The sequence below is a fragment of the Myotis daubentonii genome, chromosome 9 (assembly GCF_963259705.1).
Source record: "Myotis daubentonii chromosome 9, mMyoDau2.1, whole genome shotgun sequence".
Taxonomy (NCBI): Eukaryota; Metazoa; Chordata; class Mammalia; order Chiroptera; family Vespertilionidae; genus Myotis; species Myotis daubentonii.
The window spans coordinates 80,549,130-80,666,319 of NC_081848.1; the positions used below are offsets into that span (position 1 = coordinate 80,549,130).

Consider the following 117,190-nt stretch of genomic DNA (forward strand, 5'->3'; position numbering starts at 1 on the left):
ACTTCACCAACAGCCAGAAACTAGGAGTCAGCCTGGTAGGGGAAGAAGCCAAGTGCTAATCTTCAATCAGAAGAGAACCCGCAACATGTTGCTATCTTGGGAGGTGGGTTTGGGAATGCTGGATCCCAGGGGAAAAGGGGACTTCAGTGGGAATGGTGTTATTTCTGTTTCTGATTTCTGCTTGCCCCCTAATGACAAGACACCTTCCTGCCTGTTTTACAATGAAAAACATGGGATTTGCTTCTTTCCAAAGCCAGTTCCTGGTTGATTTTGAGCCAAGTTGGCTGAACTGTGCAGAGGGGTGGGGGTTGGACAGACTCTGTCTCACAGCGAGAGGCAAAGAAGTCCAAGGCTTGCTAGTTGGTAAGAAATCAATTTATTGAATGAAAAAGGCAGCGTCCACTCAGTCCCTCCCACTCCACCCTCTTGGGGCAGGACAGTGGCACAGCCCAGGAGATGCTCTGGGTAGCGGGGCTGAGCCGTGGGTAAGGGCTGGAGGAGTCTGAGGGTGGTATGGAGAATGAGAAAGACAGTTTTCAAAAGGAAGTTATGTGCAAACTTCTGGAAGGGGTGAGGGCAACAGTAAAGTTCTGGAGGTGCTGGTGGGGGATGGAGGGACTCAGTGTGCCTCAGCCTCTTTGGAGAAGGCTGATGGTCGAGGCTGAGGGGCTCAGACCCTGAGTCCCCAGTGAGGGAAGGTATGGATGGAGCCTGCTGGAGGGACCCCGGGCTGGGAGGCTGGGGTTTCAGCCCAAACCAGGGGCCCAGGAGCGAGGCAGGAAGTACAGGACCAGAGAAAGGGAGACAAATGGACATGAGTGGGAACAGGGGGTGAAGGGGCTGGGGCCACAGACAGTACACTGTGGGGGTCTGTCTCCCAGCTCTGCAGAGTCCAGCGTTTCAGGAAGAGGCAGAGCTGTGCTGGGTGAAGGGGCGGGAGCAGAGGGAGAGTCATCAACAAGGGAAGCCACGGGGCAGGGACCAGAGCCCAGGTGCGTCACATACACTACCGAGACCGGCGTGCAGAGGACCAAAGAAATGCTCAGGACACAGGCCACAGCTACAGGGGACTTGGGGGTGGTGAGGCAATGTGTGTGGGCAGACCAGGAAGGCCACTCCGTCGTAGAGATACACAGCATCGCCACAGAAATGCTGTCCGGGGGTGAGGGAGAGGTGGGAGCTGCCCGTGACTGGAGGGGAGGGATCCTGGCGGCCAGGCTGAGAGCTGGGCTGTAGAAAACAGGGGGACTGGACTCCCTGCTCAGGATTCCAGGTAGCCTATTTCCAGGAAGGGGACCAGTGCCACTGGGGAAAAGAGGTTGGAAGTCAGGCGAAGGCAGGCCAGGAGGACTCAATTCCAGGGACTGGCACCAGAAAGCAAAATCAACATGCCTCGGGCCAGCAGGAGGAAGGAAGAGGTGGAAAAAAGGAGGGAGGGCTCGCCCAGGATGAGCCCGAGCAGTGGGATGGGGGCAGCATCTCCAGTGGTAGTGTCCTTCGGGACTAGGCAAGGGAGATGCAGGCCCCAGGGCCAGGAAAGGGGGTGCTGGACCTGGGCCTGCTGGCCCCCCTGCCCACAGGCAGTGAGGCGGGTGGCAGTGCCAGGAAACAGTGCCCTTAGGTGGTCTTGCTGCCACTGAACAGTCCCACTGGAAAGTGCTTGACATGGGTGGGCCACTGGGCCGCCAGCTGGAAGAACTTGATGTCACTCCACTCGACTCCGTCGATGGACACTGGGGTGACAGGAGAAGGGAGGTGTGACCAGGACCACTAAGCCATCTTCCTAGGGTCCCTGGGGGGGAGGGCAGCACCTCCCTGCCCCACAGTCCCTTGTCCCCCTGTCCCGGCTGCACCCACCTCTCAGCATGGTCTGCTGCTGCTTGGCAGAGCAAATGAGACGACTGATGCCTTCGATGACCTGGCTCTTAGAATCTACCTCCTTTTCTCGAGGTTTCTTGCTCAGGAAGATGGTGGGAACTGGAAAGCAAGCAGGAACCCATCTGTCACAGCCCCTGGTAAAGCAGCCAATCCTCTCCTCCCCCACTACTTCCCTTTCTTCTGTGGGAAGGGGAAGTGATTTGCAAAAAGCCAATCCTTCGTCCCAGGTTCCCAGGATCTTGGAGTTCCTGCCCTGTCCCAGCACGGGCCTCTCCCACACCCCAGGCTACACCATCGTCATGTGTAATGAGGAACTGGGCCCAGATGGCCTCTGAAGCCCCTTCCAGCTCCATATCCTAGGCAGCCTGGGGGGAGCTCGCAGGCCATGCAGGGCTGGGCTTTCTACCAGTTCTGCCCGTGTTTGTACCAGCTCTGCCTGGGCTGTAGACCTTGTTCCATTCCTGCTTGAGGAGTGGCAAGAACCGGAGGGCACTGCTGGGCCCACAGGCCTCCCGCCTCAGGCCAGTCTCGGGGGTGCAGATGCAGGTTTTGGCACAGCCCCTACCTACCGCCCCCTCAGGGATCTCTGTGGAACAGAGATACGAACAGGCTGAGGTGCTTTGGGGTGTTGGAGGGAGGGTCCAGCAGATGAAGGAAGCCTCTGTCCTGACTGCTGGGGAGGTGGGGTGCTAGGAGGGCCCTAGAGTCACCTGGCCACTGTAGGTACACAGCCAGACCTGCAGGTTTACAACCAAAACTGACAGCAGTGAGTGCTGCCCAGCACTGTCCTGGTTGTGTGGATTCCTGCCCGAGTCTCCCAGAGTGCAGGACCCAGGGCCACTCCAACTCTTCCTCTGGTGCCTTAAGCCACCCCTCTTATCTGGAATGGGCTGTATTCTCCTTAAGTCTCCCCCCGCACCCAGGACATGTTTTTATTGATTTTAGAGAGGGAGGGGAAGGGAGAGAGAAAGAAACATCAATGTGAGAGAGAACCCAGGGATCGAACCCACAACCCTTTGGTGTATGGGATGATGCTCCAACCAACTGGGCCACTTGGCCAGGGCTCCCCTTTACTGTAAGGCTTGAGCGGCCTCCAGGGTGTGGTGTGAATGTGCTGCTCCAAGGGGTCACGTGATCTTGGGGCTGTTGCATGGAGGTGTCCTCCTCTGTCACCCCATCTATCCCCGAGGGCAGTGGCCAAAAGGCTCCCTTCCTATGGCAGCACTAGGTGCCTTGGTCCCAGAGGTGTTGATGCTCAGTAGACAGGGACCAATGACTCACTGGGGACCATTCCTTCGTTACAGAGGGGAGGCAGGACCCCTGGGGACCACATGATACTTGCACTGCTTCACCCTCATCCAAGGTCTCTCAGAAGCAGATTCCTGTCCAGACCCTGAGAGAGGAGACGAGTAGGTCTGGTGGCCCTGATCGTCCCTGGCCTCAGATGTCACTTGCCTTTCTTGTTCTTCTCTTTGGTGACCACGGTCATCGCCATGGTGCTGGAGAGCTGGGCCTCCCCACCATGGGGCAGGCGGGAAACCTGCACTGAGCGGAAGACACTCTTAAGGGTGTTCTTGGAGCTGGCATCTCTCTTGTCACCTTCCCTCCTCCGCTCGCCGGGGTGGCCGAGCCAGTAGTCCACCTGGAGGCCAATCACGTCCCCATATGGGCTGCTGGGGCTCCTGGAGAAGGGAGCAAAAATGGAGAGTAGGTTCTGCCCTCAGTTCCCAACTACATGGCCAGGTGGGGGTGGGGGGCTGAGTGGGGACCACCAGGCTGTGGGAGGGGTGAGAGGTGGTTGACCAAGTGGCTCCAGGGTCCCTCTAGTCTCACAGAAGTGGCTCATGAGGGAGTGAGAGGCTGATCTGAGGAGAAAGCCAGGAGAGGGCGAAGACTGGGATCAGTGTGAGGGAAGCAATGAGGGAGGAGGAAACAGAAGATGCTTTATGGAGGAAAAAGGTGTGTGCATACACACACATGTGTGCACAGGCACCACACACCTGCACGTGCACACACACCAAGCAAAACCGGCCAGAGGTCAGAGGTTAGGTGGGGCAGAGGCGGCAGCATGGCTGTAGCAGCCCTGGGAAGCGGATGGAGGCTGACCTGCAGCTCTCTTGCTCCTGGCACTTCTAGCACAGGGATAATTTTAGCTCCAAGGAGAAAAAGAGCTGATGTTTTCTTGAAAAGGAGGCGTCAGACACAATAGGAACAGAGGCTACAAAGTCATCTGACATTTCTCTCTTTCTGCCTGGTTTCAGCGGTGCTCGGAAGTACAAGCTTAAACTGGCAGGGGCTGACCCAGGCCCCCCAGGAAGCCTGGAACCCGTATCACTGGGACCACATGTGGGATTTCCTCCTTTTCCTGCTCTGGCCCTTCACGGAGGGAAATGAAAAGGGGGAGAGGGTGGAGAACAGGGTTAGGCAGGCTTCTCGCCATCTAAGACCACTTCAGACTCCTCAGGGGCCACTGTCACTGGTGGTTCTGGAAAAGCCGCTGGCCAGGCCTACCCTCTCTGTTGCCACAAGGACCATCATCAGAGGGAAGAGAAAGAGGCGGAGGCTGAAGGAAGGGAAACGGAGGGAGGAGCAGCAGGGGCACCTTTCTGTTCCTGACCCAGGCCAGCTCCTCTCCCACCTCAGAGCCTGTCCCCTCGCTCCCCCACAGAGCGCCTGCTCCTCTGCCCCAAGGCTCAAGGGACAGCTGCCTGCAGGGGCCTCCCTGGACATGGGCTCTAAATTCTGGATCCTAAGAAATTCCTTCTCCTTCCTAACCAACCCCCTCACCCAACATACTTCCCACGGCACCTCCTGCAATCCATGCAGTTTGAATTTCTGTGTTGCTTTGACCTTGCCGGGGCCCAGGAGCCTGAGCTCCAGGACAGGGGACTGCCTGTCTCAGTCACAGTGACAGCTCCATTGCGCGGATGGACAGACTGTAAACATGAGAGACAGCAGCACCTCCCCTGTGCCAGGCACACACTGTGACCCGACTACTTCACTTCTCTCACAGGTCAGAAATGAAGCTTAGCAACTTGTCCAAGGCACAAAAATTCTTTGCTTGACCCAACTTCAGTCAGGCTCCCAAATCTTCTCGAGATCCACCTGTGCACTTCCTTATAAAAGTTTTAGCAAAAACCTTGCTAAGTCACCTAGCAAGAACCTCCACCATCCATATCTGATCAGGTTCCACGCCCCCGCCCCCGCCCCCTGGAGATGTCAGATGCCTTGACTTGTCTCCATCAAGAATCCTATGAGGTCAGTTTAGCCAGAATCTCCCACCCCCGATGCTTCCTCTAGTAACTTTCCACTCACTGACCCCCACCGCTTCTTGGCTACAAACCCTCACTTGTTTATGCTGTATTTGAGATGAGCCCCATCTCTCTCCCCATCATAGTGATTCCTATCCCTATCAAGACAGCCCCCCTTTGAACAGAGTCATAAAGGCTCCCTTACGGTGCTGTAAGTGTCCCTGACTATAACGGAACCGCAGCTCAAACCCAGGTGGGTCCGACTCTCATGCTCACTCTTTCCACCACGCTGGGCAGAATCAAGACAAGACGTGCGCACAGTGCTTTACAGGCTACAAAGGGCCCCTCAGTCAACCCTGCAACTGCGAGGCAGACAGAGCTGTGTGATGAGTTGCCCAGCCAGTGACCTAAGCCTCTGCATTCTAATCAGTGTTCTCACCACCATACTACCCTCTAAACTCAGTGTGCTGCCACTGTGCCACGATGCCGCAGGGTAGGGAGGTCCTGGACCCTGAGGGAGGGACACACAGGAAAGACAGGTACAGGTGAGAGCCTTACCCCACGACGGCGAGGGCACTGCTCATGGACGGGGAGGAAGGAGGGGTGGCCGTGGCATCTCGGCTCAGGCCTGAGCTGGAGGGTGGGGACGTGGAGGGCACAGTGAGGCTGACCACAGGTGCGTCGTCCCCTTCGCCTGCTGGGTGACAAACACAGTTGGCCAGAGGAAGCCACTCCTGACCAGCTGGTGGCAGTGGTTGAGGTAGCCTCTGTCTCAGTGGCAGCCTGCTCTCCTTTGGGCCTTAGATACCTGCCCTCCAGCCCCTGCCACCGCTTCACTGGGGAGTGAGGGTCCCAGCGCTCCTGCTCAAACTCTGACACCCAAAGTCTGCACCTCTGGCCTGCTGGCCTCACTCCGTAGAAGCAGAGGGGCCCCAGCTCACCTGTAGCAGGAGAGTCTTCCACCAGCCCCACCTTCACCACCTGGGAGAAAAGGAGACACCAAAGCTGCACCCAACTAGAAGCAGATGGTTGAGAACAACAGCCATTACTACACACTATTTCCGTGGTCGGCAAACCGCGGCTCGCCAGCCACATGCGGCTCTTTGGCCCCTTGAGTATGGCTCTTCCACAAAATACCACTTGCGGGTGCGCACATACAGTGTGATTGAAACTTCGTGGCCCATGCACAGAAGTCAGTATTTTGTGGAAGAGCCACACTCAAGGGGCCAAAGAGCCGCATGTGGCTGGCGAGCCATGGTTTGCCGAGCCACAGTTTGCCGACCACTGCACTATTTGATTGTGGGCTTTTAAAATCTTTGCAAATCCAGAGCAGCCCAGAACTGTGAGATGTGAAAATACCAGTTCCCAAAAACGAGGTGGGGCCCCAGGAGACCTCACGCTCTTCACTAGGGATGAGGGCCAGCAGGAACCATTTCCATGTCCTGATCTCCTTTCGTCTAAGAAAGATCACAAGGGTGGGAGGCCATCTTCTCAAATCAGAGAAAGAAATGAAGAGCCACCCTGAGAAAGTGGGGAGACAGTGTGGCAGGGGAGGAGCTCTCTGTGCCTGCCTGTTGCAGCAAGCCAAGAGAAGACACAGCCATGTGACACCTGCTCCCTCCTTTCCAGACTTCCTGGAATCTGGAGGAATACTAATGGGGGGGGCTCCCAGCTTCAACCCCCGGGAGGCAGTGGGGTCCACTCCAGCTTCCCAAATAATTTTAGATGGCGCATAGTGAATTCTGGGAAGGATAGAGGGCGCCCTCCAGTGTCCAGAAAAGAGCATAGCTAGAGACAGACCATTTGTCACAGCTGTGATATCAAGGGATTCAAGTCCTCTGTACTGGCAGGGGGGGGGGGGGGGGGGGGCCCGCGGTTCTACCACCTGGCAGAGACTCAGCAGAACTGGGAGGCCACAGAAGGTGGACCCTGAGGACTGGCGTGAGGTGGAGATCATGCCCAGATGGTCCCCTTGAGGCTGGCTGCTTAGAACATAATGCTGCCATTCTTAGAATTTCCTATGCATTTAGACCCAGTAAGTAACACATCGATACTCAGAGCTTCCTGGATATGACTCCTTTTGCTTCCCTGGCATTGAAATATGCTGTCACCAACTTTGTTTGAATTTTAGATTTTTTTATATCTCTCTCTTGGCTGTGATGATGTGAGTCAGACCGTCACCCAGGCTACAGGCCACAGTCTGGGGCCTCCAACACGACTATTGGAGCAGCTCCAGTGGCAAATGGGGACTGACTGGAGCAGCCAGAAGGGAGGCTGTGTACGGTATGAGAAAGGGCCAGTGAATGTGCCTAGGGTCAGCCCTCTCCCAAGACCCAAGACATCTAGAGTCTGGGCCGAGCAGAGAGAGGGACAGTGGGAGCTGGCCCTCACCTGCCCCTTCGCCCAGAAGCTAGAAGAGTCCTCAAGGAGACTATGCAAAAAGATACAAGCTGATCTGGAAGGGAAATGTGAACATCCTGTACATGGAAACTGAGTTTCAGCCATGCTTCTGTGGTATGGCCTGGCCCCGGCAGATCAGTTCTGTCCCGGGGCTCCCTCTCTTGGTAAGTCTCTGTCTTGTGGCCCAGTCACACCAAATGAACCAAAGATCAGTACCACTGACACCAAAGAAGTCCATGACGTGTTCCGTGTGTTTTCAAAATCCAATGGTATAGAGATTCTCCCTTGACTACACAGGAAGGGACAGAAGAGACCCTTATTCTCAGTGGTCTATCTGACCCTAAAGATGGAAACAAGCTACTTCTCAGACTTCTCTTCAGAATATCATTTCTCATTCCTTGTATGGGGCTGTCCTGTGCACTGTGGGATGTCAGCAGCATCCTGGTCTCTACCTACTAAATGCCAGTAGTACCCCCACTCCCAGCTGTGAGAACCTAAAATGTCTCAGACATTGCCAAATGTCTGGGGGAGAACCGCCTCCAGGTGGGAACCACTGTCTAGATGAGTCTGCTGTGTGTGCGCACGTGTGCGGCGAGGATAGGCAGGCGTGGGGGATGGGTGGGGCAGAGAGGAGAGACAGTCAGTACTCACGCCAATGAAGGGGATAAACTTCTGATACGAGTCTTCATCAGGGCTGTTGGGAGAGACAAGAGAGCTCCACAGTTACTGCGTGGAGAGCTTTTCACGTTTTATGGCAGCGTTCAGGGATCCAGACACTACTACCTGACATCTTCCCATCAGTTTCCAGGATGAAACGAGGAGCCACAAAATGGAGGCAAAAGACCCGATTCTGCACACTAGACCCCCTGCTCCCACTTCTGAGTGTCAGTCCCTGGGATGGGCTTCTCTGCACTGAGGACGCCCAGATGGGTGTGGAGGCCCAGGGCAAGGGAGCGCGGGCCTGAGTGGGAGGCAGCAAAAACACTGACTCTCTCTAGCTTTCACATTTTCCTGGGTTTCTACACCGGGAAATGGTAGGAAGGAAAATGTGAAAAAGCAAAGAAGATTCAAGATTGACCTAAGCCACCCCACCTGTAAGAAATGCCACAAAGAGAAACTTACAACTTATGCCTGCAGGTCAACATGGCTTCAGCCACAGGAAGCTGGTGCGTCACACCCGCGCCGTTGATGTACTGCATCACTCGCCCCACTACGTCCAGTTGCTCTGCAGAAAAGCCAGGAGATAACACCGATGGAGTTTAGTAGGCAGATCCGACAACCCGCTTAGAGAGACCCATGGGAAGACCTGGGAGTGGAGGTAGAAAAAGGGTTCCAAAGACCTGATTTTTTTTTTTTTAAATCTATATATATAAAAGGCTACTATGCAAAGTGTCCCCTTGGGAATTCAACTGGGAGACTGTGAATTAGAAAGCTCACTATGACGTGTGCTGACTACCAGGGGACAGTGCAGAATGAAGGAAGGCCCCAATCGGCCCTGATCACCTGCCAGGTCTAGGGACCCTAAAGGTGCAAGATTTCGTGCACTGGGCCTCTAGTTAAATATATTTTAATTGATTTCAGAGAGGAAGAGAGAGGGAGAGGTAGAAACATCAATGAAGAAAGAGAATCATTGATCAGCTGCCTCATGTACACCCCCTACTGGGGATTGAGCCTGCAACCCAGGCATGTGACCTTGACCAGAATCAAACCTAGGACACTTCAGTCCATACGCTGACACTCTATCTACTGAGCCAAACCAGCCAGGGCTGATGGTTCTGACTAAATGCACGATAGACCAAAGCACTGTCCTTTCTCTTCCAACCTGTCTTGCTCTTTCCCAGGCTAACCACGCTCCAGCCTCCATCTTTGCTCACACCAACCTCGTAACCCAAAGAATCCCCTCTTCTCTAGTAATCTGTGCCCATCACTTCCTTCAAGGTCTGAGGAAGCATTTGCCACCTCAGCCTTGCAGACCTCCATCTCGCTCCAATCCCTGCCACCTTACTCTGCATTTCAGGATAATATGGCTGGTGTGTTATTCATGTATCAACAGATAGCTCAGGAGCTATTTTCTGCTTCTATCTCATCTGTACAACTAGCATGCTCCCTCTCCCCCCCCAGTACCCCCATGGCCCTCCTTATTTTTAGATGTACAGGAGCAGAACAAATAAATGGCAGAGACTAAAATCATCCAGGGTGGAAGGGTTGCACTTAACAAGCCTCCTCTTAGAACTAAAAAGACAAACCTGAAGCGAGTGGGAGAGTTAGAGCCACAGGGGTAGTAAGCATACTCTCCAGCCTCCGTCAGCCAAGACCGGCCCTCTCTGAACCAGGCGGCATTCCGTCTCAATTCCTTACAGGGGGTTGTTACCTGACACTGGGGGCTCCGAGCGACTGAACAGGTCTCTCCAGCCAGAATCAAGGAAGGTGCTGCTATATCTACTGTCGACTGAGCCCAAGTATTTGGCCACAGGGTGAGAACCTGGTAGGTGGAGAGAAGGTGAACTGATTAGCAGACAGGATGTCGGCATGGCCTTTGGTCCCCGATTGTCCCTCCCTTGACCCAACCCACCACCCTGCTTCATGAGTGGGATCTGGCCTCTTTACCGAGGGGAATGATGAGAAAGCGCATGTAGCCAAGCCAATCGGAGGTCTTGCTGGCCAATGACTTGACGAAGAACCGGAGGATGGAGCTCAGGTAGGTCTGGCTGCCCAGTGCTGCCACCTTCACCGGCCGCGGCATGGAGGAGTTGCAGTTGCAGCTGGGGAGCAAGGGGACAGTCACCACCACTTTCCGGAGGTTCACAGCAGCCTGCTCAGAGGAAGGCTCCAAGCTCAGACTTGACTGATCTCAACAACCCACAGGGGAGAAACAAACCAACAAACAAAATAGTACAGAGAGAGGCAAAAACCAGTGCTTTTGAAATTATGGAGACATCCCGGATCAGAGAGGACGGGCCACGGTGGGCGTGACCCCAGATGTCGGATGCCCGGAGTCTCCTTCCCCCGGCAGGGACCCTGAGCCTCTGGGAGGCCCTAGGAGGGAAAGCTCTGACTCCGAATGCCAGGCAGCTCGGCACCGTTAGGGCTGGAGTAAAGGGTCTCTGTAAAACCCTGGGTTCTCTCTTCCTGGCTTCTCCATCCTGGGTTTAAGAGGATGAGGCAGGTCAAGTGTGGCAGGCATCCAGGATGGGAGACAGGGAGAGCAGGGACATCAGAGAACCACGCCTGCCACTGCCTGACCATGCACCAATGTGGACTCTCGGTCTGACAAGGCCAGGAGGTACTGTCACCACTTGGGAGTCAGGGTGGGAGGATGAGGTCAGAGGAACCCCAAAAGGCAGGAGAGGAGCCATGCCCTTACTAGCGCTGGATACGGGTGAGCAGGGCAGACAGTACAGCCTGGACCTCCACGGTGGAGCAGGTGCACACAACAGGCTTCCGCTGGTCCTGGAGCAGCTCTGCCACATACTGGGGTGGAGGAAAGGGGCAGAGACACTGGTAAGGCCACAGGGCAGAGACTCTGCTCCCCCACAGGAGCCAAGCTGCAGGGTCCTGTCCTCTGTCCTTCAGACCACTGAGGAGGAGGGATCTGGGCACTGGGGTCTAACTGGTTGGGCAGGGGTGAGTGGGAGCAGGCAGGGTGGGGGGGTGTCACTTTGCCCCTCTGAACCACCTTCACGGACTATGGCCAACCACTGGATTTTACAACACTTTGCACTCCTCAAGGTACCTTCCTTCGTGATGCTCTCTGACACACACAACCCCCCTGGAAGAAGGTAGGACAGGTGATATTGTTGCCTTTTTTACAGATGAGGAAGGTGAGGTACCGAAAGTTAGTACTTAAGGTCCCCTAGGCTGGAAAAGGACAGAAATAGGACTAGAACCCAGAGCCTGGGCTTGGCTCAGGGTAGGAGGGGCCTGAGGTATGGGGGTTATTTTCCTATTCTTCTAAGCCCTGCCTCTCATACACACCCCTGGGTGTCTTTTGCTCTCCAGAACCTTCCCTCCCCAGACCTGTGGTCTTCAGTGCTGTACCTGGCCCTGCCAATCAGTGGTGTTCACAAGGATGACATTTTCTGGGAGGGCTGCGTCTGACACCAGGATCTGGTTCAGTTGGTCATATACCACCTTTCTTGGAATCTGCAGGGACAAAAGTGTCTGTGAGGCAGTCCCCAGGGAGCTGGAGAGTGGCGCTGGGTAGGCTAGTGAGAATTTGTGGAGCAGGGGTATTTGGACACTAGGACTTTGTGGAGGAGACACAGTATCACACTGGCCAGACCAAAAAGGAAAGGAGGACAAAGAATAAGCAGAGTGCTCAGAGAACACTTGCATCCACAGGCACAGACCACAGCAGCCTCCTGACAGGGAGGGCAGACCGAGAGATGCAGCAGGCATCCCACCATGGGAGCAGGACAGGCAGTGGAGGACCAGGAGAGGAGGGGGGATGGGGAGCAGGTGCTCAACAGGAGCGAAATGAGGGCACTGGGGAGAGGATTAATGAGTGGCAATGAGTGCTGTGCAGGGAGCCCTGCTGCCACAGGAACGAGGCATCTCAGGACCAGTGATTAACCAGAAAGACAACACGGCGCCCCAGGCGCCGGGCTATTCTAGTCTCTGGTTCATTTCCAGCTAGGTAAAACGCCAAACGCAGGAAGCCTCACTGACATAACTTTCAATATTTATCCGGTAAATAAGCAGGCTTGCTGCTAACTCCAGAACAGAAGCTGCGTGAGGGGTCAGTTTAGAGCAAGTCCTTCCCAACCCGTGGCACCACTGACCTTCCAAAGGAAAACATGGTCCCCAAGGCCCAGTTCCTGTGTGCTTCCCAGTTTCGCTTAGGCCTTTCAATCAAAATGCTTTACTCCCACTGATTTGGCAGCTTGAAATTAGAATAAAGGGCCCACAACAGGACTGAAGGTATCCGAGTTCAGGTTGGTGACGTCCAGTGAGATTGTGACGGCTGCCATCTTCTAGAACCGAGTCACCGCACAAACTAACCTCTGACGGAGGCAGAGGAGGCCAAACAAACCAGAGGGGTGGGACTGCCACCTGGGGCCGAAGGCAGGCTGGGTCAATGCTGGCATTTCTTGCCCCATCCCCTGCTCCCTGAAAACAGCCTGGAAGCCAATTCCACACTAGTAGTAATACAAGTGCGCTAGACTTCTCTATTTAGGTATGTTTTCAGGACTTTTATTTAGAACATTTCTAAGTAGTCCTCCTTTCCTCTCAGCTAACTGCCCAGGAAGACGACAAAACAGAAATCATGGCCCAGCGGTGCTCAGGGGTACCTGTGTGCTGTGGCCCAGGTCAGGGGACCGCTCGCTGTCGGAGCTGTTGGTCCTCTCACTCAGGGGCTTGGAGAGCTGCCGCTCCTTCAGGGGTGTGCTCCTCTTCTGCCGGGGAGTGTGCCCCCCTTCCACTTTGCTGCCAGACATGTGACAAGGAGGAGGTGAGACAGCCCCTCTGACCCCAAGCCATCGCCAGCCCACTCTTCCCGGGCCCTGAGCCTCTGCTAAGTGTGGTCGCAGCCTTGTACCATCTGTTCGGCCTCCTTTGTTCTGCACCCTCCGACCTCCCGTTTTCAGAGTTTCTTCCCCTCATGAGTACCTGGGCGAGGCAGAGCCTTGGAGATCTGTTTTGCTGGACTTCATGGGAGTTTTGACTTTCTCTGGCACAATCAGGCTTGTACTCCCATCTCCAAACATGTCCTGGTCAGTGATCTCCTGCCATGGAGGAAAGGAAGCAGCGAGGGTTACTGCTCACTAGGAGCCTCTCGGGGTCCTGCCAGGGCCCATCACCGCCATGAGGAGAGTCAGTCATTCCCTCTTTTTCTAAAGCCCCCACCTCAGCCGGTGAGAACACTGTGGCTGTATGACTGAGTGCACCCACTGTGCTGGACAGCCTTGCTATGCAGTCTGCCCCCTACAGTTATGAACTATTTGTCAACATGCAAACCTGAACTGAGGTTCTAGCTTCTCTAGGTGGGAAGGAGAGAGTTTAAATCAGGAAGTAACATTATTAAATTTCATTTTTAAATGACCACTGTGCAGTATGGGCCAAAGTGGACAACAGTGAAAGCTGGGTTATTCAGATTACTGGTGAATACAAAGTGCATGTTGTATAGTAAGTTTTATTTTTATTTATTTTTTTTTTATTTTTCTTTAAATATATTTTATTGATTTTTTACAGAGAGGAAGGGAGAGAGATAGAGAGAGTTAGAAACATCGATGAGAGAGAAACATCGATCAGCTGCCTCCTGCACATCTCCTATTGGGGATGTGCCCGCAACCCAGGTACATGCCCTTGACCGGAATCGAACCTGGGACCTTTCAGTCCGCAGGCCGACGCTCTATCCACTGAGCCAAACCGGTTTCGGCTTGTATAGTAAGTTTTAAATTAATCCTGAATCAAGCCTAATGTTTCACACACCAGGATCTTGAACGCAGTTTTAGTTACAAAAGGAAGCATAGCCTAAAACAATTTCTTCTTGGCCTCCACTGAACTATGAGGTCTCACTGTGAGGCTGATGCAAAGCACCCCCCAGATGGTATTTGGTAAAGTGCTCTGCTCCCTCCCACCAGGTCCAGCCTCCAGCCCCCCTGGATGAACTGCAGCTTATCCTGCGAGGCCCAGCTCAGATGTCCCCCCCCCAGCCGGAGTCACTCTGTCCCTCAGCCTCTACATGGGGTATGCACGGGTTGGCTTTCCTCCTGCAGGGCTGCATCTCGAAGGCAGAGATGTGTTCTCATATTTGCATCTTCAGTAGATGCTAAGCACAGATGCCCAGTATATGTGTGTGGAAGTCAATGTTTAATTGAATCGTGTACCCCAGCCAGTTCATTCCATTTCATCAGGGCTTGGTCTGCTCTCCTGGACAGCTTTAGCATCTCTCAGAGCAAGGAGTTGACCAGAATTCCTTGGAGATTTAATGGCGTGGCTGCCTAGCCATACATAGTAAGAGCAACAGGGGAGGAAGATATTTTTTTTTTTAGGGGAAGATACTGGTCATCATCTCTCAGAAATAAATGAGGGCGACAGTGAGAAATTATCCAAATTAGCATTTGCTCAGCTATAATTAAAGGGCAAAATGGGGATATTTCTGGTTCACTAATTGGTGAAATAACCTGGTCTCCTGGTTACATTCCATGGGTAAGGATTTCAGGAGGAAGAAAACACAGGACATTCACAAGTCCACAGATTTCGGTAAAATTCCCATGGTGTTCCTAAGGGTCTTTCTGCCTTTGTTTCTAAAGATACAAAAACTACTTTAAACAGCTGAAATGGGAGGCTGAACCATACATACCAGGGTGTCTGTTTCAGTCAAGCTGTCATCTTGATTTTTAATCCAAGCAGATTTGACTTTTTCTAGAGCAGCCAATTCCATCTGTAAAAAAATATGATGATTAGTCATCACCAATCCAAATGATCACCACCAACTTGTTTCCTAAGTACCTTAGAAACATAAACATTTCACGTAATCTAAAGATCTAATGCAACCTTTGGGATTTTCATCTTATAACCACCTTATGAAGAGGTTATTTTGGTGAGAACTAAGCCAGAGGTCATTTTTGTATCACTAAATCAACACAGTGAGACATGGAACCCAGAGTTTCTGACTCTCACAAGATGTCACCAAGGAAGAGAAGCTCGAAGTTAGGGGGCTTTGCTGTGGGGCCCATAAAGTCTTTCCCTGGACTCAGTAAAGCCCCTCACCCAGGAGGAACATATGGGGCCCCTTCTGCTTGTCAGAAATTGCGAGAAGAAAGGAGGATCTTATAGTTCAGGTTCTTGATTTTGAGAGTGAAGACATCCATAGTAGCCAAATGCTTTTGCTTGGTGTTAAACATCTAGAAAACCCTCAAACAGAACATACCAAACAAACTATCCATTTGTTCCCAACTCAGCATTTCTCATAAATACTAAAAATTTATTTTGCCAATATAGATACACAGCCAGGATTTTCATATTTGCTAATATTGTTTCTGGTTATGCATGTACCAATGTCAACATCATGAGCAGTTAAGAGTTATGGGACTTAGACACAGAAAAGGTATTTAAAAAACAAAAAACAAAAACATCTGTTATAAGAGTTATTTGAGGCAAACTGACGACAGTGCCGGGAGCAAGATCTCAAATGCTCCAGAAAAAAGGTATTGGCCTCAGTGAATCTCTGATTCTTGTGGGGAAGCAGGAAGTCAGAAAAGATCAAGGATACCCTACTTCCTCCTAATCACCTCAAGTCCTTCCTCTGAGTAAATTAGAATATTGAAAAGTATCAGATTAATAGGCTCAAGGGGTCATTTGCCAAACTAATGAACAAGGATCACAGAAGCAGGCCCCTGTTCCCTGGCTGGAAGGCTCGCTTGGGGTTGGAGCATCGTCCTGTACACCAAAAAGGTTGTGGGTTCGATTTCTAGTCAGGGCACATACCTACATTGTGGGTTTGATCCCCAGTCGGGGTGGGTATGGGAGGAAACCTATTGATGTTTCTCTCTCACATCAATGTTTCTCTCTTTCCCTTCCTTTCTATCTAAAAGAAAAAAAAAATCAATAAAAACATCCTCAGGTGAGAATTAAAAATAAGAAGGCCCCTGAGTCATACTCTGAACCAGGGTTTCTCCATCGGGTGCTGCTGACATTGGGGCAGATCTTCCCTGAGGCTGGGCTGTCCTGGGTGCTGCAGGTTGGCCCCTGCCCACTAGACCCCAGTAGCAGCCCCTTATCCCCACCTGCCTCCTGTTGTGACAACCAAAAATGTCTGCAGTCATTGCCAAATGTCCCTTGGGAGATAAAAGTCATCCCTGGTTGAGAACCACTGCACTAAGCCATCTGCAAGACTAACCCAACATACTTTAAACAGACCCTGTGACCCCAGATTTTGAGATGGTTTGGTTCAGAGCCATACACAATCAGCTGCCTCCAGATTGCACAGCTAGGTCATTTACACACTATGTAATAACCAATGTTAACAGAGTAGAATCATGGCAAAGTTCTGGTCAGACTTAAGACTGAAGAGGATTTCACTCAATTTTGGGTCTCAGTGTGACAAATGATGGGTGATAACACCATTCTGCTGGAAGGTTTTTTGTTTTTGTTTAATATATTTTTTAAAAATTGATTTCAGAGAGGAAGGGAGAGGGAGAGAGAGATGGAAACATCAATGATGAGAGAGAATCATTGATCAGTTGCCTCCTGTACGCCCCCACCAGGGATGGAGCACACAACCCGGGCATGTGCCCTTGACCAAAATCAAACCTAGGACCCTTCAGTCCGCAGGCTGATGCTCTATCCATTGAGCCAAACCAGACAGGGCTGCATGTTTCCACAGCGAAGCTGGCACACCCGACAACATCTTTAACTTGGTTTTGGGTTGGAGGGCACCTGTCAGCTATTTACTGACTCTCCTGGATGTCCCTGGCAACCCACTAGGAGCAAACTCCAACTTTCTGAGTTTCTATTCCTGCTCCTATAAATACTAAGGGTTTTTCTCTCTGCAGGACCCTGGGACCCTGGCAGTGCAGGAGCCGTGTCTGTCTGATTGTGTGGCACTGGCGGCAGATGCTAGTAGTCTGAAGCACTGTGCCCGTGGGGCGATGCTGGCTGCTGCAGAGGTGCACAGGCTCCTGTGTGTGGTGGGAGGTGTACGGGGGAGGTTTTTGGCTATCACTGTGAGGAAGTACTAGTCTCCACCACCACCATGTACAGTGCATGGAAGCAGCAGTCTTTAGCAGCAGGCAGTCCTGGCTGGAGGGCTACATCTCCTGGCTGCCCCGGCGGCAGCACTGGCAGGGTCTATTGTCATCAGCTTGCACAGCAAATGTCGCTGCTGTGTGCGCAAGTCTTGGGAAAACTCAACAACTGTAATAATTTGTATTAGCAGAAATTCCTTCTGGTTCTAGTGATAAACGAAATCCTCTAAAATTTGGGGAACAAAAAGGAAGATTAAGAAAAATAAATAAATGGCAATGATAGGATATCAGGGAGCAAGGACAAAAGGGGCAGCATATGTAGTCCTGCCTACGGAGCACAAGCTCAATATTTTTCCTAATACACTTACAAGTTCTCTGTGTAAGAGCACAGCCTCGCTCTGTCCTTCCTTACCAAAGTGCCTTTCATACAAAAGAATTCCAAAGTTCCACACCCACATCAAAACATATGGGGCTCTTCAGAATAGAAACATCACAGAGAATCATCAAAGCGAGTTTGAAATCTAGCCAAGAAAACCAGAATTTGAAGGACTCACTAAGAAGACATCTAGCTTCTATTAGTTGCAGTATATCAATCCGTCCATCAACCAGACACCACGCTAGAGGTTCTACCTGCATCCTCTCACTGTATCTTTACACTGCCTTGTAAGGCAGGCGCTCTATATTTTATAGAGCTACACCAATGAGGAACGAAGGTGTGGCAACTGCCCGAGTAGTTAGGGGACTGGTGAAGTCAAGATTCAAACTCAGTCTGACTCCAGAGCACATGCTCTCAACTCAGTCCTATCCTGCCCCAAATAAACGTTTTGCCTAAACAGGGACCCTTAGGCCATTATATTGTAAACACTGCTACTCAATTGACTTTTGAGCAACCTAGACTCCTATGCCAGCACCTTTTCCTTAAGAATAAGGCACCCGTGGCTCAGAGCACTAAGGAGATTTTTCTAAATGTTGTAAGCCATATAACAAGACTAAAGGAAAGCCTATACACACATCCCAACAACCCAGAAACACTGTCATTGGTAGAAAAGAGTTCTCTTACTGACTTAATGCCAACGGTCCTTAGCATTTACTGAGTGGTCACCCTTTAGGTGCTACGTAGTGCTCCAGGCACTGCCTCAGTTAATCATTTAATTGCATTTCGTTACAGCAGAGCCCCATTCTGCATTCCTAGGACACTGAAATGCCTTCCCTCGGCAGGTCCCAGGCTTCTCTCTCGAAAAGTCATCCCTTATATTTATATTTAAGATGGAATCTGGCTCTAGTGGCCAAGATCTGTCCACGTGGACAGTGACGGTTCAGGAGGGCCATCCAGCAGCCCCGGGAGAAAGAGCAGCCACCTCCTGAACATAAACAGTAAAGTGAGACCGCCTCTGCTCCAGATCACATGAGCCTGGGCTGGAGAGTTGCTGAGGGCATAGAGTCTGCAAGTGGCAGGCCCGAAGTTTCTGTGGCGGGATTCTCAGTGATTCCCGGGGCTGGCTGCTTTCCCTTCCCTTGTTTCCTCACTAACGCCACCTGGTGTCACCATCTAGGGCCAGGTTGCCTGCTGTGCCTGCACCAGGAAGAGGGATTAGGTGGAAGACAGCCCCACCTGGAGGCAGCAGGCAGTAAGGCAGCACACCAGCTGCCCCACTAGCTAGCTTTTCAGGGGATGGGGCACCGCACATGCTTCATATTATTGCCCCACAATTAATATCTATTTGCAGGATGAATTTTGTGTTCCTTCTCTTAAAGCAGCAAGAATAGGAAGACTTAGACGATTCAGTTTCTTTGACCTAAGACAAGACATTGGGCTTTCTTAAATCATGCGCAACGTCTTCTTGCCTTTAGTGTAAACGAAGGGGAGAACAGCTTCCCAGGACCTGAGAGAGATACAGCACCAGCCTGGGTCCCTGCCTCTGGTCCTCTACTGGGAGAACCTCCCCAAGCAGGAACAGAGCACAGTCTTGGGTGATGCTGGGCTCCTGGGGTGCTACAGCAGCCAGCACCTTTCTCCTCTTGTCATCAGGCAAAACGGGAACCTGCCCACTAGATTTTAAACTATTTGAAAGCACTGCCCCCTTTATAAATAAACCTACATATGTTCCGTGTCTCCTGAATAAACCTGTGGGCTTCCGGCCCACTTTGCACCTGTTCTTTCTCCAGCCTGGAATGCCGAATCGATTACCATTTGCCAGATGCCATGCTCCCAGCTACCATGCAACAGACAATGAGGGAGAGGTTTTGAGGCGCTGTGTGCTCTGGGGGGAAGGCTCCAAGTGAGGGTGGGATCAGACCAAAAAGAACACCCAACCGGCTCCAGCAATGCCCTCAGACAGCTAAGCTCCCAGCTAGGACTGAGATGACAACCGAGGTTGAAACAAGAGGAAATGCTCTTCTGAGGTCACAAAATGAGCCAAGAGCAGAGGGCCCAGAGTGTTAAGCCCCAACACTCCCCCGGCCCCTCTCCCCTTCCCCACAGCCATTGGTCTTGCTCACAGGGCTGGTAGTGTCTTTGCCGAGGCTGCCCTTGCTGTTGAGGCTGCCAATCTCCGTCTGCGAGCTGGACTGCGACATCCCCTCAAAGAAGGGCCTGTGGTGAGGAAGCACAGCCAGGTCAGTGGCCACCAGGGCCCAGAACAGCTTCTCCTGGGGAGCTGGGTAGAGTTGGTGCTCAAGAAAGATCAATGACCTGGCTTCAAGGACACCTGGTGAGGAAGGACACAGCAGAGGCTGGACAAGTAGGGACCTGGACTGAAGGACTTTTGTCAGTGAGAAGCAAACACAATGATCCTTATCCAGATAGCTGGAGGTTCAACAAGAATGAAGAACCCAGACTGCCTGGTAATGGGGGGAAGTGGGGGAGGGTCTAGGAAGGAGAGGCACGGGGAGACAATTTGCTAGAGGAGGTGGGGCCTCACTTAAGCTTGGGCTTTGGAGTGCTAAGGATGCTCTCCGTCTCCTCCATTTCAGGGCCACTGTCGCTGGGGTTGTACATCTCCAGACTATCATACAGTTCATCCAAGTCCTCCTCCACCTCACGAATCTGCTCCCGGGATACGTGTTCCAGTCCAAAGCCCACCTGCAGGGAAAAAAGGTCCTTAGTTTAGGGTAACCCCTATTTACAATTATGGTGGACGTGCAACTCCTTCCTCCTGGACAGGTACCGCTGGCCTCCCTAGCTGGTCCCTATGAAGGGACAGGCCATAGCTCCACCCTCATCGGGGTAGTCTTGATGTCCTTGCTGTGATCCAACCCTGACAGCAGGGTGTGGGGAGGCCACCTTCCCCCTTCAATGCCTCCAACACTCCGCACTGTGAACCTGGTGTCAGGAAAAGTAAAGTGCTGGCATCTCTCTCCCAAGGAACGGGCACAAGAAAACCCAGAAGCCATCACCCAGTGACACCTGGTACCAGGCCGGCCAGAGCCCAGGGAGAGACTGTTTCCCTTTCAATGGCCAATTCTTGGTTACTCAAGGTTTGAGCATTGAGGACACCCCTGACTCACAGCTATTGCTCACCATGTCCCCCTTGGAATGGGCGGGAAAGGGAACCTACAACAACAACTGGATTTATTGGCTGATTCCCTGTACCAGAGGCTGGATATTAAGCAATGGCTGGGTGTAACCCTGCCGCCCCATCTCCAAATACCAACGAGCCTTCAGTGCTACATGTGAAGTCTTTCTCTTTTCAAGTAGCTTAAAGCCCTTCTTTAGCTACCTTCAGGCTTGGGGGTCCTGGAATCTTGACTCCCAGTGGCAATGAAGAGTGCACCCCAGGAATGACAGTGCAACTCAGGGAGATTTACTCACCATCAACCTTGAGAGTAAGGGGTCGTACCTCATCTGAAACTTTAAACCGCTTCAAGAGGGCCACAAACTTCTGTTTGATGTTAGGTTGCTGTAGGGACAAATGGCACAACAGTTCTTAAACAACACCCACTTGCAATGAAGTCCACAGAGGGATCAAGAGCCCATTTTGTGAGAAACTGTGGGAGGACACAAAGGTGGGAAGAGACAGCTTCTACCCTCTGGCACTTCAAACCTATGACTAATTCCAGGGCACAGCACTGGTCCCTGGTGCTGTGGGCACAGGTGCAAGGAGGAGGTCTCAGGGTCCCCAGGGCCCTGCACCACACTCGCTGGTAACATCACATGCGCACCTGCACTCATTACTTTCTCTTGTCCTTCAGATCCATGGTGCCGACCACCTGCACGTACACAGGCATCTCAAACTCAGCATTTCCAAAACAGGAACTCACTGTCTTCTCCTTATATTCCCTACCCTGGTTACTGATGTCACCATTCATCCAACTGCCCGACTCTAAACCTGGAGTCTCTCCCCTCTCCTTTCTGCCCCCAGCCCTGTGTTCCTTAACTGCTACCCTCTCTCCATCTGCAACACACTGCTTTCCTCCAGGCCTTTCTCCTCGCCTCCCTGGGATCACTGCATCAGCCTTCAGCAGGCACCTCCCCATGTCCAGCCACTTTCCAGTCTGTCACCTCCACAATCCAGTGACCATTCCAAATGCAGATCTAATCATGTTACTCTCCGACCTGGAGGTCTTAGTGGGCCCATACTGCCTAGGGGACAGAGATTAAGTGTCAAACCAATGTCTGCCTTGAGGGCTAGTTCTGTCTGTCTCTAGCCTCATGGCACCCTTCAACCCCTCAACCCCACATTCAAGTGGAAACTAACTTCTTACAGTTCTGTGAAGAGCTGGGCCTCTCTGATGGTATCTTCTGCCTTGACTGAACACCCAAATCCACTTGGCAAAGTTCTATTTATCCTGAGAAACCCACGTCTCAGCATCTCCTCCCTGGAGCCCTCCTGCTCAGAGTTGGTCACATTTGTCTCTGGCCACCTCTATCCCTTACACAAAGCTCTATCCTCTGGCACCCATCCCACTGAGCAGTTTAGGTGTGCTTGTGTCACTAGACACTGTGAGCTCCTTGATGGCATGGACTGGCCCTCCTTATCTCTCTGTCCTCAACTCTGGGCACAATGCCTACCTTGTGGCCATAAGTACTTCCTGCCTGAATGACAGTCTCACTATTAGGGGATGGAAAAGGCCAACTTGCAAATAAGACTGAGCTACGCCTTCAAGAAAGGGCAGGGCTTCCAAAGGAGGGAAGGTCATTCACAGCAGAGAAAAAAACCTAAGTTCACAGTGACAGAAGTATAAGACACCTTAAGAGCACAGCAGGTCGATTCGTGTCTAGAACAAAATGTTCTTGGAAGGGAGAGAATCAAGCATGTGCATAAAAGGAGACAGAAACTAAAGAACAATTACCACGCCTCTGGAAATCTGACTGAAGTGCCTGCAGCTGATAACAAAGGCCTGTGGGGGAGTGGATAGTGTTAAGAGGAGCACTGAACTCTGGCCCTGTAGCGGGGAAGCTATGGCGGCCACAGGAAGAAGTGGTTTCTAAAGCTTCAGGGGGCACCCTGTGGGAAGAAAACAGGGCCTCTGTGGTTACAGAGCAGGAAAAGGGAAAGCCTGGCAGAAGGAACTACGTCAGAGAGCTACCCTCTAGCCTCGCCCACTCTCAGAGGACAGTGGCTCTGGTGACGTGCTCCCTGCTACTCTGGGGAGCCAATCAAGGACCAGCCACGAGGACTATGAAACCGGTTCACTCTCTCTAGTCATTATTCTGCAGGGGAGCCAACGCCACAGTCTTGAGGCCTCACATGGAAGTGGCACCTCAGGAGGATTGGAGATGACAGTGTCGTTCTGGTGGAATGCCAGGCTCTGATACAACAATCCATCTGAAGGTCTGGCCCCCATTATGTCACCCCTGAAGGGGATGGGAATCTCTGCATCTCTGCTCTTAGGATCCCTAGACTAGGTCTGCACTAAAGAGACTCAGGAAGCCTCTGGGGAAAATGAAACTGAAATTCTCTTCTAACAAACTCCTAACACTTTTGCCGCTCCCACCTTTTCGCACAGGAACTCCATCATCAAAGTTAATCTAGAAATTCAGATATTAAGTGTTTCAGGACTCGAATTTCATAAAAAATAGTGACTCCTGAGGAAATCTTATGCAGGAGATAAATAATTTGTCTCCAAGGTTATGGACCCATAAGGTATCTAATGTAATTAAACCTTTTCAAGTCCACAGTTCTAAGTACTAGCCAATTAGTTCTGGGTAAATCCAACAAATGACTAAAAACGGCGATACTCCTAGAGAGGACTGGCTTGCTCCATTAAGTGGACAGTACATAATGTGAATCAGCCATCCCCTGGAGGGGAGGTGGGGTGTCTGCGATGTTCTGCTCCTGGAGGAAGCATTACCTGTTCCAAAATTTCAAACAACAGTTCTCAACCCTTTTTCCATCCTAAGACAACTGTTACAACCATGATGCTTACTTAGGTGGTGGAGGAGGCAGTGCACGGGGGTATATCAGAACCTTGAGCAGACCCTCTCAGCCCCCCGCCAGCAATTGAAAATCTCAGCTCAGACATTCCCCAGACCTTGGAGGCTCACCCTTGTGATGGCAGAGGTTGAGGTGAGTTTCCTCCGGGTCTTCTTTACTTTCCGTAGATCCTCATCTTCATAGAACAGGTCCTGGGTTGGGAGAGGATAAAATGAGGTTGGGAAGCCCCAGGAAGTCTGGCCTTGCTTCTCAGACACTGTGAGGGGCTGTGGGAAGTTACCTGCCCGTGCAGTGGGTCATCACTGCCTTCCTGTTCTGAAGAGAAACTCTCTTCCTCTTCCTCAGAATAATTGTCAATATCAGGAGAACGATCTGGAAACAGACACCTCAGTGAGAAAACCTCGCAATGGGAAGGTCTGGCCCACGAGACTGGCGGAAGCCTGGCTCTCCGCGGATGGAATAAGGCAGGGGTGGAGGAGGGCCACAGCCATGGCAGGCCACGTCATATTTTCAGGGATCTCTAAACTTCTCCTTCCTAGGGACATTTCAGGCACTATCGCATTCAACTTCCCCACATGGAGATCAGGTGATGGGCTCCTTCTTGATCCACAGGGTCTCCAGACACTGCAAACATCTTACCAGACAGCTTGGATTTGATTCCTTCATGGTCAATGGGCTGGCTGGACAGGGAGTAGATCTTTATTTCTGCCACAGGCACCGAGACGTCCTTCACGTTGCTGTGCAGGCCCAGCACCAGTGCGCCTTCGTTAGGGTGCTGCATCACCTGAGGTCACAGCGGCAATGGAAACGCCTGACTGCGGAGGGGTCCGCAGAGGTGTCCATTTCCATAAACCCAAGTGGATATGCAAGCCAACGGGAATGGCATTCTGCTAATACATTTCCTTTCTCACTATCTTCCAATGCATGGCTACTCTCCTATTCCTGTCAAGGGCTTATTTTAAAACCGTCTCTGGAAGTGCCCACCACCAGTCAGACCATGTGCTTAAAGATAAAAATCAGGGCCTGAGATTGAAAATGGCTGCCAAAGTCTAGGACAACATTCTAGCTTAGGTTCTTCACAGAGAAACTAGTTCTCCAGGCTGGGTGGGGCCAGCCTGCAGGTGGTGGTCACCTCACAATGAGGAAAAGGACCTACAGTACAGGAAAAAACGAAAGGGCATGACATAGCTGGGAACGCGGCATCCAGATCCCTGCACTGCCCCCAGTCCCTCGTATTGATACCAAACCTGAAGAGGACAGAAAGCTGGACGGGACTATCCCACATGTTCTATTTATTATGGCCACATTTCCCCTATTTAATGCACTGACGTACAGAAATAAGTTGGAGAACTGATTTGTGGCCCCTTCTGCTTCCCCTCTGCCTGAGCGGAGAGGACCTGCCTGGCATGGAGGGGAGCTGCACAAGTGAGCAGGCACACCGAGGATCACAAGGGCCTGTTTCTCACTGCTGGAGAGGTAATCAGAAATATGAAAAGGCTAGAATAAGCCCTATGGTGCTGGATTGGAATTGATTGGAATGTAGGCTTATGATCAGATAGGTAGATGTAGATGGGATACATATGTGCATACGCATATATGTACATACATTTCCTGCCTCTGTTTAGAAGCGGTGATACCCCAGCTGGGAAAATGAGTACTCCTAGTACCCACATCTTGGTTTCTAAATGCCATATTCCAATAAAAGGAACGAGGCTCTTCAGAGGATCAGTTCACTCCAACGCTGCTTCAGGAAAAGTATAAGATGAGCTTAATACTTTATATCAGAAAGTAAAGAAGTATGTGAAGAATAAAAAAGGATAGCCTGGCCAGCATGGCTCAGTGATTGAGCATTGACCTATGAACCAGGAGGTCACAGTTTGATTCCCAGTTGGGGCACATGCCCGGGTTGCTGGCTTGATCCCCAGTGTGGAGTGTGTAGGAAGTAGCTGATCGATGATTCTCATCATTGATGCTTCTATCTCTCTCTCCCTCTCCCTTCCTCTCTGAAATCAATACAAATATATATTTAAAAAAAAAAAAAGGATATAGGAGCTAGCCAGAAGGGGCTCCCACTGGTCAAATTTGAAATAATTTGAGCATCAAAGTAAATAATGATAGTAGCAGATTAGACTTCACCATAAAGCAGGAACCCATGTCCATTACGGATTCAAATAAATGAATCAATCAATAAAATGGGGAAGGAAGGAAAGTTCCATCTTATAACAGAAAGCCAACTAATAATACAGAAGGAATGGTGGGGTTAGAAATTCACTCTCTGCAACTTTCAATGCAGTAACTGATTCAGGCAAGAATCACAGATGCTCAAACTAGTTGGTGAAAAAGATTGATCCATAGTCTCAAAATATTCCCTATAAAATATTTTCTAAATTGGTAAATACGGAATACTTACTAGCTTTATATTGGAAATCTTGGCAGACACCATTTTAATCAAGCAATAAAAGTTAACATCACCAGTAATGGGACAAATCACTAGAAGAACATAGCATTAATTCTATGGTAATTCTGCCAAAAAAATACATAATCTGAACCTAATCTTCAGAAAACATTAGACAAATCCAAACGAGGAGCATGATATGCCCTTAAAAAATGTTAAGGGCATGAAAGACACGGCCTGTTGTAGTTGAAGGAGACTAAAGAGACATGACAACACATAATCCTAGGTTTAATCCTGGGCCTAGAAAGGATGTTACCGAAGCATCGGAATGGGGACTGTGAGTTAGATGATAACCTTGTATCAGTGACATTGTCCTGATCTTCATGAAGGTGTGGTGTTCACATAACTTAGGAAATTAACATAGAGCAATATTAATATGCAATGGGCATCATGTCTGCAACTTACTCTCAATAGTTCAGAAAAGGAAATATGCATAAATATATACATAGAGGAAAATAAGGCAAATGTGGTAATATGTTAACACTGGAGAATCTGGGTAAAGGGTATATGAGAATTCCTTTTATATTCTTACAACTTTTCTGTTAAGTCTGAAATTTTTTTAAGTTAAAGAAAGAACTTGATGTGTAGGAGAAAGTACTTGAAAAAGAGGTATAGCCTGCATTTCCAATATAAGAATTAACTTATCAAATGAAACACCTGCCAGCAGGCTGGGAAAATCATTTGCTGGGCTTTCATGGCTGGGCCTGGTGTGTCTCTCAGACAATGGTTTAAAGGCTGACCGTCTCGAGACTGTGTTCCTCTCACCTCTGCCATGTTGATGAGTCCCACAGCCAGGGTCTTATAGCCCAAGATAGTCCGGTTCTTGTAACGCTTTCTCCTTTGCAGCATGATCTGCAGTTTGTTGGCATCTCGCTTCAGGAAGTGAGGGTACTGCCAAGTACAAAATAGAGTCAAGCATGATTAACGGGCAACTGGGTCCTTGGTGGGATGGGTCCTGCTAGAGGGCACACAATCTTTCTGTGCTTCCCCATCTCCTGTCTGTTCATGGGGAAGTGACGGGGTGAAGGAAGTGTCATTGAATTGTTGCTGGGGTCTGATTCTGCTTGGTGTCTGGCTTCCACTCTGCAGCTCTGTGGTCCAAAAGGACAAAAATAGACCAAAGAGAAGACCACTTGATGAAAAAGGCGTCAATTCATTAAGAAGACTTACTCCCACATGTTTATATACCTAATAACAGAGCTTCAAAATGCATGACCATGCAACCCTGAGCCTCACTTAGGGCCTTCACAGTTTGTACTTACAGTTCCTTCTGCCCCCATCATCCTGTGACTGGCGGTTTCCTAATATACAGCTCTCAGCTCAAATACTTCCTCCTCCTCCTACCACCCAATCCTTCTCTAGCCCATTACCCAGTTTCCTCTCCTTCACCGTCCTCTCCTCATTGGAAATGATCTTGTTCTCTGATGACTATCTTGCCTGTCTTTTTCACTGCCGAGTCTCCACTGTCTACAGCAGTGCCTGGCAGAGAGCACATATTCAGTAAACTGCCTCTTTCCTTGCCATATGCTCAGGTGTTTTCTCCATGCATTCCATTTGGCCTACTGGGATTATGATGAAAGACAGACCTAAGGAGGAGAAGGGAATGGATGGAGATTACAAGATGAGGGCAAAATGGTCGTGTGCTGTGGATCATTAAGAGGTGATGGGGCAGAGCGTGGTAGGACAGGTGAGCTCACAGCCTTATCTAAGGAAAGGAAAGAGAAGAATGAGACACAGTGTATTTTTCAGCAGCCCATCTGAGTTTTGGCATCTTTATTGTGCGTGGCTGTCTAAGTGACTGCTTTGGCCCTCCAGGCTAGCCATGGGAGCTCTAGGTGACTTTAATCCATTCCTGCTACGGCTAATTCACTGGGTGACTTTCATTCATGGGGCTATGTCTGCTCTTGGATAAAACGGTTTCCAGATTAGAGGGCTGTCTAGCGACTAGGGCTGGACATGGCATATTAGTGAGCAGATTCTCACCTGAAGGGAGAAGGTTAACTGGAGTTCTGTTTCCACCAGGCCACTGGATGGAAGGATGATCTCATTGGAGCGAAGAATCCTTTTTGAACCCTGAAACCAAAAAAAAACTAAGTCAAAGCCGTGTCACTAAAAATCGGACTAAAAGAAATACTATGTTTGCAAACAACTTTAAAAAACTCTACACTCTTATCAGTCTTTGTTGTATTAGAATTAAGGCACCACCACAGGTATACTGTATGTTGTTACTGTACTGTATGTTTACAAAGGGTTTTCACATTAAAATGGTTTGTTATTGCATTTGAGTTTTCCCAATACTCTGGAGGAAGAGGCGAGCAGGTACCAGTCTCCCAGGGTGTGGAGTGACCTCTCCACGCTCACCTTAGCCTGCCTCTTCCTCTCTAATTGCCACTTCAGCAGCACTGTCCTGTCTGCGTGATTTTTTTCTCTTCTCAGATGCTCTTTCAGGCTTCTGTACACAGCAAATCAACTTGTCTTTCAGGTCTCAGTCCACCTTTATTTTTTTTTCCAGGAAACTTTCCTTTTAGCCCTCCCTCCCCCTCCAACTTCAACTGTATTAGACACTGTAGTGTTTTTAGCTCTAAAAAAATAATATAGTTACGCAGGAGGATCTGAGGAATGCCAGTAAATTTCTATAAACGATTTTTTTTAAGTTGAGGTTTGATCTGAACACAGTGAAGTGCCCAGACTGATGAGTGGATAGATGCACACACTGTGTAACCCACATCTGTATCAAGATGTAGAACACTTCTATTGCTCTGGAAAATCCCTCTGAACCTTCCCAATCTTGCACCTCTCCCAGAGGCAGGTACTGCTCTGATTTCCTTCACAAAAGATTAGCTTGGTCTGTTCTAAAATTTCACAGAAATGCAACCATCAGTATACACTATTCTGCAAGGGCTTCTTCTGCCCAACATAATGCATTTGAGGTCAATACAGGTTGTTGCGTGTACCGTTCATTCCTTTTTATAACTAAGCAGAATTCTGTTCTAGGAACATGTGTACCACACCTTGTTTCTGCGTTCTCCTGTTGCCGAATATTCACATTTGGGTTGTTTCTAGTTTGGGGTATTATGGCTAAAGCTACTGTGGGGACGTGTGCTTTGCTTTTTCTTGGGCAAACGCCTAAGAGAGGAGTTGCTGGGTCTTAGGGAGATGCATGTTTAACTTTATGAGAAACCGCCAGACTGAGTTCCACTCCAGCAGCCCCACAGCTTCATTAGCACTCGGTAAAGGTGATTCGTGGATTCTAATGGATGCACTCAGTGGAATATCACGGGTTGGAATTTGCATTTCCCTGACAAGTAACAATATTGAGAACATTTTCATTAGTTTATTGCTCATTTGTAAATTTTCACTTATGAAGTATGTATTTCATCAAATGTCTTTGCCCAGGTTGCTTATCTTGTCATTAAGTTGTAAGTTTTTAAACTTATACATGACATTGTCAGATATACGTACTGTAAATATTTTGCCTATTCATTTTCTTAATAATAATTTGATGAATTATTTAATTCTGATCTAGTCAACTTTATTTATTTTTTTTCTCTTATGCTCAATGCATTCTGGGTCCCAGCTGAGAAATCTTTGCCTACTCCAAGGTTGTGAAGTTATTCTTCTGTATCGGAGCAGATACTCTGCTATTTTTTCCTTTAGAAATTAAAATTTTTATTTTTTATTTTTAGGTTTCTTATCGATTGCTAATTTTTAAAAATAAAATGCATTTTACAATGTTTTGTAATTAGAATAGCATTATACCAATTAAAATAATAAAGGAAACTGCTTTATCTGTTAGACCAGGGGTGGGCAAACTTTTTGACTCAAGGGCCACAATGGGTTCTTAAACTGGACCGGAGGGCCGGAACAAAAGCATGGATGGAGTGTTTGTGTGAACTAATATAAATTCAAAGTAAACATCATTACATAAAGGGTACCATCTTTTTTTTTTTTACTTTTATTCATTTCAAACGGGCCCCCGTGGGCCGTAGTTTGCCCACGGCTGTGTTAGACAATGCTTTTTGTAGAAACCTCTATTACAAACAAGAATCTTGACAAAGTTTTCACCTGAGTTTATTTAGGATTTTAAGAAATCTCTGTAAAATGAATCTCAGAAATGCTGAGATAACCCAAAATGTGGTTTATATATATTTCTGCCAGGGGTAGAAGACATCTGGCATGATCTGGAGGTATTTCTAGTTGTTAGAACTGGTGTGTGTGCGCCTGAAGACCCTGCTTCCTGGTAGCCCTCCCAGATGGTGGCTGCTCTTCTCCCACAGCCCACCTATCACTGGGCATGGGGGTGGCGCAGTTATCCTCTTGCTCATCACCAGCTACAGAATGTTCTCCCTTCCACCTCCCTAAAAACTCACCCTTTGAACTGATGTCATAAGACTATATTATCCTCTATTCCTTGCTGTTGCTGTCACCTAGAACTCCCAGTCATTCCTGCTCATGTCGTGATTGTGGCTCCTCACTCACTGTTTCTCTCCCCAACACTACTTCAGTCATAACTCTATGATTTCAATATACATATGATCTTTCCAACAGCCTGACCTCTAAATCCCAAGTTCTTCTCTTCCATTGATCTTGTGCTCACAGTTGTCCTAGTCACTCACTCACTCACTCACTCACTCACATGATCATATATATATATAAGCAATACTTAATCTCAGTTTTATGCATCCCACTCACTCTCTATTGGCACGTCCTATCTTTTCAGCTCATTCTCTCTAGTTTGTCAACAATGATAATCCTTCAGACTCACCAAAGCCTACAATCCATTGATCCTCCCATCCTTTCATTCCCCGTCATGTCCCTGTTGTTCCTGCTTTCCTTGTTACCCAGCTTCAATGTCATCATCAATCTTTATAAGCATGCCCTTGTCCATGCCCTTAACTCCTTTGCCTGCTCTTGTTCTGAGTACTCATTTGGTAAATTACAACCCTGTTTAATTCCAACTGCACCAGCTGAACATGCCTGGAGAGAATCCTATAATCAGGCTAACTGTTCTGACTTTAAATTTATGACCCCAAATCTTCATGCTGCCCAGCAATCACACTGCATTCTCCAAGTCCTTCCATTTTCTAAGCCATTAACCTTGATTCCTGAGAAAACTGAAAACCAGGAAAAGAGCTCCCACAGCTCCCGCCACACCCACCCACTTCCTGACCACCTTTGTCCTCACACCCTCCTCCCTCCTGGGACACAGATGAACCCCTGCTCCTGTCCTGTCAATCGTCCTCCTTGGATCTCGTCCCTTCTCACCTACTCAGACTGTTCTAGCCATTCTTTCCTCGCCTACATAATCAACTTTCTTCTCTATTCTGAATCATTTCCCTTAACAATAACATGCTATTATTTCTTTTTTTTAAGTCCTCTCTTGTCCCCACATACCCTGCTGACTACCACCCCTACCTCACTTTCCTTTTATAGCAAACTCAAGAGTTGTCTATTTTTGCTGTCTTGAAGTCTTCTCCCATTTCCTCTTGAATGCATCCCAGTCAGCCTTCCTATTCCACCATTCCTCCAAAACTGCTACTGACAAGGTCTCGGCTACCCTCCACCTGGAGGAACTGACGATCTGTTCTCACGGTCCGGAACCTATCTGCGCTTTGTCAGAGCCCATCACCCTCTGCGTCAGCAGCACTTCCTTCATTTGGCTTCCAGAACGCCACTCGCCTGGATTTCCTCTTACCCTCTTGCTGCTCTTTCTTGGTTTCAGGTACTTCTTCCCCATGACTTTTTAATATTGGGGTGCCTGGCGCCTCAATCCTTAGACCTGTCCTCTCCTTTATATGCACTCCACTCCCGATGATCTCATCTAACTTATGGTCTCAAATATGTCGATGACTCTCCAAGTGACTTCTCTCCCCCACATCTCTCTCCTGAACTCTAAACTCATACATTCGACTCTCTTTTCGATATCTCCTCCTGGATGTTCAATAGGCATCTCAAACATAATACGATAACCTGAAATTTGGACTTTCCCTCCAAACCGATTTCACCACAGTCTTCCCCATCTCGCCTAGTGGCATTTTCACCCTACCAGTTGCTTACTCAAAAATTCTGCCACCTCTTCAGAATCACTGTTGTAGCCTATTAACTGGTCCTCCTGGCTCCTCTTTCAGTCTACTCTCCACACAGCAGCCAGAGTGGTCCTATCGCTTTTCTGTTCAAGCGAATTGGTTCAAGCAAAACCCTCCAATTCACACAGAATGAAAGCCAGAGACCTTGCAATAATCTGCATACATCCTCTCCCCCTCCCTGTTCAACCTCATCTCCTACAGCTCTCACTTCTCCCCACCCTCACTGGTCTCCCCCTCCTTATTCTTGATTCTGCCAGACATACTAAACACAAGCATCCCAGACACACTGCTGCCTTAGAGTCCTGTCATGGCGTTTGCCTGCTTGGAATGCTCTTCCTCCAGATATCTGCATGGCTCCCTTCCTCACTTCCTTCAAAGCCTTCTCAATGAGGCCTACCTTGACCAACACATATAAACTATAATTTGTACCCCCCCACTCTCACTCTGCATGCTCCATCCTCTTTCTCTTATATGATTTACTTATTTCCCCAACAGAACATATCACCTTCCAATAGCAGCAGTCCGCATTATCATCACTATCCAAATATGTGCTATAAATACCTGTAAACATTTCTATCCTAAATGCATTATCTGGATTGCAAACCTGTTAAAATGAATTGCATATGCAGGTAACAGGACGTAGGGTACAGTGCAGTCATGGCTCTGATACTTTTATTTTATTTTTTAAAAAATATATTTTATTGATTTTTTACAGCGAGGAAGGGAGAGGGATAGAGAGTTAGAAACATCGATCAGCTGCCTCCTGCACACCCCCCACTGGGGATATGCCTGCAACCAAGGTACATGCCCTTGACTGGAATCGAACCCGGGACCCTTCAGTCCGCAGGCCGACGACCTATCCACTGAGCCAAACTGGTCAGGGCGGCTCTGGTACTTTTAAAGCGTGACGCATTTCTGCTTCCATCTTTCCCACCCTCTCCAAAGACTAAGCCCTTCATGGGTCCCAATACTCGCTTCTTCCAGGTGCCTGGGATACCAACTTGGGTCCAATTTAAAAATTATCTTTAGCTGAAACCGGTTTGGCTCAATGGATAGAGCGTCGGCCTGCGGACTGAAAGGTCCCAGGTTCGATTCCGGTCAAGGGCATGTACCTTGGTTGCGGGCACATCCCTAGTAGGAGATGTGCAGGAGGCAGCTGATCGATGTTTCTCTCTCATCGATGTTTCTAACTCTCTATCTCTCTCCCTTCCTCTCTGTAAAAAATCAATAAAATATATTAAAAAAAATTATCTTTAGTATCTTTATGTCTCATTTAAAATCTATATAATAGTATACTTTCATTTGCAGTATAGAAGCAAAACAATTTATATCTGATACTATAGGACCATTACTTACAGCACATAAAAATACCCATTAATGAGCATTAATATATTAAAAATTAAGTCACTGGTGTTTTATTTTTATTTAATTTTTTAAAAATTTTATTGATTTTGGAGAGACAGAGAAACATTAATTTGTTGTTCCACGTATTTATGCATTCATTGGTTGATTCTTGTATGTGTCCTGACTAGGGATTGAACCCACAATCTTGGCATAAGGGGATGACACTCTAACCAACTGAGTTACCCGACCAGGGCATCACTGGTGTTTTAAATTCTTCTTTTTTAAATAAAACTATTCTCAGTGGATTGTCATATAGATATTTAAGAGTGCTGTAGTGGGGAAAAAATGCTCTAGTGGTATTTCAGGAAGTATGCTGAGGTTTTATTTTGTTTTAAAATATTTTATTGGGAGAAACCAAGATGGCGACATAGGTTAACGCCGGAGATTGCTGCCCTCGAACAACCACTTCAGAGATATAACTAAAGGACAGAACAGACAGCATCCAGAACCACAGGAAGGCTGGCTGAGTGGAAATTCTACAACTAGGAGGAAAGAGAATATCATACCCAGACTCAGAGGAGGCGCAGTGCTGAAGTGAAATACTGAGGTGCGGAGCGCGCGCGCGCGGAGCGGGCTGGCGGCGGAGGGCACGGTTGTTGTTTTCAATCGGGAGGGAGTTTCAGACTCTGAGCTCCAGATCCGGGCAAGTCTCTGGGGACCCAGACTCAAACGGGAGAGGCGGGACTGCCTGGCTTCGGTCGGAACTCGAAGGCAGCTTTCTCTCCGAGGTTTGCAGCCATTGCTGGGACTCTGAGAGGCAGAGCCCCTGGGGAAGGAACTGAGAGCAGCCATAACTGCTCGCTCCGCCCGCCCTGTAGATCCCCGGGGACCCCCCCCCCCGCCCAAGCCCGGCACAGAACCATTTGCCGGATAGCCTCAGGCAAAGGCTAGATTAGCACCGCCCTAGAGATCCAGCACAGAAGCTCTCCCACTGCAGACACAGCTGACTCTCATAGCCAGTTAGCCCGGAGGTCAAATCACCCCCGGTATTGCCGACATCAATCAAGGCTTAAAGGCAACAAGACTGCGCACAAAGACCACTTGGGGGTGTACCAAGAAAGCATAAAAAATGCGGAGACAAAGAAACAGGACAAAACTGTCAATGGAGGATATTGAGTTCAGAACCACACTTTTAAGGTCTCTTAAAAACTGTCTAGAAGCCGCAGATAAATGTAGTGAGATCCTCAAGAAATCTAATGAGACCCTCGATGTTGTGATAAAGAACCAACTAGAAATTAAGCATACACTGACTGAAATAAAGAATATTATACAGGCACCCAACAGCAGACCAGAGGAGCGCAAGAATCAAGTCAAAGATTCAAAATGCGAAGAAGCAAAAAACACCCAACCGGAAAAGCAAAATGAAAAAAGAATCCAAAAATACGAAGATAGTGTAAGGAGCCTCTGGGACAGCTTCAAGCACACCAACATCAGAATTATAGGGGTGCCAGAAGATGAGAGAGAGCAAGATATTAAAAACCTATTTGAAGAAATAATGACAGAAAACTTCCCCCACCTGGTGAAAGAAATAGACCTACAGGTCCAGGAAGCGCAGAGAACCCCAAACAAAAGGATTCCAAAGAGGACCACACCAAGACACATCATAATTAAAATGCCAAGAGCAAAAGACAAAGAGAGAATCTTAAAAGCAGCAAGAGAAAGAAACCCAGTTACCTACAAGGGAATACCCATACGACTGTCAGCTGATTTCTCAACAGAAACTTTGCAGGCCAGAAGGGAATGGCAAGAAATATTCAAAGTGATGAATACCAAGAACCTACAACCAAGATTACTTTATCCAGCAAAGCTATCATTCAGAACGGAAGGTCAGATAAAGAGCTTCACAGATAAGGAAAAGCTAAAGGAGTTCATCACCACCAAACCAGCATTATATGAAATGCTGAAATGTATCCTTTAAGAAGAGGAAGAAGAAAAAGGTAAAGATAAAAATTATGAACAACAAATATGCATCTATCAACAAGTGAATCTAAGAATCAAGTGAATAAATAATCTGGTGATCATAATAGAATCAGGGACATAGAAAGGGAATGGACTGACTATTCTTGGGGGGGAAAGGGGTGTGGGAGATGCGAAAAGAGACTGGACAATAATCATGCACCTATGGATGAGGACAGTGGGTGGGGAGTGAGGGTGGAGTGTGGGGTGGGAGCTGGGAGGATGGGGGGGAAAAAAAGAGGAACAAATGTAATAATCTGAACAATAAAGATTCAATTAAAAAAAATAACTCAAAAAAAATATTTTATTGATTTTCCACAGAGAGGAAGGGAGAGGGATAGAGAGTTAGAAACATCGACGAGAGAGAAACATCGATTAGCTGCCTTCTGCACACTCCCTACTGGGGATGTGCCCGCAACCAAGGTACATGTCCTTGACTGGAATCGAACTTGGGACTCTTGAGTCCACAGGCCGACACTCTATCCACTGAGCCAAACCGGTCAGGGCTAGGCTGAGGTTTTAGATGTCTGAAAATGCATTGCTATTTTTCCCATTTAAATAATGGAAGATAGACTTCTACCATCCAAATGTTTTTAAGAATGGATTAAAGTTCAAGGAAAGCCTGGATATAAGTTTTTTATTTATTATGTTTATTGTCTCTTTCTTTCTACTACAATAATTTTAAACTCTTCAGTCTCAGTATCTTTTTAAACTCTTAAAAATTAGAGGACCCATCAGCAGGTGAATGGATTAGAAAACTGTGGTACATCTACACAATGGAATACTATGCTGCTGTAAAAAAGAAGGAATTCTTACCATTTGCAACAGCATGGATGGAACTGGAGAGCATTATGCTCAGTGAAATAAATAAGCCAGTTAATGAAAGAAAAATACCACATGATCTCACTCATTTATGGATAATAAAGACCATTATAAACTGTTGAACAAAAATAGATACAGAGGCAGAGCAGCATTGAACAGACTGTCAAACTACAGTGGGAAGCCTTGGGAGGGTTGGGGGGGGGGGGTAAGAGATCAACCGAAGGACTTGTATGCATGCATATAAGAATAACCAATGGACACAAGACACTGGGGGGTATGGGAGGCCGGAGGAACGTCGGGGGGGGGGAGGGGAAGGACACATATGTAATACTCTTTGTAATTCTTTAAGCAATAAAACAAAATTTTAAAAAAATTATTGAGGATCCAAAAAACTTTTGTTTATGTAGGTATTTCTATCCATACTTACCACATTAGGAATTAAAACTGAGATATTTAAAAAAACATATCAATTCATTTAAAATAACTATAATAAGCCTACTATATGTTTGCATAAAAATATTTTTATGAAAAATATCTTTTCCAAAACAAAAATAATTTGTAAGATGGCATACAACTATACTGGGATATAATCCAAATGACATCCAATTCACCCATTTAAAGTATACAATTCAATGGCTTTTAGTATATTTAGAGTTGTGCATAACACAAGCAATTTTAGAACATTTATCACCCCCAAAAGAAACCCCATATTCTTTAGCTGTTGCTCTACCAACTTAATCACCCCCGGTCCCTACCCTGAGGCAACCAGTCATTTACTTTCTGACACTGGATTTGCCTATTCTGGACATTTCACATAAACGGAACCATATAATATGTGGTCTTTTGTGACTGGCTTCTTCCATTTAGCAGAATGTTTTCAAGGTTCATCAACACAGCCTGCTGTTCAGTCGTCCCTCACTAACCCCCATGCTGGCCTGGTCGCCCCACACAGCCTGCTTGTTCAGTCGTATGGTGGTCTCTCACTAAGCTCCCTGCCGGCCTGGTCGTAGGCAGCCATCTTGTGAGGGCGTGAGGGTTAATTTGCATATTACTGCTTTATTATATAGGAGGATTATTACAAAATATTCTGTTATTTCCTTTGAAGTGACAGTTCAAGAAAATATCTTCTCAATACCCAAATCTGAATAACCAGTTAGTCTGTAAGCCCTTCTCTCAAAGTGAAAATGGTTCCATGAAAAAGCAGTGACTTTAACTCGTTGCACAAGCACTTGTCCCCGAGATGACAGCTTCTTCGCTATGAAGCAGAAGAGCTTCATGCATATTACCCATTTTATCACACAGAATATTAGAAAGGCACAGAGTGCAGGGTTGAGATACAGTAAATTAGCCATTTTTACTATTTCTTCAAGGACATTCTTAAGCAAAACTGGCCCTTTTTCTGCTTCCTTTGAGTGTGATGGTAAACAATGCAGTAACTACTGGTACAACCTGGGGCAACTGCCTTGCTGTGCACTGAGGACCTGCTGCTTTACCCACCATTGCCCACTTCAATGCAAATGTCACCACAAGTGGAAAGAGCAAATAAGGCCACAGTATTATCATGAAGATCACTTCAACCTTGTGTCTCTCCTGAAAGGGGTTTAGGGAGCCCAGAGTCTGCAGACCTCATTTTGAAACCTGCTACTCTACCAGAACGCAAAGGTCCTTCAGGCAGGGATTTTCGTCTGTTTTGTTCACTGCTGTATCTAGCCCTTGGGCCTCGAACAATGCTTCGTGTGTAATAGATGCTTAATAAATATGTATTAAATGATAACATCTGTAATTACTTTCAACTGCTTAGAAATAAAGCAATAAAATTCAGAATATTTGCAGTTTTTTGGTATAATTTAAAATTTTATAGAATGTTAAATATTTAACCAGGAAATAAATTATTTCTTTTGGCAAAGGCATTTAACTGCAGGACGGTAAGAGCAGCAGGGAACTTTCAAAACCATACCAACAGTGTCTGCGCTAGAAAGCAACAGCTTTTAGCAAAGGAAACAAGCCCTGCCCATTCCCCCCAAAGTGGGACACTGCCTGTGACCTAGAAACGGGTGCAAAACCAGGAAAGGAGGGAAAGATACTGAAAGTTCCCACCTGCATGTACTTGCCCCACACTTTCTTTTCCGCCCCTCGTGTCTGCGTATGTTTCACAGAAATTGGAAGAATTATGCACAGAAATGAACAGGGAGTAAGAGTATAAGGTGGGACACAAAGAATTCATAATAAGTAATTTAAATGTTTTAACTTTTGAGATCTAAATGAAGAGATTTTTATCTCAGAAACAAAGCAAAGGACCTCAGTGCATGGTTTACATACATACTGTGAGTGCTATAGATGTGGATGTTAATGAAGCCAATGGTAGTACAAAAATTGCTGCATGATAGTTGTTCTGACTAATAAAATATTCCCGTTAGTAGGGAGTTACCATATAGTACACTATTTTTTAATGGCTAAGAATTAAATAAATACACCACTCTTAAGCTTAAGAATTCAATAACTATTTAATGACTCCAGAGGCATTTGAGAATCTCGGTAAACTCTAGGGAGTCGTCATTAGAGAAGACTTATCAGTTAAGAAGGTCTGGTGATGGTGTTTAGTGACCACGTAAATTACCAGCTCTTTAGTTTCTAGTCCTACTTCCGCCACTCAGTAATTAGCTGGCAACAGATAAATTCCTTAACTTCTTTTAGTTCACTTTTCCCTTTTTTCCAGAAATTCAGAAATGCTTAGAATATGAAGGTATATGAAATATTTTGGGTCCTTTGAAGATACTGAGTCAAGAATAGGGCGTTAAATGTGAAGATTATCCAGAATATAAAATATCCCAGTAAAATTTTAATCTCTAATTCTGAAATAATAACCTATAAATTTCTCCTACCCTATAGAAAACCTCCAAAGAAAACCCCAACCCTTGTATCTGCTTGGCCTATAAATCCTGAGATAAAGGCGGAAACTGATACAAGCCACCCTAGCAGTTTCTGAATGGTTTACCAAGTATGTAAACCATCTGCATCACTTGGCCTTCACAGTAACTTTGTTAGATAGGCAGGGCAGAAAGAGCCGTTTTTATTCTCCAGATGAAGAAATTAAGGTTTAGAAAAATTTAGTGCTTTAACTTAAAGAGTCAGCACTGGGATTCGGGGAGGTCTCACAAGCTCAATTGTCTTTCCACGTTGCACTTACTTTTCTGAGTGAAGGGAGAGAGGTGGTCCCCCCATCAGCATTTCTGAAGCCCTAACAGCGGGCAAAAGTTATCCAGCTTCTTCAAACCCTGAACAAACAATCCTGCTCAACTCACCTGTAGCTTCACAGCAATGACCACTGAGTTAAGATCTTTGTCCATTTCTTTGAGCATGACCAGCTTCTTCAGGGTCAAGCTGAATAGCCTAGACAAGTTTAGAGAAAGAAGATCCAGTCAGACGTAAGGAACTTAAGAGAAAAGTTATTGACATTCTGTCGGGGAAACACTGCTTTATCTCAAGTAAAAATGTCAGAATGCCATTCTCAGTCCAAACTGTGTCTTCCTTTAGTAAATGAACACCCGCCCCTTTTATCTAACTGTTGTACTTGAGAAATGTCAAACAGGTACATTATCCCATCAACCTCCGGGGTGCCCATACACATCAAGCCAAAACCAACATGTATGGTATTGAAAGAACAGAAAAGAAGATCAATGGAACAGACCAGAGCAGGGGTCCTCAAACTTTTTAAACAGGGGGCCAGTTCACTGTCCCTCAGACTGTTGGAGGGCCGGACTATAGTTAAAACAAAAAACAAAAAACTATGAACAACTTCCTATGCACACTGCACATATCTTATTTTGAAGTAAAAAAACAAAACGGGAACAAATACAATATTTGTATTTGCATGCGGCCCGTGGGCCGTAGTTTGAGGACCCCTGGACCAGAGCATACAGAAACAATCCCACAATTATACAAAAACTTGATATAAGAAAGGGCAGTATTAAAATAACTGGGAAAAGAATAAACTCTGAAATAAGAAAATTTGGATCCTATCTCACACAATATATAAAAATAATCTCTAGGTGGATATTAAATACTTAATTGTAAAAGGCAAGATTTTAGGAAAAACATGGGCAATATCTTTCTGACTCTGAGGTAAGAATGGATTTCTTTTTTTCTTTTTTTTTTTTAAAATATATTTTATTGATTTTTCACAGAGAGGAAGGGAGAGAGATAGAAAGTTAGAAACATTGATGAGAGAGAAACATCAATCAGCTGCCTCCTGCACATCCCCCACTGGGGATGTGCCCGCAACCCAGGTACATGCCCTTGACCGGAATCGAACCTGGGACCCTTCAGTCCGCAGGCCGATGCTCTATCCACTGAGCCAAACCGGTTTCGGCAAGAATGGATTTCTTAAATAAGACACTGAAAACACTGAGAAATTCAATTATATTAAAGTTAGTGGCCCAGTGTACAAATTCATGCATATGGAAAGGAAATTAATTAGAAGAAATATTTTAATATCGCTATTTGCCCTTTCTCTATAATAGAAGTGTCAACCAAATTCACGATCGATAATGACAGACCGAAACACACGTGTGTGATTGGTGCCAGCGAGAGCTTTATATGTATCGTGCATGTGCGAGTCAACTTAGCTTTATATATATATATAATAAACTTGCTTAATTAGACCTGCTTTCTGATGTAGCTAAACTTTTTCCAGCTCAGTGAAGCACCCCAACTTCTCTTTCAGGTAATTGTCAGCAACACAGCAGTAAATACCAACACGAAGCAGATTATTATTGTAGATCACGCAGGGAGAACAAAGGGTAAAATATGTAACTGCAGCAGTTTTTGACTATGTTCTGCACAGTGAGAAACCTGAAATCATTTTCAAGGTCCACCGTTTCTTACTTCTTTTCAGTCGGTCAAGTTTCTAAACTTTGTAAATCTCGGTTTTCCGGCTAATGAAAAGAAAATAGGATTCTACCGAGTCTCCTATCTACCTACTCCAGGACTTCTGTGAGGATCAAATAAGATGAGGCACAGGAAAACGCTTCACAGACATTTGGTTAAAGTGTGAAATGTTTGCACCTGGCTATAAAACAAGCTGTGTTCCTGGGCTGAAGAAACTGCAAGGAGGCTAGTCATGGCTAGGGAGAGGAAGTCGGCACTGCTACGTGACATCATTACCCAGTGCCCACAGCGACTGTTTCCAGGCTAGGCTGGGCTGTGGGCTGCATTTTGCGCCTTGGGGTCTCGGCAGTGTCAGCTGCGACTTGGTGGGCTGTTGGCTCTGGGGTGGTGGCGGGGCCTATGTCCCACTTGGGGGAAGCTGAGTGTTGCTTTGTGGGCGACAGGTCCGCGGTGCCATTTCTCTGTGCGTGTAACAGCAGCTCCTGCATTGAGCGTCTGCCCCCTGGTGGTCAGTGTGCATCACAGCAACTGGTCAGACGGTTGGACACTTAGCATATTAGCCTTTTATATATATAGACTGGGAATTTCTCTTCATATGGAGACACCACAGGATTAAAACACAAATCATGAACTTGGAAAAGATATTTGAAACTCATATTACTGATAAAGGATCTAGTATATAAAGAATTCCTATAATTCAATAAGAAAAAGACTGGCAAACCAATAGAAAAGTGGGTAAAAAGATATAAACAGATGTTTCATGTTTCCAGAAACGTCGAGCCACTAATGGCTAATAAATACTAGTATACAAAAATATGCTCAAAAAAAAACATGCTCAACCTCATTAGAAATCAGGGAATTGCAAATTGAAATCAAAATATCATTTTACACCCACAAAATTGGCAAAACTAAGTGTGGGTGAAGATGTGGCATAATGGGAACTCATATGCTGCTAGTGGGAGTATCAGCTGGACGTTTAGGCACTTAGGAAACTGGCAGGCATCATCTTATGAGGCCATGTGTGAAATCCAGGATTCAGCGATTTCGCTTTTGGAGAATGCTTGCCCTGTGAACCAGGAGACATATACAAAAGTGTCCATAGTCTGCACGAGCTATATGACTGCGGGTAAGTTACATCATCTTCCCATGCCACTATTTCCTCATCTGTAAAATGAGGATTGTCATATCAACCCAGAGGGTTGTTGTGAGGATTCATATGTATAAAAGCACTGAGAATAGTACCTGTCCCACAGTAAGCTCTCAGTAAACTAGGTATTACTTGTGTTATGCGCATCAGAACCCAAATGTGCACTGTTAGAAGAGTGGGCGATAAACTGGGGTATATTCATACACTCAAGTGCTATCATCCTGCAGTGAAAATTCAACATGCATTAATCTCAAAACACAATACTTAGTGAAAACAAAGTTGCAGAAGACTACAAAGAGTAAGATACTGTATCAAATTCAAAACCAAGCAAAAATAAACTACAAATTATCTTGGGAAGTACATAGAGGGGAACCTGTAAAGAACATGAGGATGAAACATAAGATGAGGTTGGCATGTGTGAAGGAAATAAAGAAGGTGAGTGTGTCTGCCCAGTGAATGGGGAGAGCAGTAAGATGCGAGGTTAGAAAGGCAAATGGAGGCTGGTTTTGATGGGAGGCCAGTGAAGAATTATAAACAAGTGAACGATATAAAATGATTTGTGCAAGCTCACTCTACTGCTGTGTGAATAATGGACCGTGGAAACAGGAGGACCTGTCGGAGGCTGTTGCTGGGGTCAGGTGAGAAGAAAGGAGGTTTGATCTGGGGCAGTAGCAGTGGAGATGAACAGAAGGGTGGAATTCAGGAACATTCTGGTAGAACTGATAGAACTTGCTGATAAACTGAATGAGGGTATGGGGAAAAAGAAAGCTCAGAGAGGTTTCTGAGTTTTTGGCTTGAGCAACTGAGTGGATGGATGGTGGTATTTATTGTTTACTGAAAAGAGGGAAACGGGGAAGTTTTTTGGTGATTAGGGCAGAAAGTCAGGTCATTATTAAGTTTGAGACAGCTTAAATATCCAACTGGGAAAATTAAAGTAGGCAGCTAGCTATGAGTCCTGAGATCTAGGGGAAGATTAGGCCAGAGACACAGCATAAAGATGTTTAAAGCAATGGAGATCGCTGAGGTCTTCACAGGAAAGTTCCAATTTTAAAAAAAGCTAAGGCCGGAACCCCAGGCGTGTCAATGCTTACAAGGCTGGCAGCAGAGAAAGGGCCAGCGAGAGACAGAGAAGCTTCCGGTGAAGCAGGGGAAGAATGTGCCCACAAGAACCTAGAGAAGAAAATGCTAAGATGTGTCAAATGCTTCTGAGAAGTAGCCAAGGTCAGAAAACTGATCATGGATTTGGCAAAATGGAGAATACTGGGGACCACAACAGGAGATGCTTCAGTGGAGTAGTAATAAACAAAAGCTTTGAAGTATCCCTTCCCCTCGGAAATGTGAGCAGTTGCAGATGAAGGTGAGGACAGAGAACAAGATTCAAGCTGGCAAAAGAGAGCAGTGTGGTCCCGAGAGGGAGCTCTGTGGCCATGCTGACCAGCGTGAGTCTAACAACTCATGTTTTCTAGCATTTGGCTGCTTATTAAGATGTCAGGACCAAATGGTCTTATCAAAGACCACTGTGGTTCTCAGCATTCCCCAGGGAAGAGAGAAATTTTTATCTGAGAATGCAGGGAAGAGAGGTGACTGGGGACCTGGATGGGTTAAGTCAACAAATATGTATATATTTTAATTTAAGTACCTCTGGTGTCACTAGAATGATATACAAGGAAAATGAGACCTAGTGTACAATTACCCAGAGTTTCAATTATGCCCTACCATATCATTATCCCCGGGTCATTGTACTGTTTTTCTTAATCCTTACCCGAGGATATGTTTTTATTGATTTTAGAGAGAGGAGGAGGGGGAGAGAAACATCTATCAGCTGCCTCCCCAATGCACCCCGACTGGGCATTGAACCCAAAACCTTTTTAGTGTAGGGGATGATGCTCCAACCAACTGACCAACCCAGCTAGGGCTCCTTGTACGATTTTTATAATCACATAGATGAGGAGTTGATCTATTATCTCCTCCATAATGAGACTAGAATGATAAACTGAATAACACAAGGAAGAAATCTTTACTCTGCAAAGTTCAAAAAACGCACAGTCACAGCAAGAGGCTAGAACCAAAGATCTCTGATCTCATGTCCAATTGTGGAGGCATCACAGCCGTCCAGATCTTGGCGCTTCACAAAAACTGGAGGTTCAGGATGGAAACACCGAACTGCTGTCTGGCTCCCCTCCCTTTCTTATTTGCCTTCACTTTCCTTTATTCCCACCTCGAAACATCCAGCCTCTGGCAGATTTTAGAATGTTTACACAAACAAGAAAATTGGGTAATTTGGATTCAAGATGTCTTTCTTTAGACAACATTTTAAAAAGTGGGACATGTTGGGGGCTGAAACAGCTTGTCATTTTACCTTTAAATTATACATTTTTAAGTATGGTATAACCACTGGCTTCCTTTTTTCCAGAGATAATTCCATTTTTCTCTGACCTCCCTATCCATCCCACTCCTCCAGACAGGACCCACATTTGCTTCCAGAAAAAACACACACAGCTGCTAACAGGGTCAGGTAATAGTACAGGATAATTCCTGGGCATTCTTGATAAGGAACTTCAGAGAGAGGAACAAATGTCATCTTATTGTTTGAAACCACAAGGCTTCCAATAAGAATATGCTCCATACAGCTAGCTATTCAAAGACCTTCCACCTTAAAAAGGAGACCAGAATAAGAATGAACATTTTTCAAGTTCATTTCCTGGGACTGCAACGTATGAAGTACAAAATTTAGAACTATGATCTTAAAAGTAATTTAGCTGTAGATTAGAAATGTTAGAGACAATAGAATAAAAAATAAAATAAAATGAGCCTTATCTCAAAGTAATTATAAATGTTACATGGGCTTAAAATACTGGGGTAAGAAGAACTTCAGGTCAGACTTTACCAATAACTATTTTCAAAGGAAGAAACACCATCATTTTTTGTATTAATTTGAAAGAAAACTAACTTGTATCATTTTTAGTATGGTTTTTAAGTTATTCTCTAATGGCAAATCTAATGGCTATGCTTATACATTTGCCTAATACAGACACACACACTCTGTATTTCTGTGTCTCCCTCTTCAACTTTTCCAAGGGCTCGAAATAAAAAGGGTCATTTTATTTTGCTTTTTGGGATTATCTTATATAATAAAAGAGCTAATATGCTAATTAGACTGGATGGCGGAGCAACCTTCCCGAAAGACCTTCCGGAACGACCAGTGGGCAGGGCCGTGAGGCAGCCGGGGCTTTGAGGGCCAAGTCCCTTGCACAAATTTCATGCATGGGGCCTCTAGTATCTATATAAAATAGTATATTTGCCCTCCCCTCAATTGATTACCTATAAAATTCTAAGATTCCTTACATGGCTTCACACAATAGATGCACAAGTCTTACAAAATATATTTTTGTGAGTCTACATAACAACTTTCCCTCCGCAACTTCAAATATGCCTTATTTTCATCTCTGACTGTATTAATTTCCGAGGGCTGTCATTTGTTAATTACCACCAACTTGGTGACTTACAACAACAGGAGTTTTATTCTCTCATAGTTCTATTGACTGGAAGTCCAAAATGAAGGTGTCAGCAGGGCTGCATTCTACCTGAAGCCTCTAGAGGAGAATCCTTCCTTGCCTCTTACACTCAGTGGCTGGTAGTCCCTGGCATTCCTTGGCTTATAGACATATCAATCACTCCAATCTCTGCCTGTCTTCCCATAACCTTTCCTCTTGTGTCTCTGTGTGTCTCAAAACTCCCTCTACTTTCTCTTATAAGGACATCAGTCACTGGATTTAAGGTCTACCCTAAATTCAGGATAACCTCATCTTGAGATCCTTAAGATCCTTAATTATATATCTGCAAAGACCCTATTTCCAAATAAGTCAAGCAGTCCATGTGCCACATGTAATAAAGTCAAAGGCAGAAAAGGCTTTGGTCTGTTTTTCTATTTTAATGAAAAGGAAACAACATAAAACAAAATAGCCCAGGTCCCAAATTAAAGAAGCTAGAAACTGGAATTCTGATCCTAGAAAAATGAATCTTTTTCTCGCCTAGGAGTCACCACAACTCAGTCTGTTCTATATTTAGTAACAGGAGGACATGGGAAATAGAGCTCTTATTTGTTCTGGGTTTTGTTTTGATAGCCACAATGGTTATTTTCAGGGGAGGAGAAAGAAAGAATGTGGATTGAGTAAACTGTACCATAGATTACAGTATTAAATTCCAACCTTCGTATGAAATAATTACTATTTATATGACTCTAATAAAGTGTAAATATTTACAAATGTGCAATGCATAATAGGAACAGAAAAATAGGATGGGGAGAAGTGAATAAATATGTGTCTGCAACAAGCAGAATCCGAAGTAACCGCTTGAGCTAAAGCTGACCCAATAAATATGAATAAGATAAGTTTTGCTCCCAAATCCTATATAATAAAAGCCTAATATGCAAATTGTCCTCTCAACTGGGAGTTCAACCTGGAGTTCGACTGCTCGCTATGACATGCACTGACCACTTGGGGGTGATGCAAAACATGGTGGGCTTCAGCGACATGGTGTTGGCAGTGAGCGGGGGCAGGGCTGCCATCGGCTCCTAGGCACTGAGGGAGCTGGGCGGGGGCCTGATCGTCCTGCAGACAGCGACCTGCAGTGGTGGTAGGGGGTGGGGCCACAGCCTGGCTCCCAGGTGCTGAGGGAGCAGGGTGAGGGCCCAATGACTCAGGCAGAGGGGGACACATGGGAGCCCAAGGGCCCAGGTGTCGCCCAGGGCCTCGAGGTCAGCTGAGACCTGCCCTTTCACACCAGACGCTCGCACTTAGATCGCCGCCAGGCCTAGGGACTGCACCCGTGCACAAATTTCATGCACCAAGCCTCTAGTATTTTTATAAGGAACTAAATAGACATGTTTAAAAAAATCAATATAAGAGGAACACAGGAAGTGGAATGGAGGTAAAAGTGCTGCTTATAGACCAGCCGTGGGCAAACTACGGCCCGCGGGCCGGATCCGGCCCATTTGAAATGAATAAAACTAAAAAAAAAAAAAAAAGACCGTACCCTTTTATGTAATGATGTTTACTTTGAATTTATATTAGTTCACACAAACACTCCATCCATGCTTTTGTTCTGGCCCTCCGGTCCAGTTTAAGAACCCATTGTGGCCCTCGAGTCAAAAAGTTTGCCCACCCCTGTTATAGACTGAGTACCTGATTCAGTAAACTTCACAATTCCAAATCACAGTGTTATGCTATGAGTAACTTCTTTTTTTTTTTTTAACCCTCACCTGAGGATGTGTTTTTTATTGATTTTGTGAGAGAGAAACATCGATGTGAGAGAGAAACATCGATTGGTTGCCTCCTGTACTTGCCCTGACCAGAGATTGAACCTCCAACCTAGGTATGTGCCCTGACCAGGAATTAAACTCCCAACCTTTTGGTGTATGGGACAACGCTACAACTGAGCTACCCAGCCAGAGCTGCTATGAAATGCGCTATGAGTAACTTTTAAAAAAGTGTCTCTGTGTGTGTGTGTTTACAAAGTATTACTGGTACACCGCAGAAAAAATACCTAATTTATTCTGAAAATATAAAGTGAAAAGAAACCTCTAGAGAGAATTATTGCTAAAAAGTCTGGGGGAAAAATGTGTGTATGTGGGTCCACCAACCTTTGAGCATATACTAGTTCTTTTGTGCTTCTTTTTAACCAAATGGATATTTTACAATTTACATTGATTAAATGGACATCTTTCCATGTTAATAATGTTCCTGGACTAAATCTGAAGAATCTGTCTCCTCCATGGTATACAGCCATGATGTCTCTACTCAGTTGCCCTTTTAAAAAAAAAAAAATCTTGTTATTTTTAAAACTGGCTCCTAAGGACTGCCCCTGCATCTACACAGTTTAGTGACTAGCCAATAATTGGTTAAAGATTCAAATCACACATCATGAGGCAGTTAGACTTCCAGCCTCTGCCCGTGGAACTGTGTAGGGGTTATGGAACACAAAGTTCAGGCCTGACCCAACTCTTACTTTCTGCCGGGCCCTCCTGCATCTCTGTACATTTATTCAACTTCCCAGCCAACTAGGGATATGTGGGTGACTTAAGACCTCTCCAGTCTTACCTGCATGTGTGCACAGGCTTCTAGTTGGTTGGGAATGTGTAGAGAGCTTTTCAAGCCTATGTCTGTGTCATTTCCAGGATCTCTGTTAAGTTTTAGCTCATGCACCAGTCTGTTACTTAACCTAATTGGGAAAGCTATTTAGGCTACCAGAACTGCCTTGTTCAGATGCCACTGAGATCATTACTCTTACTGACAATACCAATGGGCATGGGCTTTTCACTTTCTGCTCCAAATCAAGTGGGCTTCCTCTAGCAGCCAAATTGCTAATTTTCATGGTCTGCCCCACCCTGAGAGAACTACTACACTAATGGGGCGGTGAGTAATCCCAGGCCAGAACATAAAAAATTCCCACTGTTCTTCCTTGAAGTTCAGCAGTTTCTCATGGATAAATGCTTCTTGATTTGTTGTTTGCATTTGTTCTATATCCAGAGGGCTGAAATTATTGTTTTTGACAACTCTGTCCAGCTTATTATTGTTTTTGGAGAAGTGATTTGCTGACTCCCTCACTGCACCCACCAAAGTCCTACCTCTGTCCTCAGCTACTTTAAATCTTTCTTCAAGTGTGCCACTCTCACATGACATAAAATACATTATAAGTCCTGTGAGATCATAAAGAAAAATGACCATTCCTCATATCCAGTTGTCTTCCTACACTATTACATCACATACTTCTAGGCCTTGAGAAAGCAAAACATAACTTGCTAAAAGATGGTTTTAAAGAACTCTATCTGGTTTAAAAGTAGACCAAATGACAGTTTCTTTCAAGCCTTATCTAGGTATCAGGAGCAGGTTTCACCATGATTCATTTAGGAAAGCAAGCTGCTTGGCTATTTTTGTTTTCCTTTCCTATAAGTCATGCGTTCTCTCTATTGGTTCATATCTGAAGTCAACCATAAGCCACTGAAAACTGGTTACCTGATTTCTATATTTATCTGCACAAAATCAAACACAAGAATTATTTCCCTTGCCCTAATATATCTATTCTCTTCCTCACACGATAGTTTCTCTTTGTAATAGAAATGGCTCCCACTGCTGTAACTTACCCTATTCAAACTGCAAAATCTCACATGGCTGCTCTGGTCATTCAGCAAACTGGTATTATATTGTTAAGTCTTCCCAATCTTTGATAAGAACTCAACTCAAGAAAAAACTAAGTATAGTCAGTTATCAGAAAGAGGCAAACAGGAATCAAAGTTCAAGAATTTCTGACTCCTAGTTCTATGATTATAAACCTCCCAAAATTAAAAACATTTTTGAATCTTGCTGCTATGTTGATACTGTAAGTTTTTTTATTGCACACGTATATTTAACAATAGTTTTACATAGAATGCTAATAGCACTTCATATTATATAGAAGGATTTGAAATATTAATTTCATACCATATAGCACATTTAAATTAACTCCTAAATAAATCCATTACAATTTGTTTAGTTTAAAGTTTTAATGGCAATAATGGGAGGAAAAGAGTAAATCTGTTTTACATAACTGTATGAAAAATAAACTCAAAAACTAGTCAGTAAAGTTTAAAATGGCCTCCTGCTCCTGGAAGAATGTGCTGCCCAATTCAGAGGGGTGATTTGACTATATCCAGTTAATCTCTGAACTGAAACTTCTGTGATGCAGGGTCATGGAATCATGGTCAGTCAATCCCCTTTCTCCTGGACAGGGTACTGCCAATCTCCTTTACTCAGTAGCCAGGTCTTTTAATATCTGTAAAACAATTGCAAAATTCAAGTGTGTATTCTTTTTTCCGGCTTCATGGTAGACTTCTTTTACTGAACTAATCAGTTATTTCAAGGCTGCATCCATCCAGGTATAGATCTGCAGCTCCCTGGATGGCAAGTTCCCATGGGAGAACTCATCCAGCAGTGGTGGCACCCATTGTTGGTGAAGACACAGCAGCAGTAGGCACATCTCCCAGTAGATTGGCTTCACCAGTTCCTTCCTAATTTCCTCCTGGGTGACATGTGACTTCACTTTCATCTTCCTTCTATGGCCCAGGAGATGCTCGCTCTGATCTCTGACCCCCGCAGCAAGCACAAGAATGAACTTGATACTGAAGTTTTTGACAAAGTATTTCTCTTACACAACTTATTCTAAATAAATTGCACACAGCTTTTCAAACTTCTTAAAATGTTTTTCACCCTAAAAAAGTCTTCAACAGCTAATGGCTTCCCAAGCTGAGTATTACACATAAAATCAGGGCAAACCCCATAGCAAATTAAATTTATTCTTCATTTCTTCCCTTGGGTTAGCGGTACCACCTGAGAGGCACACACAAAGGAGAAGAGCAAAACTGCACTAGCAAGGACTCTGAGGCCACCAGATCCAGTCCAGCTGAGTGTACACAGGGAAGGGTCAGCTGTAAGATGACCCCTTACAGGGCACTGCTCCTTGTGCCCAGCAGCTGCTCCAGGACGCTCTTCCAGCACCAGCCAGCCTCACGAGTGTTCTACTAAGGAACGTGCCACCTGGGGAAGGTGGACATGCCACAGATAATGTCTATTCTAGACAGCAAGGAGTTTTAAATAATCCACACCAAGTCTCTGGAAGCCAGCAGTCCATTACAAGTAGCGTTAACTGATAAGGCGGGATTGATTACAGGAAGGTAACTCAATTGCAAGGCTCTAGACAACACCATAATCTAATACTGCTTGGGAGGGAAATCACTTTTTCTTTGACATTTTCATTAACAGAACAACCTGAATGCAGTGTAAAAAGCTGCATCAGAAAAAATAGCCTCTTTACTAGACAGATGGACTTGATCTACCTGTAAATAATAGAATTTCTAGTCAAGCCACACAGCCAGGGTCAATGTAGACTGAATTTCAGTTTGTAATTCATTTTGTTTTCTCAGTGATGGCATGTCAGATACAAATACCACTCATGGCTTTGGGATTTTCCAGTGAAGGTGGCTAACATGTAAGGGGGCAGAATGTGAAAACCCCAGACACCACGGGCATCAACACACATCTCAGGGTTGCTCTACTGGGAAAAGCAATGTTGGATGGCAGTTTGCATGAACCTTCTCCTTTTTTTCCAGGAGTTCCATTTTTAAAAAATACATTTTTATTGATTTAAGGTAGGAAGAAAGAGGGAGAGAGATAGAGACATCAATAATGAGAATCATTGATTGGCTGCCTCCTGCACACCCCACACTAGGGATTGAGCCCACAATCTGGGCATGTGCCCTGACCAGGAATCAAACCATGACCTCCTGGTTCATAGGTCGACGCTCAACCACTGAGCCATGCCAGCCGGGCTCAGGAATTCCATTTGATTTGATTAAACTAACAGCTCTGAATTATAGAAAGATCAGGTTTATATCTGACAGAAATTATTTTCTTCAATGAGAAAACACTTTCCAAATCCACTAAGAACCTAAGATATAAAAATAATAACATTGCATTAAATATATTAAAAGTTTAAGATAAATAAATTGTAAGACTATAAAATGGAATCATACTGCTGTATAACAGATAACAAGACATATATTATACATAAAATACATGAATATGACCAATTTATTCTTTGCAGCATTGTCTGTAATAGCAAGACATTGGAAACAAGCCTCTTTCCTTGTTTACTTAAAGTAAAATTCATGAAGGACTTCTCCAAATGATTGGGAATGTATGGGAAGGCAACTGTTTGATGCTTCTTTCTCACATCAATGTTTCTCTCTCTCTCAAATCAATAAGCATGTCCTTGGGTAAGGATTTTTTAAAATGAAGATAGGAAGGTTGTACCTCTCAGAAGTTCTATTTAATAGGTTTATCAATGGTGATTCTATCAATTGAAAAAAAGATACATGAGCCCTAGCTGGTTTGGCTCAGTGGATAGAGTGTCTGCCTGCAAAATGAAAGGTCCCAGGTTCAATTTTGGCCAAGGGCACATGCCCAGGTTGTGGCTTGATCCCCAATAGGAGGCATGCAGGAGGCAGCCGATCAATGATTCTCTCTCATCGTTGATACTTCTATCTCCCTCTCCCTTCCTCTCTGAAATCAATAAAATAAAATAAAAAAGACACATGATATCAAGGCTGGGATTGGGAGGCACCTGAGGGAAGCACTCACTCTCAGGTTTGTACAAGTGCAAGGCTGACACTTGTGCAAATCTGAGAATAAGTGCCTCCTTAAATACTGCATCCAGAGTCTCTTGCTTAAACTCACCCTATCCTTGGTCCTGCCTAATATATGTAGTCATATATTATACCCAGCAGCACCAGCATGACTGGGGCCTTATTAGAAATACAGGCTCTCAGCCCAACCCCAGACCTACTGAATTAGAACCTGCATTTTAACAAGATTCTCAGATTATCCCTATGCATATTAAAGTTCGAGAAAGAAGGAACAGAAGGGATAAAGCCTTGCAACTGATATTATAATTCTAAGCTCTTCCTGCCATATTGCATCTCTGACATAGAAAAAAGTGAGTAGTGGCTCTCTACTGATGTCCAAAGGACAGCTCTACACTGGCCAACATTTTTTAAAAATATATATTTTATTGATTTTTTACAGAGAGGAAAGGAGAGGAATAGAGAGTTAGAAACATCGATGTGAAAGAAACATCGATCAGTTGCCTCCTGCACACCCACTACTGGGGATGTGCCGCAACCAAGGTACATGCCCCTGACCGGAATCGAACCCGGGATCCTTCAGTTGCAGGCCGACGCTCTATCCACTGAGCCAAACCAGTTAGGGCTGTCCAATATTTTTTAAAGATATTTGTTAATTGATTTCCGAGAGGAAGGAAGAGGGAGAGAAAGATAGAAATATCAGTGATGAGAGAGAATCATTGATTGGTTGCCTCCTGCACAGCCCCTACTGGGGATCAAGCCTGCAACCTGGGCATGTGCCCCTGACTGGAACTGAACACAGGACCCTTCAGTCCACAGGCCGACGCTCTATCCACTGAGCCAAATCAGGTAGGGTACTGGCCAACAATTTTGTCACTTTTAATCAGGGGCCTGGATAATGACATAAAAGAGATGCTTACTAACCTGCAGGTGACACACAGCAAGAGGGTACTAATGCAAGAAGTAACAGAGTCAAACTGTTTTGACAGGCTGAACATTTAACTATAAGCATATGTACAGTTTTATATTTAGGCAAAAATTTCAATAAAAGAGTATAAGATATGTGAGGGTTTGTTTGGCATCAAAACATATGAAAAATCCTGGGAATAAATCCAAAACGATGTCATGAACTTAATATAATGGCATTTCAAATCAACGGGAGAAAAATGAATAATTTAATAAGTGGTGTTGGGAGTAACTGGATGCTAGCTGGAAAGAAAATAAATCTGAACTCTTACCTCACATCTTATACTAAAATAAATTCCAGAAGGATCAAAGATTTAAACATAAATCCATTAAAGTACTGAAGTAAATATGAAGAAAATATTTTTTAAATAACCTCAAAGTGGGTAAAGCCTTCCTAAGGATACAAAAATCCTTATTTTTTTAATATCTAAGAATATAAAATTCAGAGGCTATTTTTTTTAAATATATTTTATTGATTTTTTACAGAGAGGAAGGGAGAGAGATAGAGAGTTAGAAACATCGATGGGAGAGAAACATCGATCAGCCGCCTCCTGCACATCTCCTACTGGGGATGTGCCCGCAACCCAGGCACATACCCTTGACCGGAATCGAACCTGGGACCCCTCAGTCCGCAGGCCGACGCTCTATCCACTGAGCCAAACCGGTTTCGGCAAGAGGCTATTTTTAAAAACTGATAAATTTCACTACATTAAGAAGAAAATCTGTATGGTAAAACACCACTGTAAACAAAGCCTAAAGACAAATGACAAAAGGGAGGGAAATTTTACAACTTATATAAAAGACATAGGGTTATTTTCTTTATTGTACAAAACTCCCCAAAATTATTAAGAAAAATAGACCAACAAGCTAAGAGAAAGCTTGCCTGGAGAGACTAAGGAGGCTGAGAGCTGTCCAAGCTGAAGGGCATTCTTGTGTTGGAGTGAAAAAAATTGAGCCATTTGTTGCTATAAATGGTTGAATCAGGCTTGATGGTGGAAATTCCCATGAGTTAAATGTCAACTGAACATACAGAAGAACTTCCTAAGAATTAGAAGTCCATAAATGGATTCAGGCCAAGACTAAACAGCCAACTTCCAAAGAAGTTTTGGGAAGAGAGGATCACATTAGATGGGAAATAAGCTACATAAATCACAAAGGTTCTGTCAAACTCTAAAACTATGCAATTCTATCCTAAAGAGCGGATCAGCTCTGGAAAAGTTAAGAGCATGAAATCAAATAATGAATGATAGGCTCTCACAACACAAAAAGAATGAAAACACTCTGCCCCTCCCCGAGAAATCTCTGTGGAGATGCCCTGGAAGAGACTTTCTCAGGGCCAACACAAGCCCTCCCACGACCAGGAGATAGCCCCACCCAGGGAAGAAATGGCTCCAGAGGCCGGGTCCCTCAGGAGAGGCACTCCAGAGCCCCTAGACCAGCGGTTCTCAACCTGTGGGTCGCGACTATCGGAAAACACATATAGCGTATCAGATATTTACATTACGATTCATAACAGTAGCAAAATTACAGTTATGAAGTAGCAATGAAAATAATTTTGTGGTTGGGGGTCACCACAACATGAGGAACTGTATTAAAGGGTCACGGCATTAGGAAGGTTGAGAACCACTGCCCTAGAAGATAAGACAACTCAGCGCTGTCTGGTCTCTTCCCAAAGTGCTACTGGTCAGAGACCCCCAGAGCAGAGATGCAGGGAGGGCCAGGAACATCCCTTCCTGGACAGGCTTCAGGGATTGCCCCCTTCCCTGAGGAGAGAAATGGCCCAAGACTGGCATACCTTAAGTACTCCCAGGAACCCTGGGGGGAACACAGGCTCCCCAGAGACTCCCAAAAGGAGAGATTGGGGCTGGGAGCCCCCAGAGGTGAGGGATGCTCTAGAGACCTGAAATATGTCCCCACACACCTTCCCCTACCAAGCTACATGCTCTGATGTAGGAAGACAGACTGGGTTAGGCTGGGTTTGAGGGGGTCTCCTCTGGCCAAATGTTTATTTGCACATAAAACTATGCAACACAAGGCACTGGGGAAGGGCTTCACAAAGCTAGGACCAATAGGAGTGGTCCTCAGTGCTATCACCCTTGCCCACTTTTCATTTCACCTCTTAGTTACCAGGTGGTGACAGACTCAGTGCTAGATCCCAACCATGGAGATAGGGGCTCTGCCTTTACCAGTGAAAGGTCCTCCTCTGTGCTTCTTAGCCCTCCCAGCCATCTGGGCCACCCCTTCCTCCGGCTCCTCCATTGTGCAAAATGCTTCTCTGCCCTCCCACTCAGTGCTCGGGGGTCTCCAAGACCAGAGCATGATGCCTAGGCCACTAGGGGTTTCTGGGGGGGAATCCACTGACCCCAGGAATGCCTCCTGTCTGGACCACCCACTCCACAAAGCAAAAGGGCCTCATACAATCTTCTTGCCAGAATCCTGACCTCCAGATCCAGGACAGCCCTCGAGACCACTGCCCCACCAGCCACCACCTCATGCTACCAATTCCACCACTACTGTATCTGCCCCATTTGTGCAGGGGGAAGGGGCTGTCTCTTTAACAAGCCTCAGTCACTACCTGAGCCTCCTCCAGGGAAAGGAGCCTTTAGCCAACCCCTAGACCTGGCTGCTGCCACTCCAGCCCACTCTACCCCCTACCCTCCATAGAAGGGCTGTGTATGCTGGGATGACATGAAAATGAGTTTTTATACAGGCCATCAGGGGGCACCATCAGTCAAGGACTACTTGGCTGTTGCCAGGGTATAGGGCAGTGGTTCTCAACCTTGGCTGCACATTAGAATCACCTGGGAATCTTTTGAAAATCCTGATTTCTGGTCTTCATCCTCCAGAAATTCTGTTTCTTTGTTACTAATGTTGTGGCCCCACCCCATAACAAAGGGGAATTAAGTAAGGATTTCAGACCTGGGACAATTTATATACACTTCAGGAATAAGTATGTTTTATGGATATGTTGCAGGTGGTATTGTGCACATTTATCAGGAGATATCCTATATAATAAAGAGGTGATATGCAAATTGACCCTCACACCCTCACAAGATGGCTGCCTACGACCAGGCCAGCAGGGGGGTTAGTTAGGGATGACCAAACGACTGAACAACCAGGCTGCATGGGGCGACCAGGCCGGCAGGGGAGTTAGTGAGGGACGACCAAACAACTGAACAACAGGCTGCATGGGGCGACCAGGCTGGCAGGGGGGGGAGTTGGGGGCAACCAGGCCGGCAGGGGGGGCAGTTGGGGGCAATTAGGCTGGCAGGGGGGCAGGTGAGCGATTAGGAGCCAGTGGTCCAAGATTGTGAGAGGGATGTCCAACTGCCGGTTTAGGCCCGATCCCAGGGATTGGGCCTAAACTGGCAGTCGGACAACCCCCAAGGGGTCCCAGATTGGAGAGGGTGCAGGCTGGACTGAGGAGGAATGCACGAATTTGTCAAGCGGGGGCTTGCACAAATTTTATGCACCGGGCCTCTAGTATATACATAATGTCATACATCCTCTCTTTGTCTCACATTTTGAAATATACAGTCTCTTCTTCAATTAAGAAAAACATTTATTATAGTGTACCAGACTCATTTAACCTAGAAAAGTGTAAAAGTATAGGCCATCGATCCCCATTTACCAGACTGAGTCTGGACTATGGTATCCCTACCAACAACAAAAAAAAAAGTACTTCTTGAGTGACTGTCTGAAATACTTAGATGGCTCTATCCATCACACCTGCGTATCATTTGTTTTAAGTTATACACTGCAGTACTCATCTTTTTGTGCTGTCATATCTCCTCAAGTATATTTTTAGCTCATGAGAGCAGACAGGCAGTCTCACACCTCTACTCAATTCCTACCATAGGCAGCTCTGCACAACCAGCACTCATGAGTGATGAAGACCATGCCTCTCTCTGCTGAGCAAGGTCCTCCTCTCGCCGGATGCAGTCCAGCCTCTTGTAATAGTTCTTCACAACCTTCCTCCAGAGTCAGTATAGCCACAGTTTACCAACCAGAAAGAGGAGGTTCACAGAGGAAATATGAACAGTGACTCAGTGAAGGTTACAATGAGAACTCAAAATTCACTGGTCGTTCAGAAAAACCTGCTGAGTTAAGTGTGGTTCTACTTGGATGCTCCTCCTTCCCGTCAGGGAGACCTGTGAGTCTAAGCAATGAGTGTCTGGGAGAAAGGGCTGTGGACATTGCCTAGACAGAGGGCCTGGTAAAGTGACCTTCCTGCTCTCTTTGGCAAGTCAAGTCCCTGCTTGACAAGAGCTAAGTTATCACAAAGGAAAATAAGGATCAGTTCAGTTAAAGAGATGACCCAGGAAGTTTGGGGTGGGGAAGAAGAGAAAAGCAGTTTAGTTCTAACCTCACGAGGAAGCCCAGGAGAGGCATGTTATCACTGAGCTATGCAGAGGAAGTTAGAGTCATTAGCAGAACACTGGGGCCTCTCTTTCTTCCTACTTTGATAAAACCCTCCGCCACCTGCAGCACAGTGCTGCTCTAATAGCTACAGGGCCCTCCACTGCCAGCCACCTCCCACTCATCTCTGTGCTTGGCTAGTTCTTTACTGCCTCCAGAAATAAAAGTTAGATATGATACTTATTATGCCAATAATCACCACCTGGTAACGTAAGTTCCAGAAGCACAGCCTCTTCTTACAAAAAGCACAATCTTCAATACAAAAGGAGAGAACTCACCCTCATCCCTGCCCCCACCCCTGGACAAGCACAGATTAAATTAAGAATTCTTAAAATTCCCAATGGTGTCAAAAGCATTTAAAGTTGCCAGGTCAAAGATTCATTTTTGCAGCAGACAACCACAAAGGATTTCAGTATTATATACAGTGGAAATGATTGCAAGAAATTCTAAATATGGACAGACAGTAATTTAAATCCTTTTTCTAATGGCGAATACTATATTTTCAGTTCAATATCTGATTCTAAGTCAGGCTCCAATTAAGGAAAGCAAGACCCAGTTTTCTGGTTCCACTGGGATTTACTTGTTCAGGGATTACCTAGTCTGCCAGTTGTGAATCTGTTTCCAGTCAGTTCTCTGCTGGAAACCCTGTCGTGACTAACAAATGTGTTTCAGAACAAGGAAACACCCCGATTACTAGGCGTCAAGGGGGAAGTAAAGCCCCAAACAAGCCACTCTCATTCCTGGCCTGGCCCTTACCCGCAGGTCACTGTCTCGAACCAGCTGTGGAAAGTTGGCAAATCAATCTACCTAGGTTCTGATTTCCTTCCCTCTAGTCCAAATGTCCATGATTGAGAGACATGAGGGAAAAACAGTCCCTCTTCTTCAGTTGGATATTCTGGTGTCTCTCTGTGATACCTGAAATTACAACAAACTACCTGAGTCCATGGGGACAAGCCAATGTAGTTAGGATAGAAGGGCAGGAAGAGAAAATGAACTCGGGATTCTGAGCTGCTGAATAAATCAGCATTGGAATCACCCTATCCCCAGACTTCTTGTTATTGGAAATACTGTGTGTGTGTTTAAGTCATTGACTTAGCTTTCCTGATTCTTGAAGGTGGAAACATTCTAACTGGTAACACTGACATAAAAAGTTTGGCATATCATGAGATTTATGCAGCAATGAAAGGCAGAGTTGGATCTCTATAATTTAAACAAATAAACAAAACAAAATACCCTGTTCTTGTTATTAAAACATGAGAAAGGCTTTAGGACAGGTAAAGGATAGGTTACAAGAAGTGCAGCCAGTGGATCCACACATTTAGCAATTCAATAAATAAACTTGGACTCAGAAACTAGCCTGGATAAACTAATGGTGCTTCATTTCAGAAATAGTAATTAGAAGATGACTATAAAGACAGCTTTTTGTTTCTTTGTCTGTTTGTTAATCCTCACCAGAGGATATTTTTTCCATCCATTTTTAGAGAACGGAAGGGAGGGAGAGGAGAGAGAGCGCGCGCGCGCACACACACACACACACACACACACACACACACACACACACCCCAGGTACGTGCCCCTGACCAGGAATCGAATCTTCGACCCTGCGATGCGAGGATTGATGCTCTAACTACTGTACCACACAGGCCAGGGCAAAAAGACGGCTTTATGTTCACAACAATGCTATGAGGTGGTTACACTACTATTCTCATTTTACAAGCAAGAGAACCAACGCACAGAGCAGCTAAGTAACCTGCCTGAAGTCACCCCATCCAGGCACTTTCCTCTACCTGGAACTCTCTAGTTTTCACTAAAAACTGCTACACATAATTTGGATTTCAACTTAAATACATATCGCTTCCTTAGAAAAAGGCTTCCTTGATGTGTCCAAATAAGTTCCAAAGCTCCTATTATATCCACTGCACTCTGTGCTCTATTGCAGCAGCACTGTGTACACTTGTGACTATTTGCACATTTGTCTTTCCCAGCGGATGTACAGGCCCTGAGAAGATTCTGTCTTGCCCCCCACCATACAGCATTTCCAAAACTGAGGACCAATGCCTTGCCCTTAAGAGCCTCCCCAGTCTGATAGACAGCAAGTTCCCTACAATGCAGAGTGGGAGGCAGAGAGAGGGATGCAGAGGATGAGGGAAGGTTTTGTGGAGGTGTCCCTGGAACTGAGCTCTGAAGGATAAGTAAGTCAGGAAAAAAAGTAGTGAGAAGAAAGGTGTTCTAGGCAGACAGAGCACAAGTACATGTATAGAGAAGAAAGAGGTCATGAAACTTTAGGGGAACTATCACTAGCTCACTAAGACTGGAGTTTGATATTAGGAAGCAAAAAACGAAACATGAAAAATAGGAAGATTCAGTCCACATTCAAAGATAGGGGTATGTTGTATATACCTCTAAAATCCTATCTAATAAAAGAGAAACATGGTAATTAGCATACGACCGCTACCCTTCCCATTGGCTAATCAGGGTGATATGCAAATTAACTGCCAGCCAAAATGGCGGCCGGCAGCCAAGCAGCTTAAACATGAGGCTTGCTTGCTTCAGTGACGGAGGACTCCAACGTTCCCTGCCTGCCTTGCCGGCCTCTGAGCCTGCAGTTTGAAACATTGTAACAAATATAGAAGCTAAACAAAACCCCAGAAACCAGCTTTCAGCCGGCTGGGATCTCAGAGCTGGAGTTGATACAGAGTTTCGATTATAGAACCAAAACAAACCAGATACCTGCTTTCAGCAGCTGAGGCCTCAGAGCTGGAGCCAAGCTTCAGAGCTAAAGCTGGCCCAGAATAAAAAAAAGAAAGAAAAGGAGCAGTTGGGAGCTTCAGTCCCAGCCTGAAAACAGCCCTTAGCCCCTCACCCAGACTTGCCAGACACCCCAGTGGGGACCCCCACCCTGAAGGGTGTGTGACCAGCTGCAAACAGCCATCATCCCCTCATCCAGGCTGGCCAGGCACCCCAGTGGGGACCCCCACCCTGATCCAGGACACCCTTCAGGGCAAACCAGCCAGCCCCCACCCATGCACCAGGCCTCTATTCTGTATAGTAAAAGGGTAATATGCCTCCCAGCACCGGGATCAGCGGAGCCGCGAGGCCTCCTGGCACCGGGATCAGTGTGACAGGGGGCAGCACCCAAACCCCCTGATCGCCCTGCGGCTGTGTGTGTGACAGGGGGTGGGGCCACAACCTCCCTATCGGCCCTGCTCTGTTCCTGACAGGGGAAGGCGCCCCAACCCCCTGATCGGCCTTGCTCTGTGCCTGATAGGGGAGAGCGCCCCAACCCCCTGATCGCTCTGCGGCTCTGTGTGTGACAGGGTGAGGCGCCCCAAACCCCCCCACCCCACGGGTCCTGCTCTGTGTGTGACGGGGTAGAGCCATAACCTCCCCATCGGCCCTGCCCTGAGTGTGAGAGTGGCGGCGCCCCAACCCCCTGATTGGCCCTCCTCTGTGGGTGATAGAGGGCGGTGCCCCAACCCCCCCCACCCTCCACGGGCCCTGCTCTGTGTGTGATGGGGTAGAGCCATAACCTCCCCATCGGCCCTGCCCTGAGTGTGACAGTGGCGGTGCCCCAACCCCCTGATCTGCCCTGCTCTGTGTGTGACAGGGGGCGGTGCCCCAACTCCCCTATCGGCCCTACTCTGTGAGTGACAGGGCAGAGCTCCCCAACTCCCCTATCGGCCCTACTCTGTGAGTGACAGGGGGGAGCTCCTCAACCCCCTGATGGGCCCTGCTCTGTGCATGACAGGGGGCAGCGCCCCAACCCCCTGATTGGCCCTGCTCTGTGCGTGACAGGGGGTGGCACCGCAACCTCCCCATCGACCCTGCCTTGAGTGTGACAGGGGGCGGTGCCCCAACCCCCCAATCGGCCCTACCCTGAGCATGACTGAGGGTGGCATTGCAACCTCCCAATCCGCCCTGCTCTGTGCATGACAGGGGGCGGCGCCCCAACTCCCCAAACGGCCCTGCTCTGAGCCCGACCAGGGGCTGCACCTAGGGATTAGGCCTGCCCTCTGCCACCCGGGAGCAGGCCTAAGCCAGCAGGTCATTATCTCCCGAGGGGTCCCAGACTGCGAGAGGGCACAGGCCGGGCTGAGGGACCCTCCCCTCCCCCCCCCGAGTGCACAAATTTTTGTACACTGGACCTCTAGTCTATAATAAAAGCATAATATGCTAATTAGACCGGACAGCCGAACGTCCTTCCGAACAACCTTCCAGACAAAGCCGGGGTTGCAAGGGCCAAGTCCCTTGCACGAATTTTGTGCATCGGGGCTCTAGCAAGCTAATAACAATGGATAAGATGAAAGCACTTCCTGTACATCAGACACCAGGCTAAGCACTTCACCTGTATAATTTCATTTCATCTTCACAACCCTGAGTATGATTATGCCCATGAGGAAGTAAGATCACACACAGCTAGTACCAATAAGTACATGGCAAAGCCAGACTTTGAATCGCCGGTACATTATCTGATTCCAAAGCCTGTGCTCTTAACCACAGAGTCTAATACTTGTCTAGCTTACTATGCATTGATATAATCGTATATAGTTCTATGTAATTCAAACAGTAATTATCTTGATTCTACTGGGAAAACTGGCTATTTAAAGGAAGCCCATATCTTCTTCATTAAGCAAATTGTAAACACAAATATTTTATACACTGAGTTTTCTTGAAATAAAGTATATAATTAGGATTGAATATACTAGAACTATGTTACCTCTAAACCATCAAAATTATGCTAAACAAAAAGAACTCGTTGGTTTAAGTCTTCTCATCAAAACTAACCTTCTTAAGGAGAATAAAATGTTTCCTTAAACAACTCAATTATTAAAAATGGGTGAAAAGGAAAGAAAGTAGTTAATACAGAGGAAAGATGATATCATTTGCTTTATGCATGGTAAAAGGATAATATGACTGAATGTGTTTACAAGGCTAGATATACACTGTATGTGTCACATAAAAACATGAGCTAGAAAATTTACCAGTTAGAGAAAGTCTTGGTTCAAAGAACTCAGTGTTTTAAGAAGACAGTTATCAGCAAAAACACAAATGTACTAAGACACAGCTAATGGATTATTAATAAATCATTAAAACAAACTATGGGGAGATCTTCTTTGCTTCCTAAAATGTCTCATAATACACAGCAAGAGTTCACAGACTGATAATAATGATCATAGTTACACTAGATTAAATACATATTAGTACCAGGATGTGTTTTTTTTCCCCTTCACTTTTTTATTGAATTTATTGGGGTGAAATTGGTTAATAAAATTATATAAGTTTCAGGTGTACAATTCTATAATACATCATCTATATATTATATTGTGTGTTCATCACCCTGAGTTAAGTCTCCTTGCTTCCCCATTTATCCCCCCTATAATGTCAGGAGTTTTAAGAACAAGATCTCATTTTGTTCTTTTAAGGTCCTTCTCATAGTCACACTTTCAGATGAGCTAAGACACAGAGTTTAGATAAAGTTGCTCAAGGTCACAGGAAGAAGTGACACAGCCAGGATTCACACACAGGTCTGCCTGATGCCAAAGTGGGCGGCGTAGTTGGTTGGAGCATGGTCTGGTACACCAAAAGGTTGCCGGTTCATTCCCTGGTCAAGGTGTGCGCAGGGGACAACCAATCTATGTTTCTCTCTCTCCTTAAAAAAATCAGTGAAAAAGTATATTCTTGGGTGAGGATTAAAAAAAAATCCCCATACTAAATTCAAAATAGACAAAACAAGAATGATGTCAGTGCCTGTTACTGATGTGTGCACTGAGGTGTGTACACATTATGTTTTAGGGGGAGATAGGAAAAGAGAAGTCTCAAGCATTTCCTGTGCACAACTTGCAACCAGCCAACAGAAGGTAACAGGATTTCATGCATTGCTTTGGACACCAACATTTTTTCAGCCTCTTGCATTTCACTAGGGCATAAAAAGCATTAAAGCAGGAGTCAGCAAACTTGTTCTGTAAAGGGTCTAAATATCTTAGACTGTGTGAGCCCTACGCTCTCTGTTCCAAATACTCAACTGTACCATTTTAGGGAGGGGAAAAAGCAGCTATAGACAATACATGAATGAATGTGGCTGTGTCCCAATAAAGTTTAATTTACAGACACAGAAATTTGAATTTTCACAAGTCACAAAAATATTATTTTTTTCCCCAACTACTTAAAAGGTACAGCTGTAGACGACAGAAAAGCAGGTTGTAGGCCAGAGAGCATCTGCTAACACTGCATTAAACCAAAGAAGTACTGTCAGTCAGAAGAGATCAAAGGAACAGCAGTGAACAAAAAAGCAAGGCCATGGCCTTTTTCTTGACTCAGTTCTGGTGCTACTGATTCTGGAGACCTACTTGGACCATCTGCCCACTCCTGCTTGGGGAAGGTGTCCCACTTTTGTGTTCTCACTAAAACTTGGGCCTATCTCTATCCTATCACTTACCATAATATATTCTGATTATTCAATTGTCTTTATCTCCCCAAATCAAGAGCAAGGATGTTTGTTTATTTTTAGTCTATATTCCTAGCTGACATGGTGCTCAAGAAAACAAAAACAAAAGTTGGGAAGAGTGAGAAGGAAAATAAAAGAGGAATAAGCTCAGAAAGCCTTACCTTTATACAGACAATAGATATCAGAACAAGGGCTTGATAGTGATTCAGTGACATATACCTAAGGAGTTAAATCAGTGGTTCACCCACTTTTGCCTCCTGTCAATAATCTATGTTGTTTATGTCCCATAATATGCACCAACCCCTTGATCTATTCTTTACTTTTGCCTCCCTCAAGGCCAGGCATCTGACTAATCTGGATAAGAAAGATTTAGGTATTAATTTAAAATGACCATTGGGTCTCTGGAAAAGCTTCAGAGTACCCTGGGGTTCTCTAAACACAAATGGAAAAACTACCGTCCTACACTACCCTCAAAAATGAATGATGGCCTCAAATTGTTTAAAGAAAACCTGAAAAGCCACAATTATCATATATAATATGAAAATCAACATGGAGAAGTCTACCTTATCACTACATGAAACACAAAAGAGAAATAAACATATCTCAATCCCTCACGCTTGGATGGATGATCCTCTACTGCAGGGCCCTTAATCTTTTCCATGCCACGGTTCTCTTCGGCAGTCTGGAGAAGCTAGTGGATCTCTTCTCAGAACAATGTTTTTGAATGCATAAAATATTATGCAGTTTTAAAAAGGAAACCCGTGGGGGCACCGTGACACTGCGTGACATGCAGGTGTGATGGGCACCCCCTGTGGCTGGGCAGCAGGCAGTGGTGAGGGGCAGGACCCCTGCTGCTGCCCCTGGCCTGGGGCTGAGTGGCAAATAAATAGATAAATCTATTATTATAATAATTAAGCCACATTACCGCCCCTATCACTTTCTGTCTTCTTTCCCTGCTTTATTTTTTTTTGTTTAGCATTTGTTACTATCTACTAACTATACTATACATGGTATTTTACTTGTGTTCTCTCTTTTAGATGTCTCCCCAACAGAAACCTAATTTTCATGAGGGCAGGAAACTTTATCTATTTAGTTCACCACTCTATTCCCCAAATCTACAAAATGCCTGGTATATAATAGATGCTTAATAAATATTTGTTGAATTATTAAAGAAACTTCCTATGTCCTACAAACTAAACTCTAAGATGAATCAAAGGCAGTTGGACCTGTCATCCTTAAGAAAGATAATATACAATACTTCATATATACAAACAACTTCTTGGTAGACACTGGAATCCTTTTATAAACATAATCTCATTCATCCACAATAAACTTAATTATCTAATGACAGGACAAAGAAACAATGTGAGGTGAAGTCAAATGCCTTAAGGTTAGTCAATAAACAAAATCCATGAGCCAGGTCTCCTGCTTATTAACTCTGTCCCTTCACTTTACCCTTTGCCCTCTGAATCTCTTGTTGCATTTCTTTAAAGTACAGTCTCCTGCCCTAACCGGTTTGGCTCAGTGGATAGAGTGTCAGCCTGCGGACTGAAAGGTCCCAGGTTCGATTCCGGTCAAGGGCATGTACCTTGGTTGCGGGCACATCCCCAGTAGGAGGGGTGCAGGAGGCAGCTGATCGATGTTTCTCTCTCATCGATGTTTCTAACTCTCTATCCCTCTCCCTTCCTCTCTGTAAAAAATCAATAAAATATATTTTTTAAAAAAAAGTACAGTCTCCTTCCCACAGAAGATATCTAGTCGCACACTAACAGTAAAAGATGCTTTCAGGATCTGAGCACACTCATTCACTGCAAATAGCTACACACTTCTTTGCAACAAGGTTCTAGAATTTCCAACTTCTTGCCAAGGCAATTCTTGAATAGAGGAAATAGTTTTCTTTTAAAATTCATCTTAATCACAATAAATTAAAAGGTTAATAAGAATTTAAGCCCTTAGACATAAAAGAATGTCTCATATAGTCCCCAAAGGAAGGAAGTTTAAAGTCAAGACAACTCAAACCACTAGAGAAATGTAATCATTTCTACCAACTCTGTAATACCACTCTATAGTGTGTGATAAATTGGAAAGGCAAACCAGAAACCAAAAAAAGAAAGGGGGGAGGAAAGACGAGGTTAATGATGAGGTCACTTAATGTGAAAGAAAACAGTGTCCTCAGACTGTTTCATAACTAAGCAAGCAGTCAAAACCTAACAGGAAGGCAGACTGTCCCCTTCTTGTGGCTAAAACAAATGTCAGCCTGCTCTCCACCCCATTATTTGCCAAAATGCAGAGCTGAGGAAATGCGCTTATATCATGAGAGGTTTTGAGATACTCAAGCCCCTCTGCTTAAAATGTAACTTTGTAATTCTGCTTAAACATCAGAATTTTCCATATTTGTGGATCTTCCTATACACAGAACAAGAAAATGTGAAGAAACAGGTTTTTTATGTACTTGTTTTTAATATTTTGAGTGCTAATAAACCAGCAATAGCTGGTCATCAATAGAGGATTACAGAAAGTTCCACAGCAATGATGTGTATTAATAGGATTTCAAATTGAGAAATAAGGGGGGAGAGAAAACATTTTTCACATATGCTTGACTCCAGCTCAATGGGAAAATATTAAACTAGAGCCATGGTCTGCAAACTGCGGCTCACGAGCCACATGCGGCTCTTTGGCCCCTTGAGTGTGGCTCTTCCTAAGCCTTAGGAGTACCCTAATTAAGTTAATAACAATGTACCTACCTATATAGTTTAAGTTTAAAAAATTTGGCTCTCAAAAGAAATTTCAGTCGTTGTACTGTTGATATTTGGCTCTGTTGACTAATGAGTTTGCCGACCACTGACTTAGAGCAAACATTATAACCAACTGCTGGCTTCTTATATGGTTCTAGTTCTAATCCTTAGAGATGTATGCTTTTGAACTAATCAGGTAAAAACTAAAATAATTTTCTAACTACTTACAGTGCTATAGCTTTGTAATCACACCTAAGAGAAAGCTCTGAAGATATTAGGATAAATAAAGGCCACAATCAGAGAACTTATATTCAACTTTCTCTTGCAAAGTTTTACAGTGTTGTTTCAACATTACAATATCAGAGAGGTACTTCTCACTTTAATAAGCTTTTTAAAAATGCAGCATTAATTACATAACTAAATAAAAAAGAAATTTAAAACTTCACAAATTATTTACATTATTCTAAATTCACTTTCTGACTGACAGTGAAAATTAGAAGTAAACTATTCATTTAGTGGGATTAGTTAAATAAACTGTGTTTTCTCCATTTTATGGAATACTATACAGTCATTAAAAAGAAAGAGAGAGATCTCTAAGTACACAAATGGAAAAATTTCCAAGATACCTTGTTTGTTATGGGAAATGAGCAAGCTGAACAACTCTTAGTGATTCTGCTTATGCAAAACATTTCTTTGAATCTGTACATATATTGCTTTTAAATGTTTAGAACAAGATCTAGAAGAATATATGCCAAATTCCTAATAGTGATTTAGTTTAGGAGGGCGAGAGAAGTGAGGGAGCTTTGGGACGATATTCACATCAGACACTATAAATGGCTTAAATGTTTTATAAGATTGTATTAATATATTGCTTATGAATTTAAAAGTCTTAATAAAGGAAGAAAGAATTAGATAATTCTATAAAGGGGGGAAAAGATGAACATTTGCTTGACAGATACTAAAGTCTATTAATGTCAGAAACAGATACAGAAAGAAATGAAAGTGTGTATGTATGTGCTACATATACATACTTACCTTTCCTGGCTTAGTCTGCTGAGAGCACCTGGAAGTACTGATATCCTATAGCAATGAGCACAACAAATTCCTTCAATAGAGAATATCAAATGTCAATTATATGTAAAGTATGCTGGGAAAGCTACAGAGATGAATATATTACAGGCCTGTCCTTGAAGAACTCACTGTCTTGTTGTAAACAGCTAACAACAATACCAAGTTGATTAAAACCAGTAAGAAATAGAGGTACATACTGAGGTGTAGTACAAGAGAAAAGGACATTAATTCCTCTGTAGAATCTGACATTGGAATTGGAATTTTTGTCTTCAACTTTTTGTTGTGGAAGTTTTTTAAATATACAAAAATAGGGGAAATGGGTAAAATGAATCCCTATGAACTTATCACCCAACTTCATTATCAGCTCAAGGTTGTGTCATCTGTTTCCCCACTCCCTCTTCCCACTTTTCACGCCCAGATTATTTCGATGCAAATCTCAGACATCATAGCATTTCTTTGATGACAATTCAATATGTTTCTCTAAGAGATAGGGACACTTTTAAAAATACATGACAAAAAAACATGACAACAATACTATTATCCCTCCTAAAATAATTAACAGTAAATGCTTAATTTCTAATTTACAGTCAGTTGAGTTGGACTTCACAGAGATGATTTTAATAGATGGTGAATGAGAGGAAGGGGATTCATTCAGGCTGAGGAACAACATGTGCAAAGCAAAGAAATGTGCAAAAGTGAAAGGTAATAAACGTCTGATTCAGGGCTGTGGCAGTGGAAGTGGAAAGGAAATGGCAAGTATGAGTCATTGTGGAGGAAAACTCAACAGGATTTTTCCACTTGAGGATAGCATGTCTATCTTCCCTGCATTTCTGGTTAACAGTGTTCGGTCATTTTGAGCCATATAGAACAGCGTCAGCAAACCAAGTCCTACTCTCATCCAGTATCCTAAATAATAAAAGCATAGTATGCAAATTGTCCCCTTGATCGACCAGAGTTCTTCCAGGAGTTCAACCAGGAAGTGGGCCAGCCAGGGAAAGGGAGGGAGGCCCCTGGCGGGCAGCCAGCAGCCACTAGGGACCTGTGCACTGGGCCTCTAGTTTGTAAATAAAGCTTTATTGGCACACAGCCATGAGTTCACACATTGTCCATGGCTGCTTTCACCCTACCGTGGCAGAGTTGAGTACTTGCAACAGAGACCCTATAGCTGCAAAGCTGCAAATATTTACTATCTGGCCCTTTATAGAAAAAGTAAGTTTCTCTAAGAATTTCTTTTTCTGTTTCATTAATATTTGGTTGTTATTTTGTTTATTGTCTTTTTCATCTCAAGGTAAGGTCAGGGATTTTTGTGTCTGTTGTTCACTGCTCTATCCTTAGTGCCTGGATCAGAGCCAGACATTCCGTAGGCACTCAGTAGGTAACTGTTGAATGAGTGAATGCATTAGTCTTTTTGTTTCTCTTCTGCATTAAACACTGGAGCTTCTTGGGGGGACAAGGATAGGTGGCAATGATGCTATTTACCCCCCAGTGAAATTTAGAAAATTTGTTTTTGCAATACAATGGAGTTTTAAGCAACAATTAAAACTTCTAGTTATGATGAATAAACAAAAACTAATTATGAAGACCGTAGAAATGTGGGAACATGTTTATGATAGGTCAAAATCTTATGCACACTGCCTCTCTAAAACCTATCTGAATATGGACAAAGACTAGAATATAATGCAAAAATGAAGTCATTGTTTTAAGATTGTGGATTTTTTGGGTGTTTTTTCTCTCCAAAATTTTTTTTAGTACTACAGGCATACTTTGGGGATACTGTGGATTTAGTTCCAGACCACCACAGTAAAGTGAATATAGCAATAAAGTGCCAGAACCGGTTTAGCTCAGTAGATAGAGCGTCGGCCTGCAGACCAAGGGGTCCCGGGTTCGATTCCGGTCAAGGGCATGTACCTTGGTTGCGGGCACATCCCCAGTGGGGGGCGTGCAGGAGGCAGCTGATCCATGTTTCTCTCTCATGGATGTTTCTGGCTCTCTATCCTTCTCCCTTCCTCTCTGTAAGAAATCAATAAAATGTATTAAAAAAAAAAAAAAGAATATAGCAATAAAGCCCGTCACAGGAATGTTTTGGTTTCCCAGTGCATATAAAAGTTATGCTTACACTATACTATCGTCTATTCAGTGTGCAATAGCAGTATGTCTAAAATAAACCATGTACATACCTTAATTAAAAATGCTACATTGCTAAAAAATACTACATTGCTGACCATCATCTGAGCCTTCAGCAAATTGTAATATTTTTGCCAGTGGAGGGTCTTCAATTTGTAAAAAGTATAATATCTTGCCTGGCCTGTGTGCTCAATGGTTAGAACACCACCCCTCCGTTCCATTTTCTCTCAAGAATCAATGGAAAAAATATGCTCAGGTGAAGATTTAAAAAATAAATAAAAAGTGCAATAAAACGATGTATGACTGCATTGTTTTCTCATATTTTTAAAATATATAATTTTTCTATGCCTTTTCTTCCCACCTCCCACCATGTCCAGAAATTTAATCTTTAGTGTGGATCACAAATAATGCAATAATCTAAAATGAGAGTTTATATGGAATCTCGGCATTGGAAAGATTGATGGGCATTATGGATTTATGTTTCACTTTATCCTATGATAAGCTGCTACAATATGCCTTCTAGCAACAAGTATGCCTGTAAGCATCCTTGGCTAGAGCCTAATTTGGATTTATAAGTTTTCATTTAGACAAAAGCCCTTTTAATTGGAGTATGAACAGGCTTGGTGGAAAGGAGTAGTTTGGGTGAGAACATCTTATAGTTGTGTTTTCTCAAAGCACTGTTCTTCCCTTCTTATTTGGAGATGCATGTTCTGGTTAGCTTTTTCCATGGTGTCACAGAAAGGCAACATTTTCTCCTGGATTCAGTCATTTGGAGTAATTATTTGGTTTCCTTCCCATTTCACTTTCAGGCTGCCTTTAAAAACATGGATAAGTGTATTCTTTGTACCTGTTTCTCCATGTACAAAATTGTTCTTCTCTCATCTCCCAAGGATGTGGTGAGTTTGCAGACCTTTGATCTAAATAGACTTGTGTTTACTCTACCAAACTACATTTCTAAGTTATACATTGTTGGATTTCCAGCCATTGCCTCTAGGCTTCATCTGAGTATCTTGTCGGGGCAGCACAAAACACAATACAGAAAGATTCCAGTTTCAGAAGCTTCCTCAAGGGCATATTATCTCCCAGGTGCAGCAAATGGGAAGATGATGAAGTACCTTCTCTCATTTAATTTAAAGTAAAACCCAAAGTCCTTCCAGTAGTCTCAAGAGTCTACGTGATATGACTCCCTGTCCCGCTTACTAATCTGACCACTTACTTCCTTGTAGGTCACCCCATTTTAGTCATGTGGACCTCTTACTCTTTATGTCACAAACATTTTACTGTGTTCTTTTTTTTTTTTTTTTTTTATTGTTCTTTTAACAGCCAATGACTTTCTTCTTCATACCCAATGAAAGTTACTGATTTTGTGTGTATTGCAATCTCTTTCCTTGAGTTGAACCTAGCTTTCTCCAAAGGCAATTCCTGATGTTAGGTAAAAACTTCCTGTTAGAGCCTGTTTTGCCAATAAATGATAAAGGATGTTGTCAGCTAATATTAATACTCTGCTTATGAAATTGCAATTGCTGGTGCTATATTTTGTGAAGTTCTTGCCATATAAATGGCACAAGTAATTTGGTAAGTTATGGCTCCAGAGAATTCTTTACATAGTAAGCCAACATTTCTTTTTCCTTCTCAGGGGAATATATATAACATTAAATTAAGTTTGTCTTGGTTGCCAACACTTTAAACTGAGCTGGTTTTCCTGCCTGTGCTGAGACATATTTATGGGAATATAATTGATTTCTCTAACAGTATGGAGATAAGTAGCCTTTTCCTGCCTTAGTCTTGTTGATGACTCATGGTCTTGAAATAATTAAAGAGCACTTATCACATGCCTTATTGCTTCATGATCCTTTGATAAACTACCAAAACTCTTACCAAATGCCTTCAGATTTTAATGGCATGTGTTTACTACATAGCACATTCCACAAAATACTTAAAAGTCTGATGCATATTCTCTTTAGTCCAAATTTCAATATTTCCCTAACCAACCATGTTCTTTTGATTCTATTCTCAAGCCTGTTTATCATGTTTCTTGTTTTTGGTTGTAAACTTCCTCAAACATGTGATATGCTGATAGGTAAGTTGAACTCAGTTTCAATAGCTTTTATAATTATGTAGTAGAGGCTTTTAAATGTTTTTTTCCCCTATGAGCCTTCCTTTTTTCTTTCTATTACACATTTGCTTATTCATTCATCCATCTAATTTTGTTTTTCTATCTAACATTTACTGAACATTTATTAGGTATTAGTTGTGAAACTTTCTTGGCCCTCTTCACTGTAGCCCTGACTTTAACATATTTCTTTTTGTTTTCTTGTTCCATTTTCCTTTTCCATCTTCACATGGAATATTTTCAAATACTCTGACAACTGTCAGTTCTAATTAGTAAAGTTAATGTCTTCAGTAGATGATTCTCTTTTTTAATGATAGAATTATACTTGCCCTGTTTTATAAATAAGTCTATTGCAAAGGCTATTATTCAAACAGGACATAAATGTGATTTTCTCCTTTTTTTAAAAAACATGTTTTATTGATTTTTTACAGAGAGGAAGGGAGAGGGATAGAGAGTTAGAAACATCGATGAGAGAGAAACATCAATCAACTGCCTCCTGCACACCCCCTGCTAGGGATGTGCCCGCAACCAAGGTACATGCCCCTGACCGGAATCGAACCCAGGATCCCTCAGTCCTCAGGCCGACTCTCCAACCCCTGAGCCAAACCAGCCAGGGCGATTTTCTCCTTTTTGCTACCTTTCTCATTATTACTGCAATTGACTCATGGTAACTTCAGAAATGGAGAAACTGTCACTGTCAAATAGAAATACAATGTGAAAAACAGTTTCATTGAGATATGGTTTGCATACCTAACGTATCATTAGGGGTCTTGTATAACCCAGACTGCCTGCTAAAAGCACAAAATTTCTTTGAAATTCTATGTTTAATCTTGAAAAAAATTTTACATTCAGCATTTTACTCATTATGTGTGTGTTCAAATATAAAATTTATTCATCCCTACTCCCCTGACTCCAATTCCAAGTAGAACTGTTCTTGGAGTGCTATTTATCTGGTGCGATCCTATTGCACTGAGTTATATGGGTACTACTTCTAAAAGCAAAATTCTGTAATCTACTTCTCAGCTTTAGATGCTATCCCATACACTACATATCCAGCACCTACTTTTCCTCTTAGCTCCAAACCCATATATCCAAGTGCCTATTTGACATCTGCATTTTTAAACTTTATTTTTTTTTAATATATTTTATTGATTTTTTACAGAGAGGAAGGGAGAGAGATAGAGAGTTAGAAACATCGATGAGAGAGAAACATCGACCAGCTGCCTCCTGCACATCCCCCACTGGGGATGTGCCCGCAACCCAGGTACATGCCCTTGACCGGAATCGAACCTGGGACCTTTCAGTCCGCAGGCCGACGCTCTATCCACTGAGCCAAACCGGTTTCGGCTTAAACTTTATTTTTATTGTTGACATTACACCCAGTACCCCACCAACATCTGCATTTGGATGTTCTCTCAACAAATGGTATTGTCATATCTAATCCATTAGCAAGAGCTGTTGATTCTACTTTGAAGCCATCTTGAAACCATTCCCATTTCTCCTGTTTTCTTTACGTTCTCTGTAGTCCAAGCTGTCAGCATCTGCATCATGCAGTAGCCACCCAACTGGTCTGCTTCCACTCTCCCTTCTGTTCCCTATGGGGGCCAGGATCCAACCTACAGCACAGGTACAGCCCTTGACTGGAAATCAAACCCACAAGACCCTTTGGTGTGCAGGCCAATGCTCTAATCACATTTATGTCCTGTTTGTATAATAGCCTTTGCAATAGACCTATTTATAAAACAGGGCAAGTATATCATTAAAAAAGAGAATCATCTACTGAAGACATTAACTTTACTAATTAGAACTGACAGTTGTCAGAGTATTTGAAAATATTCCATGTGAAGATGGAAAAGGAAAATGGAACAAGAAAACAAAAAGAAATATGTTAAAATCAGGGCTACAAAAGCCAGGGCTAAAACTTAAACTTTTTCTTCTTTTTTTTTGGGGGGGGGGGTGACGGATTTCAGTGCTTTTATTTCAAGTTCACTGTTTCCCTTACATTTTCTAAGTTAGAACTGATAAACATGTCAGAAAAAAATCAAACCATGCATCAGAAAATAAAATAAAATTTCATTGATTTTTCAATGTGATTAAGTATTATAGGAATACTAACAAAAGTGGGGGGGGGGGAAATCAGTACTTATATATTTCAAATTTTGCAAGTTTCTCCACTTCACTTTTTTTTATTAAATCCTCACTCGAGGATATTTTCCCATTGATTTTAGAGAGAGTGGAAGAAAGAGGGAAAGACAGAGAGAAACACTAATGTGAGGGAAACACATCAATTGGTTGCCTCCTAGCCTCAACCAAGGCCCAGGCTGGGGAGGAGCCTACAACCGAGGTATGTGCCCTTGACTGGAATCGAACCTGGGACCCTTTGATCCACAGGCCAACACTCTATCCACTGAGCCAAACCAGCTAGGGCTCCACTTTACATTTTAATTGCTCTTTTAAATCCATACAATCACTATATAAAGTTAACAAGTAAATGATTCAGGATATATTTCTTTATAATGTCTGAAAATTTGTGGTGGTTGGTTTTCAATTACTAAACATCTATGAAGATTTCATCTGTCCTAACCACTTAATTAGAAAAATATGCAAAGTAATATTATGATGGAAATTTGAAAATCTATTCTATCTATCTATCTATCTATCTATCTATCTATCTATCTATCTATAAAGAGGTAATATGCTAATTGGTCCTAATGGTGTCACAGTCACAACTGCTAAGGAGGAGGCTGCCTGTGCATGCGTGGCGGGGCATTGCTCCCAGAGATGGGGTGGAAGCAGGGAGGTGCCCAGAGGAGGCCCGTGCCTGAGAGGGCAGGAGTGAGAGCCCTTAACGCCCCCCTCACCAGTCCTTCACTACCCACCACTCACACTCATACACTGCTCACCCCACTGCTCACCTGCCTGGGGAAGGAGCACAGCAGAAGGGAGGTTTCCACGCTCTCCTCCTTGGGCACCATGACAGGGCAGAGCTGCCACATTGCTCCAAAGACTGGGAGGAAGTGGGGAGGAGCCCAGAGAAGACGGGACCAGCCCAAGGCGACTCAAGGGATTGAGGGCAGGGCTTGAAGCGGCTAGAGAAGGCCAGAGGGATCAGGGGGCTGGACCAGGTGCGCTGGAGCTCTGCATAGAGAGGTTCGGGTGTCAAGGCAGGGTGCTCGATTTCACACACTGGACTCCTAGTCCTATATAATAAAAGGGTAATATGCAAACTGACCCTAACAGCAGAACAACTGGGAATGACTGGTCACTATGACACACACTGACCACCAGGGGGCAGATGCTCAATGCAGGAGCTGCTCCCTGGTGGTCAGTGCGCTCCCACAGGGGGAGCTCTGCTCAGCCACAAGCCAGGCTGATGGCTGTCAGTACAGCGGTGGTGGTGGGAACCTCTCCTGCCTCCTCAGCAGCGCTAAGGATATCCGACTGCAGCTTAGGCCTGCTCCCCGCTGGCAAATGGACATCCCTCGAGGGCTGCCGGGCTGCCAGAGGGATGTCTGACTGCCAGCTTGGGCCCGATCCCCCAGGGAGCGGACCAAAGCCAGCAGGTGGACATCCTCCAAGGGGTCCCAGACTGCAAGAGGACATTGGCCGGGCTGAAGGACCTCCCTGAGTGCACAAATTTTTTGTGCACTGGGCCTCTAGTGTGTGTGTATATGTATGTATGTATGTATGTATGTATATATATATATATATATATATATATATATATATATATATACACACACACAAATAAAAGGCTAAGCAACCAGCCAGTATGTATGATGCGCACTGACCACCAGGGTGCAGACAGCAATTTTGCAGGATACTCTTGGGGGATATTAGAGAGCTGGTTTCAGCCTGATCCCCACAGGCCAGGCCGAAGGACCCCACCTGCCGGAGGGACCCCGCTCACTCCACAGACGCCATTCAAGCCGCAGTGCCACCGCAGTTGCGGCCAGCCAGGGAGGGACCACAGGAGGTTGGCTCCAGGGCGTGTCCAGCCTATCTCGCACGGTCTGGCCCTGCCAGCCACCTTCTAATTAATTTCCTTTTAATGTGCACAAATCTGTGTACCAGGCCACTAGTATTTAATAAGAAGAAAAGTTAAAATATTAAGAATGGAGTATATCTCATTTAATTAGAATATGTGTTGCTTTCTATTCTAGCTAATATACATTTCAGTCAGCAGCAAATTGAAGCTGTATAGTATTAATGATCACTCAAATCACTCTATATAATCTGTGTTATATTATCTAACCTTATTTAGGTAACTGCTTTAAACATTTTGTAGACTCCAGTACTTCTTAAAGTTTTCAGTTATTGATTTTCAAATCTTCATTGTAGGTATAAGCCTCTCAGAAGGGCAAGCATAACCACGTTTCCTGCCCAGTTGGTCTTTTCCTTTGATAACCACCCATGTTACCCTACAAGCCTGTCAATAAGCATGTAATGAGAAGGTGCTGTGGGGCTGGAGCCTCTACAGGGGCCTAGAAGCAAACAAAAGATTAAGTTTGCTTGGAGAAGCTGACAATCAGGTTGCTGGTTTTCATGAGCATAAGCCAGCATGGGTTTGCTTAATTTTGTTTTTCATCAGCAATGACAAAAGATGTTTTTTTAAAGGTGTACCATTAACTCTGACACTGCCCTTAAGTTGACAGAAAAGAAAATAGTTCCCATTAACTAATAAAAAATTTGTGACAAAGTTTATGTAGAATCCTGGGGTATAATAATCTCCAGAGATTTTCATAACCACAAATCAGATTTACACTGTAAAGTATTCAGTGGATAGAGCGTTGGCCTGCGGACTGAAGGGTCCTGGGTTTGATTCTGGTCAAGGGCACATGCTTGGGTTGCAGGCTTCATCCCCATTAGGGGGCATGCAGGAGGCAGCCCATCAATGATTCTCTCTCATCATTGATGTTTCTATCTCTCTCTCTCCCTTCCTCTCTGAAATCAATACAAATATATTTAAAAAATTAAAAAATAAAGAAATAAAGTATTAGATCAGTTCTTAATTATCCATACATTAGTAAAAATGGGTTCGCCCTAACCGGTTTGGCTCAGTGGATAGAGCATCAGCCTGTGGACTCAAGGGTCCCAGGTTCAATTCCGGTCAAGGGCATGTATCTTGGTTGCGGGCACATCCCCAGTAGGGAGTGTGCAGGAGGCAGCTGATCGATGTTTCTCTCTCATCGATGTTTCTAACTCTCTATCCCTCTCCCTTCCTCTCTGTAAAAAAAAATCAGTAAAATATATATTTTTTTTAAAATGGGTTCTGCCGAAACCGGTTTGGCTCAGTGGATAGAGCGTCGGCTTGCGGACTGAAAGGTCCCAGGTTCGATTCCGGTCAAGGGCATGTACCTGGGTTGCGGGCACATCCCCAGTGGGAGATGTGCAGGAGGCAGCTGATCGATGTTTCTCTCTCATCGATGTTTCTAACTCTCTATCTCTCTCACTTCCTCTCTGTAAAAAATCAATAAAATATATTTAAAAAAAAATAAAAATAAAAATAAAAAATGGGTTCTAATTTTTCATGTTTTAAGAGTAAAATGTCAGGACATTTTTATGGTTTCCTCTGACTAGTAAGACAGGAGGGAGGTTCTTTGTGAGGATTTCCAACCAAGCCATGTACAACCAATCTGATATATGGTAGATCCTTTTCTTGCCACTGGAAGGCTCAGGACTATGAGATTAGCAATGCTCCTGTAAGAGTTCATTCAGTCGAACTTGGTGGTAACTTTTTTTCTTGACTGCTTCCAGTTCTGCATCTGTGATTTTCTTAGCAGTTGCTAAATCTTTGTAGCTTTCATGGAGACGATATGGTTCTATCATCTCTTCAAAGACTTTCCAGCTTAGCACCTTCTCACACCCGCTTCCCAAAGAAGAGCTAAAACCCAGACTTACTGTGACCTACAAGATTCTGTTGGGCTTGATTTCTACCTGCCTCTCCAGCCTCATTTCTTATCTCCCTTCCCCCTAGTTCACTACATTTCTATCATATTAACCTTTTTTCTACTCCATGAATAGTTTCTTTTCTCTTTAAGGCCTTTGCACTTGCAGTTCCCTGACTGCAGTGCTTTGATCTCAGTTGGTTACTTGAATGTTCCCTGTGTCATTCAGACCTTAGTTCAGATAGGCCTTCCCTGGCTGCCACATCTGACTCAAACATGTACCTTCAGTTATTTTCTCAATTAATATATTACTTTTAACTTTTTTCTGTTACATACTCTATCTAAAATTATCTTGTTTATTTTTGTCCCCTTCCCCTCTAAAAGACTAAATTTTATAGAAGAGGAAGTATACTTTCTTATTCATTACTTTATCCTTGGTGCCCAAACATTCCTGGCATACAGTATGTTTTAATATATGTTTGTTGAATAAGCAAACATTTTGTATGTTTTTTTATACAGAAGACCCTCCAGTTGTGAAGATTAACCATTTGCTAATTTTTAAAGTCTAGATTATATCAGTAGAGGGCAACATGTGAAACTATTGGCTTACTTTTTTAGGTTTCTTCCTAAAACAAACAAAAAGTCAAACACACTTGAGGACATTCGAGCAGTTTTACCTTTATGGATAATAACTGTAATAAAGGCAAAGTATCTTAACAGTGAGTCTCAACAGAGTAATAGTGGTGGTAATGCCTCTAGGGTGTTCTCTGGATTGTCACAATGACCAGGGACTCCACTGACATTTAGTGGGTGGAAAAACAAGGATGCCAGGCATTCTACAACATACAATTCCTTTAAGTCCTGCACAATTAAGAAATGACTAGCTTCCTTCACAATTTCCAACAATCTTGTAAGTGAAAACATTCCACTCAGGGCAGAACCAGGTTTTGTAGAGCCTAAAGCTTATATAAGCTGGAGGGTCATCTATCTCTATATGAAAAAGCAGACAAAATTACAATTTCAAAATTAGGTCTAGGATTTTTAAATATCAAATATTTAGGAATACATCTAAAGAAAGATGTACAATAGTTCTTTGCCAAAAAGTGCAAAATCATTTAAAGAAGATCTAAATAAGTGAAGGGACACACTGTGTCCATGAAATTAAAAACTCACTATTTTTAAAATTTTCATTCTCTCTAAATTAATCCACAGTCAATGAATCTTAATAAAATTCTCCAAAAAAATTATGAAAATTGAAAAGTTGATTCTAAAATTCTTTTTTTAAATGCAAAGAGCAAAAGCTAGTCAAGGCAATCATGAAGAAGCACAAAGTTGAAGACTTAGACCACCAGGGAACAGGCCTGTTACAAACAGATAATAGAGACAGGGGACAACAGTACAAATGCTGACAAACTGACCAATGGTACAGAACCGATAGTCTAAAAGGTAAACTGTCACATGACTTATGATCAACGTGACAATGCAGAGCAGGGGGAAAAAAGATCTTTTAAATAAATAGTGCAGGGTTAATTGAATATCCACATGGGGAAATCTATCTTAACCCCTCAGGCACATGCAAACATCAATTCCAGATGGATCAGATATAGATCTAAATGTGAAAGGTAAAACCATTCAGCTTTTAGAAAATATAAGAGAACATCTTCATGATCTTAAAATAGACTAAGATTTCTTTAATGTATCTTTATTGTTGAAAGTATTACAGCTGTCCCCTTTGTTTTTGTGGGGGTTTTTTCCCAATTGACCTCCACCCTACACCCGCTCCTCCCAGGCCTTCGTCAAACTATTGTCTGTGTCCATATGGGGGCTATGCATATATGCATGTATGTTCCCCAGTAACTGCCCCCTTTCCCCACTCCCCTAACATTCCCCCCCATAATCCTCCACACCCCGCCCCCCCACCCCCACCCCCCCGTAAAATAAGGTTTTCTTAAAATAGCACATAAAAGGCACTAAATATAAAGGAGAAAATTGGACTAAACTAAAATTAAGAATTTCTGTTCATACTAAGACACCATTAAAAGAGTAAAAAAGCAACCCACAGAGTATGAGAAGATATTTTTAAGAAAAAAAACCTCCTACAAGTCAATAAGAAACACAGAAAACCCAACAGAAAAATGGGCAATGACCTGAACAGACAATTCATAAAAGAGGATATTCCAAGAGGCTTGTAAGTTTATGAAAAAGTACTCAACATCATGAGGGAAATGCAAATTAAACCTACTGGAGAAACTGATAGATCCTCCCTTCCCCCCAACTGGTGGGCGGAGTATGACGTAACCTGCAGCCTGGAAATACCTAAGTGACTAACCATGTACCCTATATGGACTATACATTGGACCACCAATCCACACCTGCCAAATACCCTAAGCCCTTGTCCTATATGGACAATGCAGTAAGCCACCAATCAGTATGCGCTGAGTACACTAAGCCTCCACCCCTTCCCATTCTGCCCCTCAAAAGGCGTGCCCACCCGTGCACGTGCTGCTGTCCTCCCCTTGCGAGACAGCCCGGGAGGTCCTTCTCCTCTAATAAAGCCTGTAGTACTGGTTTTCGGCCTCTGTCTGATTTTTTCAGAAACCATTTTACCTCCAACCAGAATGACTAAAATGAAAAAAAACACACAAAGAATACCAACAGTGGGTGAAGATGTGGCACAACTGGAACTCTCACTATTGCTAAGCTGAACATACTTATACCCCCTCATCCTACAATTCCACTCCTGGTTATGAACTCAAGAGAAATGAAATTAAATACATGAGAGTGCTTATATCCACCAATGGACATGTAAAAGAATGGTCACAGTAGCACTATTAATAATAGCCCCATACTGGAACTCTTCCATATGGCCATCACCAGCAGAATGGTTAAATTGTGATATAGTCACACATGGAATGCTATACAACAATAAGAACATGTGAACTGCAACTACATGCAACAACTGAATGAATCATACAAACATCTGGTTGAGCAAAAGACGTAAGATGGTCCCTGATTGGGTATCTCAGCTGGTTAGAGCATCATCCCGATATGCCAAGGTTTTGGGTTCAATCCCTGGTCAGGCCACATAGAAAAATCAAACAATAAATGCATAAATAGGTGGAACAATAAATCGATGTTTCTCTCTTTCTCCCTCCCTTCTTTCTTCCTTCCCTCCCTCTCTCTCTCTAAAAATCAATTTAAAATTTTTAAAAATAAAGTTAGATGCAAGAGTGCACATTGTATGAAGTACAAAAGGAGGCAAAACTAAGTAACGCTATTAGAAGTGAGGATACTAGTCATCTTTGGGGAGGGGAGAGGCAGTGATTAGAAGGGGGCAAGGCAATGTTTTGGGATATTGGTAATGTTCTGTTTCCTAATATAGGTATATTCAGTTTGTAAAAATTCATCAACTGTACTTATTCTATGTGTACTTTTCTACGTATTAAATTTCAATAAAAAGTTTTCTTTAAAAATGAGGTATAGACCTCACCAGCATAGCTCAGTGGTTGAGCATCAACCTATGAACCAGGAGATCACGGTTCAATTCCCGGTCAGGGTATATGTACAGGTTGTGGGCTCCATCCCCAGTGTAGGGCATGCAGGAGGCAGCTGATCAGTCTCTCATCACTGATGTTTCTATTTCTCTCTCCCTCTCCCTTCCTCTCTGAAATCAATAAAAACATATATATATATATATATATATATATATATATATATATATATATATATATATATATGAGGTAAAGGGCCCTGATCAGTGTGGCTCAGTTGGTCGGTTATCATCTGAGCACCAAATGGTTGCTGGTTCGATTCTAGGTCAGGGCACATAGCTATGTGGCGAGTTTGATCCCTGGTAGGGGTCATGCAGAAGGCAGCTGATCAATGTTTCACTCTCACATTGATGTTTCTCTCTCTCTCCCTCTCCCTTCCTCTCTCTCTGAAAATCAATAAAATTATTCTAAAAAAAAAAAAAGATGTAGGGTCATTAAAGTAGCCTGAGTACATGTGCACATGAAGGCCATAAAGCTTACACTTCATAATAAATCTGCCTTTGATCCTGCTGAACACACACATCTATATATATAAAAGCCTAATATGCAAAGTGTCCCCTCGGGAGTTTGACCAACCGGGGGTTTGATCACCTGCTATGATGTGCGCTGACCACCAGGGGGCGGCATGGAACGAAAGGAGGCCCTGGCCGGCAGCTGCTAGGGACCCTACCAGTGCACAAATTTTGTGCACTGGGCCTCTAGTATGTAAATAAAAAGCAGTTTATAATTATCTAAGCCTAGAACTAAATAGATTTTTACACTGAAACTAAATTTTCCACCATGCAATATACACTGAATTTTCCAGGAATGTAACTACTATGTAAATAAAGGAAAGACTGTTTTAGTTTTATGTAGAACTTAAAGATTCATTCACCATTCTAGAAAACCATACATGGGTGGCATTGCCACATATCATGAGTCACCCACGCAATACACCTGTATCAGTCTCTATCTATGGGTCATGTTCACAGAGATAAGCCAGGTGTACCTGCAAGCACCTGACGGCTACAGTTTCTAACGTGCTTTGAGCATTTACAAATGTCTTCTGCGAATTGACATTTGGAAATACATATTTGCCCTCCTTTCATTTCTCCTTTATATTACAATTAAGATGTTGTAGACATGTTGGTAAATTCTATTGTCTGGGAATTTCGATTTAAGGATGGAAAATGGGCCATAAAGTCTGGGAATGTTGAGAACCAGTTACAAACCATCAGCCTATCAAAAGAACTGCAAAAGAATTCTAATTCTTGAACTCGGTAGCTATTCTTTTATGCTACTTGTGTTAGCCAAATTAATAAACTTATCTAAAATGTAATAAAATTTAAAAAAAAGAAAAAGAAAGAAAAGAAAAACCCAGCTGCCATTTTCAAGAGCAATTACCTGAATATATCTATCATAAACTAGACGTGGTAAGCAGAACAAGGGGACAATAAGAGTTCAAATTACAAGATCTAACTGAGGCCTTTTCCAGTTAGACCCAATTTGGCATTCACAAGCAAAGGGCTCCATTATTTTTCTGTTCTCTTTCAAAAATAGCTCCACCTTCAAGATTACACAAATTAGCTCATTCTGCAGCAAGAGTCCTTACAGAGCAGCTCCTAGGAAGCACAGACATGCTGTCTACTGTGGGAAACCAGTCATTTAAAAAAAATAAAAAACAAAAGAACATGTTTTTTTACTTTTCATTTTCACTGGGTTAGTGATAAAGGATATGTTCTATTGTTGGTAATAGCTACTGCAATATATCTCCCTCATCAAGAACCATCAAGTAAGGATCACAGAGGAGATACCAGATCAAGCAATTATGAAAGCAGAATAAAGAGGGATGTTAAGACTCAGCTGCTCCAATAGCTTCAACATGGCCCACAGCATAAAAAAAACTCATCTAGCCTTGGCCAGTGTTCTCAATGGTTAGAGCACTGACCTTCTCACCAAAGGGTCTCGGGTTTGGTTCTGGTCAAGGGCACATACCTGAGTTGAGGGTTCGCTCCCCACCCCCAGTCAGGGCTCAAATAGGAAGCAAACAATTGATAGACTCTCTTAATTGATATTCCCCCCCCTCCCACTTCCACTCTCTCTGAAAAGCAATGGGAAAAATATCCTCATGTGAGGATTAACAAAACAAACAACAACAAAAAGGAATTCATCTAGATATTTAACACAATCAGTTGCCAAGCTATGAATTAGCATCATTCAGTAAATTCCCAAGGGAATTCCCAGTAGCAAAAGTAGAAACAAAACATCCTTAACAACTTTGAAGAGTTCTATAACACAGATCTCTTTCTCAAATAATGTCACTTAAAGAAACGACAATTATAATTTTTTTAAATATATTTTATTGATTTTTCACAGAGAGGAAGGGAGAGAGATAGAGTTAGAAACATCGACGAGAGAGAAACATCGATCAGCTGCCTCTTGCACATCCCCCACCAGGGATGTGCCCGCAACCCAGGTACATGCCCTTGACCGGAATCGAACCCGGGACCTCTCAGTCCGCAGGCTGACGCTCTATCCACCGAGCCAAACCGGTTTCGGCTATAATTTTTTTTTGGTAAAAAACTTTGAAGTCATCCTTGAATCATTTTCTTCTATTCATACCTCAAATCTAATCCATAAGCAAATTCTTTAATCTTGAAAATATACCCAGAATCTGAAGACTTCTCATCTCTCCACCTCTGCTATTCTGGGCCATGCCAACATCAGCTCCCACTACATCATCATAATACTCCTAACTGGATTCACTGCTCCCACTCCTGTCCTTCTTTAAAGGCTATTCTACACATAGCAGCCAGTGGACATTTTAAAATAGAAGTCATGCCCGGCCACCAGGGTACAGTGGTTGAGCGTCAACCTAAGAACCAGGAGGTCACAGTTGAATTCCCAGTCAGGGCATATGCTGAGTTGCAAGCTTGATCCCTAGTGTGGGGCATGCAGGAGACAGCTGATTAATGATTCTCTCTCATCACTGATGTTTCTATTTCTCTCTCTCTCTCCTTCTCCCTTCCTCTCTGAAATCAATAAAATTATTTTTTTAAGTTACTTGAAAACATCTTAAAAAAAAAAAAAAGGAAATAAATAAAATAGAAGTCATTACCATGCCTCTTTGCTGGCTGAAACCCTCTATGGCTTCCCATCTCACTCAAGGTCAAAACCAGAGTCCTCTAATGGCCTACAAGATTTGGTCCCATTTACCTAATTTCCTCTTCCACTACTCTCCGCCGTGCTCACTTGGCTCCAGTCCACTGACTTCCTGGATGTTCCTGGAATCTACCAGTACTTGCATTTCCCTCCACTGACTTGATTGAATGTGTGCTCCACAAGAACTGCTCACCACCTGAGGTCTTCTAGATGTCCTTATTCAAAACCCTAAAACTCCCTGCCCTGCTAATCCCCCTTTCCCACTTTAATTTTCCCATCTTACACACACTTATCACTGGCTCACTCATTTGCTGCCCACCCTGCCCCTGGAAGGTAACTCTCAGGAAAGCAGGAGAGTTTGTTTTGTTTGTTTTCTAGGTGAAAGTTGTTTGTTTTTTAAATTTATCTTTATTGCTGAAAGTATTACAGATGTCCCCTTTGTTGTTGTTTTTTCCCATTGACCCCCTCCACCCCACCATACACCTCCCAAGCCTCTGATTTGTGTCTATTTTATTGACTGCTCTCTCCTCGGTCACTAGTATATGATGTGCAATGTATCTGCCGACTAAATAAAATTACTATTAGATAGAGGAAGAGTTACAGAGACTTATCCAAACCCACATGGTGAGGTAAAGCCAAATAAGAGACCAAATTCTAAAGCCAAAGCATTTTGGACTCATGATTTTAAAGAGATTATAGCAACTTGCTGATATTTTTCCTCCTGATATAAGAATAGGGGGAAATTCTTGAATGAGCATCAAACAAAACAAAGCAAAACAAAACAGAGCATCATTCCAGTCATTTTTCTATAAAATCATCTCTTAAATGAACTCAAATAAGATGATGCGTCACCACACTGAGACATGGCATTCATTTATCAGTGAGGCTGCCTGAGAACTAAGTAAACATATCACTTGGCCTAAGTCCAAAGCATACCAAACTAATCTTATGCCAAATCTTAGTTTAAAAGAGCATTTCCCATTTCCAACCAAAGTTTTTATTTATCCAATGAGATTCCTTTCTCCATGGAGAGAAAAATCAACCCAGAAGATTAATGGGTGGAGTGCTCTCTCTCCCGAGAGCACGCCCGAACTTTTCCCTTCTCCATCCCCTTCCCCTACAGGGATGCATTTCCTAAACTCTGAGGAAACCCAGGAGACCTGCAACCGAGGAGCAACGGGCAACAGCAGCCTTTCCCAAACCCCCTGAACCTGTCTCCAAGGCTCCCTTTTCTCTGATTTGTCAGTGAGTCAAAGCATCTCCACCTATGCTTGCCTATTGCTTCTTCCACCCTAAGCTCTTTCTTGTTTCACTGTCCCAGCTTTGATAAATGTACTCTCAAAATAAAAAATAAAAATAAATATGAATGGGCAATGTTTAATAATATTACAGCTATTCCTGCCCGGCTGGACTGGCTCAATTGGTTGAACATCCTCCTGTGCACCGAAAGGTTGTTGGTTCAATTCCTGGTCAGGGCACATACCTGGGTTGCAGGTTTAATCTCTGGTCGGGGTGCGGACAGAAGGCAACTGATCAATGTTTCTCTCATATCGATGTGGTTCCCCACCCCACCCCCCACCCCCGCCTCATGCATTACCTCAAATGAGGATTTTTAAAAAAATTTAAAAATAAAAGTTATTTCTATTTATAAGTGTTGTTTTTGTTTTTTAAGGAAAGATAAAGTTATCTATAATAAAAACAAAGCGATAATGATATTACATACAGTTAATGAATAATTCTCCCCATTAAAAGCAAGGGCATAAACAATTTATTGCACATTTTGGTGGCAGAGAGGAAATACAATTAAATCCATTAATAGCCACAGGAGTTTTTATGTTCCCAGAGGACCTTGGTTTCTACAGTTGCTTATTCATTTTCATCCACAGCAAACATGGTGCATGGCAGAAATGACAAAATGCTGCAGACTACTTTCCACATCTTTTAATTTTGATGAGACAATTTTATTAAACAAAAGACTTAAGGTAGCCCTAGCTGGTTTGGCTCAGTGGATAGAGCGTCGGCCTGCAGACTGAGGGGTCCCAGGTTGTGGGCTTGATCCCCAGTAGGGGATGTACAGGAGGCAGCCGATCAATGATTCTCTCTCATCATTCATGTTTCTATCTCTCTCTCCCTCTCCCTTCCTCTCTGAAATCAATAAAAATAAAAATAAAATTTCAAAAAAATAAAAAAGTCTGCCTCCCCCTTCAGTCACCGCTGATTCCTTAAAAAAAAAAAAAAGACAAGGTAGATAACACTGCCACATTCCACTGGATATGAACTAAAAATGCCAAACAAAAACCTACTTGTGAAGACATTGTAAATGATAACTAATGTAAGTCAGATCTACAAATATACTATCATATTCATAGCTTCACTGTAAAGATGTTAAGGTAATATGTCTATGAATACAGATGCTTGCCCTAGCCATTTGGCTCAGTGGATAGAGCATTGGCCTACAAACTGAAAGGTCCTGGGTTCGCTTCCGGTCAAGGGCACATGCCTGGGTTGTGGGCTTGATCCCCAGTGGGGGACTTTCAGGAGGCAGCCGATCCATGATTCTCATCATGGATGTTTCTATCTCTCTCTCCTTCCTTCCTCTTTGAAATCAATAAAAAATATATATATTTAAAAAAAAGAATATAGATGCTCAAATATTTTACAAACCTTTTATTTCTCTTCATAGCAAATCAACAAAGCAAAAACAAAACAAAACGGTATCCTTGCTGTTTCTTCCAGGAAGAAAAGTGACTTGCCCAGAGGTAATCAATAAAAATTAGCTATAGGGCTATGGTGCTTTATTTACTAATACATAATACTCCAATCCAAATGTAAAATTTTACTTGTATCTCTAACTGTATATTCAACAGGGTTTCTGATTCCCTAAGACTTTAGAAGATTAAACCCCGACCCTAAACTCACCAGCAATCCTCCCTCTCTGGAGCACAACCTAAACCAAGTAAGGAAAATGTTTCTTCTTCACTCCTAAAACACCCAGCTGTTACTCTCATGTTCTCAGATTATACTGCCCATTACTCTTAGTCTTACATTCAGAGCCTATTCATTCTTGCTTAGTGGTTAGACAATATAGTTTACAAAGTGATCCCCCCATATTTCAAGTACCCACCTGGCACCACACAGTTACTACAATATCATTGACTACATTCCTTATGCTGTATTTTACTGCCCCTTGATTCAGAGCCCATTCATTCCTTTTTTAAAAAATATTTTTTATTGATTTTATTGATTTTCAGAGAGGAAAGGAGAGGGAGAGAGGGAGCGAGGGGGAGGGAGAGAGAGAGAGGGAGAGGGAGAGAGGGGGAGAGGAAGAGAGGGGGAGGGTTAGAGGGAGGGGGAGGGGAGGGGGAGGGGGAGGGGGAGGGAGATAGAAACATCAATGATGAGAAAGAATCATTGCTCGGCTGCCTCCTGCACGTCCCCTACTGGGGATCTAGCTTGCAACCTGGGCATGTGCCCTTGACCGGAATCAAACCCGGGACCCTTTAGTCTGCAGGCCGACACTCTATCCACTGAGCCAAAACAGCTAGGGCAAATCCATTCATTCTTAACATTTTTTATTATCCTGTTCTTCAGCCCATGGTATATTAGTAGAAGCAACAAAGCAGAAAGGAGGCATAGATAGCCATGGAGAGAAACAAAGACAAAAACAAAACTAAAACCACTGTGATTCAGTGGATGAATGCCGACCTATGAACCAGGAGGTCACAATTCAATTCCCTGTCTGGGCACACGCTTGGGTTGTGGGCTGTACAGGAAGCAACCAATCAATGATTCTCTCTTATCATTGATGTTTCTACCTCTCCCTCTCCCTTCCTCTCTCTGAAATCAATAAAAATAATTTTTTTTAAAAAAAAAACCTAAAACAGAAAACATGAGTTTAAAAATAGCTACGCACCAGGTACTAGTCTGTACTCTTTATTTCAAGATCTGATGTTCATTATGAGGATCGCATTCATCATAATGATCCACACTTGAGGTTAATCTGTTTAATGTATTAAGGAAGAACTAAAACATATAAATATATTTGTAGATTTCCAACCGAAATGGGAAAACAAAGTCTTGAGTCTTACTAATGGAGAAAACTAACATATATTCAAAGATCCAAATGTTTCACGATAGACCTTTAAATGTATTATCAGGTTTCTCCTGTGAAAGGACAGTACAGTTTCTCTATAATCTGAGACATAAAAAGGAAAGCTTAAGGAGACAAGAGAAAAATATCAACTCTATTTAAACCCAAACCCTCAATTTTCCTTAGAGTCGGTCAGCTTTTATTGGTGACACATGGCTAGCTGTAAACCGGTTTAGTTGCTCTTCTGACTGCCAAAGCAGAGCTAAAGAAGTCAGCAGGTGGAATAGGGAAGCTGTCAAGTCAAGTCAGCTCAAAACAAAGTTGTGGTTTGCAGGCGGGGCCTGCACCATCTCTTCCGTTCATATAAGCTGGCAGGATGTAGAAACAGGATCCCAACTCAGCCACTGCGTCAGAGAACCAAAATATTTTGCTTTGACTTTCTAAGCTATTAAGCTTAGGGTTTGGCAGGATCTGTATCTAAAGTGAACTCAAGACCTTGTAATCAGAATATCAATAGAACTGCCCTAATTCTAGAAAGAAAGCAGTTTTTGGAGGGTGTGGAGGAGATAGAGAAGCTGAACTGGAGGTAAGATAGCAATAATAGCAGCTAATATTTTTAACTATTTCCTATATGCCACATAAGCACTGAACTTTACTAATCTCATTTAACCCTCAAAATAAATGAGGAGTAAGGATGATTATTATGCCCATTTTACAGATCAGGAAATTGACGCATTAGAGAGATTAAATAATTTGCCCAAGTCACTCAAATGGTAAACAACAGAGTCAGGATTAAAATCCTGGCTACTGGCTCCAGAACTGATACCCATAGTCACTATGCTATGAATCATCTCACTATCTAAAATCTGGTAATAGAGCAGCATTCTGTAATTCCAACGTGATAACATATAAAACATTAGATATTATGGGTCAACTATGAGAACCAGACAGGACTTGGGGGACACCAAGTTTAAAAAGAGAAATAGCTCTGGTGTCAGACAATCATGAGTCATGAAGACAAATCCCTGTTCCACCTACCTCTAAGCTATGTAGCCTTGCAAAAATGCCCTCCCCTAACTGGACTTCAATTTCCCTTTCTGGAAAAGGGATCTCAATACCTGCCTCTGAAAGTTCCTGTGGTACCTGGTAAGTGCTAGATTAGTCAGGTTCACGTCATTCAGGCATCAGACCAAGTGTTACCTCGCCAGAGGTCTCTGACCAGCCTATCTAAAACAACCTTTCACCCGGCTGATATAGCTTAGTGGATTAAGCATCGTTCCATAGACCAGGAGGTCCCGGGTTCAATTCCACATCAGGGCACATGCCTGAGTTTCAGGCTCAATCCCCAGTCTCTTTCATCGATGTTTCTATCTCCTTCTCCCTTCCTCTCTGAAATCAATACAAATATATATTTTAAAAATAAGTAAATCGCCCTAGCCGGTTTTGCTCAGTGGATAGAGCATCCACCTGTGGACTAAAGGGTCCCAGGTTCAATTCTGGTCAGGGACACATGCCTGGGTTGCGGGTTTGATCCCCGATGCAGGGCGTGCGGGAGGCAGCCAATCGATGATTCTCTCATCATTGATGTTTCTCTCTCTCCCTCTCCCTTTCTCTCCGAAATCAATAAAAATATATTTTCTAAAAAATATATATATAAAATAAAACAGCCTTTCTTCCAACACTCTCAATGCCCAACTCTGCCTTATTTTTCATCATGGCACTACTCACTACCTAATTGTTAAAGATCTAGTTATTTGTTTATTATCTGTCTCTCTTCACTAAGATGTACACTAGGAGATAACGAACTTCGTCAGCCTGTTTGCTGCCATTTCCCCAACACCTAGAGCAGTGCTTGGGCATAGAAACATTCAATAAATATGTGTTAAATGAATGAATTGTGTAAAATAGAATTTCACTCAATAAACATAAATAAATAGGTACTGTTCATTCAACAAATGTATTTATTAAGCACCTACAAAGTAACTACATAAATGAACAGGATTATTTCAAATGATAACTAGTTGTGAAGACTTATAAACCCCCAGAACAGACTAGGCAGATGAGGGCAGCTTTCAAGGTCAACTGAGTGATGACCTTAATGATACCCAGGAGCCAGCCACATGATGATCTGGGGCAGAGCATCCAGGTAGAGAGAACAGCAAGTGCAAAAGCCCAAAGGCATGGGTGACAGTGCCTAAGCCCAGCTTGCCTGGAGCCAACTGAGCACGGGGGAGAGTGATAAAAGATGAGGTCAGGAGGACGGGGCCACAACAGGAAGCATCTCCGAAGCCATAAAAAGGAGTTTTATTCAAAGTATGATGAAAAGTTATAGTATGTCTTATCTTCACCCACTAGAATGTATACTTTATGAAATCAAGGATATGGCTTGTGGCACATACTAGTATGTCTATAAACATTTGCTAAATGAGTGAACTGGGAAGATTATGAAGAGGAGAGTGACATGATCTGATCTTCATTTTTAACTATCACTCTGAACTGCTACCAAGGGTCACCTTCTGGGAGGAGACTAGAGTGGCAGAGGATGGGTAGAATTACAAACAGTACAGTGCAATATGTTTGAGGAAACAAGCTACACTCTAAATCTTGAAGCCATTTGGTGTTTTTAAAGAAGAGACAGGAAAAGGTAAGGAGGGATCAAATAAATGACAAGTGGCTCCTAAGCCTTTTGTGTTTTCTAAACTATTAAAAAAATAAAACAAAACACTTGCTACAAAGAATATCTCACCTATGGAAAGAAGAACCAAAGGAACTCAAAGACAGACAAACACACAAAATGCTTTGGAAAGAAAAAACACCTGCCTATATCTAAGTACAATAACCAGTCTAAATTTCATATGCCAATTTTATATCCAAAACTAGAGGCCTAGAGCATGAAATTTGTGCACAGGTAGGGTCCCTAGGCCTGGCCTGTGATCAGGGCCAATCTTCCCACTCCTCTGTGTGTGGGGCGACCGGTGGATCGATCAGGGCCCCTCACTTGCACCCGCTTTGGCCTGGCACTGCCTGCATCCACCGCCACCCAACCCTGGTTCCCCATTCCACGTTCCCCATTGGGCGAGCAGAGCCTGCCGGCCAGGGGGAGGGACTGAGAGGCCAGGGTGAGGCACTGAGAGGTTGGCCGACAGGCCTTGATCAGGTGTTTGGGGCCTGCTGCCTGGGGGCAGCTCCTGCACTGAGCAGCTCCTGGTGATCAGTGTGTGTCATAGTGATGGTCATTCTGCCATCAGGTTGATTTGCATATTATGCTTTTATATATGTCTTAATAGACAAACATGTAAATTGACCATACCTTCGCTACGCTAACCAGCCAATCAGGAGTATGCAAATTAACCTAACAAAGATGGCAGTTAATTTGCATACATAGGCTCCAAGCAGTGGAGCGAAGCCTCAGCCCCAAGGCTGGCTCCAGCCGGAGCCCGGCCAGAGCGAAGGCCTGGGTGCTGGGTGCCAGAGGAAAACCGGTGCCAGCAGCCAGGGAAAAGGAAGGGCTATTGCACGAATCTTGTCATACAACAGGCCTCTAAAATATATATATATAAATAACCTGGGGGAAAGCTTGTTCACAATAAGGTTTTGAAATACAGACTGTCATTTAGGGAAGTTTTACAGCAAGTTTAGAAATCACCAAATAATATAAAAGGACAAAAATTAATATCACACATACTCCTACCATCTAAACACCATTTTGGAGTTAATGCTTCCAGGTAGTTTTCTCAAAGATATTAAGATCAAAATTGTGGTGAACAAATGGCAGGGAGGCACCAGGAAGACATGAGCAGACTTAGAAGGTAATATGGTTTAGAGGACAAAAACTAACAAAGGAAAACTAATGAGTCCTTAAAATAGGGGAGAGGCATTTTAAAATAATCTGGAAAAGGACAAAAGTATTCAGTTTAAATGAATAAGAAACAATAAATATTAATACTAGAAATGCCATATTTATACAATTTTCTCCCTAAAACGAATAGAACTTTCTGGAAATGTCTAGATCTGCCCTGTCCAATATAGAAGACACTAGTGCAAATAGTGTAACAAAATATGGCTAGTGCAAATAAGGAAGAGAACTTTAAATTTTTTAAGTTTTAATTAATTTGAATTTTAATTGCCATATGCAACTAGTGGCTAATGTATTAGGGCAGCTTTAAAGATAAAACAGCTTATGACATAAGACATAACTGAATGTGGAATGGAATGTTTTAAGGAAGTGCTTTCTAGAAGATATATGTAAAATATATAAGCTAAGTAACAATGTATCATTATATACTGGCCTTTTCTACTTGTGTTACTCAAGTTAGAGGTCAGGTACTGGTGAGCTGTGACTACAGCTATTCTTTGGTTTTAATAAGATAAAAGATTGGAATGTAAGTCCAGCAGGCTTTCAAACCAGAAAACTGGTGTATGAATGGCAGTAAGAGGGAAACACTCTAGAGTTGGTACCCAGGCACATCTTGGTTTTCTAAAACCCTCAGAGGCTTTGCTGGTTATTCTTCTAACTAGGCCTAGAGAAGGGATGATTCTGTCAGTGCTTGCCAATCTAGAACCCAACAACGTTGCTCAATTCCAGCCCAATGGGCCTCTGAAGGATGATATAACTTCAACCCCTGTCTTTTCTCAAGAGCCCTTGATACCACTCCAAAAGCAGTCTGGGGGAAAACCAGCTCTTGCAATCATTCCCACATCACTCCCAGAATGTTATGCAGCAGATGCAAGCCAAGCTGACTCCAAATTTCAGAGGACCCACTGAGTCGTCAAGTCCAGGCCAAAGCAGGATGAGGCTTCCTGGGGTGAAGGAGTGAATAGCATTTTCTGACTTGTACCTCCCTCATGCACACCCAGGCAAGTACCAATAATAACAGGTGGCTTACTGGTTCAGCTAAGAAAATGAAAAACTGGTTTAAAAAGAAATCACATAACCACTAATGTGTCCAGAAGATCTGTAAATCAATCCATGTAAAACGGACTCTGTGAAAGTCATTCTCTTTCTGCCTTAAGGAATCTGAGCTTCCACAGGGACGATGGATAATATTACCCCACCAGAGAGGATATCCTATTTCAACACTCAAAATGTGACATTCAAATCATCGAAGGTACAAAGACTTTTAATGCTAGGGAAATAACAGAAATTTCACCAGGTCTCCCTTATTTGATCAATTATATTTATTTTATATCTATCATTTAAGTACTTTCTCCTGTGGATCTACAAGTCCTATTTTATATTTATTTCCCCCACATCTTAGAATAGATGGTGAATAGAAGTATTCCTAATCAATGGATGAAAAATCTAAAGTATGGAAGAATTTTCCCTATGTACAATAAGAACACAGAGGAACATATCCTGGCTTGCCAGTGCCGTGGTCGGCAAACTGCAGCTTGCGAGCCACATGCGGCTCTGTGGCCCCTTGAGTGTGGCTCTTCCTAAGCCTTAGGACAGTGATGGCGAACCTTTTGAGCTTGGCGTGTCAGCATTTTGAAAAACCCTAACTTAACTCTGGTGCTGTGTCACATATAGAAATTTTTTGATATTTGCAACCATAGTAAAACAAAGACTTGTATTTTTTATATTTATTTTATATATTTAAATGCCATTTAACAAAGAAAAATCAACCAAAAAAATGAGTTCACATGTCATAGATTCGCCATCACTGCCTTAGGAGTACCCTAATTAAGTTAATAACAATGTACCTACCTATATAGTTTAAGTTTAAAAAATTTGGCTCTCAAAAGAAATTTCAATCGTGTACTGTTGATATTTGGCTCTGTTGACTAATGAGTTTGCCGACCACTGGCCTAGTGCTTTTTTGGTTAGAGGGGCAACTGCCCCCAAGTGCCTTCATAAAACATTCCTACTGCAGGCCAGTCATGCCAACTTAGTCATGGCCACCTCCTTCGGCTCTAACACTTTTGTACAATAAGGTTTAACTTCAGTACCCACTAAAAAAAAATAAGTCTAAGGAGAAATTGTGACTAATAACTACTGAACTCTTTCCCTAAGTACACGTACAAATAAGGATATGCAAATGTGCTTTGCTCAAAGATAAATGTGATATAGTCTATAAGTGATGCAGCAGAGCACTTTTTGACTCCTAATAATTTACACTACCGAGAAAATGTTGTATACTTGCGAAATTTAATAATTTTTTTGCCTCTCCTACTTAAGCAATTCAAAAACGGAAAACATCAGGAAAACTTCACAAAGACCAAAGAGAAGGGATAAATGTGTTACATGGTGTCACACCACTATACATAGCATAGATGACAGGTAGAGAAGTACTACTTACTATGGAGGGAAAACAATGCCAACTTCAATAGCTGTAAATTTCATAAAAGAACTATGATAGACCTACCTGCTCATAAAAAAAGCTCTAATCTTATCTCAGTTCTCACTCTCTAGAGGTGATCACTGGGAAATACAGTTGGCTTTTATGATTTAAAAAAATTACTATAGGATCTAAGGGAATTTAGTAAATGTTAAATAAAGGCAGAGTATGTAACTGAGAAACAACTACATTGCTCATTTTGATTTAAATCTCTAGCATCCTAACTGGTTTGGCTCAGTGGATAGAGTGTCAGCCTGGAGACTGAAAGGTCCCAGGTTCAATTCCAGTCAAGGGCATGTACCTTGGTTGCAGGCACATCCCCAGCAGGAGGTGTGCAGGAAGCAGCTGATCGATGTTTCTCTCCCATCGATGTTTCTAACTCTCTATCCCTCTCCCTTCCTCTCTGTAAAAATATTAATAAAATATATTTAAAAATATAAAAATTAATAAATCTCTAGTAAAGGAAAAGGGATTTTTTTCAAAAGCAAGTTATACTTCTGTAGGAATCAAGAAAAGGAGCATGACCACCCTAACACTCAACTTTCCAACTCTTCTCTGGACTAAATAATCACATTTCACAAGACTGAATCCCACAAAATTCTTATATATAGTTAACCTTAGATCCACAAGCATGTTTACAAGTCTTAAGTGCAGATATCTCACGTTTGTCTCAGTGAGTTGCACGAGACAAGAGTGTAATTCTAGACTATATACAGAATGCACACTGCCAGTATATTCTAAACAACATGAAGCATACCGAGGAGACTTCAAATTAACCACATGACTCTAATAATTTGAAGGGCTATTTTCTCCCCACTGGGTGTTATTTGCCATCCTGCAGATAAAACAGCATGCTTCAAAGAGCACAAGTGTTCCACAAGGAGCTGGGAGGCACAAGGATGTCGGCTGAAAAACAAAGTCGGAGCAGGACAGCTGACAATCTCAAGGATAGGTCAGTAGACATGACATACTGCAAACTCCCTGCAGGTGAAAACAAGGCAGCCTGAGCCTCTCACGCCAAGTCAGCATAATAATTACAGACTTGATCAGAACGTCTGGCTGTTTCTTGGGCTAATAACTTAAAACATGAACTTTTCCGTGACTAAATGGAGCAGGTCAAAAATCAAAAGCAATTGGCGATTTTATTTACATCCCCCATCCTCTCTCACCCTCACCACCTCCCCTCCCACCCCTGTTTCACAGCAACTTCTTTCCAATCAGCTTATTCCTTTTCCATCTAACCAGCTAGAAAAGGCAGCTGTCGAAATATCACTAAGCATAGTGATAGATGTGAAGGAAGCACGGGCAAGCAAGTACTAACACACTGGTTCCATGTGGGAAGGGCACAGACAGTGCTTTTGTGTTTGAAAGACGCAGATTAGAATACTTCAGCTAGAGATGGGCCTATAAAAAAAAAAAAAAAAGAAAGAAAGAAAGAGAGAGAGGCCTGCTTAGGACCAAGAGACGAACACTTGAGTTTGGTGTTGTGGTGGGGTGCTGGCCAAAGCAAACTAAACTAACGTGGCTCCTTGATTACCCCACAGAGAAAAAAAGTGTAGATCAGTAAAGTGAATCAGTAAAGCTCAAACACGAAGGACCTGAAGAGTAGAGTGGGGCAAATGGAAAACAAACTCGCACAGTCATTAAAAGTTCCAGCTGTATATGCCCTGCAAAGACATCCCATCCTTACATATAAGGACAACTGAAAGAAACTTTTGCAAGGCGCACCAGGTGTCCTGCACAAAAATATTTAAGTATGACTGTTTATGTAAACAAACAGGAAACAACCCAAATGTTCACCAAAAGGAGAGTTATGACATATTCATATAATTAAATTCTACCCATTAGTGAAAATATTTAAACTACAGTTACCTTAAAAGTGATTCTCATAAATCTGATGTTAAGTTAAAAAAAAAAAAAAACTCACTAAAATAGGTCACAGAACACATACAGTATGATGGCATTTACATAAACTTCAAAAACATTCCAAATTTGAAAACATTATTTAGAGGTGCATAAATATAATAAAATTAGTTTTAAGAGACAAGGGAAATGATAAACACACAATTCAGAATAATGTTTAGCTTTGTGGGGGAAGAAGGGGATGTGGTCAGGAAGGGGCATCCTGAGGCTTCAACATACGTGGTAATAATGCTCTATTTCTTAAGCTCAGTCAACTATAGAGATGTACTCCTCACCATTTTTTAAAATACATTTTTATTGATTTCAGAGAGGAAGGGAGAGGGAGAGAGACAGAAACACTAATGATGAGAGAGAATCATTATCAGCTGCCTCCTGCACACCCTACACTGAGGATTGAGCCCAAAACTCGGGTATCTACCCTGACCGCTGTGACCTCCTGGTTCATAGGTCAACACTCAACCACTGAGCCACCGGCTGGGCTCCTCATCATTTTTAAACAGTCTATCTAGGGTGTGTGTGTGTGAGTGTGTGTGTGTAATTTTGTACGCATGAAATAATTCAAAATAGAGAGGGGGGGTAATGGGCTAACAGTAAAAAGTGAACCCAAGACTCCAAGGCACAGAATCAGCTCAGAGGTGACAAACAGATCGCCTCCAGGCACTGGCGGGGCTTACTGAGCAAACCCAGCTCCAGTTCTATTCAAGGGGTGAACTCCAAGACACTGCATACTGGCCCCGAAGGGTTGTAGAAAGATTCCCTTGCTGATACAGAAATAAAATATCCCAAAGTCGGGCAAGTTCTACCAAGGGAAGGAAAGTCCCAGATGGTTTCAACAGATAGGAATGGACTGAATTTAGGAACAAGGCAGTCCTCTGATGTAGCCCTGCAGGGCTAGAATATGTGACCAGTTACTGGAGGGGGGAGGAGGGGATGAAAAATACACTTCCAGGCACACTAACAGAGAGGACTTTCACAGGACCACAGAGGCAGGGGCAGAATGTGCGCTGAAGACCGACCAAAGGCCGCTCGGGCTGGCATACATGGGCTTTACCGGCAGAAGGTGGCCGCCGGGTTTGGCAGATGCTGGGCATATCGGGAAATACCGAGAGACCGACACCACATGTATGTAACGTATGTACAGCCCGCGGGCACCGGCAAGGCCGGGAAAGAGTCTGACTGACGCGGGGAAACTGACCGTCAGGGAGGCCGGATTCGGTCAGTCGGCGGGAGGGAGGCCCGGCTGCGAATCCAGGCCCCGCCGAGGGAGGGAAGAGGGTGGTCCCGGGCAGAGGCGGAAGGTGGGGCTGCCAGGAGAGGGCGGGGTCCCGGCAGGAAGAGCCTGGGAGGCCAGGCCCGGGCCGGGCTGGGCGGCGGGCAGCTGGGGGAGCGGAGGGAGGGGGCGCCCCCTTGGGCGATGGGCCGGGGGAAGGGCAGGGCGGGGGCTAGCACAGTCCGGCCCGGCGGCCCCAGGGCCCGTCCCCCGTCCCCTCTCACCTGGGCACGCAGCTGGCCGAGCTCCGGTCCACCTCCCAGGTGGCGTACAGGTTCATCTGCACCGGGGCGGGGGGGCGGCCTGGCCCCGGGCCGCCGGGGGTCGCGGAGCCCGAGGCCACCGCGACGGCCATGGAGGTGGACGTGGACGAGGACGAGGAGGAGGCGGCCACCGCCGAGGTGGACGTGGACGACGAGGTGGCCTGGGCCAGCTTGGGGGGCGTTGGCTGCTGCGGCGTCGGCTGCGGTGGCGTCGGCTGCTGCTGCGGAGACTGGGCGACCCCAGAGCCTCGCTGGCCGCTACCACCCCCCGCGCCTCCGGGACCACCGCCCGCCCCTCCACGTTCCGCCATGGCCCGGCCGGGGGTGAGGGGCGCGGGGGTCACAGGAACCGAAGCGACGCCGAGAGGACGCCCAGGCTTCTCCCCGGCGGCGGTGGCGGCGGGGGCTCGACCGGTCTCCTCAGCCCGCCCGCCGAGCGCGCGAGCGAGCGAGAAGCTGCACGCAGGCGCGGGGCCTCCCGGCGCGCAGCCCTCGCGCTCGCCCGCCGCTGCCTGTTGCGGCTCGCGCCGCCGAGACAGTGAGTGGGCGTGTCCGAGCGCCGGCTCCGCGGCCCCACCCAGCGCCGAGGGGCGGGGCCCGGGCTCGCGCGGGCGCCTCGCTGCCCAGGACCGGGGTCGGCGGCCCGCGCGCAGGCCGGCCCCTCCCCTCAGCTCCGCGGCGCGTCGGCCGTCGGCCCGGGCCCCCTCCCCCGCCGTCCTTTCGGCCCGCGGAAACCCCGCTTTTCCGGGGCGCGGCCCCGGCCCGGAGAGGGCTGTGGCGGGAGCGCGCCCCGGCCCCTCCGGTCTGCGGAGCCCGGAGCACCGCCGCCCTCCCAGCCCGCCTTCCCGCCGCGGACCTGGCCGGGCTTCTCGGCCAAGACCTGCGCAGGGAGGTGGGACCCAGCGCCGGCCGCCGCCCGCCCCTCTCGTGTGGGGAGGACAAGGGACCCGAGTCCAAAAGGCCCGGAGGATTCTAGCGAAGCTCCGGCCCAGCTGCAGCCAACCTTTCTTCTGCCCCCACAGCCCCACTCGCCCAAAGAGCCATCACAGAGGCCAAGACCCCAGCCTGCCCTCCATTTCCCTCTTGGATGCTTTTTCTACGTCACCACTGAGGAAACATCTAAACTTCTGTTCCTCCCAAAGCCTGGCTCAACTGGCACATCCTCCGAGGGGTCTCCCACACTTCCCGCCGGGGAACCATCTTGAAGCGCCCGCACCTGTGGGTGCACTTACACCAACGCCAGGGGCGCATTCGAAGCAGACATCTCCCCGGCGCTCTCGGCAAATGCCTGTTACCCAGTGCAGCCTATGGGGAGGTCTCTGGGGATGGGGAGCTAGGACCCGAGAAAGCAAGCCCGCCCTCCCCCCTGCAGACACACCGACACCTGGAGGCGGGCGGACCGCCACCACCCGGGGACCATACAGGCGCAGGGACCATCTGGGTTGGGAGCTGTGTTCTGTCGGGTGAGGACGTGGCCTCTTCTGACCACAGGCCTGTTAGGAAGCCTGACCTGGCCACTTCCCCAGCCCACGGAACCTCCTCAGCCCGGCCAGGGCTAAGTGGCTATTTTAGCCCAAGGACGGAGCAGTAAGGTCAAACCGGGCCTCCTCCAAAGGCAGGCCGTGGGAAAACCATTTCTGCACGCCTTGGCTGCATCACCATCTCACTGCAGCACAGGACCCAGGTGCCCGCCCTGAAGGTGTAGAAAGGGCTGTTTTAGTCCACTTGCAGGGGGGACTAAAAGATGAAGGAAGATCAGGAGTGTTACATATTCATCTCTTTCCTTGGGAAACAGCTTTATTTACAAAACAGGTCTAAAATAAGAACATGAATGACAAGCCCTTGGGAATGTGGGAGCGCTGGCTCTTGGGGACCCATGTGTGAAGCCCAGGCAACCAAGCAGAGGGCCTAAAGGAGGGCGGATGTGTGAGGGGGACCTAAAATTTGAACTCCTTGTATTTCTTGCTGCCTCCACGGCTGTCCTGAGGCTGAGCTTTCCGTTTCTTTTGCTAGAGAGAAAGAGAAACAGGTTACAACAGGTTCAACCACCCACTGATCCCCAAAAACAAGGGTGGACAGCCTGACACAGCCACATACGCCTGTGGAAAAAGTGCTGAAACTGGATTCTCAGACTTGTATAAGTTCCTTCCCCTCCCTGTGCCTGTTTCATCATCCTCGAGGAGGACAGCCCACCGGAGCATTTCCAAGGTTTCCAGCACCAAGGAAGCTTAGGGCAGCAGGCACTGAGTCCTCCCTCACTCTCACCACTAGAGGACGCCACTCCACCGAAAAAGGAGTCCCAGTCCCCAGCCCAGGCTTCTGGTGTGAGCCCTACCTTCTGTTTGGCAGCATGCTCAGCCACCATGTCACTGAAGTCTTCCTTCTCCACTTGTGCCTGCTGCTCCCTTACATGCTCCTCATACTTCTGGGTCATGGCCATGGGGTCCAGCTCTAACTCTTCAGGTGCCAGGGCCACTTCCACACCTTGTAGCTCAGGGGCCGGGCCCTTACGGCTCATAACCTAGAAGAGGTATCAGAAAAAAAAAAGGGATCAGAGCTTTGTCATCTCCAAAGAGAGGCTCAGAAGCCCTCCCTTCTGCCCCCTGTCCAGTCCCCAAAAGCAGTGTCCTCCAAGTACTCACCGTGGACATGTCATAGATGTGGGTCGATCCCATTATGGCTCCCCCAACGGTGGCCGTTCTCTTCTCCGGTAACACAGTGAACAGCTGAGGTGTCTCGCTTCTGCAAAGTACAAAGGGGTCAAGCCCAAAATGGAAGGGATAAAAGGGCCTCCCGAAGAGGAAGCAAAAGGAACACCGACAGCACCTCCACCCGGCACCCTGGAGATACTCCGAGACACCCAGGGGAGAAAGTTATGCACAAGCTGCCCATGAGAGGATAGAACTGGGTTGGTGCCAATGCTGGGAATACAGCCTGGAAGGAACACAGTGACTGAGTTAAGGGACCCCCAAGTTTAGGGTATTAGAGACCAAGACTCCCACATGCGAAGGGCGAAGGGTCAGAGGCTGAAACTTTCCAAAAGATCGCTGGTATAGAGAAGCTAGCAGGGGAAAAGAGGTCACAGCAGTTCCTGCCCAACGCTGTGCCTGGAGCTTTTACATACAGAACTCAAACTCCCAGCCCTTCCACTGGTGCAAAAATGATCTATAGCCAGTCTCACCACCTATTTAAAGGATTACATTTGAAACACAAGAGCAAATCTACAAATATCAACCCAGACCTAGCTTCATCCCTACTTCTCCCCTGGAAGAGGTGACAATCTATTCTCACACAGCAGCCAGAGCTAATGCCTTAAAATGGAATTCAGATGCTGGCCTTCCTTTGATCAAAACCCACTGAGGCTTTTGATTGTGATTTGAATAAAGTCCAAACTCTTTACCATGGCCTAAATCCATGGTCGGCAAACTGTGGCTCGCGAGCCACACACGGCTCTTTGGCCCCTTGAGTGTGGCTCTTCCTCAGCCTCAAGAGTACCCTAATTAAGTTAATAACAATGTACCTACCTATATAGTTTAAGTTTAAAAAATTTGGCTCTCAAAGGAAATTTCAATCGTTGTACTGTTGATATTTGGCTCTGTTGATTAATGTGTTTGCTGACCACTGGCCTAAACAGTTCATAATCCAGCCCCTTAACTAAGCCCTGCTCACTATACTCAACCACAGTACCCTACTTTCTTTTTCTTTCTTAAATATGCAAAACTTGAGACTTCTGCTTTCTGACAAGGAGCAATAAGGACTAGATGTATCCAGCCCCATGAAACAACCCCCCAAAATGGGGAAAATGGATGTAAGGTTCTTAATACCATCTGGAAGCAGTACAATAGTGGACACGGGACAATGAAGGACAGGGATTCCTGAGAGACAAGTAACAAATGAGGTGAATCCTTCAATTGCCCAGCCTACTACATGGAGAGTCTGCAGAGCACAAAACAAAGGAGTAACCCATGTAGAAATCAGAGGTCTCCATGAGCTGAAGGGATGAAACTGAAAATGCAGGGAGACCGCGGCAGCTAGAGATCATAGGTCAGTGTACTGGAGAACTTAAGAGACCTACAGAGGGTCCCCCTTCAAGTACTCAGGTGAGTACTGCATGTGAGGAAACTACCCAGGCCAGGGAGAGAACCACCTGGAAGGATTAGTGGTAACAATACCTGCCATGTACTCAGGCCTGGGAATAGTGCCTCGTCCCACTAGGCAGACTAAACCTGATTAACAGGGCACTGAGCAAAGCATGCAGTGTCTTGTGCTCAGTAGTGCAGAGGACTGAACAATGCTTCCATCTAGCCTAAGGAACCTGACGAGCAAAATCTGAAAGAATCAAACTGTTTCCAAGTACTTTAACTATATCCCTGAACAAAGCTAAAGATTTACAGGAATACAAAAGTATCCTGTACCTAACAAGGTACATTTCACAGATTCTAGCATCCAATCAAAACCTAACAGGCATGCAAAGAAGCAGAAAAATAGAATCCTTAATGAGAAAAATAATCAATTTACATCAACCCAGAACTGGCACAGCAGGCACATTTGGCATTAGCAGGTAAGTACATTAAAGTGTTATTATTACTGCATTCCATATGTTCAAATGTTAAATAAGAGGTACAGAAGATATAAAAAGACCCAAATCCTATGGCTAGAGATAAAGACTACATTGGATGTGATTCAAGTCAGATTAGAAACTGCAGAAAAAATATTAAAAAACATATGAACAGAAATTTTCTAAAAGGAAATACAAAGAGAAGAGATATTTGTTAAAATATTAGTAAGCAGTTGGACAACTTTAAGAGATCTAAAAGAGATGTATAATTGGAGTTCCCAAAGGAGAGAAAAGACAAAAATATTTGGAGAACTAATGGCCACAATTTTCCCAAAATTAATAAAAACTATAAATCCATACCCAAGATGCTTAACAAAACTCCAAGAAAAAAAAAAAACATGAAGAAAACCACATAATACTCTGTCCTATACTGCACAGTATAATCGAATTGTTCAAAACAGCGAGAAAATATCAAAAGCAGCCAGAGAAAAGTAACATGGACAGAGGAAGAAAAGGATGAAGATAGATTTCACATCAGAAACAATAAAAGAAGACACTAGAGCAGGGGTGGGCAAACTTTTTGACTCGAGGGCCACAATGGGTTCTTAAACTGGACCGGAGGGCCGGAACAAAAGCATGGATGGAGTGTTTGTGTGAACTAATATAAATTCAAAGTAAACATCATTACATAAAAGGGTACGGTCTTTTTTTTTTTTAGTTTTATTCATTTCAAACGGGCCGGATCTGGCCCGCGGGCCGTAGTTTGCCCACAGCTGCACTAGAGCAACATCTTTAAAGTACTTGAAAGAAAAAGACACTGTCAATCTAGAATCCTATACCTGGCAAAAATCTTTCAAAAAGGAAGGCCAAATGAAGACATTTTTAGACCGCGAGAGCAAAAACAATTCATGACCAGCAGACTCACAACAAGAAATGCTGAAGGAAGATTTTCAAGCAGAAGGAAAATGATACCAGACATCAACCTAGATATATACAAAGAAAAGAAAGAACACTGGAAATGGTAATTACGTAGGTTAGTAATATATGATTCTTGTTATTTAAATCTCTCTAAAAGATAATTAACCATTAAAATAAATTTAACTAATAACCATGTAGTGTAGGATTCATAACATATGTAAAAGTAAAATGTATGACAAGAGTGCAAAAGTTAGGAGGGAAAAATGCAATTATACTTTTGTCAGGTTCTTAATATTATCTGAAGTGGTATAATATCACTTGAAGATAGATTGTGATACAGACAGATATTCTAAACCCTAAAGCAACCACTAAAATAATAAAACACTTACAGTTGCTAAGTCAAAAAAGGAGATAAATGGAATCATAAAAAATGTTCACTTAATCCAAAAAGTGGGAAAAAGGAAACAACAGAGCCAAGAGATCATTTCATGAAAAAAGGGATCAATTCATCAAGAAGACTTACTCCCACACGTTTATATACCTAATAACAGAGCTTCAAAATGCATGACCATGCAAACCCTGTGCCTGGCTTAGGGCCTTCACAGTTTGTACTTACAGTTCCTTCTGCCCCCATCATCCTGTGACTGGCTGTTTCCTAACATTCAACTCTCAGCTCAAATACCTCCTCCTCCTCCTCCTCCTCCTCAGTGAGGCCTTCCCAAACGCCTCCCACCACCCTATCCTTCTCTATCCCATTACCCAGTTTCCTCTCCTTCACTGCCCTCTCCACATCGGAAATTATCTTGTTCTCTGATGAGTCTATCTTGCCTGTCTTTTTCACTGCTCAGTCCCCACATCTAGAGCAGTGCCTGGCACAGAGCTGGTATTCAATAATTTTGTATGTGAGTGTGTGTATGTGTGTGGGAGGGGGTGGGGGGGTGGCGGTGATGACAAATGTCAACCAGTCAGCCTAGAAACTGAAGGAAAGAGAAAGTCCTCCCTTCTTGGTCCTGCCTGATTCCCTTACCCATCCATCGCTTCCTCAATCTTCTTCTTCCTCAGCTCAATGAGTTCAGGAGTCTCCATTCCAGCTGGCACTGACGAGAATCCTCCCGGAGTGATGAGGCCACTGTAAAGAGAGGAACGGGGCTTGGAGTAAAGAGCAGGTCCCCAAAGATAGACAGGCTAGTTCAGAGAGGCAGACTCCGCGTCCCCACCTGTCTGCAGGGGTAATAAAGCCTGTTTCATCTGGCTTGTCTTCATCACTTTCCTCCTCTTCCTCTTCTTCTGAAGACTCCTCATCAGATGGCTCCAGCTCCCCCCAAGGAGTCCGATCAATCTCTTCTTCCTCAGTCTTGGTCTGAAAGAGATCACTAATCACTCAACAGATGTTTACTACCTATTATCTTTAAAGCTGTTGTAAAAGGAAACTAATACTGATAGAAGAATAAACAGATAATCTCTGCCCAGAGAGCTCATATTCTGGGGCTTGTATTTGCCTCACAGCTGAGAAAAATACATGCCATTCTTCAGATTTTGAAAATTCACAACACCTAGCTCAATGGTAATGAAACTATAAACTATCTCTAAACTTCATGACCTTAAGACCAAGCTTGCCAGCCATGGCCCATACCTGAAATTCAGCGGCATTGGTTCCAAATACATCCCCATAGAGTGGTTTCCCGGTTTCGTCTACTGGGGGTTTGCCCCAGCCACCAGCATGGTACCCAAAGGAACAGCTCTGCAAGAGAGTAAGTGCAAGTCAATTCTACTCCTCGGCTCCTAAAGAAACACTGAAGCCCTAGAAAAAAGTCTACACTTTGGGAACTCTGGAAATTATGATTTCAGAGAAGAATTACTGTTATCAAAGCATTATATACTAGTAGAAGCCAACAGAATGGGGAGATGGGAGTCAGAAAATACGGGAATAACCTCAGCATTTGTGGTAGAATCCATATTGTCTGAAACTGAAACGTGTTCTTTAAAACACATGACTCCCACTTCTTACTGATTTTCCTAACTTTTGGAAAGCTTTTAGAATATATTTCTCTTAAGAATTTCTGAAGCTTAACAATTCTTTTTTACTTCAATTACTTCGTTGTCTGTTAATTTTTTAATTGCATGCTTTTTTTAAAAAATAAGAATGAATTTAATGCCATTCCTGACATAAAATTATTTGTATGTCTCCATCCACATATAAACCAGAGAGACACCTGGGAACACATTCACCGAGTGTTAATCCACGTACTTCTGAGTGGTGGAATTGTGGGTGATTTGTTTTCATCTTTGTACTCTCAATTCTGATGATTGTATATGAGCATATCAGATTGTTTGGTTTGTTTGGGAGTTTTTTTGTTGTTATTTTTGTTAATCCTCACCTGAGGATATTTTTCCATTGTTTTTTTGTTTGTTTGTTGTTGTTTTTTTGAGAGAGAGAGTGGAATGGAGGGGGAGAGACAGAGAGAGAGAGAGAAACATCTATCTGAGAGGGACACATCCATTGGTTGCCTCCTGCATGTGCCCCGACCAGGGCTGGGCCGAGCCTATAACCTAGGTATGTGCCCTTGATGGAATCGAACTGGGACCCTTCAGTTCACGGGCCAATGCTCTATCCACTGAGCCTAACAAGTTAGGGTGATGTCAGGTTTTTAAAAATACAAAACCCATTACTTTTTTTCTTGAAACATTTTTTTCTTTAAACAAAAAATACAAATGGTGGAATGAGAGAGAGAAATACATCCTCTAGTTAACAGCAGAGGCAGCTAAGAATGAAAGAAAGGACAGTGCTCACCTCAGGGATGGGTGAGTTCAGCCCAGGGATCTTCAAGTTTGGGTACGACGGGGGTGGTCCATATCGCTGCATGGCAATCAGCCACGGGGGAGGAACTTTGTGAGCATTCTGCAAGAAAAAGAGAACAAAATACCATCTACCCACCCTATCTCTTCCGCTCCAATTCCCACCATCTTCTCTGCTGCCCGTCACTCACTGGTCCTACTGGCATCCCCAAGGAAATCCTTAGCTCATCGGACAGATCTCCTGGCTTCTTCTCCTTCAGTCGTGTCTCAAACTCCTTCCCCTGAGGAAAAAGCAGAGCATGCGGTATTGTGAACACCAGACACACACTGGGAACTCAATGGCAAGAGGACGTGAGAACAAAGATGAGAAGTTTCAATTCACATCAGATACACAACCCCACTGAGGGCTGCCTCATTCCCACTCTGATTCTCATTGCTTCTTTCCCAGCTAAAGTAGCTTTAGGAATAAAGGCCAGGAAGGAGGAGGAAAAGCAAGACGCCCAGTCCTATTATCAACCCACGATGAAATCATGGGCAAATTCCGGACCTGCTTTCTCACCTATAAAATGAAGGCATTTGACCGGATAAATTGCCAAGATCCTTCCACCTCAAAAATTCCAGGATATCATAGTCATTAATATTTTAAGGATCAGAAACAAAGTTTTCTCTGGCCTCCAGTATTAAATGTTTTCTATAAGCATCTGCCCCTGTCCCTAAACCACCCAACCTAAATATCATTTCAAAGATATGGTCTGCACCTCTCCAAAAAACCGCCTCATTTAAAGATTTCAAATTCCATCTCATTCAAGGAGAGTTAATGAACAATGAACAACTCCGAGGCTGAGGGGAGAGGCCACTGTACCGGCTTCAGAAGTCCTTACAGCCCAGCCGATGTGGCTCAGTGGTTGAGCATAGACCAATACACCAAGAGGTCAGTGGTTTGATTCCCAGTCAGGGCACATGCCTGGGTTTCAGGCTCGATCGCCAGCAGGGGGCGTGCAGGAGGCAGACAATCAATGTTGATGTTTCTCTCTCAGCGATGTTTCTAACTCTCCCTCTCTCTCCCTCTCTTTCTAAAATCAGTAAAAAGATATATTTTTTAAAAAGCCCTTCCAACCAAGAGTTACAGAGCTGTGAGCTAAGGCCCAGCCTTGCCTCCCTGGTCCCCACTCCCAAACCTCATAGTACAGGTCCCCGTGGATGGTCAGCTTCGGCTTGGTCTGCCACTTGAAGAAGGCATCATGCAGTTTCTGGTAGTCAATGTCGATCTTCCCCATCTTAGGCCGAACCTTCTCTCGCATTTTTGACTTCATAGTCTTCTGTTCTTCCTGTGGAGAATGGCAAGACACACCTTAAAAGGGATTTAGCAAGTCCAACTCAACAGATCTGGCTCCCCACTCCCAAAAGAGTTAAAGTGAAACCTCATCTATCTCATTCAAGAAGTCACCAAAACCCTTCCTGCTCAAACCCTTAAAATTATAAGATTCATTAAACAAAATATACTTATTATATGAAGTTATGCTCATATCTATGAATACTTTTTAAAGCTATTTCATCCAGAGACTGATCTCATGAGTTGCCCCTGGAAAAAACTGGCAGACTAGAGTCTAACTGGAAGGCAGAGTTTTCACCTGGTACTTTTATACTTCCCGAATTTTTGTAGGACATGCAACTGCTGCCTACTCAAAGTATTTAAAAATTTCAAATTTAAGAAGTCACACAACTACCGTGAATCTCTAGCCACAGAATGTATCAGGCTCACACTGGAGGCAGAGAACTACAAAGTCAGAGCAACCCGTGGAAACAGGCACCATGTGCAGATCAAAGATAGGTGGCCAAGTGCAGGCAGAGGGGACGAGGCGACAAGGAAGAAAATGGAGCAACTCAGAACCAGAAGTCTCTGGGTGGGGCAGGAGAGCTAGTTCTGACCACAGAGGTGGGCACTGCCCTTCTTGCTCTGTGTCACACACAGTGCTGACTTCTGTAAGTGGAGAGCGAATAATTAGACAATGAACAAAAAGGTGGGTTTTGGGAACCAGGTCCCAGGTTTGAAGCCGGCTGCTATTAAGGACGTGGCTCCCCGATGGCAGACCTGAGCCCCAGCCAGACCCTCACCTTCTCCTGCAGGGCCTCCCGCATCTCCTGGATGCCTGTGCGTTTGATGAAGTCCGGAAGCTCAAAGGGGGGTTTCTCAATGCCTCGTTTGCCCTGCAGGTACTTGCGCTTAAAACACCAGTGGCGTGGCACAGGCACGGAATTCCGAGTGGCCTTGAGGTGGACCAAGAGCTTAGGGTCCTGTGCTGTCACATCATGCATCTCCACAACATCGGGCCGAGCCACGAGCTGAAAAACAACAGCACACCTCGAGGAAGCCCCAACCTCTTCGGTCTGCAGCTTTTTACTTCTTTCTCCAAAGTCCCATCCAGGCCTCCTTCAAAGCTCCTCCGCCAAGCAAAGCTCCATCAGCTCGGTCTCACCTGCTTGAGTTCAGCCACAGTGAAGCGATTCATTCGGCGCAACTTCTTCTTGGACAGCTTAGGGGCTTCTGGCTTCTTTTCCTAGAACAGAACAATTATTTCTTTTGAGCAGGACTCTTCGACGTCAATCAGACTGCCCGGCCTACCCCAAACCTTCGGCCGCCAAGGGGATTCTCCTCTGCCAGGGTTCACCATGGTCCCTCCCTGGAGTCCTTGTGTCCTGACAGCCGGGTGTGGGCCTCACCAGTTCATCGTCGCTGCTATCGTCATCGCTGTCCTTGTGCTCCTCCTCAAAGCCCTTCTTCTTGGGGGCTGCGGAGTTCTCCAGTTTGTCGAGTTTCTCTGGCTCCTTCTCCTTCTCCTTCTTCACATCATCGGTGAGCTGAGGAGGCAGGCATTGTAGAAACCCCAGCCCTGGGCCCCTCCCTAGTTTCTGAACCCGGCCCTGAAGATGCCTCTGTATCCCACCTTCCCCCCTCCGTGCCCCTTCCCTGCTCAAGCTGCCCCCTAAGAGGACTGCTCCTTGTACCTTGAAAGCCTCAAAAATCCTCTTGAAGAAGATGAAGTTGGGCTCATAAATTTCAGGTTCTTCAGTCACATATTCAATTTCAACATCAGCAGCTGAGGACTCAGAGCCACGGGACCGGGTTGGCTCTTTCTCTCGGTCCCCAGAACTCTCAGATGACACCCCTCGTACCCGCTGGGGCTTTTTCTTCTTCTTTCGGTTCCGACGCTTCCGGTTTTTCTGCCAACACAAGTAAAACCAATGGGTCAGGGAATCCAACACCATGCCTGCCCCCCCTCTCATCTCCCCCTATTTCCCTAAGAGGCTGAGAACAAAGGTTTTGAAGTCAGACTCCAAAATTCTGTCCCTCCCCAGCTGTGTGCCTCTGGGTGAACTACTGTACCTCTCAGAAACTCAGTTTATCTTTAAAATGTAGGCATGCACTGTCCTCAGAACTCAAAGGACTTACAGCAATCAAACAGAAACTACCTACATGCAGGGGATAGAAACTGTAGCAGCAGCCACTGCTTTCTGAACACTTAGAATGGGAGCTGTTTTGGTGCCCAAACCCCATCTCCTGCCATTCCTTCCAGACCCAGCTCCATCCCATACCTCTTTTTTGGATACGGACACTGAGTCCTCCTCAGTCTCTGATGCTGACTGGCCCAGGGATGAGCGTGTGTCTGTTTCCATTTCCTCTTCCTCTGTAAGGGAGGAAGATGGCCATCAGTGTCCTCTCAGGGCCGCTGCCCTGCTACCTGCTCACTGTAACCCCTTCACCAAGAGCCAGTTTCTCCCTCAAACCCTCCTCGGCAGCAGCCACTGCAGGTTCTGCTCTTGCAGCCCTCAGGACGGCAGTGCACTCACCCTGCTGAGAGTTCATCTCCTCCTGGCGGCTCTCTTTCAGCTGCAGGATCTTTTCCAAAGCCTGGGGGATCTTGGGGCCCACAGAGGGGTCGTCCATCTGCCAGAGACAAGCCAGGCAGAGGGAGGTCATCTCAGTGCCCCTTTCCCAACGATTTCCACTTCCACTAGAAAAGCTACTGCCACAGGACATAAACAGCAGGGAGCGGACACCACCAACTGGACTCAACCATCCCTCAGCATCCCCAGAGTGGAGCACAGAACCCTGCCCCAGAAATGTCTTCCTGCCCTGCCTAAGCCCCTCACCCTCACCCCCACCCCCAGAAGTCCTCCCATCTTCTCTCAGAATCCTTTTCTAAAAATCCAGAAATAGTCCCCTTCTAAACCACACTCTCCTCTATCTAGGAAGAAATCAGCAATCTCACCTCTCTGTTCTCATCTCCAGGGGGTGGTGGAGGACCACGAGGCCGGGGAACCGGGGCCCCCATGGGCAAAACAGTAGGAGTGGGGCCCACTGGAGCAGCAACTAAGAAAGAAATCCAAAAATCCAATGTGAGAAGAGATAACAACAACAAAAAAAGAGAGAAACACTCATTTTAAAAACTACCTGCCTTGTGTGCTAAAAGTTAGAGTGATGGTTACCCTTAGGGGGAGGGGGTGGCTGGAAGAGAGCCAGGAGGGCTTTTGGGGTGCTGGTTGTATGGGTGTATTCAGTTAATGAAAATTCACTTTTGACACATAGTTTTTAAATGTGATATATACTTAAATAAATAAAATTTTCATCACCTTCCTTTCCCTTTCCTTCCATTTCTGAGGTCTTACCTCGAGGACCCAGAGGAGTGCGAACACCAATTTGGCCCATGTCTTGTGGGGGCCGAGGGACTGGGCTGCCCATCTTGGCAATCTCCTGCTGCCGTTCTTGCTCCAGTAACACAGCTGCCTATGAGAGGGAAGTGGAAGTGGAAACACAACTTGGAAATCCACTGGGCAGGCAGCTCCTGGCAAATGCATTCTTTCAGCCAGGTAACAGGACCAAGGAGAACAAACAGGTACCACTGGAGTTCTGACATCCCCACATCCCCCCGCCCCCACTTCCAGGATACCAATCCACACGGAAGAGCCCCTCTCACCACAATACAAAACCCCTGGAAATAATGCCGAGAAAAAGCCCAAATTCCTAGCAGAGAATTTACTATTTAGCTTAAACACTGACTTCTATTTTTAACAAGAGTTTTCTTCCCAAAAGATTAGTTATCTCTGAGAAACAGTGAATTCTTTTCTTATATCTACCCCTCAAGATCTAGCACAATCTGGGCAAAGACAGTTCTTCATAAATACTTCCGTGCCTGGTGCAGTTAATGCCTATTTTCTAATTCCCCGAGGAAGCCATTAGTAACTGACACAATGCACCTGTGGGGCCAAGTCTTATGTGCCGTCCCCAGCCACCGCATTCAGTCTGATACAAATGACTACGTTAGCCAGAGCCCCCTCCATGGCACCTAAAACGACATCATGTAAGACTAGAAGGGATCAGCGAACGTTTCTGTAATGGGCCCGAGAGTAAATATTGGGCCACTGTACGGACTCCTTTGTCTACTCTTGGGTTTTATTTTTTTATTTTTTAACAGTCCTCTAAAAATATAAAAACAATTCTTAGCTTGCAGGCCATACAAAAAAACAGACTGCAGTCCACAGTTTAGCAACCCCTCAGGTATCAGAAAGATGAAATTATTTGGGAAATACTGAAATTTAGTTGAGGATAAGGTAATGCTGAATGGTGCATCTTGTTTTGGACACAAAGCACTAGAAGTGACAGCCAAGGAGTTGGAACATGGGGTCAAAAATTAAAATGAGGGGCATTACCCGCTTCTGTTGCTCCAAGAGCTCATGTTCCTTCAGTGAATGATCTCCCTGCTAAAAAGAGAAAACAAGCTCATGCTGCACCGAGACCCCACAGGTCAGTCTGTCACAACTCTGCTCCCTGAGGTCCGCTTCCGGCCTAGAACCTAAGTGCCAGTCTTTGGTCCAGACCTTCCCAGAAGGCTTGGCCCCAGAATCCATCTCTCTCTGAGGCTCCACTCCCCCGTCAAGACCCAGGCCCAGTCTGCCAGATGCCCTCCTCACCTGCTTGGCGCGCTCCTCTTGCTGCATCAACAACGCTGCCTGCTGCTGCGCCAGCTTCAGCCGCTCCTCCTCTGACAATGCCACAGGCTCACCCACACGGAGAGGAGGTGGGGGCCCCAAGTTTGGTGGGCGGGGTCCAACGGCCATAGGAAAACCAAGGCCAAGGCCTGGCGGAGGTGGTGGAGGTGGTGGAGGAGGCTGCAGAGGGGGGAGGCCCATGGGTGGCGGTGGCATCGGAATCCCAGTGAGCTGTGGAAAAAATATATGATCATAATCTAGCAAGCATTTATCTACTGCAGACATTTGCTGGGATCTACTATCTGGCAAGTGCGGGGATTCAAAGTCAAGTGACACACAGTCTTAAATTCAAGACAATACTCTACAGCAGTGATGGCGAACCTTTTGAGCTCGGCCTGTCAGCATTTTGAAAAACCCTAACTTAACTCTGGTGCTGTGTCACATATAGAATTTTTTTTATATTTGCAACCATAGTAAAACAAAGACTTACATTTCTGATATTTATTTTATATGTTTAAATGCCATTTAACAAAGAAAAACCAACCACAAAAATGAGTTCACGTGTCACCTCTGACACGCGTGTCATAGGTTCGCCATCACTGCTCTATAGCAATACCAAGAAAAGATGTTAGCTTTGGGGCACCAACCAATGAAAGCTATTGATTTTCTCCTCAGAAAAATATCATGAACACACATTTTAAAAAATAGATTTTTATTGGTTTCAGAAAGGAAGGGAGAGGGAGAGAGAGAGAAACATCAATGATGAGAATCATTGACTGACTGCCTCCTATGCTCTACTGGGGATCAAGCCACTCGTGTGCCTGGAAATGAACCCTGACCTCCTGGTTTATAGGTTGACTCAACCACTGAGCCACACCAGCCTAGCATAAACACAGATTTTGCATGCAATTTCAGGAGATTCAGGGACACTGCTAAAGGCCTTCTAAGGACTCCTCACCCCACACACAGAAATCAATGGATCCCAGGTCAGAGCCACTGCTCTAGAGAAAGTAAAATCCTGGATCAGAAAGAACATGGAAGGTGAGAGAACTGAGATAAACGGGAGCCACTGTCTCCCAATGGCTCAGTAAACATGGAGGGTACGAAATCAAATCAAGGAGTGACCCCTAATGTCTCAATGAATACAGGAACTATGCCCAGGAGGACAAAGAGGACAGCGATTACTTCCAGCTGGTTTGGAGCGGGTGGGGGTAAATCAAGTCAGGCTTCCAAATATTTGCGCTAAATCTTAAATAAGTAGAATTTGGAGGAGCAGACCCTGGGGAAGGATACAAGGATCAGGACCAAGGACGAGCTGAAGAGCTAATTCTGTCACTGCAGCACCTCCCTGCCCAGTCTCCTAGTTGCATCCCGCCTACACTACAGGTGAGAAGAACCTTTCTAAGCAAAAGGGACCTTAAAAAGTGGAACCACCATCTCACCTGTGCTGACATGGGAGGCGGAGCTGCTTTGTCCCCATCTTCACCTCTCAGAACCGGCCGATTCAGTACAATACCAGTCTGCAAAAGAGAAAGGGCTCTAGGTCAGTCCAAGAGCAGCTGTTCCACTAGCAGTGGTTCTCAACCTTCCGGCCCTTTAATTACAGTTCCTCATGTTGTGACCCAACCATAAATTTTCATTGCTACTTCATAACTGTAATGTTGCTACAGTGATGAGTCGTAATGTAAATATCTGATATGCAGGATGGTCTTAGGCGACCCCTGTGAAAGGGTCGTTCGACCGCCAAAGGGGTCGCGACCCACAGGTTGAGAACCGCTGCACTAAGGGCTGTTCACTCCTATCCATGCAACAACATTTACCCAGGCCTGTCTGCTGGAGCTCGGCTGGCACTGGGAAGACCAGTAGGTGTATAGAAACGGTTACACGATTGCAGGTAAAGGCAACAATACGCAAAAAGGGAAAGCCCCGCTAGCTGTGCCGAGGAACACGAAGAACCAAGACCGAGTTGAGAGGTCCTGATAGGCCTCCTCCCGCCGCCAACACTTACCTGGCGGGTGTAGCTCTGCAGCCGTTCCACTAGCTCCTCGCGACTCCCAGCTGTGCAAAGCAGAGGTTCATCCGGTAAGTCACGCCGAGCCCGAGTCAGGCCCGCCCGCCCGCCCAAGTCAGGCCCCAGCGGCCCGCCTCCGCCCCCCGATCTCCGGGGTAACCAGGCTCCGCTTCCCCGCAGGCCTACGCGGCTGGCTCTTGATCTCCAGTTCTCCTTACCTTGGATCGGAGCTCCGATCTCTGCCAATTTGGCCTGAAGCTCCTGGACAGCCCAGGCGCCATAGTGACCAGGAGGCGGCGGCGGCGGCGGCAGCTGCAACTCTCCTTTGGGAGGCTCGGGATGTTCGGCCGCCATCTTAGCAGCAGCAAGGCGCGCGCCCAATACGGAAGCTCGCGCCAGACTCGGGGCCCACTGCCCGGAACTTCCGGCAGCGCGGTACGCCACGTCCCTCCCGGGTTGGCAGGCTGCTCGGATAGAGGCCCACCCCCTGTCGTTCTCCCTTGGTCGCGAAGCCTTCTGGGAGTTGTAGTACGGTACCCGGCCACTGCACCGGGAACACTGGGGACGGGCGCAGGGGCGGGGCTGCGGGGACAGCGGGTCCCTCCCGGAGGGCTTGCTTTCAGCGCCTGGCAGTCCCGAGCGCAGACCGTAGCCTTCCGACTCCCGGAGCCAGTGTGAGAGGCCCGGGAGTTCCGAAAGACTAATTCCCCGGCCGCCGCGCGTTGCGGGCGCCAAAAGCAGAAGGTTGCAGCCGATGCCTGCGATAAAACCGCGTCTGATTGTCTGCCCGCCCACCCCGGCCCAGGTGGGAATGAATGCGCTGAAAGGGGATCGGAGCCGGGAGAGGAGCGGACCCGCCCGGGCTGAGCTCCAGCTGCGGACCCGGGGGAAGGGCCACACTTTAAGCCCCTTTTCCCGTCTTCCAGGCCGGCTCAAATGTCGTCTCCGCTAAGCCCTCTCCCGTTTTCCGTTGCTTCCTTGGAGCCCTCATAATAATACATGCAAACCTCCCACCTTTTGTTTTGAAGTCTTTCTTGCCCCTTCTACCCACCTCTATCCCCAAGAACGTGAGCAGGGGCCTGGCGTTCGATAAATGATAACTGGGGAGGTGAGGGCACGTGGAGCAGTCTTTCCAGAGACATTATTTACGTCTTTTTCAGTCTCCAAAATAAACTCAGGATCTTTTCTTCCCTCATCCCCACCAGCCTCCTGGAGGACCCACCCTGCCTCCTGCCTCCTGCACCCCCTAACCCCCACCACTGCCTTGTGCGTCTGAGGGAGAAATGGGCAGGTACCGCTTACCTGCCCAGCTTCCACCTCTCCCTGTCCTGACCAGTCAGTTCAACGTGTGTGGGTGTGTGTAGAGCCAGGAAACTCAAGTGAAATGGTCTCATTTCCCCCACACACCCACACCCTTCATATCTCTAGCATGCTCCATTTCACTGGCCGCCTCCAACAAAGAAATAGCTGGGAACAGTGAAAAAAAATAGGGTGTCGGGTCCAGGGAAGATGTGAGGTTTATAACAGACAGAGAAGAGGACTGGGCCAGGAAAAATGACTGGCTAGGAAATTCTCTTTGCTCCTGTCCAAACCTTGACCCTTCCCACTTCTATCACTACCACCATCCCAGTCTCCTGACACTCCCAGAGGAGAAGCCAAACCCAGAAAGGACAGAAGAAAGAACAGTTCGCCCTCCCCTCCAGCTTGTCAGCCCACTCAAGCAGAACCAGTCCTGACACAAAGGAAGTGCCTTTCTGCTCCCTGTAACTGGAGAGCCAATGGCAGGTCGTCTGAGGCTAGAGGCCCCAAAGCATGTGCATGTGCTGGGGAAGAGGTTGGCGGTCTCAGGCAGGATAAACTACGGGCCGATGGGTGAGGAGGTGGTGTAGCTTAGGCCAGAAAGCAACAAGCCTAGGGGGGCCCCATCTTATCCCAACAGCCCTGGGACCCAGGCAGGGTAGGTCCTCCGTTGTTCAGAGGGGAAGACTGAGGAGCCAATCTGGGACAAGCAGTTCTCCTGATCCTGAGTGTCCCCATTCCCTCCTCCTCCTTA

General features: G+C 45.0%; 2 protein-coding genes across 5 annotated transcripts; both read right to left on the minus strand.

The window, feature by feature from the left end:
* Positions 1-357: 357 nt before the first annotated feature.
* PACS1 (phosphofurin acidic cluster sorting protein 1) lies at positions 358-99,405 on the minus strand. Its single transcript, XM_059710026.1, has 24 exons — positions 98,828-99,405; positions 39,624-39,711; positions 28,037-28,126; positions 26,819-26,944; positions 24,238-24,382; positions 23,879-23,970; positions 23,709-23,789; positions 21,061-21,120; positions 20,143-20,303; positions 19,721-19,814; positions 14,836-14,916; positions 13,140-13,255; positions 12,821-12,956; positions 11,568-11,672; positions 10,894-11,000; positions 10,137-10,291; positions 9,901-10,011; positions 8,652-8,754; positions 8,181-8,223; positions 6,071-6,110; positions 5,688-5,826; positions 3,334-3,560; positions 1,858-1,977; positions 358-1,733 (listed from the first exon to the last, which is right to left on the minus strand). Exons 1-24 carry the CDS (start codon positions 99,175-99,177, stop codon positions 1,618-1,620), a joined length of 2,886 nt encoding a protein of 961 aa, XP_059566009.1. The 5' UTR covers positions 99,178-99,405; the 3' UTR covers positions 358-1,617.
* Positions 99,406-100,641: 1,236 nt separating this feature from the next.
* SF3B2 (splicing factor 3b subunit 2) lies at positions 100,642-115,528 on the minus strand. 4 transcript variants are annotated; one of them, XM_059710028.1, is made up of 22 exons: positions 115,356-115,527; positions 115,135-115,184; positions 114,569-114,646; positions 113,109-113,357; positions 112,848-112,895; positions 111,807-111,924; positions 111,410-111,510; positions 110,988-111,084; positions 110,733-110,824; positions 110,145-110,360; positions 109,860-109,997; positions 109,616-109,696; positions 109,254-109,481; positions 108,317-108,466; positions 107,330-107,419; positions 107,134-107,241; positions 105,976-106,083; positions 105,560-105,702; positions 105,370-105,471; positions 101,509-101,608; positions 101,202-101,387; positions 100,642-100,875 (listed from the first exon to the last, which is right to left on the minus strand). In XM_059710028.1, exons 1-22 carry the CDS (start codon positions 115,489-115,491, stop codon positions 100,804-100,806), a joined length of 2,691 nt encoding a protein of 896 aa, XP_059566011.1. In that variant the 5' UTR covers positions 115,492-115,527; the 3' UTR covers positions 100,642-100,803. The 4 variants fall into 4 exon arrangements, with proteins under 4 accessions (XP_059566011.1, XP_059566010.1, XP_059566012.1 ...); XM_059710027.1 differs by having other exon boundaries at positions 112,848-112,898; XM_059710029.1 differs by lacking the exon at positions 112,848-112,895.
* Between the last annotated feature and the right edge of the window lie 1,662 nt (positions 115,529-117,190).

What these genes read in the sequence shown, in the direction of transcription:
- PACS1 (XM_059710026.1), bottom strand. Translation starts at nt 99,177, where the DNA reads ATGGCGGAACGTGGAGGGGCGGGCGGTGGTCCCGGAGGCGCGGGGGGT. An exon ending in ACCTGGGCCACAGCACACAG is followed by an intron (nt 11,673 to 12,820) that starts GTACCCCTGAGC and finishes TTGTCCCTGCAG; the next exon opens with ATTCCAAGAAAGGTGGTATA. An exon ending in GGAAGACTCTCCTGCTACAG is followed by an intron (nt 5,827 to 6,070) that starts GTGAGCTGGGGC and finishes TTTGTCACCCAG; the next exon opens with CAGGCGAAGGGGACGACGCA.
- SF3B2 (XM_059710027.1), bottom strand. Translation starts at nt 115,491, where the DNA reads ATGGCGGCCGAACATCCCGAGCCTCCCAAAGGAGAGTTGCAGCTGCCG. An exon ending in CGCCTCCCATGTCAGCACAG is followed by an intron (nt 113,358 to 114,568) that starts GTGAGATGGTGG and finishes TTTTTTCCACAG; the next exon opens with CTCACTGGGATTCCGATGCC. An exon ending in CTGTGGCTGAACTCAAGCAG is followed by an intron (nt 109,482 to 109,615) that starts GTGAGACCGAGC and finishes GTTGTTTTTCAG; the next exon opens with CTCGTGGCTCGGCCCGATGT.